Below are 103,530 nucleotides of genomic sequence, written 5' to 3' on the forward strand. Positions count from 1 at the left end.
ACCCTGGGACTGTCTTTGAAAAATTTGATATGCAAACACGCAAAAAAATCTTTCTCTTTCAGTTGGGAAGGTTTTTTTTTTTTTTTTTTTCAGCCGAAGGTATCATAACAGATACAGCATTATACACCTGGAGCTCCAAGTGGCCATCTCATTGCCACTGCAAACACCTACCTGAGAGAGAAGCCAATAGCCAGGCACGGTGGCTCACGCCTGTAATCCCAGCGCTTTGGGAGGCCAAGGCGGGCAGATCACAGGAGGTCAGGAGTTTGAGACCAGCCTGCCAACATGGTGAAACCCGTCTCTACTAAAAATACAAAAAATTAGCCAGGCGTGGTGGCAAGCGGCTGTAATCCCAGCTACTCAGGAGGCTGAGGCAGGAGAATTGCTTGAAACCGGGAGGTTGCAGTGAGCCGAGATCACACCACTGCACTCCAGCCTGGGCAACAAGAGCGAAACTCCATCCAAAAAAAAAAAAAAAAAAAGAGGAAAGCAGAAGTGAGAATCCCTTGAACAGCTGGATCTAACCATGCCTGAAGTCCCTCTGTGTTCATAGGCTTTCCATGGACAGAAGTCTTTCAATTCTGTTTATGGCTTTGGGTTGAATTTTGTGTTCTGTACTCACAATGATCCCGACTAACACCATTTTTATAAACTGAGGCTCAGAGAGATCATTAAGTTGCCCAGTCATTGAACGAAACACAAATTTGTCTGCTTGCAGAGCCAGCATATTCCAATCCAGTTTCCCAGTCTCAGAGAGGACAGGAGACCCAGGTGGAGTGAGACCCACGGAGTGTGTTTATTCTGGCGTTGATAGCAGCAGCGGTGGGGGGACCGGCGCGGGGTGTGGCGAACAGAAGGGGTGGACACAGGTGTGTGTGTGTCTGAAAGGACAGAGAGGATTGGCCCATTGACATTCACGGCAAGAACAAGGGTCGGGACACCGAGTCTTGGACAAACAGCAAAGAGACAGAGACAGACAGAGGGGTTTTGGGGGGCAGGGGTCCCCCAGACATGCATGGCCCCTCGCCTCGAGGGGGAGCCCCAGGGAAGAAAAGACAGACACAGTGGAGGCTGAATGCCCCCCACCCTGAAAGAAGGAGCTGGGCCGGCCTCCTCTCATCCTCTCGCTTCCAGGGGTAGGAAGCCTAGGGCCAGGGCTGCCCTGCACCAGCAGCTCGGACGTTATGGCTTCAAGGAGATGAATTCACGGTCCGGGCAGGAAAGGATAGGGTCCTGAGGGAGCCTGGTCCGATCCCGGGCCTAGGCCAGACCTGCACGATGGAGCAGGAAAGGAGGGGTCAGCAATGGCAGAGAACTGCATCACCACCTCCTGTAGCTCCACCACCACCCAGAGATCTAGGAGTCCCAGGCCCAGCCCCTCCTCCCTCAGACCCAGGAGTCCAGGCCCCAGGCTCTCCTCCCTCAGACCCAGGAGCCCAGGCCCTCAGCCCCTCTTCCCTGTGGCCAGGCTCCTCACCCCTCACTCAGAATTCTCTTTCTCTGATAGTCCTTTGCTGCCTTTTGTGAAGCTGGTCAAAGTCTTTTCCTAAAGGAGAAAGTCCAGAAGGTTCGGGAGTGAGGGATAGAGAGTTTAAACAGATGCTAATCATCAACAGGAGAAGACGTCAATCCTGTTTCATTATTTAGGACACGCTTTCTCACTTGGCCCTGAAGTGATGGACAGATGGTATTACAATTCCATTCTACAGATGGGGAAATTGAGGCACAAAAAAGAGTCTCTGCAAATGCGAGGAGAGATGAGGCTGTAGGGATGAGTGGGGCAGGTCCTGCATGGTATCAGAGGGGCTGAGACTCTGTCCTGGGGCCACTGGGGAGCCACGGGAGGGCTGTGAGCAAGGAAGGGGAGGGGAAGCTCTGGGTGTAGAAGGATCTTCTGGGGCCACAGGGAGCACAAGGGACTGAAATTCATGGGCAGTGTCAGGACTCGGCCTAGACTCTGTGCCACCAGCGTTGCCAAACATGGGCAGTGGCTCACCAGAAACTCCTGGGAAGGTTTGTGGGATGGATGAATGAGTGAATGACAGAAGGAGGGAGTAGCTTCCATCCTATCCACCTTAGTAGAGTCCCCGTCTTTTCCAATCTCAAATCTGAGTTGTGTGCCCAGGTGTTGGGTCCCTCATGATCACTGGAAAAAAGCCCACAGCAGGGCCAGACTAAATCTGGTGATGTGGTGAAAGTTTTACTCAGTACTAAATGTAAATGTGTGCCCCAAATGCAGCAATCAAGATAAAGAATATTTAATGCAATATTGGCCAGGCGCGGTGGTTCACGCCTGTAATCCCGGCACTTTGGGAGCCCAAGGTGGGTGGATCACTTGAGGTCGGAAGTTTGAGACCAGCCTGGCCAACATGGCAAAACCCTGTCTCTACAAAAATAAATAAATAAATAAATAAATAAATTAATTAATTAAAAAAAATTAGCAGGGTGAGGTGGCACACGCCTGTAGTCCCAGCTACTTGGGAGGCTGAAGGAGGAGAATCACTTGAACTCAGGGAGGGGGAGGTTGCAGTGAGCCAAGACTGCAACACTGCACTCCAGCCTGGGTGACAGAGTGAGACTCTGTCTCAATAATAACAATAATAATAATAATAATAATGCAATATTTAAAAAAAATCAAAATTAATGCAAAAAAATCAATGATGAACAAAATATCAAATTTTTTAAAAAGGCCAGTCTCATGCCACATCAGACTGCTATTTCAAAGGAAATGTATGTGTCCCCATATACTTGCTTTTTTTTTTTTTTTTAAGGAGAGGGGTTCTTGCTCCATTGCCCAGGCTGGAGTGTGGTGGTGAGATCATAGCTCACTGCAGTAACAAACTCCTGGGCTCAAGGGATCCTGCCTCAGCCTCCTGAGTAGCTGGGACTACAAGCACACACTACATGCCTAGCTAATTCCTAAATTATTTTTGTAGAGACAGGCTCTCCCCATGTTGCCCAGGCTAGTCTTAAAGTACCAGGCTCAAGTGATCCACCCACCTTGGCCTCCCAAGGCCTGTGCTGGGATTACAGGCATGAGCCACTGCACCCTGCCCAAGTTTTTATATATTTTTTCTAAATTTATTTTTCCCGGAATGCTAAACTAGTTGAAAAATACTGAAAAATGAAGTAAATGTGTTGAAATTCACAACATTATTTTATATTTAAATCTTTCATATATACCCTAGACAGAATTTGAATAATTTGACTTTCTTGGCTTTTAATGGAGGCAAATCTGTCAATAACACTTTATAAATCTACTTCTTTGCTCCTCTTGTTTTCTATTGAGAGAATGTCCATGTTTGATTATTTCTCCTGATGAAGTAAGATCTTAAATGACTTTTTTTTTTTTTTTTTGAGACTTGCTCTGTCGCCCAGGCTGGAGTGCAATGGTGCCATCTCGGCTCACCGCAACCTCTGCCTCCCAGGTTCAAGCGATTCTCCTGCCTCAGCCTCCCAAGTAGCTGGGATTACAGGCGTGCGCCACCACGCCCAGCTAATTTTGTATTTTTAGTAGAGACAGGGTTTCTCCATGTTGGTCAGGCTGGTCTCGAACTCCTGACCTCAGGTGATCCGCCTGCCTTGGCCTCCCAAAGTGCTGGGATTACAGGCGTGAGCCACCGCGCCCAGCCCCCTCTATTTTCAACTTAGCCTCATGGGTAACAACAGCAGCGACCACTTACAGAATGTTTAACTCAGCACATCTCACCTCTATCCTAACAGAAGATGCTATCAACAGTCCCATTTCCTAGTGGGTAAACTGAGGCACAGAGCGCTTGGGTAACTGGCTCTAAGCCGCACAGCTAAAGTTGGCACAGCAGGGATTGAAACCTAGGACGCCTGGCTCTGCGGCTCATAAGCATGCAGGGCGTTCGTTGCATGGATGAAGGGGCCGAGGGTGCACGGGTGCTTGTCAGCGGTCGGTGTGGGACCCCTACTCACCTCCACTAGCTGATGCCAGTGCTCCACGGGCTTGCGGGGGTTGGCCAGCATCTCTGCCCAGTGCTCGCGACCGTGCGGGTCGGCAGCGTCGGGGCCCACGCGGCACACGCCGATCACCTCGTTGTGCCCGATGCTGGGGGTGGGGGTCGGTGAGGACCGTGGAGGGCGGTGGGAGGGCCTGTCCCCACCCCAACCCTCCTGCCTGACCTCCGCCCGGGCCGCGCCCCTCACCAGTCGTAGTCCACCACGGCGATGCTGAGCCCCACGTTCTCCACGCTCTCGGGGGCCACGTCGAACACCAGCGCCTCATTATACGTGGGGTTCAGTGTGTTCTTCTTGATGGAGGTTTTCCGCTTCTTCAGACGCCGCCCCTCGCTGATCAGAGAGGCCTTCACGTAGGGGTCTGGGAACAGCAATGAAGTAAGGAACAGAGACTCCCTCCCTCAGACCTAGGGGTCCAGGACCCCAGGCCCCGAGCCCCTCCTCCCTCAGACCCAGAGGTCCGGGACCCCAGGCCCCCAGCCCCTCCTTCCTCAGACCCAAGAGTCCAGACCTCGGGTCCTCCTTTCTCAGAACCAGGAGTCCAGGCCCACGGCCCCTCCTCCCTAAGACCCAGGAATCCAGAACCCCGGCCCCTCCTCCCTCAGACCCAGGAGTCCAGGCCCCCGGCCCCTCCTCCTTCAGACCCAGGAGTCCAGATCCCCAGCTCCTCCTCCCTCAGACCCAGGAGTCCAGGCCCCCAGCCCCTCGTGCCTCAGACCCAGGACCCTCACCTGAGAAGCCAGTGAGGTCCATCGCTTTGAGGTTAGAGGCTTTGATGATGGTCACGGTGAGGCGCCCGGCCGTGGGGAGGTAGCAGAGTGAGAAGTTGAGCTCCCCAAGATCTGCCTTTTCCTGCAGTTGGGGAAGAGGTCAGTGATATCTTGCCTCAGCCCCTCTTCAACTCTCCCTGATTTTCTCTCCCATCGGAGCCTCCTGCTTTCCACCCTGACATCCAGGGCTCAGGCTTCCCATCCACTTAACAATCTGACTCTGGGCCAAGGCCCAGTAACTCCCTGGCCACAGCTACCCATGACCGTCGAAGCTTATTTGTTCTGCACGAAAGATTGGAAGACGCATGAGTGAGGGGGGAGAGAGAGGAGGGGAGAGACTGAGAAGGTGAGAGAGAGAGAAAACACAAAGAGAAATAGACTGAGACAGAAGCCAAAACACTGAGGGATGCAGCTGGAAAGACAGACCCACAGGCAAAGTTCTAAAGTCAGAGGGACAGAGGCCCAGAGACAGAGACAGAGACCCAGAGAGAGAGGAGGACAGAGGCCTAGAGAGAGAGGGGGACAGAGACCCAGAGAGAGAGGGACAGAGACCCAGAGAGAGAGGGGGACAGAGACCCAGAGAGAGAGGGACAGAGACCCAGAGAGAGAGGGACAGAGACCCAGAGAGAGAAAGGGGGACAGACACCCAGAGAGAGAGGGACAGAGACCCAGAGAGAGAGGGGGACAGAGACCCAGAGAGAGAGAGGGACAGAGACCCAGAGAGAGAGGGGGACAGAGACCCAGAGAGAGAGGGGGGGACAGAGACCCAGAGAGAGGGGGACAGAGACCCAGAGAGAGAGAGAGGGACAGAGGCCCAGAGAGAGAGGGGGACAGAGACCCAGAGAGAGAGGGACAGAGGCCCAGAGAGAGAGGGGGACAGAGACCCAGAGAGAGAGAGGGACAGAGGCCCAGAGAGAGAGGGACAGAGACCCAGAGAGAGAGAGGGACAGAGACCCAGAGAGAGAGAGACAGAGACCCAGAGAGAGAGGGACAGAGGCCCAGAGAGAGAGGGACAGAGGCCCAGAGAGAGAGGGACAGAGGCCCAGAGAGAGAGGGGGACAGAGACCCAGAGAGAGAAAGATATATATATATATATATATACAGAGAGAGAGACTCAGAGAGAGACAGAGGCCCAGAGAGAGAGGGGGACAGAGACAGTGGGTTGGGGGTGCATAAAGACCCAGAGAGAGTGATAGTTACCTAGAATTAGAGTGGAGGGGCAGAGACCAGAGAGCGAGAGAGAAACCTAGACTCAGACACCCTACTCCCTGCACTGAGAGAGAGAGAGAGGCTGACTCAGACAGAGTGGGACAAAGACCAAGCAGACACACACACACAAACCAGCCTGAGAGAGGGCAGCAGATTCATCAACCTCCACCGAAGTTTCCAGGACCGCCCCCAACCCTGACACACAGGCTGGAGCCACGCTGGAGCTAGTTGGGAGCTTTGACCAACCTGGCCTAGCCCTGCAGCCTCCCAGTTGTGCCCACCCAGGGCCCTGGACTCCCTACTCGCTCCCCTCAGGGCATCTGCCCAGGCTGCCCCTCTGCCAGAACACTCTTCCCTCTATCTCCTCCCTGGCCTTTGAGCCTCCCCTCGTTCCACAAGCTCCCAGATCCCCCACAGCCCTGCAGAGGCTCCTCCTGTGCCTCCCCATAACCCTGGCCCCTGAGGCCTGACCACCTAGACCTGGAGCTGCCGAGGGCTCCCCGGGGTCCCCAGGCCCTGCTCCTGAAAAAACAGTGGTTGAAGAAATGAATGAAGGCTGGGTGCAGTGGCTGATGCCTGTAATCCCAGCAGTTTGGGAGGCTGAGGTGGGCGGATAACCTGAGCTCAGGAGTTCGAGACCAGCCTGGCCAACATGGCGAAACCTTGTCTCTACTAAAAATACAAAAATTAGCCGGGCGTGGTGCCGGGAGCCTGTAATCCCAGCTACTTGGGTGACTGAAGCATGAGAATCACAATCACTTGAACCCGGGAGGTGGAGGTTGCAGTGAGCTGAGATTGCGCCGCTGTACTCCAGCCTGGGTGACAGAGAGAGACTCTGTCTCAAAAAACAAAACAAAACAGAGAGAGAGAGAATGTATGAATCAGTGGAATGAGTGAGGAAAACCTCAAGTGATGATGATGGCGAGAGAAAATGAGAAGGGTGAGCACAAGAATGAGGCCAGCATGGATACAGAGAGAAGGCCCTGGCATGGGGCTGCCACGGGTGATAACTGAGAGTAGGAGCTGGTGGAACACACAGGGGCTCTGGGACCTTGGAATGGGGCACTTCAATCTCAAAGGCTGGGCTTGGGGGCCAAGCAGGCAGGCTGGGGAGAGCCCCATGAAGAAGCCTACAGGAAGAGCTATAGGCACCCAGCTCAACTGGACATCTGTCATTGAACAGATGGGGAAACTGAGGCTCAGAGAAGGAAAGGACCTTGAGGAGGTCTAGTCCTCTCCTGATATTAAGGCTGCCCTCCCCACAACACACACACAGCTACCCCAGATTGGCAGAGAACTGGAATGTTGGATGATCCACAGATTAGGTTGGAGCGGGGGTGCTGTAGAGTTGAGGATCTGAGATTTGATGGGGCAGAAGGGCTCAGGACACACACAACAAGTACCTAAGAATGGGGCTGGGGAGGGATTGGAGGTACAGGGAGAATGAGATACTGGAGGGCAGGGGTCGCAAGGAATAAGGAAGAAGCCATTGGGCCCTATAATCTGCATGCTGGGAGAATTGAGGAGTGTCGGCATATTGGGGATCCCAGGATGGCTGAGGCCTGGGGGATCAGGCTATCAGCGTTCGGGCAGGGACCGTGAAAAAACAGAGGGTCAGAATATGAAAGAGTTCCAACGTCTGGGGTTGGGAAAATTCAGAAGTTCAGAGATTAGAGAGGGATTGGGGCTTCCAGAAGTCCAGACACTGGAAAGTCAGGAAGTTGGAAGGTAAGAAGTCTGGGGTGAGAGAGAAGTCGTGGGGTTGAGGCAGGAAGGCATCTGATGATAAAGTGGGTGAGAGGGTGGAAAATCGGATCCAGGCCTGATGCTAACATTTGGCGATGTTTAGGAGAGGAAAGGTGTCCATTGTACCATTATCTGTTCTTTTTTTTTTTTTTTTTTTTGAGATGGAGTTTCACTCTTGTTGCCTAGGCTGGAGAGCAATGTCATGACCTCGGCTCACCACAACCTCCACTTCCTGGTTCAAGTGATTCTCCTGCCTCAGCCTCCCGAGTAGCTGGGATTACAGGCACGTGCCACCACGCCCAGCTAATTTTTGTATTTTTAGTAGAGATGGGGTTTCTCCATGTTGGCCAGGCTGGTCTCGAACTCCCAACCTCAAGTGATCTGCCCACCTCGGCCTCCAAAAGTGCTGGGATTACAGGCGTGAGCCACGGCGCCAGGCCCATTCTCTATTCTTGCCTGTAAGTTTGCAGTCTTCCCCAGTGTGATACATTTTAACAGAAAAATGTGGGGACAAGAAGTGAGGAAGTTATGAACTCTGAGGGCAGGGCGCTTGCAACCCGGGGGGTCTCAGGGCCCTGGGAAGGGGAAGGTCAGGGGAGAGGGCCACTGACCGAGCCGCCCTCCACGATGTCTCTCCAGAGCGGGCGGTCAGGGGGCTGCTCGGCCAGCTCCAGGAGGTTGTCCAGCACCACCTGGCCGATGAGGTCGTGCCGCGAGAAGCGGTCAAAGTCATAGACGCTGAAGTGCAGTTTGCGTTGGGCCAGCTCAGCCAGGGGCACCGAGAATTGAAACGTCTCATTGAAGACGGGGTTCAGGGTCTTCCTGTGCACCTGGTGGTGGTGGGCAACAGGAGACAGACACCGTGCCCATGAGCCCCTCCTCCACGGGATCCAGGAGTCCAGGCCCCCAGCCCCTCCTCTCTCAGACCCCGGAGTCCAGGCCCAGCACCTCCTCCCTCAGACCTAGGAGTCCAGGCCCCCAGCCCCTCCTCCCTCAGACCCCGGAGTCCAGGCCCAGCACCTCCTCCCTCAGACCTAGGAGTCCAGGCCCCCAGCCCCTCCTCCCTCAGACCCAGGAGTCCAGGCCCCCAGCCCCTCCTCCCTCAGACCCCGGAGTCCAGGCCCAGCACCTCCTCCCTCAGACCCAGGAGTCCAGGCCCCCAGCCCCTCCTCCCTCAGACCCAGGAGTCCAGACCCCCAGCCCCTCCTCCCTCAGACCCAGAAGTCCAGACCCCTAGCCTCTGCTTCCTCAGACCCAGGAGTCCAGGCCCCCAGCCCCTCCTCCCTCAGACCCAGAAGTCCAGGACAAGCCCCTCCTCCCTCAGACCCAGGAGTCCAGACCCCCAGCCCCTCCTCCCTCAGACCCAGAAGTCCAGGCCCCCAGCCCCTCCTCCCTCAGACCCAGGAGTCCAGACCCCCAGCCGCTGCTTCCTCAGACCCAGGAGTCCAGACCCCCAGCCCCTCTTCCCTCAGACCCAGGAGTCCAGACCCCTAGCCTCTGCTTCCTCAGACCCAGGAGTCCAGGCCCCCAGCCCCTCCTCCCTCAGACCCAGAAGTCCAGGACAAGCCCCTCCTCCCTCAGACCCAGAAGTCCAGGACAAGCCCCTCCTCCCTCAGACCCAGAAGTCCAGGACAAGCCCCTCCTCCCTCAGACCCAGAAGTCCAGGACAAGCCCCTCCTCCCTCAGACCCAGGAGTCCAGACCCCCAGCCCCTCCTCCCTCAGACCCAGAAGTCCAGGCCCCCAGCCCCTCCTCCCTCAGACCCAGGAGTCCAGACCCCCAGCCGCTGCTTCCTCAGACCCAGGAGTCCAGACCCCCAGCCCCTCTTCCCTCAGACCCAGGAGTCCAGACCCCTAGCCTCTGCTTCCTCAGACCCAGGAGTCCAGGCCCCCAGCCCCTCCTCCCTCAGACCCAGAAGTCCAGGACAAGCCCCTCCTCCCTCAGACCCAGAAGTCCAGGACAAGCCCCTCCTCCCTCAGACCCAGAAGTCCAGGACAAGCCCCTCCTCCCTCAGACCCAGAAGTCCAGGACAAGCCCCTCCTCCCTCAGACCCAGGAGTCCAGACCCCCAGCCGCTGCTTCCTCAGACCCAGGAGTCCAGGCCCCCAGCCCCTCCTCCCTCAGACCCAGGAGTCCAGACCCTTAGCTCCCTCTCTGTGGGACCCCAGTGTCCAGCCCGCTGCTCCGGACCTTGGTCTGAAACTTTTTCTTGCGGTCAGGCAGCAGGTAGATCTTGACGTAGGGGTCTGAGAAGCCGTTGGAGTCCTTGGCGGGGAGGTCCAGGGCCTGCAGGATCCTCACCACCAGCTGGTCCGAGCCATAGAGGTACCGCAGGGCGAAGCTGATGCGGCCACAGGGTGCCCCTGTGCCTGCCTCTCCAGAGCCTGGGCCCCCACCGCTCCGCCGGCCACCAGGGCCAGTCCCCTGGTACAGCTCTGGCTTAATCTGCCCAATGAGTTTGGCTTTTTCCTCGCCGCCAGGCAGGGGCAAGGGCAGGGCAGGTGGCCGCTCCTCACTGCTGGGGTCCGGCTGGGAGGTCAGAGTCTGCTGGGTGAGGGGTCGGGGCAGGGCTGGGTACCTGTAGGGGTAGGGGAAGACCAAGGTGAGGTCGGTGGCTCTGATCTTTGACTGCATGCAGAGACCTGGGAGACTCCTCCCTGCCTTTCCCTCCATCCCCCAGCCAGGTGGCCACAAGTCCCCTCCTTTGCTCACTGTGTGAGCTTGAGGAAGCCACTGTGCTCTCTGAGCCTCAGTTTCCCCATTGGTATCTGGGGGCATTCCTTCCCTCCCTCCCTCCCTTCTTTCCTTCCTTCCTTCCTTCCTTCTTTTTTGAGATGGATTTTTGCTCTTGTCGCCCAGGCTGGAGTGCAAAGGCGCGATCTCGGCCCACTGCAACCTCTGCCTCCCAGGTTCAAGTGATTATCCTGCCTCAGCCTCCCGAGTAACTGGGATTACAGGCGCCCACTACCATACCCGGCTAATTTTTATATTTTTAGCAGAGATGGGGTTTCACCATGTTGGTCAGGCTGGTCTTAAACTCCTGACCTCAGATGATCTGCCCGCCTCGGCCTCCCAAAGTGCTGGGATTACAGGCATGAGCCACCACACCCAGCCTGATTCTTCCCATTTCAAAGCTAGCTCCAGCCCAGACCTGTGCATGCACCAGCTTCCAGTAACCTCCTTTGGACCTCAAGCTGGTGACCCAGGATGCTTCTCCATGGACCCCTGGCGCCCCACATAACACAGACCTTCTTTGAACCCTCTTCTGCCCTTAATCTCCGTGGCCGTCTCTCCTCTCTATCCCCACTGTCCTGGTCACAGCTCAGGCCTTGTCCTCTCCTGGACTCTCAGCCTCCAGTGTCTCCCTCCAGCCCACTCCCATATGGCCCCAGAGGGTTCCTTCTACACCCAGAGCTGAGCCTACCCCTCCCCTGCTCACAGCCCTCCCATGGCTCCTCAGTGCCCTCAGGACAAAGTCTCAGACCCTCAGGCGGGCACTGAAAGCCCCATGTGGTCTGGTGTCTGTAGCCACATCTCTGAAGTTTTCTTTTTTCTTTCTTTCTTTTTTTTTTTTTTGAGATGGAGTCTCGCTTTGCTGCCCAGGCTGGAGTACAGTGGTGCAATCTTGGCTCCCGGGTTCAAGAGATTCTCCTGTCTCAGCCTCCTGAGTAGCTGGGATTACAGACACACACCAACATGCTCAGCTATTTTTTTTTTTTTTTTGTATTTTTAGTAGAGATGGGGTTTCACCATATTGGCTAGGCTGGTCTCGAACTCCTGACCTCAAGTGATCTGCCCACCTCGGCCTCCCAAAGTGCTGGGATTACAGGCATGAGCCACTGCGCCCAGCCTGAAGTTTTCTTTTTTTCAAACTTATTCTCATGCCTTGGTGACTAAGGCTTGGTGCCCTGGCTGTCCCCTTGGTGTGGGCTGTCCTCACAATGCACTAGGATCTTGTTCTTCTCTTGTCTTTGCCTGGGCCGCTCCTTTCACCTGGAATCCCCAGGTCACAGCCCTGCCTCTTTGCCTTCCTAACTCTCCCTCAGCCTGCGGGTCTCAGCTGAGACATCTCCACCTCCAGGAAGCTCCCAGCCTTCTCCCAGCTGCGGTTCCCTGAGCTGCTTTCCTGTCTCACCAACCTGGCTACACCAGGACAGCCAGTCTGGGGGCCGCCTCCCCTGCGCTGTGAGTGACAGGAGGGCAGAGTCTGGTGTTTTCCTAACACCCCTCTCAGGCCTAGTTTATATTAGTGCTCAATATACATTTACATGTATATTGAGGAATAATGAATGAAGGAACTCCAGGTCCCACTACCAATCCTGGCTTAGGGTGAAAGGGGGTGAACTGCCTTGTGCCACAGGGGACTTGGGGATCCAACCTCATTCTCCTCTACTTTCCTGTCCTAAGTCCTGCCCCCAGTCTCCTCCCTCTGGACCCAGGAATTCAGGCCCCCAGTCCCCTACTCCTTCTGGTCCAAGGGGTCTAGACCCCACAGCCCCAACCTCCCTCAGATCCAGGAGTCTAGGGCCCCAGCCTCCTCTTTCCCTAAGATCCAGAAGTCAATACCCCGATTCCCCTCCAAATCCCAAACTCATAAGAGCCATAGATAGGAAAGAGACACAGAGGAGGAGCAGAAGTTCAGAGTGGACCCCCAACCCAGTATCCTCTCTCACCTGGTGGTGGGTGCCAGGCTTGTGACCTGCTGATGTGACTGGGCACTGGGCAAGCCCCCACCACTGGGGGGCAGCAGGAGCAACCCAGAGCCTGCTCCCCCCTCAGAGGGCAGCTCAGGGGATGTTTGGCTCGGTTTGACCCCAGCGGCCACTGCTGCTGCTGCAGCCTCTGGATACGAGTCCATGTCCAAGTAGGAGGGCTCAGGGGTGTCAGAACCCCCCAGGCTGCCTGGCTCCAGCAGCTCAGCAAAGGGTGGATGGTGGGTGGCATGGGCATGGTGGTGTGGGCCGCCCAGCAGAGGATGGCCACCCAGGCCAGCCCCCAGGTGGTGCCCGCCGCCGCCTACCAGGCCTGCCAGCCCGACACCAGGGCCTAGGTCTTTGCGCAGGGGGCCACCGCCCACTGCCGAGCCTCCCTTGTCCCGCCAGGGCACCCAGCACAACTTCCAGGACACGAAGAGAGAGACACCCAGAAGCACAATGCCACAGAATGTCACGATGACCGACAGCAGGCTCACGGAGATGTCTGGAGAGAACGAGGACAGAAGTAGGGGTCAGGATGGGGTCACAGTACATCCTCCTTCTGCTGTCCCCAAAGAGTTAACCCTTCATATTTGCCATGCAATTGTCCATGCAATTGCAAGTGCCAGGCACTTTACATGTATTACTTAATTTATGTTCTACAACTCTACAAGGTTAAGTATTGTATTTTTTAAAGAGATGGAATCTCTGTTACTCAGGCTGGAGTGCAGTGGCATAATCACAGCTCACTGTACCCTCGAACTCCTGGGCTCAAGCAATCCTCTTACCTCAGCCTCCCAAGAAGCTGGAACTACAGGTATGTGCTATCACACTTGGCTAACTTTTTAATTTTTTTGTAGAGATGAGGTCTTGCTATGTTGCCCAGGCTGGTCTCGAACTCCTGGCCTCAAGCAATCTTCCCACCTTGGCCTCCCAAAGTGCTGTGATTACAGATGTGGCCACTTTGCCCAGCCCAGTAGTTCTATATAACCATTTTAAAGATGAGGCAACTGAGACACAGATTCAGTGATTTGTTTAAGGTTTTACAAGTAATAAATGACAGTTCTAAGATTTGAATCCAACAGTCTCTCTCCAGATTTTATTCTCTTAATCACTAGACTTTGCTGCCTCTCTATAATAGAACACAACATGTGAGGTAGCACCAAGGTCCTCCAAAATGCTCAGAGACGGTCAAGGAAGCATGGATCCTGCATGACACAGTTAGGCAGGGCAGGGTTTAAATCACGCTTGCTGTGTGGCCTTGGGAACATATCTTAACCACTCTGAACCTTACATTTTCCATTTTCCAAGTAGGAAAAATCAGTTCTTCCCTCTTATAGTAGTTTGAAGGAATGCAGAAGGTAAATCACATGTGGAAGATAATAACAAATATATCTTGAGGGGTGATTACATACCAGATAGCTCAGTACTTTATAGAGATCAGGTTATTTAAGCCTGCCAGGCACTACACGAGGTTGGCAACATATTTATCCCTGTTTTCCACAAAAGAAAACTGAGGTTTGTATACCTGTAGTCACCTGCTCAAAGTCCATAGCTGGTAGGTGGTAGAGTCAGGATTTAAGTCTGGGAAGCCTGGCTTCAGAGCCCATGGTCTTTATCATGATGCTATCACACCTCAATGCTTCCCAATAAATGGTAGTTCAAACGTGAATTTTTATTAGAATAATAAATCCTATTGCTGCCACTATGTACGTCCAACACCATCAACACCATAGCTAACACATTCCGAATGCCACATATGTGCTGATATGCCTTGCAGAGAAACCCAAGTACAGAATTGTTCTTACAATCAAAGGTTTTAGGCTTCTTCAGTAATTGGTACCAGGAGTGGGGTTTTTCAGAAATGACCTTCAAGGAATGGGAATTTGTTTTGAAATGGACTTCTGGGTGTTGACAAAGTGAAAGACAGGGAAAATCCCGACTCCTAACAGACAGTAGGTTATGGTGGGGAAGCAGGTAGCTAGGCCATTGCCGGCAAGGACAGCTGAGTGAAACGGCTGTGTCCAGTTACATTAGGGGACACACAGCAGGAAGGGGTTGCCTTCTGGTCCTGGATTGATTAGTGAAGCTATAGTGGTGTGTGACATTAATCCTTATGACATTATATAACTTTGGAATGACTTATCCCATTTTACAGATGAGAAAACAGGCTCTGAGAGAGAGGAAGTGGCCCTGCAGGGACATATAACAGGCACTGGCAGAAGAACTCTGGGTTTCCTTCCCCCCTCCCTCTTGGGGTGCTTTTTTTGGGGGGGCAGAGTCTTGCTCTGTCATCCAGGCTGGAGTGCAGTGGCATGATCTCGGTTCACTGCAGCCTCCACCTCCCAGGTTCAAGCACTTCCTGTGCCTCAGCCTCCTGAGTAGCTGGGACAACAGGTGGGCACCACCACACCTGGCTAATTTTTGTATTTTTGGAATAGATGGGGTTTTGTTATGTTGGCCAGGCTGCTCTTGAACTCCTGGCCTCAGATCCATCCACCTCAGCTTCCCAAAGTACTGGGATTACAGGCATGCACCACCATGCCTGGCCAGAGTGCTCCTTTTTTTTTTTTTTTTTTTGAGACGGAGTCTCGCTGTGTCACCCAGGCTGGAGTGCAGTGATGCGATCTCTGCGGAGTGCAGTGGTGTGATCTCGGCTCACTGCAAGCTCCGCCTCCCGGGTTCATGCTGTTCTCCTGCCTCAGCCTCCCAAGTAGCTGGGACTACAGGCACCTGCCACCATGCCCAGCTAATTTTTTGTTTTTGTATTTTTAGTAGAGATAGGGTTTTTACCATGGATGGTCTCGATCTCCTGACCTTGTGATTTGTCCACCTCAGCCTCCCAAAGTGCTGGGATTACAGGTGTGAGCCACCACACCTGGCCCAGAGTGCTCCTTTTTAAGTGACCAACACTCACTGAGCATTCTGAGTGGCCTGTTAGAAACCAGAGGCAAGGACTTTACGAGCCTCCTGAACACAGGGTGAGTTGAGAAAACAGGGTCATTGTGGAGAAAAATTAAACAGATGCTTTCCCCTACTGCTAGCCTGATTCAGACCCTGTCCAACTCAAAACATGAATCCCACAAACCCTGACAGATTCCCCATTCCTGTCTGCACAGACTGGGGAGCTATTTGGGCGTGGAGAGGTGGTGTAGTTGCGCAGTAGAAGATTCACCTTGCCCAGAGAAAGGTTTGGCCCTTGATCAGCTCCCTGGAACTTCTAAGCCCATGGAATGTCCTGCCTGATTAGAGTGTCTTTGTTTACCTGGGGCCTTGGATCATGTGGCATAGTGTATGCTAACACTGTGGTGTATGCTGGAGGCCTCCAGCTCAACCTCTGGAGGAGCTGGAGACTAAAGTCAGCCACACCAGCAATCAGCCACGTATATGGGACTGACCCCCAATAAAAACCCTGCACACCAAAGCTTAGGTGAGCTTCCCTGGTTCGTAATAGACTGTGCATGCTGTCACACGTCATTGCTGGGGAAATTAAGCACTGTCCATGTGACTCCACTGGGAGAGGATGACTGGAAGCTCACACCTGGTCTGTCCCGGACTCTGCCCTGGGTGCCTTTTCCCTTTGCTGACTTCAGTCTGTATCCTTTTACTGTCATAAACCATAACCATGAGTGTAACAGTTTCCAGCCAGGCGTGGTGGCTCATGCCTGTAATCCCAGCACTTTGGGAGGCTGGGGCGGGTGGATCACTTGAGGTCAGGAGGTCTTGACCAGCCTGGTGAACATGATGAAACCCTGTCTCTACTGAAAATACAAAACATTAACTGGGCGTGGTGGCAGGCGCCTGTAATCCCAGCTACTAGGGAGGCTGAGGCAGGAGAATCACTTGAACCTGGGAGGTGGAGGATGCAGAGAGCCGAGATCCCACCATTAATTACACTCCAGCCTGGGCAATAAGAGTGAAACTCCATCTCAAAAACAAACAAACAGACAAACAAAAACAGTTTCCTGAGTTCTGTGAGTCAATGATTCTAGCAAATCATTGAACCTGAGGGTGGTCGTGGGCACCCCCAGACTACAGTGCTATACTAGACTATGCAGGATTCAATTCTGCCTCTGCCAGCATTGAGCCTCTGGGCAAGTGACTGGTGCTCTCTCGGCCTTATACCTCATGACTGTCACCTGGACATCCTGCACATGAGGTGCCAGGCCCTGCCCTGGTGCTCAGCAAGTGTGATTGTGGTTGTAATCACTCAGCACATGCTTCCACTGGTCACCGTTTCCTCCTCCGGACAATGGCACTCATAATGTTTCCTCATTCCCAGAACCCTGCTGCTTTCTGGCTGTGTGACCTTGGACAGGTCACTTCACCCTTCTCAGCCTCAGTTTCCTCTGTTGAAAATGGGGATTATATGTTCCACAGAGGGTCACTGTGAGTAATCATTGAGATGTACAAAGGACCTTGCATGCTGCCTGGACCACAGCTGGTGCTCAGTAAGTGAATCCCAGCATTGAATGAATGACCACTATGTGCCAGCATTGTTCTAAGTGCTTCCTAGGTGTTACATCATTTAAGTCTTTCATCTGCTCTATGAAGCATCCCTTTTATTATCCCCATTTTCCAGATGAGGATACTGAGTCCCAGAAGAAGAGTCACTTACCTACAGCCATGCAGTTATTAATAAAGTGAGGGAGATGGGATTTGAACCAAACAAGTCAGTCTGACTCAAGAGCCTGAGATTTACACAAGATGCACAGAGATATCTGAAGGGGGCATTTGGTGGTGGTAGTCGGAGGGAGGCCCACAGGGCAAAACTCAAAAAGCGGACCACACAGCTCCCTCTCCTTGGATCAGAGATTTGGGAGAGGGGCAGCAGCAGGCAGGATGGGGGCAAGACTCTACGAGGGACTGACCCCACAAGCAATGGAAAGCTGAGCAGTTCTGCTCTGAGTCTCCTGGCCATAGTGCAGGCAGGGGGCTGGCCAAGACAGGCAGGGGTGCTGACCTGCATCTGGACCCCGGGGATAGCCTCGGATTCGGTCATTGAACTCCTGGCACCTGTCGTTGGTGTCAGCATCTCGGACCCGCGCACAGAGGTCCGAGACCAGGATGAGTGCCCGCCGGCAGAGGTCATCCTCGTAGTCTCCTGACATGGTGGCCGTCTGGTCCTGTGCGTGGGAGGGATGGGGCAAGGGTGCAGATGGGAAACAGAATGGGAGGGCAGGGTGGCCAGGTGTGGAGATAAGGGTGGAAGGAGACACCGAGCAAAGGAAGGATGGGCAAAGGGGACAGAGATTAGGGGCAGATGGATTAGGGATGGAGATTCGAGGAAGAAGGACAGGGTGACAGGTATTAGAGAGGGATGGACAGGGAAAAGGAATTAGGAGTGGACAGACAAGAGGGCAGAAATTAGGGATGGAGATAGTAGCAGGGACTGGGTAAGTCAAGGAGACAGAGATGGGCATGAGTGGAGTAGAGGACAGAGAACAGGGACAAATGAACGAGGAGGAAGAGACAGAGAAGGCCAGTGAAGGGGCTAAGAATGAGGATGCACAAATAAAGGGATGGACAGATGAGGAAACAAAGATTAGGGCTGCACAGATGAAAGAACAGGAGTTAGGGATGAGCAGACAAGGTGCCAGCCATTCATCATTCATTCATGCAACAAACATCCATCCAGCACCAACTACACCCTACATGCTGTGCTGGTTGCTGCGAATCCAGCAGAGAACAAGGTCCTGGAGTTCCCTGACCTGGTGTCACAATCCAACGAGAGGAGACATAGAGTAAACAAGCAAACAAACACACATAGACAAACCGGTCACTCTCAGACTGTCTGTGAGAAGCGCTCCACAGGACGCAGCTGGAGGATGTGTCACAAAGGAACTCAGAGGGGGGCGGTCAGGGAGGGCTCTCCCAAACCTGAAGGATGACATGGAGCCAGCCACAGGCGGGGGGCAGTGGTGCCAGGGTGGGAAAAGCATTTTAAAGAAAAGCATTTTAGACAGCAGGAGCAGGATGACAGGGGCTTAGGGTAGGAAAGCAGTTGGAAGGTCCAGGGACCAAGGAGGCCAGACTGGGGTAGACGCGGGGAGGGCCAGAGAGAAGGATGGATGCAGGTAGAGAGATAGGAGGTGGATAGGTATGGTGGGAGCTGGGGGTGGAGAGGTGGAGATGCAGAGATGGGGACCGAGTTGAGGGAGGGAGAGATACAGGGAGGGGAGACAGAGATAATGTGAAGGGCAGACTGAGGCTTGGAAGAGATGGAGAGGTGAACAGGCAGGCAGAAGGAAAGTCAAGGATTGAGACTTAGGATGGACAGTGACAAGGAATGAACCGAGGTGTAATTAATTCACGGGGGCTTGAGAGACGAGAGGACGAGAGACGGTGAAGAGGGGCAGGCAGGAGTGTGGGCAGAAATATCTTTGAAAGAGAAACGGTCTAATGGGAGGATGGATGGGTGGGCAAGGACAAGTAGATGATGGCTAGAGATTGCAGATAGACAAAAGGAGAGAGGAGGGCTGGGCAGACAGACATGGGTTCATAAGGGAAGGTTCAGTGAGCACATAAATGAAAGGAGGCTAGGAAGGAGAGGTGGATGTGGGGAGAGCGGGAATTAGTGACACATGGCTCGGAGCCAGGCATCAAGATGGGTTGAAGGGGATGCAGGGGAATTAGGAACAGACAGACCAGGGCTCACAGATGGACAGGTGTCGTGGGGGTGCTGCAGAAGGCCAGGACTCCAAGACAGGCATGGTCACACTCACCTGCGCTTATCTCTGCCGTGTCCTGGGTGGCAGCCGAGACGGCGGCGGGCGGCAGCCCATGGGGGTTCTAGGGCGGACAAGGGGCTGTGGACCCGTTCCCACGCGCTGGGTAATGAGAGGGGATGTCTGATCTAGGGGCTGAGGCCGGGAGAAAAAGCTCAGCTTAAGAGTCACATCTTGCCCGACTCGAGCCAGCTGCCCGACCCGAGGCGACCCACTGGGAGCCCGGCCACCCCCTCCCACCTCCGGGCCCCCAGCTCCCGTTAAGGGCTTAGAGACTACAATTCCCGGCAGGTCTCGCGCTCGCGCTGCTGCGGCTTCATAGACCCGGCGCTGCAGGGTCTGCTGGGAGTTGAAGTCCTCAATGCCTCTCCGGGCTGCAGAGAGGATGGGATTTTTTTTTTTTTTTTTTTTTTTTTTTTAAGGTTTTGGGGGGTTAAGATGCTGGGGTCCCAAGACGCTGCAGGGGAGGGGAACGATGTCCGCGACTTCGAAAAGCCACGGAGCCCTAAGTCCGTAGGGGCCACGTAATGGGGAAACGATCCCCCCGCGCTGGGGATCAGTGGGCGAGGGGTGGGGTACACCCAGGTGTTTCGGGACCCCCTTCCAGGGCCACGTGCCCCTCCCCCGGGGTGGCCAGAGAGCGCTGCAGCGCTCCCACTCCCCGGCCCAAGATCCACGCGCCTCTGCATCTACCCCGCCCCCATGCGCCGGGGCCGACCCCCGGGATTTGGCTGGGGCTGGGGCTGTGGCAGGAGGAGGGGGAGGAGCGGACTCACCCGGAGCCGCCGCTGCCGCCGCCGCCGCCGCAGCCCCGCGCGCCCGCCGCGGTGCCGGCTCGGCTCCTCCCCTCGCCACTGTCGCAGGTCCGCGGCTCCTCCCCCTGCACCCCCTCCTTCCCCCACTCCGAACCCGCGGCAAGAAAGCCGAAATCACTTGGCCTCAGCAAGGAAGCAGGGAGATTGCCCGGGACCAAGGCAGCAGAGACCCAGTGGGTTTCCACACTGGGGACCCAGAGATCTAGGATCGTGACGTGCTGCTTCTCCAGGATCCGGGGGCCCAGTTCTCCGCCCCGCTATCCCACAGAGGTAGAAGTCCGGGGACCCCAGGCCCCTCTTCCCAGGAACCCAGGACTTCGGGCCCTTCAACCTGAGCCGCTCTGAAGGCCGGTGGTAGGAGCGGAAGCTGAGACTCAAAGGTACAGTGCCACAGCCAGGATAGAGGTACTAGAAGGGACCTGGGTTTGAATCCCACCTGGGCCAACTCCTGCCTGTGTGCGCCTCTTGCTCTGAGGCCCCGTTTCCTCATCAGCAAAATACACACCGTAAACTTATTTCCTAAGGGATCCACAGTTTGAAAAACCAGTCAGTGTAAACAAAACATTGGTACCAACTGGGTACTTAATGAATATTTCTCAAAAGCAGTGAGTAACAGTTTCTGGTATATTAATAGCAGTTAATGGCAATTGTCACTTCCTGTAAGTGGTGAAGTGCTAAGTGCTTTGAAAGCGTTTCCTCATTTAATTTTGGGTGCAATTATGACATTCCCATTTCACAGAGGAGACAACTGAGGCCCATGGAGGTTAAATCCCTTGGGTAAGGTCTAGGTCAGGGGTGTCCAATCTTTTGGCTTCCCTGGGCTGCATTGTTGTCTTGGGCTACACATAAAATACACTAACAGTAACAATAGCTGATGAGAAAAAAAAAATCACAAACGAAATCTCATAATGTTTTAAGAAAGTTTACAAATTTGTGTTGTGCCGCATTCAAAGCTGTCCGATGCTGCATGCGGGCCTCAGGCCGTGGGTTGTACAAGCTTGATCTAGATCTACATAGCCTGGAGAGGTGGCTCGGAGGCCCCCTCACTGCTCTCAATCAGTGACATCCAAATAAATACAACCTCTAAGTAAAAATCAAAGGCTGGGCACCTGTAATCCCAACACTTTGGGAGGCCGAAGTGGGAGGACCGCTTGAAGCCAGGAGTTTGAGACTATCCTGGACAACATAGTGAGACTCCATCTCTACAAAACAAAAAAAAGAAAAAACCAAAACAAAACCAAACTAGTGGGTGCGGTGGCGTGCGCTTGTAGTCCCACCTACACAGGAGGCTGAGGTGGGAGGATTGTTGGAGCCCAGGATTTTTTTTTTTTTTTTTTTTGAGACGGAGTCTTGCTCTGTCGCCCAGGCTGGAGTGCAGTGGCGCGATCTCGGCTCACTGAAAGCTCCGCCTCCCGGGTTCACTCCATTCTCCTGCCTCAGCCTCCTGAGTAGCTGGGACTACAGGCGCCCGCCACCACGCCCGGCTAATTTTTTTTGTATTTTTAGTAGAGACTGGGTTTCACCGTGGTCTCTATCTCCTGACCTTGTGATCCACCCGCCTCGGCTTCCCAAAGTGCTGGGATTACAGACATGAGCCACCGCGCCCGGCCTAGCCCAGGATTTTGAGGCTGCAGTGAGCTATGATTGCACCACTGCACTCCACCAAGCCTGGGCAACAAAGCAAGACCCCATCTCAAGAATAAATAGCCAGGTGTGGTGGCTTATGCCTGTAATCCTAGCACTTTGGGAGGCCAAGTGGGCGGATCACTTGAGCTCAGGAGTTCAAGACCAGCCTGGGCAACATGGCAAAACCCTGTCTCTACAAAAAATACAAAAATTAGCTGGGTGTGGTGATGCATGCCTGCAGTCCTAGCTACTTGGGGGGCTGAGGCAGGAGGATCACTTGAACCCGGAAGGTGGAGGTTGCAGTCAGTGAGCCAAGATTGTGCCACTGGGCTCCAGCCTGGGTGACAGAGTGAGACCCTGTCTCAAAAATAAACATAAATATGAATAAATAAATAAATATTTAGAGCAAGAAATAAAAATGTCAAAATAAATAAGTAAATAAAATAAAAATTGCTTGCTGCTTCTGCAAATACAACCTTAAGCAAGCATCCTGGGCCCTCCCTCTAATTAGATTACACCCTACCCCTATTGCTGCCTATGTGTACATTTTGCAGCCATTATCCTACCAAGGAACCCCCAGAAATGCCTCCCAGGTTTGCCCAGAGTCTCTTCCTTGTGGCTTCTTGCATCCCCCCAAATGGATGTACGTTTACACCCAGGGAAGCATGTGCAGGTGTAAACCTACAGACCACGAGTGCAGGTCCTGATGCCAACTCTCACAGCCCGACCCTTGAACCCTGCTGAGTCTGCCCAGGGTCCACAGGTAGCCCTGTTTCACAGGGAGAGACACGCAGAGATGCACACACTCAGAGATGGGCACACAGATGGGATTGCCAGGCTGCCATGACACGTTTCCAAAGAGACGCTCAGATTCCGAGGCTGCCCAGGCATTGAGAGGCAGCCGTAGTGCACTGGTTTTCTGTGTGACTTGGGGGCAGAGCACTGGGATTCAAATCCCAGCTCTGCTCCCCTCTCTGTGCAACCTTGGAGGGGTTACTTATATTCTCCATGCCTCAGTTTCCCTCTCTGTAAGTGCAGATAATAATACTTTAAAAAATCATACTCTGGCTGGGTGCGGTGGCGCATGACTGTAATCCCAGCACTTTGGGAGGCCGAGGCTGGCAGATCACCTGAGGTTGGGAGTTTGAGACCATCCTGACCAACATGGAGAAACCCCGTCTCTACTAAAACTACAAAAATCAGCTGGGCGTGGTGGCACACATGCCTGTAATCTCAGCTACTTGGGAGGCTGAAGCAGGAGAATCACTTGAACCCAGGAGGCAGAGGTCGCAGTGAGCCAAGATCATGCCATTGCACTCCAGCCTGGGCAACAAGAGTGAAACTCTGTCCCAAAAAAAAAAAAAAAAAAAAAAAGAAAGAAAAAAACATATCCTGTCTCATCGGATTGTTTTGAGGGTTAAATTAAATTCATGGAAGGTGCTTAGGAAAAATGGCTAGTGTTTAGTGTTGTCATAAATAAAAATTAAATGCATTTGCTCATTTAAACTTTAGCTGGACTTGACAAGTGAGGAAATTGAGGCTCAGCAAGGGAAGTGCTCTGCCCAAGATCACACATCTGGAAAGTGTGAGTGGAGATTAAAAACTGTATGGGTCTGGACCAGGTGCAGTGGCTCACACCTGTAATCCCAGCACTTTGGGAGGCCGAAGGCGAGAGGATCCTTTGAGCTCAGGAGTCGAGACTTGCCTGGACAACATAGTGAGACCTCATCTCTACAAAAAATACAAAATTTAGTCGGGCATGGTGGCACACACCTGTAGTCCCACCTGCTTGGGGGGAGGCTGAGGTGGGAGGATTGCTTGGGCCCCAGAAGTCGAGGCTGTGGGGAAATGGAGGCTGCCCAGAGTCCCATCCTTGTGCCTTCTTGCATCCCCCCAGATGGATGTGCGTTTACATCCAGGCTGGAGTGCAGTGAGCCATGATTGTGCCCCTGCACTCCAGCCTGGATGTCAGAGTGAGACCTTGTCTCAAAAAACAAAAAGAAAAAACAAAAAACGGAGTTGATCTGAATCCAGAGCCCTTGCCTTTAGCCACCATGCTGTTTGCATCTAGGACCCATTTGAGGACTTGCATGCTACTGCTGCTAGGAGTACAGAACAATATAAAGAGCACCAGACAGGGGGCCAGGAGACAGAGGTAGAACCTTCCATATTCATTCAACTCGATTCATGCAGTCATTTGAGAAATACTTTCTGAGCACCTAATGTGTGCCAGGCATTTTTTTTTTTTAGGCAGCAGGGACTCATCTGGGAACAAAATAGACTAAAATTCCAGGGTTGGAAGAGCTCATGGTCTAGTGGAAGAGACAGAAAATAATCAAATAACTACACATACTAGGATCCTTATAGGATCAATGCTAGGAAGGAACATCCATTGTGCTGTGTGTTTGAGAGAGGTCAAGGAAGTTCCTGAGCAAGTGACTTTTCAGCTGAGCTCAGAAGGATGAGTAGGCATAAGCCAGGTGGTGAAGATGAGGGAGGGGAGGGGAAATGCTCCAGGGAGAAGGAAGAGCTCATGTAAGACCTGGGGGCAGGAGGGAGTTTGGCACCTTGAGGACTGTCAAGCACACAAGCTCCGTAGGAGTAGCACTTTGTTTTGTTCATAGCTGTGTCCCAGCTGCCTGGCACAGTACCTGGCACATGGTAGGCACTCAATACTTATTGGCTGGTTGAATGAATGAACATGTGAATGGATAAGTGGAGGAATGTATGAATCTATGATGTATTGATGGATGGGTGCATGACTGGATAGATGCTGGAAGGATAGATGAAGGGATGGATGGATAGGTGGATGAGTGAATGGCTGGATGGATAAGATGGATGTTGGAGGAATAGATGAAGGAATGGATAGATGAAAGAGTGGATGATTGGGTGCATACATGGATGATTGGATGGATAGATGAAGAGTTAGAGTGGGGATGGATAGATGGATATTGCAGAAATAGATGAAGGGATGGATGAGTGAATGGCTGGATGGATACAGGATAGATAGACTGGTGGATAGATGGATGGATGTTGGAGGAATAGATGAAGGGATGGATGAATGGATGAGTGGATAGTTGGATGGGATGGATGGAAGCTGCAGAAATAGATGAAGGGATGAATGAGTAAGTGGTTGAATGGATAGAAGATGGATGGATTGGTGGATGGAAGGATGGACGGATGTTGGAGAAATAGATGAAGGAATGGATGGATGAGTGGATGATAGGATGGATGGATGGATGGATGGATGGATGCTGCAGAAATAAAGGGATGGATGAGTGGAGGGTTGGGTGGATGGACGGATGATCGGATGGGTAGATGTAGATAGAGAATTAGATAAAGGATGGATGGATTTTGGAGAAACATGAAGGGAGGGATGAGTGGATGGCTAGGTGGAGGGATGGATGATTGAATGGATGATTGGATAGATAGATGAAGAGTTAGAGGATGGATGGGAGGATGTTGGAGAAATAGATGAAGGGATGGATGGATGGATGACTGATTGAATGAGTTTTCACAAATACCTACAGATTCACACACAAATGTGCCTGGAGGTAGATGCAGATACACTCAGAGGCATGTACACATGTGTGTAAACACAGACTCACTTGTTCTCCTGGTGCTCCCCCTGGGAAGAGCAAACACTGAGAATGGGGAGGTAGGGAGACACACCCTTTGGCCAGGGCTATGGCCATCCCTGCCACCACTGCGGCGCTGACAGTATTTCTGGAATTGGAGGAAAACGCTGATTCAGGGATGTGTGTTTTAGACTGGGCACCAGGCCAGGAAGTGGGACAGGGATGGCCCAGAGAGATGGATTGAGTGGCAGAGGGAAGTCGGTCGGAGTAAGGCAGAGAGACAGGCAAGGCGATAGAGAGGTGGAGACAGAGAAGCGGAGAGATGGGGAAATAGGCAAAGTCATGGAGGCAGAGACAGAGACATAGAGAGAAAGGGAAGGAAAGAGAGATGGAGACACAGAAACAGAGATGGGGAAATAGAGTGATGGAGACAGAGACAGATGTACAGAGAGAAAGACAGGGAGAGAAAGATGGAGATACAGAGACATACAGAAATCTATAGAGATGCAGACAGTGAGAGACAGAGATATAGGAATACAGAAACATGTGATATAGGAATTCAAATTCAGACACACACTGTAGTCCCAGCACTTCGGGAGGCCGAGGTGGGCAGATAGCTTGAGCTCAAGAGTTCAAGACCAACCTGGACAACATGGTGAAATTTCAGCTTTACCAAAAAAATACAAAAATTAGCCGGGCGTGGTGTGTGCACCTGTAGTTCCACCTACTTGGAAGGCTGAGGCGGGAAGATCGCTTGAGCCTAGAAGGTTGACGCTGCAGTGAGCTATGATTGTACCACTGCATTCCAGCCTGGGCCCTTGTCTCAAAAAAAAAAAACCCCCACAAATCCCAAACCCCCACAAAAATCAAATGCAGACACACAGAGAGATGAGGTAGGGTTCCAGAGACAGGTAGAGAGAAGGGAAGAAACATAAAGACACAGAGAGCAATGGAGGCACAGACAGATGGAGACATAGAGTCCCAAATCCCAGAGGGAAAAAGAGAGACACAGAGGAGCAGAGAGAGATGCAGAGGAGCAGAGACAATGACATCCAGCCAAAGCTAGATGCAGAGTCAGAGGACTGGAAAGGAAATTACCTCCTTTTGGGTGCCTCCTTGGTGCATGGCTCTGATTTGGGGGTGCTGCTGTACCTTGCTTCATTTAAGCACCAACAGCCCTTGAAGGTAGCATTGAGGAAGGCAAGAGATAAGGAAGACGAGGCTCAGAGAGGGGAAGACATTTGCCTGACATTGCACAGCCTGGGAGCAGCATTTGATGCTGGTCTGTTTGATGCCAGAGCCCACGTTCTCTTCTTCCACTTATGTTGGCTCGTGAAGACCAGGAGGGACAGGGCAGATGGGGTTGGGGGCCACTGAGTGTGGGTCACAGAAATAGAGAGAAATAATCATGTATTCCTTCAACTCACGTGTCCTGAACTTCCCAGAAGCCTGGCCCTTGAGGGGTGATGCCGGAGAGCCAGAGATGAGTCAGGAAACAAATTTCTGAGCAAGATAGATGGGGCGGGGGACAGTGTTCAGAGGTCTGGAGAAGGAGCAGATAAAAAAAACAGGCGGGAGGAGGAGATAGAAAACACAACTGGTAGGAGGATGAGTCAGAGAAGGCTTCCTGGAGGAGAGGGCACTTGAGCTTCTTATTAAAAGATGAGGGCATTTGGGGACATGGGGAAAGGTTGGAAGAGCATTCCAGGCAGAAGACACAGCGTATGGAAAGAGTGGAGACAGAAGTAAGGTGGGATGTGTGGGAGGGATTATTTATTTATTTATTTTTTTTTTATTTTGTTTGAGACAGAGTCTTGCTCTGTCGCCCAGGCTGGAGTGCAGTGGCGCGATCTCGGCTCACTGCTAGCTCCGCCTCCCGGGTTCACGCCATTCTCCTGCCTCAGCCTCCCAAGTAGCTGGGAGTACAGGCGCCTGCCAACACGCCTGGCTAATTTTTTGTATTTTCAGTAGAGACGGGGTTTCACTGTGTTAGCCAGGATGGTCTCGATCTCCTGACCTCGTGATCCACCCGTCTCGGCCTCCCAAAGTGCTGGGATTACAGGCGTGAGCTACCACGCCTGGCTGTGGGAGGGATTATTTATATAAAATAATTAATAAAGGGTAGCTGGAGAATGTTTGGAGGGGTGAGGTTGGGAGAGGGAGGTGAGGCTAGATCATGCAGCTCTTTCAGCCCAGGTGAGGAGCTGAAAGTTTGTCCAAGGCACTGGGGAGCCCTGGGAGGGCCGTGAGCAGGGCAGGGGCAGGTCAGTTCCGGGCACAGAAAGACCCCTCTGGAGCCTCACTTGTGGGGAGAGGAATGAGGGTAAGAGAATGGAGGATGGGGCAGCCAGGAGGCTGGGCCAGGCGTGGTGGCTCACACCTGTAATCCCAGCACTTTGGGAGGCTGAGGTGGGAGGATTGCTTGAGCCCCAGAGTTTGAGACCAGCTTGGGCAACACGGTGAGGCTCCATCTTAAAAAAAAAAATAGCTGGGCGTAGTGGTGTGGGCCTGTGGTCCCCATTACTCGGGAGACTGAGGTGGGAGGATTGCTTAAGCCTGGGAGGTCAAGGCTGTTATCATACCACTGCACTCCAGCCTGGGGGACACAATGAGACCCTGTCTCAAAAACAAACAAACAAAAAAGGAGGCTGGGGCAAGGGTCCCAGCAGGAAAGGATGAAGTCTGAGTGGCTGCTAGAGCTATGGGAGCAGAGAGGAGAGGAAGGAGCAGAGAGAGGTGAGAGGCAAAAGCAATAGAACTTGGAGACAGATAGGCTGTGAGGGTCAGGTGTGCCTGTGGTCGAGGCAATCAAAAATGTCCTCCATCCTGCTGAGATAAAATTGCCAGCTGGAAATGGAAGACAGCTTGATGGGAGAGAAACAGATGTGAAGATGCCAGGAGGGGGTCAGGGCCCTCAGAACTGAGTAAGACTATTTCAGTCTGGACTGTTTTAATTGCTAATAATGGAAATGCAAATCAAATTGACCTAAGCATAAAAGGAACTTTATTGGGTGGATGAGGGCTTCAGGCATTACTGGATCCAGGTGTTCCAATCATCTCCAGGAATCCAACTGTCTGTATCTTTGGGCTATGCTTCCCTCGTGTTGTCTTTGCTCTCAGGCAAGTTATCTCCCTGCATGGTGATGTGGTTGCCCCGGGAGCTCCAACCCTGGCTCTGACCAGTCCCAAAACCACAGGGGAAAAAGCCTGTTTTCTAACAGGTCCAGCAAAAGTCCAAAGGTTGACTTTGTAGCCTAGATTGATTCTTAAGCTCGCCACTGAACAAATCACTGAGGAAATCAAGGTGCCACTACCTAGAACGAATACTTAGTAAGCAGGAACAACAGACAGTCCAGAGACCATCTGGATGTGGAGAGAGAGGAAGAGAAAGAGATACAAAGACTGCAAGGACAGACAAAATAAATAAGCGAAGGTCCAGCTTCCTCTCCCATAATTCCTGCTGAGAGCTCTGCAGACCCAGAGAAAGGGATGCTGAACAGGCACCTACATGGCTAGACCTCTTCTCTCTAGCATGAGAGGCCCCAGGAGACCCCAGACCCAGAAGTCCAGGCCCCCATCCTCTCCTCCCTCAGACCCAGGAGTCCAGACCCCAGGCCCTCCTCCATCAGACCCAGGAGTCCAGGCCCCCAGCCCCTCCTCCCTCAGACCCAGGAGTTCAGACCCGAGGCCCTCCTCCATCAGACCCAGGAGTCCAGGCCCCCAGCCCCCTCCTCCCTCAGACCCAGGAGTCCAGAACTCCAGTCCCTCCTCCCTCAGACACAGGAGTCCAGGTCCCCAGTCCCCTCCTCCTTCAGCCCCAGGTGTCCAGGCCCCAGGCCCTCCACCCTCAGACCCAGGTGTCCAGCCCCCAGGCCTTCTTCCCTCAGACTCAGGAGTCCAGGCCCCAGATCCTCCTCCCTCAGACTCAGATGTCCAGGCCCCAGGCCCTCCACCCTCAGACCCAGGAGTCCAGGCCCCAGATCCTCCTCCCTCAGACCCAGGTGTCCAGGCCCCAGGCCCTCCACCCTCAGACCCAGGAGTCCAGGCCCCAGGCCCTCCTCCCTCAGACCCAGGTGTCCAGGCCCCAGGCCCTCCTCCCTCAGACCCAGGAGTCCAGGCCCCAGGCCCTCCTCCCTCAGACCCAGGATTCCAGGCCCCAGGCCCTCCTCCCTCAGACCCAGGAGTCCAGGCCCCTGCCCCTCCCCCTCCCTCTGGAGGCACCATGGCAACCAGGCCCCCTGCCCACCATCCCCTCCCCCCTAGAGAACCCAGTTCCGTTGGAATCTCTCCTGTTTCTAACCAGTTCCTGGCTGGGGCAGGGATGAGCAGAGGGCAAGTGGGAACAGAAAGGGGATGATGGAGGGGAGGGGGGCTCAAGGGGGCAGTGGAGGCAGCTAGGAGAGGATAGAGATGGGGCAAGGAGACTGGTGAAAGGTGGGAAGACAGAGAGAGGGTGACGGGGTTAGGGAGAGGCAGAAAACAATGAAGACAAGGAGGGACGGGGGCCTGGGGAGATGCTGGGGAAACTGATGGAGACTGAAGAGATGGAGCCCAGGAGAGAAGGAGGGAGGAGCAGGGCAGAGAAATCAAGCAAAAGAGTGGTGGAGACGTGGGGACAGAGAGGAGGAGGCAGGGGGGCAGAGAGATGGGGACAGAATGAGGAAGGGAGGTGGAGAGAGAGGGGCGGGGAAAGAGACTCTAGGAGACAGAGAGAGATAGGAGGGAAAACAGGGAAATGGGAAAGAAGGGATTGGGGCACACAGGGAGTCCCTGAGGTCAGGGGAACCCAGATCTCCGCATGGTCTCAGCCTTCCAGTTCCTCTGTAATTCTACCCCGGGGCTTCAAAGAGGAGGTAGAGGAGGCAGTGGCGGGGAGAAGGAGCTGGGGCAGGTGGCCCAGTCAGAGCCTCTCTCGCCACCTTCCTAAGACATCCTTCACCCACCTTCCCAGGATGCAGCCAGAGGTGGAGCCCGTGTGCTCCCCTGCCATGGGCAGCTCCACCATGCACAGGAAGGCAGGTACTGAGCTGTGTCTTTGGGGAAGGGGTGGACTTCCTCCATCCAGGTAGTGCGTAGTAGCCCTGGCTCACAGTGTGGCCTTAAGCGAGTCACTGGCACTCCAAAGTGAAAGCCATCCCTAACATTCCTGGATTCACCAGATTCCTGGAGAGCGGCCCCCTTGGACCTCAAACTACATTTCCCACGAGCCTCTGCAGTTCCTTGGCCAATGCCCTGGACTCAGAACTACATTTCCCATGAGCCTCTGGGGCCTAAGCAACACCTCTGAGGCCATTCTTCTCCTAGGTAACCTCACTGTCTTGTCTCCCACCCTGAGCTCAGCATCTTCCCCCAAAGCTGCTCTCCTTCCTGGTTTCCATTTTCAAATGGCCCCACCGCCAACCCAGTCACTGGTGCCATCCTTCCACCTCCCACAATTCCCTCCCACAGCCCATCAGGACCCATCTTCCTGCCCTCTGACTCTCCCTTCCCCATTCCTTCCTCTCTGTCCCCGCAGCCCTGTCCCAGGTCTCATCCTCTTCCATGTGGACCCTCTCCTCACCTCCTCCCTGGTCCCCAGTTTCTCTCCTCCTGCCTATCCCTCCATGGCTCCAGAGAGGTCTCTCTGACTTCCAGCAGTGACCCTGGCTGTCCCTTGCTCATAACACTTCCTAGCTTCCCGTCACCTCTAGGACAGAGTCCCAAAGCTCCAGCCTGGCTTTTGAGGCCCTGTGTGGTCTGACCCCTGCTGACAACTTCAAGCTCCTAGCCAAGCACTTCCTGCTAGCACTCTGTGCTGTAGCACAGCTCATGCAGTCACACTCATTCAACATTTATGGAATAGTATCTCAGTGAGGAAGCATGTAACTGCAGGTAATAGAAAACCAAACTCAGGACTGGGTGTGGTGGCTCACGCCTATAATCCCAACACTTTGGAGGCCAAGGTGAGCGGATCACCTGAGGTCAGGAGTTCGAAGCCAGCCTGGCCAACATGGTGAAACCCCATCTCTAAAAATACAAAAATTAGCCAGGTGTGGTGCCAGGTGCCTGTAATCCCAGCTACTAGGGAGGCTGAAGCAGGAGAATCGCTTGAACCCAGGAGGCAGAGGCTGCAGCGAGCCAAGATTGTGCCACTGCACTCCAGCCTGGGTGATGGAAGGAGACTGTCTCAAAAAAACAAAACAAACAAAAACACCCAAAAACAAAACTCACTGCAGCCTTGAGCTCCTGGCTCAAGTGATCCTCCCACCTCAGCCTTCGAGGCAGAACAAATGCCCTGATGGCAAAACAGACGTTGTTTGTCTGCCTTTAGGTCTCTTTTAGTGCTTTTGAAGGCATCTTTCTTTTGGAGACCCCACGATGCACCATCTCTAGCCTAGACTGAGGCACCCACGTGACGTGTAATTTATATGTAGCTCCAGAAAAGTCAAGTGGAGTTGAGTCGACCAATTGGCTAGTTTTGTTGATCAACGTTTGTTCATTTCGATTTTGCTGTTTTCTTTGCAGCGTTGTGGAACCAATAACATTTTTTAGTTGATCAGGTTGCAAACTTCAGCACAGGCCATTAGAAAGCCCCTGGGCCCCAAGCATTTTGCCTGTAGTGCCTAATGGATGAAACGGCCTGGGTTGTTCTCTTGCTGGGAGAAGAGACGTGAAACACGCCATCTCACAGATCATTCATAGCCTCCAATGGCAATAAGCGCTCTTTAGTCTTGGGGCTCAAGGGAATTCTGGGAAGTTCTTGCAGGTGACTCTCTTCTCTTTTGCTCAAAAAGCTTGGCCCATGCTAGGCCCTTCATGTGAAACATCCTTCTCTCTGCCACCTTTTTATTTGGTAAATACCTTCTTATTCTTTAGGTCTCACTGTGGACAACACCTCCTCTAGGGAGCCTTCCCTGATTGCCCCTAGACTGGGAGACTGGGCTTTCCCTCCACCTTGTAACACTTTCATTGAAACACACATTGCGCTTTATCTGAGAGTTCTGAAACGGCAGAGGTGTGTTTCATTCATCTCTTGGTCCCCAGCATCCTCCAAGGCACACAGGGGCCCTCTGAGATGTCTGTTAAAAAAATTTAACCAGCTACTTGGGAGGCTGAGACAGGAAGATCCCTTAAGCCCAGGAGTTCCTGGCTGCAGTGAGCTATGATTGCACCATGGCCCTCCAGCCTGGGCAACAGAGCGAGACTCTGTTGAAATAGTTCTTATTTCTAATGTCATATTTCATGAGAAACTATTGTATTCACCTTTTTTCACATGCATCTTTGATGCTGCTAGAGTTACTTTTTGATTCATTTAACACTTTTACAAGGCTATTTTTTTAAAATTAATTTACTGTTTTGAGACGGGGACTCACTTTGCAACCTAGGCTGGCGTGAATTGACACCATCATAGCTCACTGCTATGACGCGAAATCCTGGGCTCAAGCGATCCTCCTGCCTCAGCCTCCCAAAGTGCCGGGATTATAGGTGTGAACCACCATGCCCAGCCTATAATTATTTTTGAATATCATCTCATACCTAGTACATATTTAAATTTCCCTAATTATCTCAAAATTGTATTTTTTATAGCTGGCTTGTTTAAATTAGGGCCCAAACAAAGTGCACACATTTCAGGCTTTTTTCAATAAATACTAAGGACAACGATAAGCCTGGCACTTTGCTAGATGCTGGGGACAAAAAGACAAGTCCCTGCCCTTACGTTGCTCAGAAGATGTAGGGAAGACAGAGTATAATTAGGGAATCATAGAAATAAAGGTAAAATTGCAATACTATGAGTACAAACATACTGTGCTATGAGGAATGGCATCAGTGGACCCTCAGGGAGACTTGATTAGTCAAATGAGGGGGAAGAGAGATCCACGCAGAGTTACAGCATTAGCCAAGATCCTGCAGCAGGAAGGGTCAGAGAGAGTCCAAGTCACAGAAAAACAGCGTTTCTGGACTGCAGCAGATGAAAAGGACGATTGTGCTTGATCAGGTTTAAGACATTAGCAGGGTCTGATCATGTGTGGTCTCATGGTCACTGGAAGGACTTTGGACTTTATTCATCCCAAAGACAATGAAAAGTCCTGGGAGGGTTTTGAGGAAGGGGGCCATAGGGTCGGATCTACATTTCAAAATTCTACCTTGCTGGGGTAACTGGAGAGGGAGAGGAGTTAGGAGACTAGATGAGAGTGAGGTGAGAGGAAGCCACCTGGGGAGATTGAGAACACGCACACTGGATCCAGATGCTTACATTTTTATCCTTATTCTATCATTTTGTGCTGTGTGACTTTGGGCAAGTCACTTAACCTCTCTGTGCTTCTGTTTCGTCATGTGTTAAACAACACTACCTCAGAAGGTTGTTGTGAGGATGCAAAGGAAAGTATTTTATTCTATTCTATTTTATTTTATTTTGGCACTAGAGTCTTGCTTTGTCGCCCAGGATGCAGTGCAGTGGCATGATCCCGGCTCACTGCAATCTCTGCCTCCTGGGTTCAAGCAATTCTCCTGCCTCAGCCTCCAGAGTAGCTGAGACTATAGGTTGGCGCTACCATGCCCGCCTAATTTTTTGTATTTTTAGTAGAGACGGGATCTCACCATGTTGGCCAGGCTGATCTCGAACTCCTGAGCTCAGTCAATCTGCCCACTTTGGCCACCCAAAGTGCTGGGATTACAGGCGTGAGCTACCATGCCCGGCCACAATGGAAAGTATTTTTAAAAGTGTTTGGCATGTAAAAGGGACAGTAAGCACACAGTTATATTATTAAGTGGACAGACTTGAGGAGGGGATGGCTGTGTTTGAGGGATGGAGAGAGGCCGGTATGGCTGGAAGAAAATAATGAGGGTAGGTATTTCTGGAAGGGGATCCTATGAAAATGTAGATTTGAATCCAGTAGGTCTGGGGGTGGGTCCTGAAGTAAGTGTCTACCGCACGTATGTGTGTGAGAGTGTGCAAGAGAGCCCGTTGTGAAACATATACCAGCACACCACTGACTATAGTTAAACCAAGTTGAATGTGTTGACTTATTGTAATGAGAGAGACAGCACACACACACACACACACACACACACACACACGTTGTCTCAGTAGAAGGGTGTTAGCAAGGACTTATTGTAAGAGCCGGGCTGTGTCAGGTGACTTTGGGGAGGGTTCACGGGGGTGGGGCTTTGCTCTGGATGGGAGAGACTGATGGAAAGCACAGGCAAGCCGGTGACTGGGAATCTTCATCTTATCGGGAACCAGGAGGGGTAGACGGACCTAATGCAGGGTTAATGAAAAAGCAGCCATCAGCTCTGAGCTGGGAGTGGGGGATTTTGGTCATTTTTGAGGTTTGGACAATGTTCATGTTTGTTGTGTTGAGACGTGATTCAGGAGTGGTCTTGTTTTTGTCTCAGTCCATCATAGTCACAGAGCAGCCTTGCTTGGTGTTGGTGTTATGGGAAATGTTTTATGTTCGGCAGGAGAGAGCAGGGCCTGGCTGTCAGGGTCTGCTTTCCTCTCTTTCAGCAGCTATAACAAAGACACCCCAAAACACAACACCATAAGACAGAAGTGTATTTCTTTTCTTTTCTCCCTTGCTCCTTTCCTCTCTTTCTCCTTCTTCCCTCCCTCCGTCTCTCTCTTTTCTTTCTCTCTCTCTTTTTGTTTTTGAGATGGAGTCTCACTCTGTCGCCCAGGCTGGAGTGCAGTGGCGCAATCTCGGCTCACTGCAACCTCTGCCTCCTGGGTTCAAGTGATTCTTCTGCCTCAGCCTCCCCAGTAGCTGGGACTACAGGCACACACCAACACACCCGGCTTCTTTGTATTTTTAGTGGAGATGGGGTTTCACCATATTGACCAGGTTGGTCTCGAACTCCTGACCTCGTGATCTGCCCGCTTCAGCCTCCCAAAGTGCTGGTATTACAGGAGTGAGCCACCGCACCCAGCTCCCTCCCTCCCTCCTTCCCTCCCTCCCTCCTTTCTTTCCTTCCTTCCTTCCTTCCTTCCTTCCTTCCTTCCTTCCTTCCTTCCTTTCTTCCTTCCTTTTCTTCTCTCTTTCTGTCTCTCTTTCTCTCTTTCTCTGTCACCCAGGCTGAAGTGCATTGGTACAATCATGGCTCACTGCAACCTCTAACTCCTGGCCTCAAGCAATCCTCCCACCCTAGCCTCCTCAGTAGCTGGGACTACAGGCACACAACATCATGCCCAGATAATTAAAAAAATTTTTTTTTGTAGAGATAGGGTGTTGCTATGTTACCTGCCTCAGCTGGTCAAGAATCAGAAGTGTATTTCTCTCTTGTGTAATGAAAGGCAGTGTTGGTGGGACATCTTGGCTTGGTGAGAAGATTTAAAGATAAGAGTTCCTCCCATATTGTTGCTTGCCATATCTGAACATGGTGGAAGCTGGGTTATTGCTAATCCACATTCCAGTCCAAGAGAAAGGGCAGAGTCCAAGAAAAGCAGTAATCTTTTAAGCAAATGACTCCAAAGTTACACCTCTCACTCCAGCTAACACTTCATTGGTGAGAGCATGGTCACATGGCCACACTTAGCTGCAAGGGAGTCTGGGAACTGTTGTCTCCAGCTGGGAAGCCATGTGCTGGGTAAAACTCTAGGATTGTAGGGGAAGGGGAAAATGGAGTGCATGGAACAAATAGCACTTGGCCATAAGAGAGAGACCAGTTAGCTGATGGTGATGTGGTCAAAAAGGGTCCATATTTGAGAACTATTATCTGTCAAGTTCCAATCAGGAGACTGATTCTGAGAGTGTTGGAAAAACTGAAAACTGGGCTGGGCACGGTGGCTCGTGCCTGTAATCCCAGCATTTTGGGAGGACAAGGTGGGAGGATCACAAGGTCAGGAGATTGAGATCATCCTGGCTAACACAGTGAAACCCCATCTCTACTAAAAATACAAAAATTAGCTGGGCGTGGTGGCGGGTGCCTGTAGTCCCAGCTACTCGGGAGGCAGAGGCAGGAGAATGGCGTGAACCCAGGAGGCGGAGCTTGCAGTGAGCCAAGATCGCGCCACTGTACTCCAACTTGGGTGACAGAACGAGACTCCGTCTCCAAAAAAAAAAAAACAAAAAACTGAAAACTGGATTCAAGTGTTGTTACTGAAGTGATGCTGCCACAGTGAAGAAGTAAGGCTGGGGTGACTAGAAGAGAAAGCAAAAAGGAGCAAGTTCCTCCTGCTTCCTCCTGCCTTGCGGGTTCCCACTGGCACCCCTGTTAGGCAGAGACTAATAGGAACCCAGCTGTTGAAGGAGAAATGTGGTTAGTAGAGTCTCAACCCAGGCATCACAGAGCCAGTGTCGTGGGGTGGAGTTTGGAGCTAAGAGACAGTAACTCAATATCTGGCATACAAGCTATTCTGGGTGTGGCATGGGCAAGCAATTGGTGATGGCCATTTAAGCAGAATCATGGCTGAGGAGGGCTCAGGGCAGCTGACACTGGGTTCTCTGTCCTCAGGAACCCTCCTTATGGACCTGGAGACCCCAGAGGAGATGCAGGCTCGGAGCCTGGGCAGGCCCATCAAATCCTCGTGAGTTGTCCCTGGCCCCCATGACCTCTATCCTCTGCTTCCCCAAATGTGACGGCAGCGAACCCTGACCTCAGAGGTCCCTGCCTGTTCGCTCTCTCCCTAGAAAGCAGTACCTGCGGCAGGTCATTGCAGAGTACGAGGCACTGGACCGAGAACTCCCGTGCATCCGGAAGTTCCCCACACCACCAGCTGCCCAGCCCCTCTGCCTCTGTATGGAGACCTTGGTGAGTGGACCTGGGCCCTTATTTTCTGCACAGTTTTGGTGGGGTGGTGGGAAGGGCACAGGCTGAGAAGCAGTGTGGCCAGAGTTTAAATTCAGGCTCTTGGCTTATAAACTGTGGGCTTGGCACCAGGACAGTTTGCTGAAAACTGATTGTGAATTTGTCAAAGGGTCAGTCATGAAATCTACTGCTCATGTCAGAGGGGAGACCATCAGGCAAAGAAAGGGGAGGCTGAGGGGGGCAGGGAGGGAGGACAAAAGGAGTCCTACTAATCCACTTCGGTGAAGTTTACAAATATAACAAAAACTCAAGAAAAAGCCCATGTGTGTCGGGTGCAGTGGCTCAGGCCTGTAATCCCAGCACGTTGGGAGGCCGAGGTGGGTGGATCCCCTGAGGTCAGGAGTTTGAGACTAGCCTGGCTAAGATGGTGAAACCCCACCTCTATTAAAAATACAAACATTAGGCAAGTGTGGTGGCAGGTGGCTGGAATCCCAGCTACTGGGGAGGCTGAGGCAGGAAAATCGCTTGAACCTGGGAGGTGGAGGTTGCAGTGAGCCGAGATCGTGCCACTGCACTCCAGCCTGGGTGACAGAGTGAGACTCTGTCAAAAAAAGAAAAAAGGAAGGAAGAAAGAAAGAAAGAAGGAAGGAAGGAAGGGAAAGTAAAGGAAAGGAAGGAAGGAAGGAAAGGAAGGAAGGGAGGGAAAGAAAGAGGTCATGTTTTTGACAGATTCAGCAAACTGGTCATCCCTGCCTTCAATCAGAAGAGGTATATATTAGGGTCCCAGGCACTCAATAATTGACTGAGAAGAGCTGATGTCAATGAGTGCTTACTGTGTGCCAGGCACAGGCCTCCAAGGTACCCTCTCAGCTAATCCGTGTAACTCTCCACCCTGCATACAGGGATTGCTGTCCTTGTTTTAGGGATCAGTCTCCACCCCATCACTCCACTTCTTTGTGGCTTTGAGCAAAGGACTCTCCAGCCTCCCCTCTCACCCCACTCAAGGAATGACTTTCTGGAAGTGACATCATTTTTCAGTGAAATAGTGAAAATTTTCATTTCATTGTAGTTCCTCAGCAATTTTATGTGCTATGACAACTGTTATCACCCTTGACATGCTAATCACGTGATGCAAATGTCTTTAGTGATCAGTACATGTTTCTGAATGTTAGATTGACAAGACATCAAAACCCCTATGACCCTTATGTTTTGACTACTGAACATTCTTAAAATGCTAATACGAATATAAAAGGAAAGGTGTGTAACTTAAATCCTGGCAGAAATTTTCAAGAGCTTTTAGTCGCATCCATTGCAAATTGCTGGGAAAGTTTTTGGTAGATTCGTAAAGTTGGCTAAGTTGGTGAATCATTCAACCAACTGTTCATTGACTTTGGGGCAAATTGGTTTGGTGAGAATTGATTATTTTGGAGAATGACCTAGAGTGACAGTAGATGCTTTCCCATCTGAGAGATAATCTGTCGTCTCCTTTGACAATAGAGACAGTACCCTGGGATTAAGAGCGATCCTTGCCCCTCAAATGCCACCTGGAACTCTGTGGCAGGTTCTGCAGGTGGGGTCTAGGGTGGTGACTTCTGAACCCAAAATGAACCAGGAGGTCACGGGCTGAGGTTCTCTCTCCGACACCCGCAGCCCGAGGAGGATTTTACCCACCTGGAGGTGCTACAAGCCCTGGAGGCCCAGTTACCGGGGGCCATGGAGGGCGGGCGCGTGAGCAGCATCCGCTTTGAGAACATGAACGTCATCTGTGGGACCGCTGGCCGCCGGAACCGGTGAGTTAGCGGCGGGGGCGGGGCCTGGAGCGAGCGGGAGGGGCGGGGCCCGGGGCGACCGGGTAAGAGCGTGGTTGGTTTTAGAGAGCTGAGGGACGTGGCCAAGAGTGAAAGCATGAAGGGGCGGGGCCCGGAGCGACTAGATAAGAGCGTGGTTGGTGTAAGGGTGCTGAGGGGCGGGCCCCGGAGCCACTAGATAAGAGCGTGGTTGGTGTAAGGGCGTTGTGAGGCGGGGCGACAGTGGAGTGACAGCGTGGGGGGCGGGGCCAGGAGGGACTAGATAAGAGCCAGATTGGTGCAGAGCCACTGAGGGGCGGGGCCAAGAGCGAGCTCGGTTGGAGGTAGGGTCCGGTGAGATCAGAGAGAAGGAAGGATCTCGAGTGAGTAGGGGCCCGAGTTTGAGTGACCCAGTAGTGACCGGGATAGGGGTCGGAGCCTGGAAAGGCAGCTGTGAGGGGGTGGAACAGACTGAGCACATAGTAGGTGTGGGGCCAGGGGTGATACGGTGGGGACAGGCCTGGAGTGCCTAGGGTAGAGCGGAGCCTGCAGTCGCCAGTGGAGGGTCGGGCCTTGGAGCGGTTTGAGATGGAGCCTCAACAAACAGTGATTAGGACGCAGAACCAGGCTAAGAGAGCTTAAGGAGCCTAGAGCGACCCAGGCGAGAGGGCAGGGCTAGAGGGGAGTTTAGGGACGGAGCGACGGTCCCCTGGACCAGGGCCTGTAAACGACTCCAGGGACCAGGCAGGGACTCTTCGACGATCAAAGCCAGGGCTGAAACGACCTGCGAATTCCTTTTCCGTCCCCACCCCCCTTACAGGTGGCTCATCACGGTCACGGACTTCCAGACGCGCTCGCGCTTGCTGCGCTCCGGGCTCAGTCCCCGCGGGCTTGCGCACCAGATCGTGCGCCACGACGACCTCCTGCTGGGCGACTACCGCCTGCACCTGCGCCGCTCCCTGGTCCGGCGGCGCATGCTCGAGGCCCTGGGGGCGGAGCCGAACGAAGAGGCCTGACGCCCGGGCCGGCCCCGGCAGCGCTTGCGCACCGCCCCGCGGGCTGGGGCAACCCACCCGGAGCCCCGGAGGATAGGGGGCGTTGCCTTCCCAGGAAGGAGGCGGGTCCGGCTCGAGGGGGTGGATACTGTGAGTTTAATTATAAAGAATGACCTGGTACAAAAGCCATTTCTCTCTGCAAAATCTTGGTGGGGAGTCAGGGGAAGGGAGGTGATGGGGGGTAGGAATGAACCCCCATGTTATAATCCCGCCTCCCTAATCTTCCTCCAGTCCCTGTACGTGGACGCCTGGGTCCCAATCCCTTGAGGGATGAACTGAGGCCCGCGAAAGGGAAGACCTGGGCACCGGGGCTTTCAACGCGTGCCGAGCTCTGTCTCAGCGAGAATCAGACGTCCTCATCCGCCCCCCTCCTCTTCCCCTCCCACCCCCCTTGGAAGACAATTCTCGGGCTTTTATTTCAGGTTTTTTTCTGGATTTTTTTGTGTGTTCTAGGGTTGTTTTTTTTTTTTTTTCTGTTTTTTATATTTTCTTCTTTTGTTATTGTTCCTCTTTTTGCTTTTTCTCTCCTCTCCACCCCGCGCTGTCCCCGCATTCGGTCCCTCCCCACTCCCCACCCCGACCTCTCCTCCCCCCCACCCCCTACACCCTCCCCAACCCCGCGGCACCCATCCAGAATGAACAAGCCCTTGATAGACGGGCGCCGCGCAGGCCCCCTGCGGACTGGGGGCATCCGACAAGGGGGAGGGGGCGGGTAGGGTCCAGCGCGGCCTCTGCCCTTCTCTTCACCACCCCTCCCCCCTCCCACGACCCTCCCACGAGGTTCCCCGCAGATCCCTGACATGGTGAGGGGAGGGGGCAAGCCCCCTCCCCTCATGGACGGAGCGCACCCCCCTCTCGGGGGTAGGGGGCAGCAGAGGGGGAATGGGCTTGGGGAAGGAGGGGGAGCTCCCTTCTTTGGCAGCTGAACATGGGGGGGGGACCTGAGGGCAATGCCCTCCCCCCTTTACCCACAGCAGGGGAGGGGGCTTTTCAGGGGTAGGGGTGGCTTGACATTCCCAAGCCCCGGGAATAAGCGGAGAGAGGAAGCGTGCGGGAAGGAACAGCCATGCTGGAGGGAGAGGGAGCTTCTTGGAGTGGACAGGTTAGGAGAGGGGAATCTTCGTGCAAAAGGGATGGACAGATGGCCCAGGAAAGACAGAAGAGGGAGGATGTGAGGAAGGGTGAGGGCTGGAGGCAGGGAGAGGCTCAAGTGTGGAAGCATGGTGAGCAGGAAGCCAGTGTGCATAGGGTCTTCTCTGACCAGGAAGAGAAAGAGCTTAAGGAGGTAAGAGAATCCGAATGAGAATGGCTGCAAGAGCTGCTTGTCAACAGGAATAAAAAATAAGCGTGTCAGGAAAAGAAATGACAGTTACAGCCCAAGAGTGCATGGAATGAGATGAGTGTGCAAAAGGAAAGAAGTGGTAGAGCTCTCATCCAGGTAGAAAAGACAAGATGCAGTGTGCAGCCACGTCCTGGTGTGCAAGAACATTATTAAAGGGGAGAAACAAGGCTTCCAGAGAGCATTGAAAATGCTGGGGGGGGGGGCGCGTGTGCAAAAGCAAGTGTGCAAGAGGGTTCACAAAAGAATAAAAAATGCAGAAGGGCAAAGATTCCAAACAGAAAGGGGCAAAGGAGTGGGAGCCTGGCAAAGAAGAAGAGAATGAGCATTTGTGAGAGAAACACAGTTTCTGGGAGGCAAGTGTGCAAAAGGTGTGACCAAAAGTGACGGTGCAAAAGGGGCAAGAGGGAAGGCGGGGGGTGGGGGGCTAGGAATGTCGCGGTGAGAGGGGAGAAGTGGGGAGTGGAAGAATCTGGGATTTTTAAGAATAAGAAGGGAAAGTGCTTCAACATAAGAAAATGGAGGTAAGAGTGTGTCAGGAGGGGTGCATAAGATAGCAAGTGTGCAAGGGCTGAGCAAAGAGCAGGGCACTCCAGAGAATGAATGATGTGCATGGAGTCTGTGAGGGGGAGGGAAAATGTGTCCCAAGTGTGTCTGCAACAAGGGTCCAGAGCGAGCGGGGAGGAGGAGATGTGAAATGGAGTGTGTAAAGGAGGGCCCTGGTAGGGGAAAAGTGTGTAAGCAGCGAGAATCAGAGAAGGAGGCATGGAGCGTGAGAAAGGAAATGCAGCGTGTGCGAGGAGAGCAGAGTGTATTTGAGCGGGCCTCGCCAGCCAGAAGCAAAGGCAGAATGTGCAAGACAGCGAGAGGGCAAATTTGTGCAAAATTGCAGCCCAGGGAGGGGAGGGGAGAGAGGTGAGCAGGCGTGCTACGGAGCGTGCAAGAGGCTGAGGGGGGCAGCTGTGTGTGCTGGGGAGAGGGGAAGGGGGAAGAGCTGAGGGGCCTGGAGAGAGTGGGAAGGGTTGTTAGAGGGGCGGCAGGTGGTGGAATCCGAGGGCACCCCCTTCCCCTGCGGCCTGGGGGACGGTCCCCATCCAATCGGGCTCAGGGCTGACCCTCTATGGCTCTGTCCATCCCCTCCCCCCAGAATAGGCCCTTCCCTCCTTCTCAATTCCCCTCTGTCATTTCTCCTATCCCACCTCCGCTCCCCGCTTCACACACACACACTCTTGTGTCAGCTGCCCCCCTTCAGTGAGGTGCAAATGTCCGGCCTGGATTGGGCCACCTGGTGACCTCTGGCCTTGGGAGACGAGGGCAGGGCGCAGTTTGAACAGAGTCCCTGGCCCGGGGAGAGAATGACAGTCAGGGGTCAGAGGTCAAGAGGCCAGCAGGCTCTACAGTTCTGTGGACGGGGCTGGTCCGTCCAGGCCAGCCATCACCTCTCCAGGAAGAATTTGAGAGCCCGGTCGATGTTCATGCGGTGGCCCACCCTGGTCACACCTAGATCGACGTAGTCCTCCTTCGTCAAGGCGGGCAGGTGGGAGCCGTCAATCTCGTGGTCCAGGAACTGGGCTCGGTGCTCCGCCAAACCCAGCCACTCCAGCCAATCAGCCACGTCGAACTTGGTCCAGAACCCCAGAGGTTTAGCGCCAAACGGCTTGTCCGGGGGCAGCGAGAGCAGGCGGGTTGGTGAGAGGGAGCGCGAGGCCCCTGACAAGGCTCCCCCGAGCCCCCCGGATATCCCCGGGTGTGGCGGCACAAAGACTGGGGCGAAGGGGTCAGCCGAGCCTCCTGCCCCTCCAGTTGGGGAGCCACGGATGTCAAAGAGGCCTGGGTAGAGGGGTCCGGAAGGCAGGATGGGCAGGGATGAGGGCCTGGGCGCAGGGCTGACCTTGTGCTCCGAGGCGGGCAGCAGCGAGGGGCTGGGGGCCCGGCGGAGCAGAGGGGGCCGCATCTCGAACTCCACGCCCTGGAGGTGGCGGGTGGACGTGGAGGAGGAGGAGGCTGAGGGTGAGGTGGCCCCTGGGGCCGCAGCGGCTGTAGGGGAGACCCCTGTTCCGGTGGGGAGTGGCGGCAGAGGTGGTTTGGGCCAGTTCTGAAACAGGCTGCTGACAGGCTTGGAGAGGAGTGAGGACTGGGAATCGTCGGAGAGTCTGGAATGTGACAAGGGGGCAGTGGGGGAGGACAGGGATTTAGGGGGCAAGGGCAGGGGTGAGAAAGAGGCAGAGGTCAAGATATAGGGAGAGAGGAGGAGAGACATAAGGGTAGGGGGAGAGATGGAGGAGAGAGGCGGGAAGAAATGGAGGGAGCAAAGGGTAAGACGGCCGTCGAGGAAACAAATGAAGGGAAAGAAAGATGAGAGGACAGGGAGAGGGCGACAGTTAAGAGAGATGAAAGAAAAAGAGACATTAAGTGATAATAATAATAATCGTCACCGCTTACTGATGCTCATGTGTGCCAGGCATTGTTCTAAGTGCTTTACATGATTGCATCTCAGTTTAATCCCCACGACAGCCCTGATGCAGGTTACTATTATTATCAGCACAGAGAGGTTAAATAACTTGCCTAAGGACACACAGGAAGTGGCAGAGCCCGGTTATATGGCACCAAAGTCTGAGCTCTTCACCACTATTCTATACTGCCTTTCAGGTTATGGCCAGTCATAGCAGAGTGAAAGATGGGGAGACAGTGAGAGAGAGACAAAAAAAGGGTGAGCATCCAGGGGAGAGAGATGGAAGGGACAGGGGACACAGAGAGAGAGAGATGAAGAGAGGGAGATGAAAGAGAGAAGAAACAAGGGGAGAAAAAGGTTCCCCTCATCCCTTTCGTTCCCTCCCCTCCAGCACTGTCCCACCTCAGGGCCTTTGAACTGGCCGCTCCCCCTGCCTGGCTCACTCTTGCCCTGGGCAGCTGCTCCCTCTCCACTTTCATTACTCTGCCCATCTTGCCTGTTAAGTGAGAGACCTTCTCCACCCATCCCATTGTGGTAGCTTTTTTTGTAGGATGGTTGCAATTATTTTGTTTACTGCCCCACCCCCACTCCTATGTCCCTAGACTATGAGCCCTATGGAGTTGCACAGTCTTTGCCTGTCCTGTCCAGCAGGGGATCCCATCACCCAGAAGGGCACTCTGCACACATAGGTCATGAATCAATAATTAATGCAATTATTGACTGAATTAAGCATCGTTCCTATTGCTGCTACAAGCAGTGGAAAAAAAAAAAAAGAAAAGAAAAAAAATCCTCTCCTCTAACCAGAATACTTAAGAATAGTCAAGGAATTGCATTCAGTTCTTACAGGCCTAATAAACCCATATTTGTTTGTTTGTTTATTTTTACAGCCTGGGAGCATTGATTCAAGTTGCTCTGATAATATACACTTCCTTTTTCTTTTCTTTCTCTCTCCTTTTTTTTTTTTTTTTTTTTTTGAGACAGGGTCTCACTTTGTTCCCCAGGCTGCAGTGCCTTGGTGTGATATCAGCTCACTGCAGCCTCAACCTTCCAGGCTCAAGTGATCCACCCACCTCAGCCTCCTGAGTAGCTGGGACTACAGCTGCACGCCACTGTGCCCAGCCTCCTTTTTCTTTTCTTTCTTTCTTTCTTTTTTTTTTTTTCAACCTGGGAGCATAGATTTAAGTTGCCCCAAATATACACTCCCTGAACCCACATCTGAAGGTCAGACACATTTGGATAGCAGACCTTCAAACAGAATTCAAGTGAACTCTGTAGATGGACAAGGATATTTAAAAACTGCTTCCAACCCTCTGTGTATCTGAACCAGAAATGTAACTCTACTTTCTCTAGGACTAGAAGGTCTTGAATGGGCTCGAGTTCTGTGGTGATGCAGCTACCTGACTGCTCTGGGAAGCATCTGCATCATCCCGTATTTCCGCATGTAGAAGTTGCTGGGCTCTTGTTTGAGGCCCCCTCTTCCCCCATCCCATGTTACAACAATGGCACACATTAAATCCTCTCAAAAACTCTTTGGGCTGGCACTAGGCCATTCCCCTTCTACAGAGAGGTGGATTCATTTGCCTAAGATCACCCAGGTAGAAAGTGCAGGGCTGGGACTGGAAGCCGAGAAGGTGGGCTCTAGAACCACACCTATAACTGCATCCTGTCTTGAACCACACTGGCTTCAAGGGACTCACAGATTTCAGGGACTGTCAGAAAGAAGTGGCAGCTCACCAAGGAAAAGACATAAGCAGGTCTCGCTCCAGTCTCCTTTGTTAATAACTTTTTTTTTTTTTTTTTTTTGAGATGGAGTCTCACTCTGTCACCCAGGCTGGAACACAGTGGTGCAATCTTGGCTCACTGCAACCTCCGCCTCCCGGGTTCAAGTTATTTTCCTGCCTCAGCCTACTGAGGAGCTAGGACTACAGGTGCCCACCATCACGCCCAGCTAATTTTTTGTATTTTTTTTAGTAGAGATGGGGTTTCCCCGTGTTAGCCAGGATGGTCTCGATCTTCTGACCTCATGATCCACTCGCCTCAGCCTCCCAAAGTGCTGGGATTACAGGCATAAACCACCATGCCCAGCCTGTTAATAACTTTTTGTTCATCATGGGGTGTAGGTTGTGATGGTGATGGGCAGAGACAACAGAAGCTACTGAAATAAATGGAAATTTAAAGGCTGGACTCAGTGGCTTACACCTGTAATCACACTTTGGGAGGTCAAGGCAGGAGGATCACTTGAGCCCGGGAGTTTGAAACTAGCCTGGGCAACATAGCTTGTCTCTACAAAAAGTTAAAGAAAAACTGGCCAGGGCCAGGCATGCTGGCTCATGCGTGTAATCTCAGCACTTTGGGAGACGGAGGTGGGATGAATCACCTTAGGTCAGGAGTTCAAGACCAGCCTGGCCAACATGGCAAAACCCCTCATCTCTACTAAAAATTCAAAAATTTGCCGGGCATGGTGGCGGGCACCTGTAATCCCAGCTACTCAGGAGGCTGAGGCTGGAGAATCGTTTGAACCTGGGAGGCGGAAGTTGCAGTGAGCTGAGATTGCACCACTGCACTCCAGCCTGGGCAACAGAGTGAGACTCTGTCTCAAAAAAAAAAAAAAAGAAGAAAAGAAAAATTGGCCAGGCATAGTGGCATGCACCTGTAGTCCCAGAGGATTGCTTGAGCCCAGGAGTTTGAGGCCGCAAGTGAGCTATGATTACACCACTGCACTCCAGCCGGGTGACAAGAGTGAGACCCTGTTTCTAAAAAAAAAAAAAAAAAAAAAAGCCAGGCATGTTGGCTCATGCCTGTAATCCCAGCACTTTGGGAGGCCGAGGCGGATGGATCACCTGAGGTTGGGAGTTCAGACCAGCCTGACCAACATGGAGAAACCCCGTCTCTACTAAAAATACAAAATTAGCTGGGGGTGGTGGCATGGGAGGCTGAGGCAGGAGAATTGCTTGAACCGGGGAGGCAGAGGTTGTGGTGAGCTGAGATCACGCCATTGCACTCCAGCCTGGGCAACAAGAGTGAAACTCTGTCTCAAAAAAAGAAAAAAGAAAAAGAAAAAGAAAAAGAAAGTATCTGTGAAAGCGTGCTTCTGTGAGAGCAAACTCCTGCCAACCTGGTTTCTGTTTCCTTTCTGCCACCCTGAGACCCTAAAGGGAAACAGCCATGCCATCAACACCTCTGGCCTCCCTTGTTGGCCACCAGCCCCCGCTTACCTCTGCCGCTGCAGGGAGGAGGTCCTCTCGGGGACATAGCTGGCTCCCCCGTGGTGGCTGTCTCCACTTCCCCCACTGCCTCCTCGGGCCCAGGGCAGAGCGCCGCCCGCTGCCGAGGAGCCCCCAAACTGCTGAAGCTTGGAGCTGAGTTCACTGATGATGCTGGCTTTTACTGAGGCCAAGGCTGAGGCCTGAGGCTGGGCCAGGGGTCCGGGCAGAGGTGGTGGCGGTGGGCCCGGGCCCTCCTCCCAGGGCAGCAGCTTCCGAGGCAGAGAGGAGGCCGTCGGCAAGGGCACCTGTGGGACTTCTGGCTCTACAGCCACCGGACCCCCAGCCACGCCTGCCGTGGGGGGTCCTGAACAAGCACGCAGGGCCAGCAGCCCATCGGTTCCAGCCCCTGTCACCGAGACGGTGGGGCTGGTGGGGGTGACAGGGTCTCGGAGTCCCCCGCTGGGGCCAGGTCGCAGGCCTCCGCTGGCTCCTAGCGCCCGGCCCCGGAGCTTAGAGGGAGTCAAGAGCTGAGGAGGGTATGGCGGGCCGGGAGTACCGCTGCCCCCAAAGGCCTGGCCGTCCAGGTAGGCCACATAGGTGTCCAGAAGCTCCGGCCCACTGGCCACACCGGCCCCAGCCCCGCCCCCACCCCCTGCGCTGCCACCACCTTCGGCAGATAGGCTGCTCAGCGTGGAGGCGCTGCTAATGGTCTCCAGTGGGTGGTCACTGCTGCTCCGACTGTCCACCTCCTCGATGCCAGAATCCGTGCCAGGCGGAGGGTCCGGGCCAGGCTGTGGGGCAGCGGGAGCCGGTGCTGCTGGGGCAGGCGGGCCTGGTGGAGGGGGGTCCCCAGGAGCGGCGGAGGCCCCCTGGGTCAGGGTGGCCACCTCGCTGTCATAGGATGTCAGGCTGGATGCGGTGGAGTCCAGGGTGGGAGGGGCTGCGGCCACAGCCGGGGGTGGCACAGGGGGTAACGGGGTGACCGGGGCAGGTGTGTCGGGCAGCGGGTGGGGAGGCCCAGGCGTGAGGGGCGACTCCGGCTTTTCGAAGCTGTTGGAGAATTCCAGAGGCGGAGGCAGCGGTTCCACGAAAAGGAATTCGCCATCTTCCACATCCACCGAGGGGGCGGGAGGCGGCAGGACCAGCAGGGGCAGCCCGTTCTCTTCGCTGGCCCTCGGGGAGGTCGGGGAGGGGGGCACGGACCGGCGTGGGCTGGGCGGCGGGACCCCCGGCCCGTCCTCGGAGGGGGGCCCCCTTCCGCTCGTCGCAGGGGCCCGGGGCTGGCAGTTTTCAAGGAACCGCACGTGCAGCGGCAGCCGCTCGGGTTCTTCGGGGGCTGCGGACCTCCAGGGCTTGCTCACTCCGGGGTGCGGGGCCGGGGGCTCCGTCCCCAGCTGCAGCAGGAGGGGCCCCACCCCGGGAGCGGTGGGCGGCAGGCGGTGTAGCAGGGAACGCCGGGCGGCGGGCGGGCTGGCGGGAAGGGACTTCTCCTGGCTGCCCAGCCCGGCCCTGTACCCCAGCTCCCGGCGCGCAGGGTCCGGCGGGGAGGCCCCCCAGAGACGCAGCACTGGCTCGTGGTGGGCGTGGGGCGAGTGGTGGTGCGGGGTGGGCGGCGGGGCCTCGTAGCGGGGCGATGGGGGCCTGGGAGGGGGCTGGGGGGCCCCGCCGCCCTCCGAGGACTCCTTCAGCGCTCGCTCGCGGGCGGCCAGGGCCAGCCCCAGCGGGGAGGCGGGATCCAGGGCCTTGCCGGTCAGCGGGTGCACCAGGGGTCGCGGGGGCAGGAAGCTGGTGAAGGCGCTGCTGCCCCCGCCACCCCCGTAGGCTCGGCTACCGGCCCCGTAGCCGCCGTAGCCCGCGCCGCTGCCCGCAGACTCCAGTCGGAGGTAGGGCTCGGCGGAGAACATGCCCTCGTCGATGGATTTGGAGTGGCGCAGCCGCGGGCCCGGGGCCGCCCCTGTGCCCAGCCCGCCGTCCCCGCCGTCCTCGTCCCCCGCGTCGGTGGAGAGGAACAGCGTGGAGCGCCGGCGCGCCTCATTCTGCCAGCCCCCCTCCCTCCGGGCCGCCCCCACCAGGGCGGCCCCGAACTGGCTCGTGAAGTCCAGCGTGGCCGGACCGCTGGGCGAGGCGGGGGTGGGCACGGGCGAGGGGGACGGGGGCACGGGTGACATGGCCGGGGCAGGGCTGGGCGAGGAGCCGCCGCCGCCGCCGCCTCCCGCGGGCTCGGGCTGGGTGGGGGGCTCCGCCTCGGTGCTGCTGCCCTGGCTGCTGCGGCCGCTGCTACTGGTGGACGGGGCCTTGATGATGATGGTGGGGATGGGGATGGAGTTCTTCTCCGAGGGCGCGGCCACGGCGGGCGGCGGCTGCGGGGAGGCCGGGGACGTGGGCGACGGCGCGGGCGGGAGGCCGCCGCCCTTCTGGGGCTCGCCTTCCACCTTGGTCTGCTTGACCAGCGGGCCCTTGCGGCCGCGGCCCGAGCGGGCGGGCACGTACATGGCTGCGCTGGCCGCCCGCGGGGGCAGCTGGAAATAGCGCAGAGCCGGGCCCTGGGAGGAGCCGCCGCCCCCGCCCGCGCTGCCGTGGTGCGATGGGGACGGGGCCCCCGGGGTCGGGCTGGGACCGCCGCCCCTCCAGCCTCGCAGGCTGGGCTGGGGCCCCAGAGCCAGGCGGGGTGGAGGGTCGTCGGGAGAGCCGCCTGTCTCCATCTCGGGAGGATGAGGGGGGTGGGCGTGGTGGTGGTGGGGCTGAGGGGGCGGGGCGTGGTGGTGGTGGTGGTGGGGCGGGTGGTGGTGGGCAGGGGGCAGGGGCCCACTGTGGTACAGGCTCTTCTCGCGGCTCCCCACGCGAGTGTCGGGAGGGGAGGGCCCGTCAAAGGACGCAGGGGAGGAGGCGGGGAGGGGGCCACCAGAGCCGGGGTTGAAGGGCCCTCCCCGAGGGGAGGGGGTGAGGCGCCCTGAGGAGGAGGGGACTGGAGGTGTGCTGTAGGGAGGCTCCGGTGGGGACGTGGTGGGTGGCGGTGGAATGTCCTCCGAACCAGGCACAGACAGGCTGCGGCTGAATTTCATGGCTGGGGGTGCTAGGTAAGGTCTGTCATCTTCTGCTGCACCTGGGGAGATACAGAGGATCAAGGAGGGGGACCCTGGTGGGGAGGGTCTCCCTGCTCCACTATCCCATAGAACCGCAACAATACTAATAACAAGAATGGCACCCCATATATGCCAGGAACTTCACGTGGACTCGCCCAGCTCTTCCCTATTTGGGGTAAACCCAAATCTGCTTCATACAGAGGTGCAGGTTGTGCAAGGTGAGGAAACTGAAATTCAGCGGAACTTCCTCCCCACGCCAGGAGGGGGCGCCATTTTCTAATTCCGTTCAAAGGCTCAGTGAACGGTTTGGGGCCAGCAAACGTGGCTGGAGCTGGGAAAGGATAGTCCCTCGTGTTTATGCATAGATGCGTGTTTCTTTTCACGTATATGCAGGAAAGAAATGCAACCAGCACATCAAAGCTGTGATTCTACAGAGAGAACCACTTATGATGAGGCTAAAGTTTAAAAGGGATTGGATCTATAGAAAAAAAAAATCAGGTAAACGATGAGAGCCAGGTGGACCCCACACTCAGTGGGAGTGTAAGACTCACACTGGTGGACTTTGAACACCAGGAGTTGGGGAAAGCTGAATACAATCAGGGAAAAACAACTCCAGGAGGCGTGCAGGAGTTAAGTCTTTGCTTACTTCACTGCCAAGGCTTGGTTTTTGACCCTCTTCTCACCTCTGACTACTCCCTCTCAACCAGTGACCAGCTTCATTCACTGCCTTTCTGCTGTCGACGCCCACGTTTATGCCTAGGGTCCCATCCTCCGCCCTGAGGTCTGGGCTCCTATATTCAAATACCCACACCCAGCTGGCTGTCTCACGGGCATCTCAGACTCCAAACGCTCCAACCCAAGCTCCTGATCTCCTTACCAACAGACTCCTCCCAGCCCACGGTCCCTCCCCACCACCGCAGCAAACAGCAGCTCTGTCCTTTCAGGTGCTAAGACTGAAAACCTTGCAGCCACCCTTAGTAGCTTTCTTCCTCACGTCACCCATATCCAATCCACCAGCAAATCCTGTTGTTTCAAAACATATCCGGAATTCAATCCCTTCTCACCCCTCCAGAGTCACCACCCTAGGCCAGCCACTATCATTTCCTATCTGGATAGCAATAGCTGTCACCTCCTCTTTGGTCCCCCAGCTTCCCAGCTCATCCGCTTCAATCTAGTCCCTTCACAGCAGCCAGAGGGTTTCTGTTAAAACTGAAGTCAGCTCATGTCCTTCCTCTGCTCAGAGCCCTGCCATGCACTCACCTCACTCAGGGCAAAGGTTCAAGTCCTCACCATGACTCCCCAGACCCTGCAGGATCGGGACCTTGTCCCCCCACTGCCCTCATGTCCAGTGCTCACTTGGCCCCTGCTACACGGGCCTCCTCCCTGTTGTATAAATGCACCAGACTCAGCCCGACCTCAAGACCTTTGCAGAGGTAGTTCGCTCTGCCTGGAATGCCTTAACTCCAGAGAGCCTCACGATTCCCCACTTCATCTCTAGGTGTTTTTTTTTTTTTTTTTTTGAGACAGAGTCTCGCTCTGTCGCCCAGGCTGGAGTGCAATGGTGCGATCTTTGCTCACTGCAACCTCTGCTTCTCGGGTTCAAGCTATTCTCCTGCCTCAGCCTCCTGAGTAGCTGGGATTACAGGCACGTGCCACCACGCTTGGCTAATTTTTGTATTTTTAGTAGAAATGGGGTTTCATCATGTTGGTCAGGCTGGTCTTGAACTCCTGACCTTGTGATCTGCCTGCCTCGGCCTCCCAAAGTGCTGGGATTACACGTGTGAGCCACTGTGCCTGGCCCATCTCTAGGTTTTAGCTCAAACCTGCGCCCCGCCCCCCACTCAGCACTCCCTGTCTCTCTTACCTTACTCTACTATTTTTTTCACTCTTTTTTTTTTTTTTTTTTTTTGAGACGGAGTCTTGCTCTGTTGCCCAGGCTGGAGTGCAGTGGCACGTTCTTGGCTCACTGCAAGTTCCGCCTCCCAGGTTCACGCCATTCTCCTGCCTCAGCCTCCCGAGTAGCTGGGACTACAGGTGCCCGCCACCACACCCGGCTAATTTTTTGTATTTTTAGTAGAGATGGGATTTCACCATGTTAACCAGGATGGTCTCGATCTCCTGACCTCGTGATCTGCCTGCCTCGGCCTCCCAAAGTGCTGGGATTACAGGCGTGAGCCACTGCGCCCGGCCCACTCTTTTTTTTTTGTTTTCCATAGCATGTACAACTGCTAACATACTAGATAATTTTCTTGCTTATCATCCTTATAATCCATTATCTGTCTTCCCCTGCTATAAAGCAAGCCCCATGAGGGCAGGAACGTTTAGTCTGTTTTATTCGCTGACATATCCCCATTCTAGAACAATTCCTGGCATGTGGGGAACGCTTGGTAAACACTTGTAAAATGAATGAATGGATGGAATCGGGTATAAGAGAAAGAACCAGAAAGCTGTAGCAGGGGCTTTAGCTCACTGCATCCCCATTCTCTAGATGTAGAGCCAGAGGCCCAGAGAAGTCAAGCCACCTGCCCCAGTTCACACAGCTGGGAAGGAGGGGAGCCAGGATTCATGGCCAAGTTCACCCATCTCCAAAGCCTGAACTCTTAACCCAATTTGATGAAACTATGGTCTCTCTGGAAGCAGAGAACATTTCCAAGTCCGCTTGCTTTTCCTAAACTGTCACGTTTCTGGCCTCCCCCAGCCCCCACATCTCTTCTTCTGGGTGGCATACCGATAGATTTTTGCCGGAGCATCAACCCAGGTCCTGGAGGCAGGAAAGAAGGACGCTCGTAACTTGGCTGGGCACGGTGGTGGGGATCGAAGCTCGACTTTGGAGCGGCAGTCAGGGGGGAGAGAGAGAAAAGAGAGATCAGTCAGCGCAGAAAGGCTTGTGGCTTCACCATACGGCTGCCCCCTATTCCTTCCTTAAGCCCCTGCAGTAAGGGAAAGCAGTGTGAAGACAGTGGAAGGAGGCCGGGCGATGTGGCTCACGCCTGTAATCCCAGCACTTTGGGAGGCTGAGGCAGGAGGATCATCTGAGGTCAGGAGTTCAAGACCAGCCTGGCCAACATGGCAAAACCTCGTCTCTACTAAAACTACAAAAATTAGCCAGGCATGGTGGCGGGTGCCTGTAATCCTAGCTACTCGGGAGGCTGAGGCTTGAGAATCGCTTGAACCCGTGAGGTGGAGGCTGCAGTGAGCCAAGATCACACCACTGCACTCCAGCCTGGGCAACAGAGTGAGACTCTATCTCAAAAAAAAAAAAAAAAAAAAAAAAAAAGAAGAAGAAGGCAAACGGGAATTCTGGGGGAATGAAAAGCCTTGAGTCTGGGCAGGAGCGAGAAAGAAAGGAGAAGAAAGCAGATTTTCCGACTCTTGCTCTGCTTCCTTCCTCCAGCCACTGCCCACGTCCAGGTCCCCACCAGTGTTCTCCGGGATGGAGCAGCCTCTTCCCTCATCTCCCTGCTGCCATCCTTGATCCCCCACCCTGTTCCAGTCTGTTTTCCACACAAGAGTCAGAGGCATCTTTCAAAAAGCATGCTATTGCCCCTGCTTGAAATCCCATGTCAGTTAGGAGATCAGAGGCGACCGAACTCCCAACTCTGGTCTACAAGACCCTCTATGGCAGGCACTGCTGGTGCACCTGCAGCTGCCCTCCCCCTGGATGCAGCATCCCATCCCTCACCCACTGCTGGGAGTGTCACCTGCCTGCGGCCCTTAAGAATCACCCTCCTTCAGAGTCCTGGACTCGCCCAGTCCATTATGTGTCCCTGCTTCCCGGAGCAGCCCACAGCCCACGATGGACTGATACGGAGTTCCGAGGCAGCACTAAAGCCGGGGTGCCCAGCCTGACCCCACGGGTTCCCACTCCAGTGAGAACCGCATCTGCTTGACCTCCTTCCACAGCCCCAGCCAGTCTCCCTGAAGGTTCCCCCTCAGCAAACCCTTGGTACAGGAATCCTCACCTCCGGCTCCCGTTCTAGGGAAGCCCACACGAAGACACCCTGCAGGACCCAGCCCCTGCCCCCATTTTGCACCTGCTCCCTTGGTCCACCTTCACCCCCACCTCTTCCTTCTCCTCTGTCATCCCCAGGTCTACCCTCATTTGAGAACACCCGCAAGCCCTGGTTCTCTCGGCAACAGCTTTCCCTCTTATTGTCACAGTTCCTTTTCAGCGCTAAGTTCTCCTCCGTGAGACCTTCCCCGACCCCCTGCCCGGACGGCACTTCCCTCTGTCCCATTTTCTTCACAGCATCTCTCTTCCCCAGAAACCATCTTGTTTACTTGCTGTTTCCTCCACTAGCCTAGAAACTCCCTGAAGGCAGGGCCTACGTATCCCAGGCATCGCACCAACAGTGTCTAGGGCCCATGATGCTTTTAGGGGAAGTGTTTTAATTTCTTTTCAAAGTAGAAGTGAAAGAAAAAAAGAAAAGAGAAAATTGTACCCTGGATAATATTGGTCTTTGCAGCAACATAAAATTTAAACTTTTTTTTTTAGACAGGGCTGGAGTGCAGTGGCGTTAACACGGCTCACTGCAGCCTTGGCCTCCCAGGCCTAAGCGATCCCAACCTCAACCTTCTGAGTAGCTGGGACTATAGGCAGGCACCATCACATCTAGTTAATTTTTAAATTTTTTTGCAGAGGCGAGGTCTTGCCGTGTTGCCCAGGCTCATCTCAAATTCCCGGGTTCAAGCGATCCTCCCACTTTGGCCTCCCCAAAAGTTCTCAGATTACAGGCATAAGCCACCGTGCTGGCCTTTTTTTTTTTTTTTTTTAAATACAGAAGGACAGAAATGCCTAAGGTTCATGGAAGTCATTATGAAACCTGCCTGAGGGTAGGGTAGTGACTTTATCAGTCTCATTTCCTACTGAGGCCCCAGTCCCTACATAGGGCCTGCTGTTCTATAAGCAAGTGTTAGATGAGTAACAGGGAGAATCAGCCAAGGTCAGGCACTTCGGGGCCCTGACTCCCCAGCTTCTGCTAGGTCACCCCATGTGTCTCCCTTCTCCATCTTTGAGACCAGAAGTGCGGAGAAAGGGAACCCTCTCGGAATGAAGTTCCCACCTTTGGGATGAACCCTTACTTCCTGCACTGCCCACCATACCCCCTCCTGCCTCTTTCCTCCAGCCATTCACAACCATTCCCAGTTCCCTCAATTCTCACCTCCGACACTCTGCATGGAGCATCCTTTCCCTGGGCTCTGTGCTCTGCTTGGGAAAGCTCTGCTAACTTAGCCCTCCACCCTGGCCCAGCTACCCACTTCCTTTAGGCCTGCAGTGCCTCCTTAGAGTAGCCACTAGCCATTCAACTGTACATTTCAGGCTAAAATGGTGGCTCATGCCTGAAATCTCAACATTAGGGAGGATCGCTTGACTCCAGGAATTTGAGACTAGCCTGGGCAGCATAGGGAGACTCTGTCTCTACAAAAATAAAAATTACAAAAATTGCTGGGCACGGTGGCTCACGCCTGTAATCCCAGCACTTTGGGTGGGCAGATCACCTGAGGTCAGGAGTTCAAGACCAGCCTGGCCAACATGGTGAAATTCCATCTCTATGAAAAATACAAAAATTAGCTGGGAGTGGCGGCGTGTACCTGTAATCCCAGCTATACAGGAGGCTGAGGCAGGAGAATCACTTGAACCTGGGAGGCGGAGGTTGCAGTGAGCCGAGATTGTGCCACTGCACTCCAGCCTGGGTGATAGAGCAATGCTCAGTCTCAAAAAAAAAAAAAAAAAATTAGCCAGGCGTAGTAGCACATGCCTGTCATCTTAGTTACTTGGGAGGCTGAGGTGGGAGTTTCACCTGAGTGCAAGAGTTCAAGGCTTCATTGAGCTATGAGTGTGCCACTGCACTCCAGCCTGGATGATAGAGTGCGACTGTGTCTCTAAAGAAACAGACCAACTAAAAAGACAAGTGTAAATTTCAATTAATTAAAATTAATTTGTAAAATTCAATTTCTCTGTTGCACTGGCCACATTTGAAGTATTCAATAGTTACCTGTGGCTGGTGGCTACCAAATTGGACAGTATAGATATGGAACATTTCATCATCACAGAGAGTTCTATTGGTTCTAGTCCAGACTTTCCTGGGGTCTGTATTACATGCCTCTCACTACACTTCCCTCCCTGAATTGGGACTGTCTGTTTCTATGTTTGTCTCATTAATTCATTCATTCCAGAAATATTTATTGAGGACTTCCTTTATGCCAGGGACTGTGGCAAATACTGCAGATACAACAAATTAGACAAATGTCCCAGCCCACAGGAAGGGCAAGCAGGCCATAAACAACATAAATTCGTAAAATATAACACTGGTCAGATGGAGGTAAGGGGGAGGAGAGAGGGAGAATGTAATTTAAAATACGGGCTGATGGCGGGCGCGGTGGCTCACGCCTTTAATCCCAACACTTTGGGAGTTCAAGGTGGGTGGATCATTTGAGGTCAGGAGTTTGAGAACAGCCTGACCAACATGGTGAAACCCCATCTCTACTAAAAATACAAAAAAATTAGCTAGGCTTGGTGGCACATGCCTATAGTTCCAGGGAGGCTGAGGCAGGAGAATCACTTGAACCTGAAGGCAGAGGTTGCAGTTAGTCAAGATCGTGCCACTGCACTCCAGCCTGGGTGACACAGCAAGACTTCGTCTAAAATAAAATAGAATAAAATAAGGGCTGGCCAGGCAAGTGGCTCCTGTCTGTAATCTCAGCACTCTGGGAGGCGGGAAGATTGCTTGATGCCAGGAGTTCGAGACTAGCCTGGGCAACATAGCAAGACCCTGTCTCCACCCCCAATTTTTTTTTTTAAATTAGTGGTGCATGGTGGCATGTGCCTGTTATCCCAGCCACTTGGGAGGCTGAGGTGGGAGGATCCCTTGAGCCCATGAGTTTGAGGCTGCAGTGAGCTATGATCGTGCCACTGCACTCCTGCCTGGGTAACAGAACAAGACCTTGTCTCAAAATAAATAAAATAAGGTGGTCAAGGAAGGCCTCACTGAGAAGGTATTATTTGAGCAAACTCCTGGAGGAGGTGAAGGAGGGGGCATAATGATGTGTAGAGGAAGAGTGTTCCAGGCAGGTGGAACAGCAGGTGCAAAGGCCCTGAGGTGAGGGTGAGCCAGGCAGGCTCAGGAGGAATAGGAAGGAGGCCAGGAGCTGAAGGGTGGGAGTTGAGGTTAGACAGGTGATAGAAGGGTGGGAGTGGGTAGGACCTGCAAGTTTCAGGTTTCTTTCAGATTTCGGCTCCAAGGTCTCCTCTCTGGAGAGGCTTCCTCCTGTTACTCTGTGTCATAACTCCCTTAACTTATGCCAGTTTGGAGTTATCATCATTACTTGCTTGCTTGTTTACTGTCTGTCTCCCTGGGCATGCAGCCCACCCCAATACTCCTTCTACTCTATTTCCTTGGTAAGAAAATGCCAATCTTATTTGGCACCTTTTGAGAGACTACACTTCCCAGCCTCCTTTGCAGCTAGGTGTGGCCATATGACTAAGGAAGGCCAACAGGGATGCACAAGTGGGAGTGTTGTGTGTTACATCTGGGATGTCTTGGAGGTAACTCAAGAGGCCTTTCGCCCTTCCTTGTTCCTGCTACCTGGAATGCTGGTGCAATAGCTAGAGCTCCAGCAGCAATTCTGGACTATGAGGCCAGTCTGCAGTTGGAAACATGGCTAAGATGGCAGAGCAGAAATTGAGAAGGATTCTGGGTGTTTAAGACCATGGAGGCTGCTAATCTGCCAGAGACTTCCTATTCCATACCTTTTTTTTTTTTTTTTTTTTTTTTTTTTTTTTTAGATGGGAGTCTCACTCTGTCACCCAGGCTGAAGTGCAATGGCACTATCTTGGCTCACTGCAACCTCCACCTCCTGGGTTCAAGCGATTCTCTTGCCTCAGCCTCCTGAGTAGCTGAGACTATAGGTGCCCACCACCACACCCAGCTAATTTTTGTATTTTTAGTAGAGACAGGGGTTCACCATGTTGCCCAGGCTGGTCTTGAACTCCTGACTTCAGGTGATCCACCCACCTTGGCCTCCCAAAGTGCTGGGATTACAGGTGTGAGCCACCATGCCTGGCCCCCATACTTCTTTAACAAGAGAGAGATAAAAGCATTTTTCTTGGTCAAGCCACCATTATTTGCTTTTTCCCCCTCAGGTACAGCAGAACCCAATTCTGCTAGTCTCCTCTTTCAAATGTAAATTCTCTAAAGGAAGTTACTTTGTTTGACTGATTCACTCTTATACCTTGAGAGCCCAGCAGCAGGTCCAGGATATAGTAGGTGCTCAATAAATATTTGTAGAAGGAAGAACTCATTGGAAGCAATACAAGACACCCTGACAAGATGTGGCGAGCAACTCCAGGGCAAAACCCCAGCCTGTTCCTCTGAACATCCCCATCAAACAGCACAGGGCCAGCTCCAAGCAGGCGTCAGGAGATGTCGCCTGAAGGCATCCCTGTTTTGAGGGATTTCCTGCCATGTTGCTCTTCTCTAAGCGCTTCTCAGCCTGTTCAATCCTTCTCCACTTTGCTGAATGTTTTTCTGACCCCCTCCCCCATCTCCTTCAGCCACAGCCCAATACTGTGCTTGGCTTTCTGTCCTGTCCTGCAGCTGTGTGGTATCAGAGAGCAGAACCTTGCAAAAGATAAAGGCAGTAGAGAAGTGGCAAGCGGAAGGAGACACTCTTGTGTGAGCCATTTTGCCTGCTGTTTTTCCTGTGTGTCCTCACTAGATCATCACGCCTGTGAGTTAGGGTGGATTATACCCATTTGGATGATAATGAAAGAGGCCATGGATCAGAGAGAAAAGGGCCTTATCCTAGACCAGCCAGCAAGTAAGGAGAAGACTAAAGATGCATCGGAGAAAAGAGATCAGAGTGGCTCAAAAACCCTAAGATAAAATGGGAGGGGTACGAAGAGCCAGGATTGGGGGATGTGACCAGTCAGGAAGCACAGAGGGACTGCTGAGGGGCAGAGCTGGAGAGGACAGCAAGAACAGAGTCCAGGCAGGAGAGGACAGCTGGGAGGAGGGGAAGAAGGCAAGGGAAACACCTGCACGGGGTATGGGGGCGGGTGGTGGGGGCCAGAGGGAGAGGCGAGGGTCAGGTGACAGGTGAGGGTGAAGGTGATGAGGCAGGGATCAGAGTGACAGTGGAGGGGTTGATGTGACAGTGGAAGGGTCAGAGTGACAGGGAAGGGACCAGGGTGATGGGGGAGAGGTCAGGATGACAGGGAAGGGTCAGGAGGACAGTGGAGAGGTCAATGTGACAGAGAAGGGGTCAGGTGACAGAGGAAGAGTCAGAGTGATGGGGAAGGGTGAGGGTGACAGGGTAGGGGTCAGGGTGAGAGAAGAGGTAAAAGAGAGACAGTGGAGGAGTCAAAGGGACAACGGAGGGGCCAGGGTGATGGGGAGGGGCCAGGGTGATGGGGAGGAGCCAGGGTGATGGGGAGGAGTTAGGGTGATGGGGAGGGGCCAGGGTGATGGGGAGGAGCCAGGGTGATGGGGAGGGGCCAGGGTGATGGGGAGGGGTCAGGGTGATGGGGAGGGGTCAAAGGGACAATGGAGGGGTCAGGGTGATGGGGAGGGGCCAGGGTGATGGGGAGGGGCCAGGGTGATGGGGAGGGGTCAGGGTGATGGGGAGGGGCCAGAGTGATGGGGAGGGGCCAGGGTGATGGGGAGGAGCCAGGGTGATGGGGAGGGGCCAGGGTGATGGGGAGGGGTCAAAGGGACAACGGAGGGGTCAGGGTGATGGGGAGGGGCCAGGGTGATGGGGAGGGGCCAGGGTGATGGGGAGGGGTCAGGGTGATGGGGAGGGGCCAGGATGATGGGGAGGGGCCAGGATGATGGGGAGGGGCCAGGGTGATGGGGAAGGGTCAGGGTGATGGGGAGGGGTCAGGGTGATGGGGAGGGGTCAGGGTGATGGGGAGGGGCCAGGGTGATGGGGAGGGGTCAGGGTGATGGGGAGGGGTCAGGGTGATGGGGAGGGGTCAGGGTGATGGGGAGGGGTCAGGGTGATGGGGAAGGGTCAGGGTGATGGGGAGGGGTCAGGGTGACGGGAGAGGGCTTAGAGTGGCAGGGAACTGGTTATAGTGCGTGGGGAGGGGTGTCCCCGACAGAGGAGGGTGCAGAGTGACAGACGCCTCGTCAGATTTGCAAGCTGACAAAAGACACGCCATGTGGAAGAAGAAGGGACAAAAATGGGTTAGCTTGACATAAGAAGGGTCAGGGTGACAGGAGAGATGTCAGACTGACGGAGGAACCATAACAATCTGATGGGGCATCGCACTGACTCCTGAGGGAGCACCTGAACTCCACCAACCAACGGAAGCATTCGCTCCCGCGCAGAAGGGGCAGCCAATCAGAGTGCGCAGCCTTGCATGACATCACCGGCTGCCGGGCAGACTCCCCTTCAGTCAGTCGCCCAAAGGCCCAGTTCTCCCTCACCTTGTGGCCTCGTGCCTCAATGGCAGCGCATGTCCTGCAGCTGACCAGTGGCTGGGGAACTCCTGCTAAGGAGGCAGCCCTGAGAGGGGATAGGGGAGAGAATGGACAGGGAGACAACTGAAGAGACAGAGATGGGGGGACAGAGATAGACAGAGACAGAGAGAGGGAGACAAGGAGACACAGAGACAGAGGTAGAGAGACAGAAAAAGAGAGACAGAGATAGAGAGACAGAGACAGAGAGACAAAGGCAAAGATGGGGAGAGAGAGACAGAGATGGAGAGACAGAGATAGAGAGACAGAGACAGAGAGACAAAGGCAAAGATGGGGAGAGAGAGACAGAGATGGAGAGACAGAGACAGAGACAAAGGCAGAGATAGGGAGACAGAGATAGACAAAGGCAGAGATGGGGAGACAGAGATGGAGAGACAGAGAGACAATGGCAGAGATGAGGAGACAGAGACAGAGAAACAGAGAGACAATGGCAGAGATGAGGAGACAGAGATAGAGAGACAGAGAGAGAGCCAGGGAGACAAGGAGACACAGAGACAGAGATGGAGAGACAGAGACAAAGAGACAAAGACAGATGGGGGAGAGAGGGAGGCAGGGAAACAGGGAGGGATGGGAAGAGAAAGATGGGGAGAGTGAGAGAGGGGAAGAGGGACAGACAGAGATGTGGCCTAGAAGGGGGAGAGACAAGGACTGAGAGATGAGAGGGGAAATGAGAGGACGACGGGAAGCAGGAAGAGCCCAGAGAGGCAGGAGGGAGGGCAGCTCTGACTCAGAGAGGGCCTGCGCAGCCCCAGGAGGGAACACCAGAAGTGGGGAGTGCAACTGAGAGGGAGCGATGATGTCTCAGACTGAGAGATGAGGGGCCACGAGGGATCCCTTGGGCATCAGTGGCGGGTGACAAAGACAGTAGCAGAGAAAGCCAAAGCTATACCGAGGGGCGGATGGACAGCAGAGCCCTGGGAGGAGACAGCCCAAGGGTTGCCCTGACCTAGGGTGGATCTGCTGGGCTCTGCGCCCCCAACTGTCCCTGCCTCCTCTAGGTTGTATGCAAAAGTGCATCTTTGGAGAGGGTTGAAATCTCCCAGTTTCCAAGTCCTTAGATAGTGGCATCTTTTTTTTTTTTTTTTTTTTTTTTGAGACAGAATCTCACCCTGTCACCCAGGCTGGAGTGTAGTGGCGCAATCTTGGCTCACTGCAACCTCTGCCTCCCAGGTTCAAGCGATTCTCCTTTCTCATCCTCCCGAGTAGCTGGAATAACAGGCGTGCGCCACCACACCCAGCAAATTTTTGTAGTTTTAGTAGCGGCGGGGTTTCACCTTGTTGGCCAGGCTGGTCTCAAACTCCTGACCTCAGGTGATCCACCTGCCTTGGCCTCCCAAAGTGCTGGGATTACAGGCGTGAGCCATCATGCCTGGCTGATAGTGGCATCTTATACAATGCTTTGCTCTTGTTCACTTTTGTGCAGACCTGACCCAAGAAGCCTCGGGGGGTACTGCACCCCCCATCCCACTGCATCTAGACCAGAGGGAAGATGCAGAGTGAAGAGGGGAGAGGAACCGAAATGAATGGGAAATCAAGACACCGAGAAGAAGACTAGATGTCAAAAGAGGCCACCAAGATGCAGAAACCTCATGAAGGGGCATCTGCATTGACTCAGAGAGCGGGAAAGATAAAAATGGCAGGTGGGAAGGAGCAGAGAAGGCGGCAGAGAGAGCCTCCAACATGAGAGGGGGGCCTGAGGAAGGCCCGGGGACAGATCCAAGAGGTGAGAGAAGAAAAAAAAAAGGCGAGGGGGATGTACAGGGCAAATGACTATGGGTCCTCTGGACACAGAGGGAAAGGAGGTCTCACAGAACTCAGGTGAGTGCTTGTGAGTTTCATTTCTAGGAGGCGGGGGCAGGTGGGCAGCTGGTTTTATTACTGGCTGGTGTCTGGGCTCCTCTGGGGGTGGGTGTCTTCGGAGCTCAGAAAGTGAGTTCCCTGAGGGTTAGGCTCTTGCCTGTCCTGTAACTGGGTTCATGTAGGGCAGACCTAGCACTGTGGCTGCCTGGCACTTCACAGGAGCTCTGTGCATTTGTTGAATTAATGAAAACAGGCCTTGCTCTAATTAGTTTATCAGAGATTTACACTCAGTCTGATATGCTATTGTGGGGTCTCTGGTGTTGGGGGTCTCTGGAGGCATACACAGAGATCACTGGTGAGTCATGGTGGACTTTCTAGTTTATTTTATTTCAATTAATTAATTTATGTATTTACTGAGACAGGGTCTCAGTCTGTTGCCCAGGCTGGAGCGCAGTGGCGCAAGCATGGCTCACTGCAGCTTTGACCTCCCTTGCTCAAGTGATCCTCCCACCTCAGCACACACCATGACTGGCTAATTTTTAAATATTTTGTAGAGACAGGGTCTCACTATGTTGCCCAGGCTGGTCTCGAACTCCTGGCCTCAAGTGATCCTCCTGCCTTGGCCTCCCAAAGTGTTGGGATTACAGGTGTGAACCGCTGTACCTGGCCTATTTTCTTTTCCTTTTTTCTATTTTTTTTTTTTTAGATGGAGTCTCACTCTATTGCCAGGCTGGAATGCAGTGGCATGATCTCGGCTCACTGTAACCTCCATCTCCTGGGTTCAAGTGATTCTCCTGCCTCAGCCTCCCAAGTAGCTGGGACCACAGGTGCACACCACCACGCCCAGCTAATTTTTGTATTTTTAGTAGAGACGGGGTTTCACCATGTTTGCCAGGATGGTCTTGATCTCTTGACCTTGTGATCTGCCTGCCTTGGCCTCCCAAAGTGCTGGGATTATAGGTGTGAGCCACCGCGCCCAGCCCAGCCTGGCCTGTTTTCTATCCTGAGGGGTTTACCTTGTGTTGGGAGTTTGCTGTGTTACAGTTAACCTCATGGAATCCTCATAAGAACTGGGCAAGGTTGGCTTTAGCCCCATTTTAAAGAACAGAAAACTGAGATGCAGAGAAATTAAGTAACATGGTCCAAGGTGGCAAATTAAGTTAGAGGAAGTCAGGATTTGAATCCCCATTTGTCTGTTAATATAGAGTTTCTGGGGGATCAGGAACAAACAGAAACACCTGGGGTATGGTTAGAGACCCAGAGAGGGAAATTCAGAGGGAGGAGAGTGTAAAATACAGAGCAGGGGGAGGCATGAAGAAATGGGATTAGTGGGAGTACATCCCAGACTTCCAATAAATACTGAATAATTTAATGAGTGAATATGGATGGTAGCATCCTGAATCTAAGTCCACTTAGGATACTCCTGGGGCTGAAAATCTTTTTAATCTTTTTTGTTTGTTTGTTTTTTAGAGACAGGGTGGTATCTCTCTGTCGCCCAGGCTGGAGTGCAGTGGCACAATCATGGCTTACTGCAGCCTCAACCTCAGAGGCTCAGGTGACCCTCCCTCTTCAGCTCCTGGAGTAGCTAGGACTACAGGTACGTGCAACTAATTTTTGTATTTTTAGTAGAGATTGGTTTTTTGCCATGTTGCCCAAGCTGGTCTCGAACTACTGAGCTCCAGGGATCAGCCAGCCTTGGCCTTCCAAAGTGCTGGGATTATAGGTGTGAGCCGCTGTGCCTGGCCCTGAAAATCTTTTAACCTTAGAATGATATAGGGCAGTGGTTCTCAATTAGAGGTGGTTTTGCCCCCCCAGAGGACATTGGGCAGTATTTGCTGTTGGCATCCAGACGGTAGAGGCCAGGGGTGCTGCTAAAATCCTACAATGCCCAGGACAGGCTTCCACAACAAAGAATTACGCAGCTCCAAATACAGGCAATTGTGGCTATATGCGGTAGTTGTGTTATATGGGGTTGCCACACATTTCCCTCAACCAATCAATACATAACCTTGTTTTATGCATGTTTCTGTTGAAGGATGCCTTATTTAATATACATTGTTGATTCATTCACATCCAACTCCTGGCCACCAGCGCTCTAACTCATGCCTGAATGAAGCTTCTCTAACATACATATTTTCTCCATAAGGCACATCACAGCCTTCTCGCACTTAGGAACACTAGACAGCTCTTCAGCACCATGCTTGGGGGACCTTTTAAACGCTGATATCACCACTAAAAGGCCCAAAGATGCAAAGCACGTGACATTAAATAGACCGAGAAAAGACACTCGTTCACAGTATAAGAGCTGAAATGAGAAGGCACCCTCGTTCAGCCTCGTCTGGGAACCTACACATAGGGCTACTCAAGATTTTCTCTTCTTTGTGCCTGTCCAAGAATAACCACAAAAACCCTTCGCGTATTGATTCTGGGGTTCTAATAAATTTCAGCGAGTAGGCAAATTCGCAAACACAGAATCTGGGAATCATGAGGGCCAACTGTGTCAACAGTGCAGATGTTAGAAACCATGATGGACAGGAAGAGGTCTTGGACTTTGGTTCTGTCTTGATTAGAGACACACTTGATGAAAGGTCTCAGGCAAGTGAATGCAAATCTCTAAGACTGTTTCATCTTCTGTAAAATGGGAATGTGCATGCTCTCTCTTTCTTTCTGTTTCTGTACCGCCCTTTCCTTCTTAAAGCTGGTTGTGAAGAAGTTTGTTGAGGAATTATGAGAAGTTTGCTGCAGGGCAAGTGAAGATAGAAGAAGACCACAGGAGGAGGAAACAGTGTCAAAAAAGGTAAGAGCCCAGGGGAAGTAGATTTGGACTCCATATAAGGAAGAAGTTTTTTTTTTTTGAGACAGAGTTTCGCTTTTGTCACCCAGGCTGGAGTGCAATGGCGCGATCTCGGCTTACTGCAACCTCCGCCTCGTGGGTTCAAGCGATTCTCTCGCCTCAGCCTCCTGAGTAGCTGGGATTACAGGCACATGCCACCACATCCGGCTAATTTTTGTATTTTTAGTAGAGATGGGTTTTCTCCATGTTGGTCAGGCTGGTCTCGATCTCCTGACCTCAGGTGATCAGCCCACTTCAGCCTCCCGAAGTGCTAGGATTACAGGCGTGAGCCACCGCACCCAGCCTCCTACTCTTGATTTTTATAAAAGTACAAGCCCCTCCAGAGCACGAGGGATTGTGGATAGACTTCAGGGGCCTGTGCACTTGTACAGGAAAAAAAATCCTATGTCTTCATTTTCATCATCCTCCAGCAAAAACTCAACCTTTCCTCAACTAAATATGTAAGCAGCAAACCATGCTAGTTTCAGCAAGACCCATGCCTGTATCCCCAGTAGGAATCACAGATATTTCCATATCCCATCACAGTGGTGCAGATTTCCCAAAATAGTGTTTATGCTCCTCGTGATTTTGAAATTAGAGTTGTTAAAATCCACCGCCAATGTCTAACATGTTGACAAAAAAAGATGATATTATGATATCACAAATTTTGCTTTTGAAAAATATTTTGAGAACTACATTTTAGTGTAACTGGCCTCTTTTGTTATTTTATGCTATGCATTTATAAGCATTATTCTGGGAAGGACTATGGCAGCCTGCCAAAGAGATTCATGACCCCCTAAAAGCCAAAGGACCCAGTTTTAGAGTAAATGGACCCCTGACCACTACGTGGTGGATGTGGCCAGAGGATGGGGACTGGGCAGAGAAGAAGGAAGCGGGAAGGGAGGATTAAGGCAGAGCGTGGCCTCTGGAGGAGACAGTTGGAGGGTAAGGGGTGGCACTGGCAGGCCTAGTGGAGGATGTGTTGGAGGGAAGGCACACAGCCCAGTGGAGTAGGGGCAACATCCAGGAAGGGACCAGCAGGACCCTACTAGGATAGCCAGGGCTGTGGCAGGACCATGGGTTCGGAGGGCTGCCTGCCTGGGTTAAAATCCCTCCTCCTTCCTTGAGTCTCAGTTTACCCCTCTGTAAATGGGCTAACAACCTCGTGTACCTCCCAGGATGAATCTAAGGAATGAATGAGATAATCCATATAAAATTTGGTGTCTGGCTGGTGGCGCACACCTGTAATCCCAGCACTTTGGAGGGCTGAGGCAGGCAGATCACTTGAGGCCAGGAGTTCGAGACCATCCTGGCCATGATGGCAAAACCCTGTCTCTATTAAAAATACAAAAATTAGCCAGGCATGGTGGCACACACCTGTAATCCCAGCTACTCAGGAGGCTGAGGCAGGAGAATTGCTTGAACCCGGGGGGCAGAGGTTGCAGTGAGCCAAGCTTGCCCCACTGCACTCCAGCCTGGGCGACAGAGTGAGACTCAGTCTCAAAATAAATAAATAAATAAAAATTAAAAAATAAAATAAAATGCAGTGTCCCCCAAATTATCAACACCCCCTACAGGGTGGCCTCTGGTTGTGGGGAGAGGCAGACAGAGTGGCGACAGACATGACCATTCATATTTTAATAAGTACTACATGTTGGGTATCTATTATTATGCTGGGGAATCTCCATCCATGACATCATTTTGCCTTCCCTGAGACCCTTAAGATGGGACACAGAGGGACAGAAAGAGGTGGGGCAAGAGCGCAAGTATAATAGCAGGGGTGGGAAGTGGAGAGAGAAAAGGACAGAGATGGGATTTGAGGGAAAGGGACAAGGAGGAAAGGAGGTCCCCAAAGTTGGGAGAAAGGAGGAAACCCTAGGATGCGTGTCGCCCCTCCAGGACCAGCCTAAAGCACAGGGGCGTCAGGAGGGTTTTGGAAAGAGAAAGGCTCCAGGTTGGTGTGTGAACCGCCTCCCCCCTGGCAGTTCCTCCCCACACCAGGCCGCCTACCTCAGTGGCAAAGAAACCTTTGGGTCGGTGTTTGCCCAGGGACGCGAGGCCACCGGGCCCAGGGCTCTCGCTTGCACTGATGGTCTGTTGAGCTGCGGCCAGGATTTCGTCCAGTTTGTCTAGGGGGAGATGAACAGAGGTGGGAAGACAATGAAATGAAGTTTGCCTTGACCCGGGCAGCAAAGGCCAGAGCTGCCGCCCGCAGTTCATCCAGCACCTGGATCAACCAGGAAAGGGCAGCCCTGTCTGGGTCCAGGTGGACGGGCAGTCCCGCTTGGAGACACAATCTCCCAGCCCGGTGGGCAGCACCCAGGGTGGGAAGGGGTGCGGGCAGGGAACGGGGCAGCCGTCAGGAGAAGGCGGGCGGAGGGAGGGGAGGTGGGATCAAGGCCTCTCTGGGGCAGGAAGGTGAGGGGCGCCGTGGGGTTCATGGTGGGACAGGGATGCAGCGGATGCCGGGGCTGGGGCCCGGCAGTCCGAGGAGCAGGGCTGGGCCGTCTTACTGAGAGCCATCTGATACACGGTCCGCTTTTTCTCCATGCTAGGAACCGGCGCCGGCTGCTGCTCGTACTCTGTGGGCAAGGAACACGGATGAAGCCCAGGGAGCCCCTGGGGGCGGGGCGGAGCGGGCTCGGCCTGTGGGCGTGGCCAGCAGGTGCGGGCCAGTGGGCGTGGCCAGCGGGCGCGCGCATGCGCGAGAGGGGCAGTGAGGGGCCGGGGTCAGGGAGGGGCGAGTCCGCCGGCGGGGTCGGGAGACGGGGGCCCTCCCGCCAGTCCTGTGCCCACTCACCACTCTTCTTCTTCCAGGGGGAGACTAGCCCAGGGGAGAGGCAGTAGAGGAGCCAAGAGTTAGGACGTCAGGGGAAGGCGAGGGGCCCCCTCTCTGGAAGCCCACCTCCCTCGGGGCCCCGGGGTGGGGGCGGTCAGCTGTCCGACCAGCCTCCTGTCAGGGGAAATGGGACCCCCAGGTCCACTCGGCCTCGTCTGGAGGGAGGGGCTCGCTTTCCTCTGTTATTGGGGGTTGGGGGGAGCTGGTGGAGGGAGAGATGTTGAATGGGGCTTGGGGGTGAGGTGGGACAGAAGGAAGGAGACAGAGACCCGCAGAGAGGGTACATACAGACCCTGAGAGAGACCCCAACAGAGAAACAGATACAAGAGCACAGAGGAAAGTCGTCTCTCAGACACCCCTTCCCAGAGACACACACACACAGGCCAGAGTCCGACCCATGGACTGGGGACAGGATGAGGACAAGGACCCCCGGTCACTAACAACACTAACGAACTCAAGGGATGGTCCAGCCCTCCTTCCCCTCTCCCCCCCGGCCCCCTGGCCTCAGCAGCCCCGCAGGCTCACCCATCTCCTCCAGCTCTGAGGTCATAGATTTGGAACGCAGGGAGATGGTTGGGGGCGGCAGCCGCTTGGCCTGCTGGGGTGCTGAAAAGGTGATGAGGGGAGGCATCAGTATCATGGGGGAGACGCCCCCACCACCCTCTACCACCACAGGGCTCCCAGGGCTCAGAGAATAGCCGATGCCAGCGTGCTGAGCCCTCCCTGCCTCAGTTTCTCCCCACAAGGGTCATGGAGAAGCAGTGCTAGGGAAGGGAAGGCCTTGGGCAGCAGCACCCGGCCCTGGGGCTCCCGCAGGGCTGAGCCTGATGGCAGTGGGGTGGCTGCGAGAGTGGCCACAGGAGCACCTTTCTTGTGCACTGCCTCATCCATGTCCGGGTGCCTGGTGACCATCACCACCTTCACCATCAGCGTGTTGCCCCCTTGGCGGATCATGTTCACCACCTGTCGGTGGCCGACCTTCACCACATTCTGCCCATTCACCTGTAGCACAGACACCCCCAGATCACACAGAGTGGACGAGGGGAGGGGTGCTTGCAGCTTCAGAGACCCCAAGGAGGATGCCTCCTGCGCTGCCCTGTCCATGGCCCTCGGGCTACGTTCCCCTCCCTCCGACCCTTCATACCACCGCCTCCCTGGGCAAGCCCCCTTTCCCACCCTCCCTGGCCCCAGGGTTGGGGAAGAGGCTCAGCCTACCCTATTCACTTCCCCCTCCCTCCTTGTCCCCAGTATTTATTTATTTATTTATTTACTTTTATTTTTAAAAGGCAGGGTCTCTGTCTGTCACCCAGGTTGGGGTACGGTGGCACAATCATGGCTCACTGAACCCTCGACTTCCTGGGCTCAAGCAATTCTCCCACCTCAGCCTCCTGAGTAGCTGGGACCTCACGCACACAGCACCGGCTAATTTTTTTTTTAAGAGACAGGGTCTTGCTATGTTGCCCAGGCTGGTCTCAAACTCTTGAGTTCAAGCAATCCACCTGCTTCAGCCTCCCAAAGCACTGGGATCACAGGCATGAGCCGCTGTGCCTGGCCATCCCCCGGTATTGTGTATGTGTTGGGGACAGCTCTGTGTCACTCTTTTGAGATGCCTCAGAGGCCTTTAGATGGAATCGCTGGGGAAAGCAGAGGCTGGCTGGGGGGTGGGCAGGGGGCTGGGAATCCTGGTGCCAAAGGAGAATAAAACTGGGCAGCCAGATCCTGGTGTGAATCATAAGGGGGTCTGGGAACTTGTCACAGGGTCCCAGGGAAGAGAGGGGGCCTGGACTCACCTCGATGAGGAAGTCTCCCATTCGCAGTCCAGCTCGCCATGCCACGCCACCCTCGTCCACTGACTCCAGGTACTGCAGCGCCGGGAAGGCCGGGGTGGGGGTGAACTCCTCGATGGGGGTCTGCGCTGCAGACAGGGAGGAGCCGGCGGGGTCGGAGGGGAGGGGGTGGAGAGGCCGAGCAGGGGATGGGGCTCAGACCCAAGTCACGGAGGCCTCACCGCAGCTGAGGGACCAGCACCCCGGGGTGGGGTGGTGGGTGGGCTGGGGTCCCTTCCCCTTTCCAGCCCCCCTTTCCAGCCCTGCTTCTGGGGTCACAGAGCCCTTCTCCCATCCCCTCCCCGGCTGGCACTCACCCTTGGCCCCCCGGAGCACGAACCCAAACCCCTCACTGTCCTTCTTCTGCAGCAAGACTGTCTTCTCCTTAATGATGTAATCGCTGGCAGGGAGGCAGGAGAAATGGGGGGGTGGTGGGGGGAGTGGAGAAGACATCATGAGACACAGAGCCTGTCCCCCACCCGGCAACCCAGAGACCCAAACCTCTGCTCCAGGGCCGTTAATTGCATCTCCTAGGATCTCTGTCACCCACTCTGTGTGTGTATGCTAGCAGCAGCCCCGATGGGCTTCCCCCTCAGAGCCGGCATGCTCTCTCTCTCACTCCCTCTCTCCTCATTCATCCATCCATGCATCCATCCACCCATCCATTCAGCACCAGGCACAGTGGGGAGGATGGGGAGAAGAGCTTCCAGATTACCAGACAGCCAGGCTTGGGTCCCTGCTAGTCACTTCCTGCCTATGACCTTGAGCCCACAACTTTAACCTTTTGTGCCTCAGTTCCCTCATCTATAATGAGGGGCTATCACAGATCCTACCTGATGGGGTTGCGGTCGGAATCCAGTGGGGGTAATACACATTTAGTATTTCGCACAGTGCCTGGCACATAGTAGGTGCTCAATACGATCTGCTCGATGTCCTTAGGTCAGAGTGTTAAGTCAAGAGGACTCATGTACTTTGATGATACCCCTCAAAATTCCTTTATATATATGTCACCTCCCAAGGACCCCACGCAGGGTAAAGTTGTTAATTCTGCACTGCCCAATATAGTGGCCAGTAGGTGCCTGTGGCTGTTTTTATGAAAGCTAATCAAAATCAAATGGAAAAATTCAATTCCTCAGTCACAGTGGCCATATTTCCAAGTGTGCAGAAGCTGCACGTGGCTGGCGGCCACCACATTGGACAGTACAGATATAGAACATTTCCATTGCTGTAAAGCTCCCCGTGGACAGCACTGTCTTCTGTATTCCCTGGTGCATCTCAAATGGAGCTACTGCATGCAGTCAGCATATTCTATTATAGTAAAATGCAAAGCACCAATGAATATGGGTGGTACTTTCCAGTAAAGCCATCAAATGCCACCAGCACATTTGGATAAGGCTCACGTACCCAGGAAATGTCAATGAAACTCAGATACAGTTCATGGATCTCAATGCTCAGTCAAACAGCCCCAAACTCCTGACATGACCACTGTACACCTCAGGAATACACATCCATTCCATTCCCAGAGGATCCGACACCCCAGTCTACAGCAGGAATACTCAGACACCCTGGCTGCAGCCCCACTGCCTTCAGAATACCCAAGAACACTCAGGAGTCACTGGAACACGTGCTCTGCTGTGCCCAGCTTCCTTCAGCACTGTCTAAAGCCCGTCCCAGGGCACACTTGTAGCACCTCCCACCCTCACAATCCCAGTGTGTTCCAATAATACCCAGATCCCAGTAACATCCATGTGGCCCTAATATACTCCAATCATAGCCAAGCATGCTCCCCAATTACCTGCCCCCACGAATTCAGCAAAGCAGCCCTCCTCGAATACTCCAGCATGTTTCGGCAACCCCCACACATCCCAGTATGTTCCAATAATAACTCCCCCTCACTCGGATCTCAGTGTATTCCCATAACACGCCCTCTGAACACATACATCCCAGGAAACGCCAATAATACTTACTGTGCTCCACTGTATTTAGGTACCACCCCCACAAGCACCCCTGTATGCTCCCAGGACCCCCATGGCTCCCCTTGTAAAAATCCATACATTTGCACCGCGGCGACAGGGTTTTGGATGTGCACGTGTCCTCCCTTCCTGCCACCACACTCCTTGTGGCGCCTCAGTGCACCTAACACCACGCATGTTCACATGTACATACTCCAGCAACAGTCCTCGCTCAAAGTTCATCACAGTCCAGTAAAGTCATCCACACCATACCCGCCATGTCTTCCTCTCCTGGATAGAGAGGTGTTGGCAGAGAAGGAGGGAAGGGGCTGAAAGGGGTGAATGAGGGTAGGAAAAGGGAGAGGGGAAGGGAGGAAAGGGGCCAAGAAGGCTGGAACAGCGAGTGGATGGGGAAACTGGACACAGAAATTGACTCAGAGGTCAGAGCTGCCTGTTTCTAACCATGCATTCTGTAATGTCCCCATTCTCACCTTCTTAATCCTCCTCCTGTATCTCTTCCAGGTCTTCAAGGCCCCCCCAGCAGCCAGCAGCACCCTTCCTCACTGGAGGCAACCTCACTTTCTTTCACTCATGCCACAAACCCCTCCCTTCCTCCATCTTTCTCCCTCCCCTCTGGAATCTCTCTCTTGCCCCCTTATCAGCCTCATACCCCATACATAAGCCTTCCCCAAATGTCAGCCAATATAGTCAATAAAACTCCCATGTCAATATGCCAAGAAGGAGCACTTGCCTTTGGCTGGGCAGTATCTGAAGCCCTTCACAGATAGATCATTAAATTGTCTTCTCATAACCAGCCTCTGGGGCAGGGACAAGTACCAATTCCACTTTATCTATGTATTTATTCATATTTTTTGAGACAGAATCTCACTCTCTTGCCCAGGCTGGAGTGCAGTGGCACAATTACAGCTCACTGCAGCCTCAAACTCCTGAGCTCAAAGGATCTTTCAACTTCAGCCTCCCAAGTACCTAGGACTACAAGTGCTTGCCACCACGGCCAGCTAATTAAAAAAAATTTTTTTGGTAGAGATGGGGTCTCACTATCTTTCCCACGCTGGTCTCGAACTCCTAGACTTAAGCAGTCCTCCCACCTCAGCCTCCCAAAGTGTTGGGATTACAGGCAGGAGTTGCCACACCCAGCCCTAGTTTCACTTTATAGGTGAGGAAACAGAGGCACAGAAAAGTTAAGTAACTTGTCCAATGTCACACAGTGAGTATCACTCTTCAACAATACCCAAGAGAATACTCGGGTAACTGCAGTGGTAATACCCTCCACTCCACAGCACCGAAATACCTTGAGCACGTATGTCCGTCTGCTCGGAATCCACCCTGAGCTCGGCCCTGCAGCACCTGGAGTTTATCCCAGGGTGTGGCAGTAACACCGTGACAATGAGGAACACTTATCGAATTATTACTGAATGCCACCCATGATTCCAAGCACTTTGCATTTATGTATTTCCATTTATGTATTCAGTTAGTCCTCACAACAACCCAGGGAAGGGTTGACTGTTATTCTTCCCATTTTATAAGTGGGGAAACTGAGGCACAGAGAAATAACTTGCTCAAGATGACACCAGCTAGAAAAATCTCAAAGCCAAGATTTGAATTCACCAGAGGTAACCTATATATATATATATATACCAGTGGTGATCTGAGGCGAGGAGGGGAGTCCAACCACATCCAGACCCACCCTGTTCCTGCTTCTCAACCACCCCCTATCCTACACATGCTCCATTCCCCTCTCTGCTCCATGACTCCCTCACCCAATCCCCAGCTAGGACATACGTGGTGTTGCCCTCATCCCACCACAGTCTCCTTGGACTTCCCAACTGCTCTCTTGCTCCCACAGCTCCATGTACCTCTAAACTCCCTCTCTCCAACTCCTGTGTACCCCTCCTCTCTGCACCTCACTCCCTACTCCTCCATGCCATGTTGAGGTTCCACATCGCCCTAACCCACCCCCCTCATCCCTGACTCCCACAAGCCCTCCTCACACCCCATGGAGCCATCCCCCCATTTCCCATGTCCCCTGACACACCCTACCCCCCTTTCCCCCAAAACATCCTCCTCAGACCTCTGTGACCTCCTCACCCTTGTCCTGCGACCTCTCCCTCATCCTTTGGCCTCACCCTTCCCACACCCTCTTGCATCTCCGTAAGTAATCTCCCTGGCTCCCCTAAAGCACCTCTGGTCCCTTTCATACTTCCCAGGTACCCGCTTTTGCATCCATGGAAACCTCTACCTATTTCTGCCCCCTCGACTCACTTCACCACATGCCCTCCCGCCTGCGTTTACTGGCAGCTGCGTTTCATTTACATTCCCTGCGTCCTCTTGGTATTCTCCCCCTACTGCTCAAATCCCCACCCCCAAATCTCCCCCACTTTCCCTGAATTCCCTCCCCGCCCCATTTCTCTGCTCCGAACCCTCGGTGCTCCAGCCTCCACCCCTCCCCCACTTCAGTATCCCCACTCTTCCCTGTTCCATTCTCAACCCTGCACCTCCTACCCAGACCCCTCTAGTCCCTCCCCCTTGCCCCCCATCTTGGCTGCCCCTGCAGCACCCCATTCAGGCTCCCTCTGGCTGACTACCTGCCCTGCAGGAGCTCACACAATGCTTTTCCCCAGGCCATCCCTCAGCGACCCTGAGCGGCCTCAGGAGCTCAGCAGCCAGCTCTTGTTCACTGGATCCCACACACAGGGGCACTGCGGCGGCCTCCCCTCCCCTCCCCACCCCAACGTCCCTCTCACACACCAAGGGTCCGCCAGCCCAGAGCCTGCTGCTGTGCACGGCGCACCCCCAACCCCGCACTCAGCCCCTTCCCATGTACCCGTGTCCACCGCCTGCCCAGAGGCCCCCACACAGGGACGCCAGCCCCCCTCCCCATGCTGAGAAGTGGCACACGCAAGCGGATGCGGCTCCTCATGCAGCTCAGCCGGGGCTCAGCACACGTGCCCCACATGGGCAGAGGGCACAGCCAGTGACTCAAGTGCCCCTGACATGCACAGACCCCCGGGGGCAAGGGGGCAGGGGGGAGGAGCACATGGGGACAGAGACACAGGATGGACCCTTGAAGTAGGGACCTGTGGGGGAGGGGCGGGCCAGGCCCAGGAGGGTGGGTGTTGGGAAGCACAGCCGCAGTCCCTGGGACAGACCCACTCCAGCACACACCACACACACACACACACACAGAGTCCCAGACAGCCTCGCTGTCGCTCCAAGTCATACAGAGACAGACGCTGTCACACAGGGACACACAGATGGACACAGTTGGGGGGTGGGCTGGGAGCCCACCATCTCTCCATTTCTCTCTCTCACTCACACACACACGCACACACCCGCACGCGGCTGCAGGCAGTCACACACACGCACATCGACACAGCCACACTGACACACGCACCGTCGCACAGTGACACGCAGCGGAAAAAGAGGAGGGGAGGGGAAGCCGGGGGCGCGGGATGCGTGTGTGATGGAGGGGGGATGACTGTGAATGGGAGAGAGGGGTATGAATGGGGGGACTTGCCAACACCGTGAAGAGGTGTGGGGATGTGGGGATCAGAGGGACAGGGGCCTGGGATGTAGGCGGATGCGGGTAAGCCACGGTGGCTCCCCACAGGGAGGGCTCCGGGGAATGGGGGCGCTAAGGGCGGCAGAAAGGCGAGTGGGCTCCAAATCCTGGAGGGGGGTCGGTTTAGGGGGCCTGCTGGGAGGAAGGTCTTGGGGGAAGAGCAGAGGGGGGCCTGGAAGGGCCTGTGAGGGGGTGGAGGAAAAGATTCCCAGGGCTGACGAGTGCGTATTAGGGGGGAGGGTCGGGGAGTGGGTTCCAGGGAGGAAGATGGAGAGGAGAAGGGTTGAGACCAGGGGCCTGAAAGGGATTTCGGGCTGAGAGAAGGTTAGAGAAGAGGAGCGGAGGGGAAGGGGCGGGTTGGGGGAAGGGGAAAGGCCCTGGGGCTGGGGATTAGCGGCGGGGGAGGGTCGCCACCGCGGGCCGGGGCCTGCCGGCCGGCCCGCAAAGCAGGGGGCGGCGCGCTCCGTTACCTGTAGATGTACCAGACGCTGCGCCGCCGGGGCCCCAGGGCTGGCCAGCTGGAGGACAGCGCGGGGGGCGGCTTCGGCAGGGAGCTCCCACCGGGGCCGCCCCCGAGACCCCCGCCGCCGACCGCAGACAAAGCCATCGCCGCCGCGGCCCCAGCCCCGGCCCGGGTCCCGGTGCCGGCCGCCCCCGCCGCCGCCGCCGCCGCCGCGTCCCCGTACCCGCTCGGCCGAACCCCCGTGTCCGGGCCCCCAGGCCCCGCCTCATGCTGACCCGCGCCGGGAGGGGGGAGGGGGAGGGGGCGCGCACCCCCCCCCGCGGGAGGGAGGGCAGGGCCGGGGGCTCACATGCCGGGGGGCGCGGGGGCGCGGGCCGCGGGGGCGCGGGGCGCGGGGTCGGGCCGCGGCGGTAGCGCGAGGACCGCGGACGGCGCCGGCTTCAGCACCGCGGACAGCTCCGGAGGCGGGCGGCGGGCGCGAGGCTTAACCCCTTGGCGTCCTGCGCCGGGCGGCGGAGGGGGCCGGGCAGGGGGGAGGGGGCCGGGAGGGGAACGCGGGGGCCCCCTTGGCGGGAGAAGGGGGAGGGGCGAGGCTTGGAGGGGGGAGGAGAAGGGGAGGCACTTCCGGTCTGAGCCCCCCCCTTAATCTCCCTCCCCCCTCCAGAGCCCTCCCGCGCAGGTGCAGAGCGAGAGAGCGCGGGGAGAGGGAGGCACAACATCACACAAGATGCCTCGCAGCCGCGTGCGCGGACGCGCGGACGGAGCCCTGCTTCCGCGGCAGGGACACCGCGGGTGAGAGAGGCCCCAGGCGGGGACACGCAGCCCACCACCACAGACCAACACGCAACGCACCTCGACACGGTCGGCAAGAAAGGCCAGGACATTCAGACTGGGCCCCAAGGCCATGAGCAACACCCCTCCCCCACCAGAGAAGCCCAGGCGGAGGGGCGAACACACCACCACAGCTGCCCGAGAGAGCGTGGACCCCGAGCCAGCGCGAGGAGGGGGCGGCACACGCCAGGAGGGGAGACACACGGAGGAACCGCCCAGCTCCGGCAGGGAGGCTGGGGTTGGGCCCTGGCTGCAGGGCGCACCGCACGGCACAGGCCAGGCCAGCGCAGACAGGGTCCGGGAACAGCGGGGAGGCAGGAGGAGGGGAAGCTCAGACGCACCACACACAGAGCAGCACGTGGGAGCCAGCGAGAGGCACGGAGGAGTAGGGGAGGAAGCCCATTGACGAGACAGAGTAGAAGGAGGAAGCTGAGGGTGACGGGGACCACCTGCATTCAGCTAGTAGGGCAAGTGACCCCCACAGACGGAGGCCAAGGAGAGACCCAGAGAGACACTAGTAGACAAGAAGCAGAGGCTGACATAGAAGCTCGGGGTGTGGGGGGTGTACCCCAATACTCACCCGGTGCCCAGAGCCGGAGACGTGCCAGGCAAACACGCACAACGGTCAAGCGCCTCAGACACTCGGGGCGCAGGGTGGCACCCCAGCCCCACCCTCTCTCCCCATGTTGCCATTTCTCTGTCCCCCCCATCCCCGACCCATCCCCACTGGCCAGAACACAGACACATAGGTTTGGACACATTTAATGGAAGGATGCTACGCACAAGGGGACCCTTCCCTGGATTGGGGGGAGCAGTGGAGGAGAGTGTCATATTTTAGACACCAAATTATGACCCTCCCTCCCCCACAGCCCTGTCCTTCTGGAGGCCCAAGCCCTGGAATCCTCCCCTCCTCTGCCCTTCCCTCCCCCAACATCCCAGGTCCTGAATCTCAGATCAATCAGACAGACGCACATGCATGCACACACGTTAATGTGCGAGCACACACGCACAGTGACATGCACGAGAGGGACGGATGTGTGCAGAGACCCACCTGTCCATGTGTGTGAGCAGACTCACTGACATGCCCTGCAGTGCTTGCCCACAGATTCAGAGAAGCACAGATGTGCAGAGCCAGCCCCACAGTAATCATAGCCACAAAGGCACCAGTATATACAGAGCAGGGCGGACCCTCCAGCCCCGGGCATAGGTACAGGTACATCCAGGCCACACATGCACACAGATGCTTGTCATGCACACCTACAGAGACACACGTTCACACACCGAGAAACCTCAGCTCTGGTCGTGCACACACACGTTCACACGCCCCCCAGGCACCCCGTCCTTCCCCTTCTGACCCCATCCCCTCCCTGCCCCTCGCCTCTCACCTCCCTGGGCCAATCCCATCCATTAAGCTTCCGAAGCAAGTCAGCCAGCAGCCAGGGAGGGGAAAGGTGTCAGTGCACCCCTCTCCTCACCCCAATCCCACCCAGCCCTGACTGCACCCTCCCCACACCGGTGCATGGGACACACACATTCCCACTGCACATGACTGCACAGAGATGGGGCACATAAAGGAGACAAGGGCCTCCAGCCAGCCAGACATAAGAGCGCCCCAGCCCCCCCCGGCATCCCCACCCTGCCCTGACCACCCTGTTGTCTCTGGCTACCCCAGAGCTGGGCAGTCTTAGTGGCTGCCGAAGATGGTTTGGGGTTGGGCTGTGCTGTCTGAAGCTAATTCTGGCTTATCCCACCCCTGGATAAAACTTTAGAAGGAACAGATTAGAAAGGGGGCTTAGAGGTGATGGAAATATTTATAGGCATACATTGTGAAGGGAACTTGGGGTGAGGGGGGTTGCCCGAGGGTGTAAGGACATTTACCTTGGGGCATCAAAGCTGTCATAGGAGCCCACGGTATAATGCCGGAAGAGTCTCTTTGCCTTGTCACTGCGGCTTTCTGCAGGGGGACAACAGACAACCTTGGACTCTTGTTTTGGAAACCGCAAGCCCAGCCCTAGAGCTCCTGGCCCAAGTCTTCCCATCTACCTCCCAGTACCCCACCCCCATTAGGAAAGGAAAGGAGTGGACATGGGAATCCTAGGGTCCATTGAACACTGCTGGGGGTTCCGCATTACCTTGCTTGCTCTCCTGAGAGCGATTTGCCACTTCTTCCAGGCAGTCAGAGGGGAACCAGCCAACACGACCTTTGACCTGGCCTTCCCAGAAGCCTCCTTCCCCGATGCTAAGTACTGGATGGGGAATGGGGACATAGAGACATTTCTGTGTTTCTGTGCTGCCCCTCAACTGCCAACACACTCAACTTACAGCATTCCCACAGTTACCAGCTCCTGGCCCAAGGGCATCCTTAATAAACGTCTGAGGAAGGGGTGAGGAGCTTGGGGGAGACCCAAATCATATCACTCTTGCATTCTAGTTTCTGGATCCAATGAAGACGACAGGCATTGGGGAAGACGACTGTGTTCCATAACATGATCTTCCTAGGTTAGGGGCAGGTCCACAATTGGTCCTTGTCTCCCCTGGTAACTGATGACAGCTCAGTTGTGTAATTCCCCTTCACCCTCCTAGGCTCTGTGGACTTAGATCACGGATGGGGGGACAAGCTCTACCTCACCCTCCCATCACTGTCCCTGCCACCTCCCAAAGTCTCCTTGCCACTTAATCTTCAGTCCTTTGTCCCCAGACCCCTCTCTCTGTCTCTCTTTGCCTCTCCTGGCTCTAGAAGGGAGAAGAGATTAGAATCACCTCTTTCCTTCTCTCCCTCTCCCCTAATGGAAGCTGCTTCCCCCTGCCCACCCTCCCAGGCCCCACCGCTTCCCCATTTAGCAAACATCGCAGACTCTGTTACATGCCTGCTGCTGAAAAACAGAGATGTATGACAAGAACAGCTAATGTTTATCCAACTCGCACCTGGGCCAGAACCCTAAGAGGGGCCACTTTCATTATCCCCCTTTTACTGATAGGAACACTGAGGCTTGGAGAGCCAAGATCATTTGCTGAAGGTTACAAGGCTAGTAACTGACAGATCTGGATTTGAACACAGCTCAGTCTGCTTCCAGAGGGCATACTTTCAGTCACTCATGTGCTGCTACCTCTCCATGCAAGGGCTTCAGTGCATGACAAGGGCACCAGTGGCAAACACATGGTCTTCCATTTCTCTGGCATTTTTCATGACTCTGCCCCCATTCAGCCCTTCACATAGTTTCCTTCCTCGTTCAACCCTTATGCCTACCCAGGTAGGTAACAACTGTTTTTCCATTTTATAGACAAAGAAGCTGAAGCGAATGTGGAGAATACCCTTGTCAGGAGATGGCTCCAGCTATGCTAGGGGTTGAGTTGGGGCCATCAGATGTATTCCCCTCCATAAACTGCCTCCCTTGAGAGCATCTGGGGAGACCAAATGAGGGGAAGCTGAAAGTCGTGGAAGAGAGCAGGAGATGGGTTGTCAAGAGGACTGGGTTCTTAGCTGGTACTGCCATGCCTGGCTTGGTGGTCTTGTAATCAATCATTTGTTCACTGTAAAAATAGTTAGTGCCAGTCATGAGTCAGGTACCAGGGTAGACACTGTTGAATATAATCAATGTTGTTCCTTCCTTTGAGGAGCTTCCAGAGCAGTGGCCAATAGAGGCATAACTATACAAGTGACTGTATGATTGGAAGTTGGGGTCAGAGCTCAAGGGAAAATAAGAGGGTGTTTGGAGAGAAGCCAGATGGGAGTATATAACTTATAGATAGCAAAGGGGTCCAGGGAGGTGTCCCTGAGGTGTGACATATAGGCTGAGACCTGAAGGATCCTAGGAGCTGGGGAGGCAAATAGAGCATGGAAGAGTTCCAGGCAGAAGGACCAGCATGTTTGAAGAGTTTGGTGTACAAGAAAGCTTGGGACATTGGAGGAATGGAGGGGTTGGTATATCGGAGGATTGGAGGATTGGAGGGCTCAGGGCATTGGGGGATTGGAAGGCTTGGGGCATTGGAGGAATGGAGGGGTTGGGGCACTGGGGAATTGGAAGGCTCGGGCACTGGAGGATTGGATGGCTTGGGCCATTGGGGGAATGGAGGGCTTGGGGCTTTGGGAGATTGGAGGGATTGGGGCATTAGAGGATTAGAGGGTTTGGGGCATTGGAGGATTGGAGGGCTCGGGGCATTGGGGGATTGGAGGGCTTGGGGCATTGGAGGGTTGGAGGACTTGGGCACTGGAAGACTGGAGGACTCAGGGCATTGGAGGATTGGAGGGCTCGGGGCATTGGAGAATTGGAGGGCTTGGGGCATTGGAGGATTAGAGGGTTTGGGGCATTGGGAGATTGGAGGACTCGGGGCACTGGAGGATTGGAGGACTCGGGGCATTGGAGGATTGGAGGGCTCGGGGCATTGGGAGATTGGAGGACTCGGGACATTGGAGGATTGGAGGGCTCGGGGCATTGGGAGATTGGAGGACTCGGGGCATTGGAGGATTGGAGGGCTCGGGGCATTGGGAGATTGGAGGACTTGGGGCATTGGGAGATTGGAGGACTCGGGACATTGGAGGATTGGAGGGCTCGGGGCATTGGGAGATTGGAGAACTCGGGGCATTGGGAGATTGGAGGACTCGGGGCATTGGAGGATTGGAGGGCTCGGGGCATTGGGAGATTGGAGGACTCGGGACATTGGAGGATTGGAGGGCTCGGGGCATTGGGAGATTGGAGGACTCGGGGCATTGGAGGATTGGAGGGCTCGGGGCATTGGGAGATTGGAGGACTCGGGGCATTGGAGGATTGGAGGGCTCGGGGCATTGGGAGATTGGAGGACTCGGGGCATTGGGAGATTGGAGGACTCGGGGCATTGGAGGATTGGAGGGCTCGGGGCATTGGGAGATTGGAGGACTCGGGGCATTGGGAGATTGGAGGACTCGGGACATTGGAGGATTGGAGGGCTTGGGGCATTGGAGGACTGGAGAGAAGGATGAGGTCCCTGGAACCTTGTGGGTGAAAGGAAGAGTCGCACGAGATGAGGTTGACAAGGTGGGCAGAGAGGCAGCTTGGAGGCCAGGTTAAGACTCTGGGCTTTGATTCTGAGAGTAGCAGGAGTCGGCTACCTCATCGGGTTGTGTGAAGCTCAGTGACATTGTGGATGTGGGCGTGCTTTGAGGCAATTAAGTCCCTCTAAACGGAAGATGAGGATATAAAAACAGAAGGCAGTGTGTTCTCTCCCTGCATAGAAGCATTGAGCTTGTAGCTCAGCAAGATACTGCCTATGGTCCTCTGCCTGCCCGGAAGGTCCTTTACCTCTGGCCTCAGCTCACCTTTCTTTTCTCCCATCTCCCCCAACCCCACATGCCTACGTCCCAGGCAGCTGGCCCTGAAGGAGCTGCACCTGGCCCCCACAGTAGCTCCTGAATTTGATCATTCATTCACTCATTCATTCACCCAACATATGTGCATTAAAGCCTCCTGTGTGCTGGGTCATTAAACTGAACCCTAGAGACCCAGAAACCAATGACTTATGACCTCACCTACAGGAACTCAGGCTATGGGAAGAGAGACTACGAAACACATGCTGTTACACAGCCCACCTGACGTTCTGACCCCCGAATACCCTTCAAGGCCTCACTCAAGTTGACCTATGGTAGGATCCTCCCTGCTTACTCAGGGGCCCAGGTCTCTCTCCCCTAAGTGCCTGAAGTAGGGGCCGCTTAGGAAAATGATGGCTTTTTTTTTTTTTTTTTTTTGAGATGGAGTTTCACTCGTGTCAGCCAGGTATGATCTTGGCTCACTGCAACCTCCGCCTCCTGGGTTCAAGCAATTCTCCTGCCTCGGCCTCCCAAGTAGCTGGGATTGCAAGTGCGTGCCACCACACCTGGCTAATTTTTTTTTTTTGGTATTTTTAGTAGAGATGGGGATTCATCATGTTGGCCAGGCTGGTCTTGAACTCCTGATCTTAGGTGATCCACCCGCCTCGGCCTCTGAAAGTGCTGGGATTACAGGTGTGAGCCACCTTGCCCGGCCAAATGATGGCTCTTATATGGCACTTGTTATGTAGGAAACATTGGTCTAAGTGCTTTACATGATCTGACTCCTCTAATCCTCATGAAAGTCCCATTTTACAGATGAAGAAACTGAGGCCCAGAGAAGTCACTTGGCTGAGGCCCAGAGAAGTGGGGTCTGGATTTGAACCCAGGCCGCCAGGCTCTCAACCTCTATACCGCTCAGCTCCTGGGCAGCCTAGAGTCTGGCAAAGAATTGTTCCAATGCCTCGTATTAACGGCCACACCTGCGGCACATGGTAGTCTCTAAAGCATCCTTCTATCCAAGAACACGTCAGCAGCCCTGCAAAGCCTACAAGCAAGGGAGACTGGCTCCACTTTCCAGATGAAGGCGGAAAAACCAAAGGGAGGTAAACCCTGATAACAGCAACCACCGTTTTGGGAGGCCTTGCCACGGCCAAGCATCTTACATCTGCCAGCTCACCGGGGCCCTAGAAGTAGGTCCCTGCCCATCTCTCAGTTGAGGACCCCTGGCCAGATGCAGGAGGCAAAGTTAAGGCTGCTCAGCCTCACGCTTTGCACCAGGTGGCAGGAAGGACTGTGGGCTTGGACTGAGGACCTTGGGCAAGTGGCTTCACCTGTGTGAGGCTCTGTTCCTTCAACCATGCAATGGGGCCCATGACCTCCCTCCTCAGAAAGGGCCATCAGGAGTCTAATGAGACGATTTGGTGAGACGTTCCAGCCATGCCCTGCACAGAGCATCAGTGTCCCACAGTGGGACATGGCTGACTTCACTGCCTCCTGACAGGGTCATCTCAGCTACACTCCATGGTCCTCCAGGCCTCAAGGGGTGTCCTGGGGCTCTCTGAGGTCTCCAGAGTGCATGAGATACTCCAGGAGCCCGAGAATGGTCTGCTCTCTGCTCCACATTTTCCCTGATCGCCCCCACAGCCCAGCCCAGGCCCTGCTTCCACCTTGGGTACCTTTGATCTTCTCGCCCTTGCTCAGGGAGATCTCCCCCTCGGCTTGGGCCTGGTAGGACTTCACAGCCATGAAGGAGCGTCCGGGTACCGCTGAGTAGAGCTTCCTCCGCCTCCCGCGGCTGCCCAGGGAGCCCCCGGGGCCCCCTGAGCCCCCCGTGCCCCCGGCTGGCCCTTCCCGGGGTGTCCCGCTGGAGCTGCGTACACAGAGGGCATGAGAGGCAGGGGAGGGTGGAGGGAGGAGACACCTCTGGGAGGACAGGGGTCCTTGGGTGGGGGAAGAGGACGGCGCATCAGGGTGGAGGAGGGAGGGTTTTGCCAGCACTGGCATCCTCCAGGGAAGAGGGCATTTGGGGGCTCCCTCTGCCTGCCCACAGCTGCCCCAACCAGCCCCCTCTCCTGCCTCCTGGCTTCCGGCTCTGCCCCCTCCCACGGTCCTGTGCGCACCGCCTGATTCAGCTTCCTGAGGCTGAGCTGGGACTGTGTCATCCCTCCGCTCACGAGCCTTCCGCGACTCCCAGCTTCCTCCTGGGTCAGGTCCAACTCCTCTGCCCGCCGTTGCCAGCCTCTCCCCCACTTCCTCGGGACACGCCTGGCTGGCCTTCGCCTCCTTCTCACCCTCCTCTAGCCAGGTGGGCTCCCTGACCCCGGAATGTCCCTCGCCCCCTCCTCATCCTCCCTCCAGAGTGACCTCTCTGTCTCCCCCAAGTCCCTGCCACCCCCCCATCCTCTTCCTGTTCAGCTTCCCTCCACCTCACCCTATCATTCTGTCTGTCCCCAGGGGCTGGGGCCCATGTTTCTTTGGGGTACCCTCTGCCTGGGGCCCCTGTCCTGGAGCAGACGTCCAGCTAACATGTGGTGCACTGGGGATGGAGTCAGGACAGTAGCTCCCAAGGCCTTACTTTACCCCAAGGTGACACTAGGGACTTGGATGGATGAGGGCCTACAGAGGAAGGCAGCTGGGCTGGCCTCGGGGGAAGCCGCCCATCTGGAGAGGGGATTTGATGGGGCTGGGGACTGTGGAGCCAGGGCTGCCTCCCCTACCTGGGCCGGCCTCGGGGCTGCCTCTTGGCGTCCTCAGGGTGCCTCCCTCGGGATGGAGAGCGGGCCCTGGCACCCCGGGGGCTGCTGGCACTTCGGAGGGTCCCGCTGCTGAGCTTGGTGGTGGGGGCCGAGGGCTGCGACTGGCCCTGGGACCCTGAGGTAGGGCCAGGGGCCCCAGAGGACGCGGCCCCCGGGGCGGAGAACACCATCCAGTCGGGCAGCGCCATGCTGGTGTCACTGTTGGCCCGCAGCAGCGCCGGGGGCACCGTCAGCCCTGTGCCTGGGGGCCCCCGTCGCCGGGCCGCGTACTTGGGGGACTCCTGGAAGGGCACTGAGAGGGCACAGTGGCGGCGGGGGGCAGATGTTAGGGGAGAAAAGGCAAGCAGGGGGCCATGCGGGGGCAAGAGATGGTGGGAGAGAGGCATGAGGGAGAAAGACAGAGATGAGAAAGGGCGGGGGGCCTGGAATTGCTCCCCCACCACCATCCAGACATTTTTGGTCCTCTAGGGTTTTCTCCATCCTATCCTGGCTCCCAAGTCAGGTCCCCCAACTTCCCCATCCGACCATGAAACCCCAACGGCCCCAGGTTCTCTGTGCAGCCCCAGCTCCCTGTCACTCACCCACATCCTGTTCTCGGTGGTTTCGGATCAGCTCCCCCAGCTCAAAATTCCCAGCAATCACTGCCACCTGGAGGGAGGGGGTAGAGGCAGGTCGGCGGAGGGTCCAGGCAGCAGACAGACGGCAGGAAACATGGCGAGGTCCCTGGCCCGACCTAAACCTTCCACTCCGACAATGCCACCCTCCATCTTCTTCCAGCTTCCCCTCCACGGCCTGTCTCCTTGCTTTCCTCATTGTCCCCTTCCTTATCCACTGGGTGTCACTGTCACCCTTTCCTTAGCCCTGGAAACTTCAGCACATCCCCTGCAGCCCCAGACCTGGAAGGGGGTCTGTCCGTTGTTATTCTTCACATCCTTGTCGGCACCTCGATACAGGAGGATCCTGGCACAGGTCTCCTGAGGGTAATGGCCAGTGGCACAGGACAAAGAGAGAGAAAAAAAATTAAGATCACCGTGAGTAGATACAGGTACTGTGCTAAGAGCCTCAGGAATAAATACTCCACCCTAAACCCGCACCACTCAGGACAGCAGCCACCTGCCAGGTACAGACCAGGAGCACTTTAGTTTAAACGTGGCCGGCCCAAATGGAGATGCACCATGCATGTGAAATACACACTGGATTTCAAGGATATGCCATATGAAAACAAGAAAGAATTTAAATGTCTATAGCCAGGCGTGGTGGCTCAAGCCTGTAATCCTAAGACTTTGGGAGGCCAAGGCAGAAGTTCCAGACCAGCCTGGGTGACATAGTGAGACGCCCCCCATCTCTACAAAAAAATAAACAGAAATTAGCCAGGCATGGTGGTGGGTGCCTGGAGTCCCAAATACTTGGGAGGCTGAGGTGGGAGGATCGCTTGAGCTCTGGAGTTCGAGGCTGCAGTGAGCTGAGATCAAGCCTGAGTGACAGAGCAGGGACTTATCTCCCCCCCAGAAAAAAAAAAAATGTCAGGTGTGGTGATACACACCTGTAATCCCAGCACTTTGGAAGGCTGAGGTGAGCGGATCACTTGAGGCCAGGTATTTGAGCCCAGCCTGGCCAACATGGTGAAACCCCGTCTCTATCAGAAAATACAAAAATTAGCCAGGCGTGGTGGCGGGCGCCTGTAATCCCAGCTACTCAGGAGGCTGAGGTGGGAGAATCACTTGAACCCAGGAGGTGGAGGTTGCAGTGAGCTGAGATCCCGCCACTGCACTCCAGCCTGGGTGACAGAGTGAGACTCTGTCTCAAAAAAAAAGTAATAATTTCTGTATGGATTCTACATTGAAATGATAATGTTTTAGATACACTGTTATAAGTAAAATATGTTGTTAAAATAAATGTCACCTAATTATTTTCCCCTTCTCTTTAACATGGCCACTAGGATATTTGAGGGCATTTAGGGTATGTGCTCATGCTATGTTCCACTGGATGTTAGGGCCGGATAATCCTTTGGTGATTCATTGGTTTGTGGAGGGTGTTCTGAGCCCTGTGGGATGTTGAGTAGCATCCCTGGTCTCTACCACTAGATGCCAGTAGCACTCCCCTCCCCAGTCATGACAACCAAAAATGTCTCTAGACATTGCCAAGTGTCCCCTGGGAGACAGAAGCTCCCCGGTTGAGAACCACAGGTCTAGACCTTACGGAGGCTTACCGTATTACGTGCCAGGTGCTTGGCACTTTAGAGGCAGAAGCTCATTGAATTGCCCAACAATTCCAGGACATGGAAATTGTCTCTATTTTACAGAAGAGGAAACTAAGGCTTTCAAAAGAGCCCAAGGTGGGCCAGGGGTGGTGGCTCACTCCTGTAATCCCAGCACTTTGGGAAGCCGAGGCGGGAGGATCGCTTGAGCCCAGGAGTTTGAGACCAGCCTGGGCAACACGGTGAAACCCCGTCTCTACAAAAAATTTAAAAAAATTAGCCTGGCGTGGTGGCACACGCCTGTAGTCCCAACTACTTGTGGGGCTGAGGTGAGAGGATCACTTGAGCCCAAGAGGTCGAGGCTGCAAAGATCCTTGTTCATGCCACTGCACTCCAGTCTGGGTGACAAAGTGAGACCCTGTCTCAAAAAAAAAGGGGGGGGGGTGGGGAGGCTCAAAGTCACACAGCTGGTGATTATCAGCCTTGGATTCGAACCCAGATCTCTCTGACTCCAAAGCCTTCTATCTTAATCACACTTTCTGCCAGGCCCAGAAGGAAGGGGACACACATTGTGGAGGAAAGGGTGGGGGCAGGACTGGGCCAGTGGGGACAGGGATGCCTTCTACATTCAGATCAATTTCTCACCAATGTCAATCACATGGCACCCATCATCACTCTTTGGGCTAAGCACAAAGTCCATGCCATGGCCTAGGAAGGTTAGGGTTAGCTGAGCTAACCTGAGCTGCCTGCCCTGCCACTCCCCACCCTGACCCTCACCAACTTCATCTTCTACCACCTGCCCTTGCTCCCAGGCTCCAGCCATACTGGCCACCTCCTTCCTCTGACAGCACACTCGTGCCGCAGGACCTTTGCACGGCTGCTCCCTCTGCTTGGAATCCTTTCCCGCTAGATCTCAGCATAGCTTGCTTCCTCACTTCGTTCAGGCTTTTGCACAAATGCCACCTCTTCAGAGAGGTCTTCTCTGGCCATCCTGTCTAAAAAAAAACCCTTGTCCTCTTCCTTGCTTAATAAATAAATTTTTATTTATTGATTTATTTATTTTTTAAATTTTTTTGAGATGGAGTTTCGCTCTTGTCACCCAGGCTGGAGTGCAGTGACACAATCTCGGCTCACTGCAACCTCTGCCTCCCAGGTTCAAGAGATTCTCCTGCCTCAGCCTCCCGAGTAGCTGAGATTACAGGCACCCACCACCACATCTGGCTAATTTTTGTATTTTTAGTACAGACAGGATTTCCCCATGTTGGCCAGGCTGGTCTTGAACTCCCAACCTCAGGTGATCCGCCTGTCTTGGCTTCCCAAAGTGCTGGGATAACAGGCATGAGCCACCGTGCCCAACCCTTTGCTTAAGTTTTTAGTACCACACTGATGTATGTGCCAGGCACTCTAAGCCAATGTTAACTCATTTTCTTTGTAACCCCGTCTCCCTGAAATTCCATTGTCTCAGTAGTGTCTCTTCTCCTCTACATCATAAGCTGTACAGGGGCATGATTTTGCCTGTGGCACCCACCACCTGGATTAATGCTGGACCCACAGGAACTGTTCGGTAGGAGGAGTGTCCTCTCCCTTTTATCTTGGCCTGGCCAAAGCCAACTTGGCCTCCAGCTCAACTCTACCTCAGTGCCCTCTGATGCTAATTTAACCACCATTTCCCAAGCACCTCCTTGATCTTACCCTTCCACATGACAAATCCACCAAGGGGTTTGTATGGGCCCATGTTACAGGACAGGTTCAGAGAGGGCAGATGCTATGCCCAAGACCACACAGCCAGTTAGTGAAGCAGTTAGGATTCCAACCTGGCCTTCTTCTTTTTTTTTTGAGACAGAGTCTTGCTCTGTTGCCAGGCTGGAGTGCAGTGGAGTGATCTCGGCTCACTGCAGCCTCCACCTTCTGGAGCGCAGTGGCACGATCTCGGCTCACTGCAGCCTCCACCTCTTGGGCTCAAGCAATCCTCCTGTGCATCTGGCCTTCTGATCCTATGGTTCACCTGTCTCATATGAATGGACGATTCTGACTGCCAAAGTCACACATCAGGCAGCAGAGTTAGCCCAGTGTGTGTTCTGGGTGTGTTTGTGAGTGTGTGTGTGCATGTGAGTCTGTGTATGCCCGTGTTGCTGGCCAACTAGACTGTTAACTCCTGCCATGTGTACTTTTGCGTGTTTTTCTTTTCTTTTTTTCTTTCTTTTCTTTTTTTTTTTTTTTTTTTTGAGATGGAGCCTCGCTCTGTTACCCAGGCTGGAGTGCAATGGCACGATCTCAGCTCACTACAACCTCCACTTCCTGAGTTCAAGCAATTCTCTGCCTCAGCCTCCCAAGTAGCTGGGATTACAGGCGCCTGCCACCACGCCCAGCTAATTTTTGTCTTTTTAGTAGAGACAGGGTTTCACCATCTTGGCCAGGCTTGTCTTGAACTCCTGACCTCGTGATCCACCAGCTCAGCCTCCCAAAGTGCTGGGATTACAGGTGTGAGGCACCGCGCCTGGCTTTTTGCATGTTTTCACACCCCCAACCCCCACACTGGGGGCACAGGGCCAGAGCACAGCCCCTAAGCTCACCTGCTCATCATCTTACTCTTACAAAGCTGAGAAGGTGTGCAAGTCAGAGTTGATGGCTCCCTCCCCTAGGCACCAAGAGAAACTCGCATTTAACGGCATCCTAGCACTTATCTCATGCCGTAGCCATGATTTGCTTACACGTCTGCCTCCTCACCAGACTGTGAACTCCCACCCCCCCCAACCCCGCCCTCGCCCTCCCCAGGCCAGATGCTGCGTCTGATTCATCTCACATCCCCAAGGCCTGGTGCTGTGTACATAGTAGGTGCTCAAGGAATGTGCATGGAAAGGATGAGGATGGAGGATGTGGGGTTGAGTCAGTCAAAATTCATTTGTTCGAGTCATTCATTCATTCGTTGAGTCATTCAGTCTGTTGAAACAAGCAAACACCTGTTGAATGCTCTGAGCCAGGCACTGTGCACAGTCTTGGTGGAAATCCAAGAGGGCTGACCCATCATTCATTCACTCATTTTCATTCATTCATTCACTCACTCAACAAAGATGCAGCTAGGCCTGCTGTTTGCTGGGGTCCTGGAACAGAGCAAGTAATCCCACTCAACCCCGACCCTTGAGGTGCTCACAGCCTAGACACGGATCTGACCTTCACCACCAAATGCTAGACGGGCATATCAGGAGGCCAAGGTGGCAGAGACTGAGGAAAAACTGTCAGACTCAGCCCTGGCTCTTGGAAAGCTTAAAGCCTGGGAGGAAGACAAGGGGGGAAATGGAGGAATCAAGTTCGTACGTGTTATGCATCGATTTGTTAAGCCCATGGCAAAGGCAAGAAAACCTACTAACCCACTTGATCCTTCTGCATGGTGGATATTTATTTATTTATTTTTTTGAGACAGAGTCTCGCTCTATCGCCCAGGCTGCAGTGCAGTGGCATGATCTTGGCTCACTGCAAACTCCGCCTCCCGGGTTCATGCCATTCTCCTGCCTCAGCCTCCTGAGTAGCTGGGACTACAGGCGCCAGCCACCACGCCCGGCTAACTTTTTTCGTATTTTTAGTAGAGGCAGGATTTCACCGTGTTAGCCAGGATGGTCTCAATCTCCTGACCTCGTGATCCGCCCGCCTCAGCCTCCCAAAGTGCTGGGATCACAGGCGTGAGCCACTGCGCCCGGCCTGCATGGTGGATATTAATTATTGACCCATTTCATAGCTGAGAAAGGAGATCAAGGAGGGGAAAATGACTTGTTCATCTGTCCCACTAAGAAAACTCTGCCTGCTGTCTAATTCTAATTGTTTTTTTTTTAAGGCAGGGTCTCACTCTGTCACCCAGGCTGGAGTGCAGTGGCATGATCATAGCTCACTGCAGCCTCCACCTCCCAGGCTCAAGCGATTCTTCTGTCTCAGCCGCCCGAGCAGCTGGGACTTCAGGTGCACGCCACTGTGCCCAGCTAATTTTTGTATTTTTTCATAGAGAGTGGATTTTCCCATGTTGCCCAGGCTGGTCTCCAACTCCTGGGCTCAAGCCATCCTCCCGCCTTGGCCTCCCAAAGTGTTGGGGTTACAGGCATGAGCCACCGTGCCTGGTCTAATTCTCTATACTAAAATTTCTCTGTTTATCTGAACGGTACAGTTTCTGTCTCTCGACTGGACCCTGACTGACACTGGTGATGGTAACAATGACAATTATTATTCTGATGGCTGCCTTCCAGGGATGAGCACTTAGTATACACGATGGCTCATCCTCTTCAATAAAAGCTGGCGTTATTCCCATTTCAGGAAGGAGGATGGAGCCTCAGAGTGGGAGGGACTTGTTTGCTCCCCACCCCCATCTGCCTGTGGGGCCGGGGCTTCTTCCCCCTCAGCAGCTCGAGGGCCTGGGAGTCAGAGGATTGGTTGTGAGGTCTGTGTCGCAGAGCAGAAGACAGAAGCACGCAGGGAGAGAAGTGCCGGCACCATGTTGGTTCGGTTTGACAAACACTGAGTCTTCCCTGGGCTCCAGGCATACTGCTGGCTGCCACGAGGCGGCACGTGGCCACCCGCCAAATCCCCAGCACTGCAAGTTCTGCCGAGGCAGAGGGGGCTGAGGGCTGTTTTGGAAGACTTCCTGGAGGAAGGGGGCTGACAGACCAGCTCTGTCATGCTAGTGCCTGTCTCTCTAAGTACCCCCACCAGCTGCCCTTCAAGGGCAGGAAGCATCAAGAAACAGGTGGGGAGATTGAGGCTTTCCATGGGGCTGACCTGCCCAGGATCATCTGCAGCTCAGGTGGCTAAAGTACCAGAGGTCATGACATTGAAAGACCCGGCTCTTGCCAACCAGCTGCCACGAGCCCCCCTGCCTGCTCCGTACCTCTCCTCTCCTAGGAACTCCAGAAGTGGGGGTGTTCTTCCCGTCTCCCTTCAGCACTCCCTTCCTGCTCAGGGACCCAGGTTGTCAGGACCCCCAAGGTCCTGAATTGCTGAAACTCCCACCCCACTGTCATTCCCTTCAGGGGCCACAGGGGCTTCACATTGGCCTTTCTCCCATGCCCTGCCGTGCTGCCACGTGGCACCTGCACACACCACTGGCTGAATGGAGACACAGGGGAACTGAGGACCCACAGCCCCCTTTCCTCTGGTTTTCTGCACAGGCTGTGCCCCCACCCTGGAGCACCCCTTTCTCCTCTTTTCTACTCCTGCTCATCTTAACACTGGGGGCACCTCCTCCAGGAAGCCACCTCCATCCCCAGCCACTCCATCCCAAGCCCAGTCCCAGATGTGGTCTCCCGCAGGGATCTGGATTCCCTGTGACTTTGCTCTGAGCACTCTGGATCGTAGCAACAAACTATATTGTCTGCCCTCTGCTAGGCCATGAGCTCAACACTTTGTCCCCAGCACCCAGCTCCAGGCCTGATACAGAGAAGGAGCTCAGTAAATATCTGTTGGATGGATGGATGGATGGGTGGATGGGTGGATGGATGGATGGAGGAATGAATGGATGACTGGATGAAAGGGTGGAAATAGTGAAGAAGTGAAGGGTGCAGAGATGCAGTCAAGAGGAGTGTCTGAGCTTGGTCCTGGGGGAGGCAGCTATAGGGGATGTGAGGGGCCTGGGGTGGCCGCTGCTAGGCAGACCTTGTTGTAGAGGGCGCAGATGTGCAGAGCCGTGTTCCCCGAGGCGTTCTGGGCTCCAGGCTCAGCCCCGTAGAAGAGCAGATGCTCCAGGTGCTGAGAGTGACCCCGCTGGCAGGCCTGGGCAAGACAGGGAGCGAGGGGCATGGATCAGACCCAGGCTGTTCTCCCTCTGGGCCAAGAGTCTGTCTATGACCTGTGCACTGGCCTTCTCATCCTGTTGTTCACTGCATCCACCTCCCCATCACCTTTTAGCCCTCTTCCTGCTCTGGGACCCAGGCTATCAGCCTCAAAAATCCAAATGTTCAGTCATTCCAAGGCCCAGGCATCTGGTCTGCCTCCTTAAGAGGGTCAAGAGGCCAGCTCATCCCTCTCAGAGATCAAGGCATCAGGTTCCCCAGCCTATGCCCCCTTAGGGTCTTCCTGTCTTCACCCCCACCATTTCCTCTTTGGGGACCATGTTATTCTCACCCCCATGCTCTGTGAGGACCCTGGCATCTGGTTCCCAGCACCAGCCCCTCGGATGCCTCAGGGACTGGGTCCCCCACCCCAGCCCTTCATGGCCTGAATCAGGAGCACCTGGTGGATTTCCTGCCAGCCGTTCTCATCAGCTATGCCCAGCTGGGCCCTGTTGAACAGGAGCAGCTCACAGCATCGGGGGTCACCACCCACCATAGCTGTGTGGAACAGAGGGGTCAGCCCCCGACGGTCCTTGTAGTTGGGGGAACCCCCAAGGTCCAGGAGCGCCTAGGAACGGAGAGAGAACCCAGTAGAAAAACACAGATAACAGTCACACATTAACCAGCTCATTCTGAAGGGCCAGGGGGACTGGACCGTCCTGGGTGACCTACAGTGGCCAATGACAGTCTCAATTCTGCCAGGATGCCCTTGTGCGACCTTGAGCCTGGCCCTTTCCCTCCCTGGGCCACTCTGATTCCCTGTGAACAATGTGGGACTTGGGTAGGTGCCTCCAGAGGACCCTTGCACTCTGACATCCCACCCAGCCTTTCCCCTGGGGGGTGATCTTGGATAAACCATTGAAAGACATGACGGGCCACAGTACCCACCCATTCCACTTCCTACAGGTGGGTTGTTGGGGACAAATGAGAGGACAGAGTCTGGATGCTGGAGGGTCTCTGGCCAAGTGGGAGGTGTTATTAGGTCCAGGATCTCAGAGAAAGGGCACGGCAGGAAGCCAGGGGACAGGTAAGCTTGGATAAGGGCAAGGATCAGGCCGGTCTCATTGGGGCTGGAGGCCACTTCCTGCCCCCACTTGAAGGACAGCTCTGGGTGTGGAAGGCTAGCAATAATGAACATTAATAGGAGAAAGTGTTGGCAGCAACCTTGTGTGAGGACAGCCTGTAGCAGTGCCATCCAACAGAATGTTTCCCCCATCGTGGGGATGGTCTGCAACTGCACCACCCTATATGGCAGGCACGTGTGGGCCCCTGAGCACTTGAACGTGGCTACTGAGCCTGAGGAACTGAAATTTTAATTTTACTTCATTCTAATTAATTTAAATTTAAACAGCCCCAGGTGGCCAGTGGCTACTGGCTCGGATAGCGCAGGTCTGGAGGCTGGGAGGGGTGTGTGTGAGCAGGATGTGGGTTTGGGGGTGAGTGTGCACGGGAGATACATGAAGAGGGTCTGTTAACTCCAGGGGTATACTGCAGATCTTTGTGGCTGGCGTCTGACTGCATTAAGGGCTCTTCAGGAAAGAATCTGAGGGAGAGAAGGGAGGGACCATTTAGCTGAAGCATCTGTGCGTTGGGGTGCTTCTCAATGGCTGTCTTTGGGGACAGCCCATCCTGACCCTCGTATGAAGAGGAATCAAGTGTCCTGGCGGGGGCAGGGGGAGAAGAGTATTTTAAAATTAGACGGTGCAGCTGCCGCTGTGTATGTATTTTGTGGGTGTATGGGTTTGTCTATTTGGGAAAGTGCATTTGAGGCTGTGTACGTGGGGAAGGGGCTGTATTTGCATGTGAGAGAGGAGGGAGTGGAGCTGGTGCAGTGCTGGGTTTGGAAGGGTAGCTGGGGGGCTGTTTTCAGGGTGTGTGTGGAGGGGCTCTATCTGGGGGCATAGCAGGGAGCTCACTTTGTATTTTAAGGAATGAGAGGGTTTACACCTTGGGGAGACAGAGGCAGATTTGGTATTCAGCTGGGTCACAGGGGATGGAGACGTTCTGGGTGTTTAGGGGAGGAGGCTGTGCCCGGGTCTGTGTGATGTCAGCTGTAACCCAGGTGGGTGCACCTGGGGGGCCTGACAAGGGTGACAATAGGGGCTGTGTGTCAGTCTATGGAAAGGGGCTTTGAACTGGGGACATGAGAGGGCCTATTTTTAACAGAAACCAAAGAACTGAGGTTTGAGAAAGAACAAAGGGAAAAGGAGAGAGGGCCCCATGGCGGGGATGGGGGGTCCCCACAGCCTCACCGTGAGCGCCAGGCAGTGTCGGGCGCATGCGGCCTTATGCAGTGCGGTCATGCCATCCCGGGCCCGGAAGTCGATGTGGGCCCCGCCCAGGCACAGGGTTCGAATCACCTCTACAGAGCCTTCGGTCTGGGCCGCCAGTGTCAAGGGGGTCTCTGAAGGGCAGGAAAAGCTGGTCACATGAAGCCCCTTCTCCTCTCCTCCATCCCTTCCCATTTTCCAGGCTGTATAGCTCTCCACCCCACAGCCTCTGGCCCTGTGGCCTCCCGCTTGGACAGCGATGTGTTTGGGAGATCCAGTCAGGAATGGATCTGAATGCAGATGGCACCCCTGCTCCCCAACCCTGTCCTGGCCCTGAGGTCCTCCTGATGCGCACCCCTCCCTACCTCCCGAATCCGAGTCATGGTAATTGGGGTCCAGCCCCTTGTCCAGCAGCCGCGCCACCTTGTCAGATGTCCCGAGCTGCACATACTCCAGGAACTTCTTCAACCCCGTCTGAGCCACGGGCAAAAAGAGAGAAGACAGGACAGTCAGGAGCAAGGCAGAGAAGCAGGGTCCTCAAGCAGCGCCGTCCAGTGAAAATATACGTGGAGTCACATACGCCATTGAAAAGCTTCTAGCAGCCTCCTTTACAGAGAAAGTACCCAGCCCTTTGGGAGGCCGAGGCGGGAGGATCACTTGGGCCCAGGGGTTCGAGACCAGCCTGAGCAACAAAGTGAGACCCTTATCTCTATGAAAAATGCAAAAAACTAGCCAGGTATGGTGGCACACGCCTGTAGTCCCAGCTACTCGGGAGGCTGAGCTGGAAGGATCCTTTGAACCCTGAAAGGTCGAGGCTGCAGTGAGCCATGATTGCACCACTGCAGCCCGGGTGACAGAGCAAGACCCTGTCTCAAAAAAAAAAAAAAAAAAAAAAAAGCAGGGTAGCAGGGGGTGAAGTGTTAATTGTGTTGAAATTCATGTTAATGATACATGTTCTTTAACTGATATAGCCACAATGTTACTGTTTCAACAGGTAATTGAGATGAAAATTATGAATGAGGTTATTTAACTTTTTTTTGGTACTAAGTCTTTGAATCTTTGAAACCCAGTGTGTATTTCACACTCACAGCAAGTCTTAGTTGGGACCAAACACACTGCAAGCACTCAGGAGCCACACTTGGCCAGTGGTTCCCAAAGTGGACCGTGAAAGTCTGGACGGATGGAACATTTAAGGGAGGAAAGAGTTCAACACATGCTGTGGTCAGGAGAGGGTAGACAAGGAGGGATTGGGAGTTTTTCCTTCTCAAGGATCAGGAGTCCTTCATTTCTGACCAAAGCAGTTCCCGATTTCCTCCCAGCTCTCACCATCGAGACACAGGAGAGACAGGGGCTGAGGATTGGCGGGCAAGGTACCAGGAGGACAGATATGGCTGGAAAGGGAGGTGCAATGGTTGGATTTTGCAGAGATTCAGGCTATGAGGTTGGGAGAAATGCAGCCTGTCTTTGAAATAGACTCTAGGCAGAAGGACCTTCAATGTCAGGGTCCTAGGCCAAGGTGAGGAAGTAAGGAGGCCTTGGATGGATATGGGGGAGGCAGGGGAAGAGAAGGGAGACTCAAAGCAGTCCAGGTGGGAATGATGTGGGTCCAGGCAGAGGGAAGAAGGGTAAAAGAGGAAAGTAAGAAGGAGTTGTGATGGGGATAATGGGGGGTATTTGTGGCTGTCTCAAATGTGGTACAGCATCCCAAGTTAAGCGGGGGGAGTGGCCAGAGGGATCGCTGGCTTGGGGAATGTGGAGGTCTGTTGGGAAGAGGTGGGGAGAGAAAGTGGTTGGGCAGGGGGTCCGGTGGTAGGGGGCTATAGGGGATAGATGCCAGCAGGGTTTTCTCACCTTCGTGTGCAACTTGGCCAGCTGCTTCTCATCCAGGTTGGTCTGTTTGTAAACTCGGGTCTTGTATCGGAACTGAGGTCGGGGTAGGGTAGTGAGAGAGACACAGAGACTTGGAATCAGGGGCCTGGGGAGAAGGCTTGGGGTAGGGGGAAGGTCTGATCCCCTTCTAATTCCCCAGGATAGCTCAGGGTAGGAGTGGAAACAGCCCTGGAACCTTGGTCTAGGCGGTAGATGAGTGGCAGTGGCTTTTCCGAGAGTGCTGGGTATTATGATATATGTGCACTGCAACCCCTGCCTTGAAGGAGGAGGAGTCTGGACCCTACAGGGAATGTTCTAGAGTGCCTACTGTAATTGGGAATCCTCCCCCAATTTGATGGGCGAGGAGAAGCTTGGGGCAGGAAAGTGACTTGGCCAAGGCCACTTAGCTGGTTAGAAGCAGAACAGACGGTAATTTGCACTCAGGACTCTCTGACTTCTCTGTGATGCTTAGAGATCTGGACTAGCACACTGGGTGCCCCCTCGTTAAGGTTTCGAGTGTGTTAAAAAGTGGGTGGGGGGCAGATGTGTTTCAGGGCATGCCTTCTCTTATCAGTGAAGGAGTTGGGGAAGCTTCACCTCCAGGTAGGGGACCCCCTTCTCAAAGGACTGGGGGTACTCCCGCAGCAGCCTCTCCTCCTCCAGGAAGTTGGCGTCGCGGCCTGAGGTGGCCGGTTGGAACAGGCCATAGTTGAGCACATCCTGCAGGCTCTCGCTCAGGGCACAGAGCACCTGCTGCTTGGCCGTCCAGATGGTGGCATCGGGGTTGAAGCGCAGGCATTTCTGGTTGGGGAAGAGATAGGGGCTAGGGTGGGCCAGGGGCCAGAGAAGAACCTGAGGTGGGTTGGGAAGTGAGCCAGGAGCTGGGTGTGGGGGTGACTCCTGGGAGGATACCCAGCACCAGTGGACTCCCCATGTCGGTTGGGGCCCTGTCCCTCTCCTGCCACCGGCCAGTGGGCAGGTACTCACTGTCTGGTGCAGGTCCGGGATGCCAATCCTGAAGACCATCATGCTGAAGTGGGCGTCGTCTGGGACGGACATTGAGCGGCCCTGGAGGCCTCTAACAGAGGCCAGGCTACCAGGTGCCCCACTGCCCTGGCCCCGGCTCCCCCGGGGGCCTCGACCCGGCCCGTCTGGGGAGCTGTCGGACTCTGAGCCCCCCTCGGGACACTCGCTGGCACTGTGGCGTTCCTCGTCCTCGCTTGTCGCGGGGCTGTGGGTCATCGTGGGGCCACGGGGCGACGGGGGACGGCAGCATCACAGGCGGCTGCAGGGGCCAAGGGCAGCCATCAGACTAGGAGCCCGGGACCCCTCAGAGGCCACAGGCGCTACTCGGTGGTCAAGCGGTCAAGGGCAGCCTACCCCCACTGCCCAAGATAGGCAGGAAGGAGGCCGGGCACACGCTCGGCCTGCACGGCCTCCCCTGCCGCCTCCTCCTACGCTGGCAAGCACACACCCCTGTCCCTGACATGCTTCTGGCATGTGTCTCCTTCCCTGCCCTTGGCCCCGCTTGCAGCCCGCCCCCTGCGCCCCACTTTGCTGGTGACCCAGCGTGGCCGTGTCCCAGAAACCGCAGAATCACCGCGGGAGCTACTGGCCCACTTTGCCAGGCCACAGAAAATGCAGCTAAAATTAGCTAAGGACACACAGGTGGACAAACTGACAGGCATCCTGCCCTCCTGGCCCCAGCCTGGCCCCTCACCCCAGGGCCGGGGGGTGGGGTTGGGGAGAAGCTGAGGCTGACAATGAGATGTAGTAAGGGGGAGAGGGAGGTGTGGTGAGCCTGGAGCGGGTGGAGCCGGTGACTTCACTCAAGTGTGGCTGACAACGCGTGGCATGCCGAGTAGTGCTGGGGAAACTGCCGTCCCAGGGGAGCAAGGGGCACTGAGATGCGGGTGTCATGGGCAGAGCATTTGGCCTAGGGTGTCGCCAAGGGAACCACAAGAGGTGGCTTTTGGAGACTGGGGCATCTTGAGAGGGTGTGCGGGTGGGTGGGGAGGTTGGCCTGGGGAGTGCTGTCCAGGTGACAGTGGTGTGGTGGCCCGGGTAGATGTGGGTGACTGCAGATGACCTGTAGCTCTTTTCTAGGACTGCAGGGTGGGTGGGCTGGCTTGCTGGGTACTAGGGGCTCCACTCTGAGGACTGGGGGTGTTAGGAGGGAGGCTAAGAAGTGAGAGGAGCGTCTGGGGAACTGAGGTGGGGGATCATCTCTAGCTCCTTGCTGTTCTCCCTTGAGGTGGCCTTATGAGGGTGGAGCCCCTTCCAAATGGGGTCCGCCTCCCTTCTGTTCTCCCCCAACTCCCACCCCAGCACCGGAAACCAGAATGTCTGGTCTGGTCCCTCCCCCCGACACCAGGCCCGGTTCCTGCACCGTTGCCATGGAGATGGGAAGCAGTGGAGGGTACTGCTGACTTTGGGGGAGTGGGGATGGGCTGGGGGGTTGGGAAAGGGAAGACTAAATGTGTGTGGTGGGAGAAGAGTTCCAGGAGGTGTGGGCGAGCGAGCCTCTAACCCAGGGCCGGCGGACCCCTCCCCCACGCGCGGCTGCGCTGCGAAGCCCCCTCCCCCTCCAGGTACCCAGCCACGCCGCCCCACCTCGTCCCTGCGGAGACCCCAGCCGCCTCCTCCCCGCCCCGCCGCACAGCCCACCTCGCGACCTGGGGCCCGCAGACACTCCCCCTCGGCTGACCCTGGCTGACCCCCAGCCTCAACCCCGCTCGGAGGGGGTGGCCGGTGGGATGAAAGGAAAGCTGGCTAGGGCCCCCCGCGCGTACGGCTGCCCCAGCCCCCCGGGCCGGCTCCGGCCCCTCCCCCTCAGGGCTCGCGGGAGGGAGCGGGCACGCTCCGCCGGGGCGGCATGAATCAAACGCTCCGCGGCTAAGAATAGCTGGCACGCAGCTGGTACCGAGACGGGCTGAGGAATCGGCGAGGGGGGTGGTGGAGGACGCGAGAGAGGGGGTGCCCTGGGAGGCTGTGGGGGGACAGGGGGCGGCTGGCGTGGCCGAGAGCGGGGCCCGGGAGAATGAATGGAGGCGGAGGGAGGCGGGGAGGGGCGGGGAGAGAGAGCCCGGGCCGAGGCTGGGAAACTGGTGGGGGAGAACCCGGCCGGGGAGAGGGGCGGGGGGCACCGGGGAGCAGGAGTCGGGGGCGGGAGCCGAGGGGGCGCGCCGGCCGGCGGTGTAGGGACTGGAGACCTGGTGGGGACGCGGGGAGCTTGGGCAGGGGGTGGGAAGGGACTGGAGGAGCCTGGAAGGAGAAGCGGGAGCTGGAGGGGTCGAAGGGGGCGGAGGAGGCCCGGGCCTAGACCCTCGCTGGAGGGGAGTGGGGACCACGGTGACCTGGCGGAGGGGCCCAGGTACGCCAGGGTGGGCGAGGCGGGGGAGTGGCCGGGCTGGGCGGGGAGGCGGGTACCGGGACCGAGCCCTTGGCCCCGGAGAGCCGGGAGGCGGGTTCGGGATAGGGGCTCTGCGGGCGGGGGATGGGGGGCGCGCCCTCCCATCAAGGATGCGATCTGGGACGGGGCACCGGGGACCCGGGCGTAACCCAATTTGGTGTCGCCCAGGCCAACGCTCCTCACCTCACCCGCAGCCCCAGCCGCACACCCAGGCCAGGAGCCCGGCGCCGGGCCAAGGACATCCGGGGCGCCCTCGCCCCCTCCCGCGGCCCCGACCCCGCAGCTGCCCCAAACCCCTAGGTTCTCGACCCCCTTACCTGCCTGGCGGGGCTGCTGAGTCCCGGTCGGCGGCGCCCGCGGCCCCTCCCCCCTCCCCCCACCCCCCACCCCCCCGGAGACGGGGGACCCTCAGGCCATGCCCCACCGCCCCGGAGGGCGAGCGGGCCCGGGGAGGGGGCGGGCGGGGACCGGGGGGGAGGGCGGGAGGGCCGAGGACCTCACCCCCCCCGAGGGCCGGGCCTGGCCATCCGCAGAGCGCCCCCCCTTCCGCCGCGGCCGCCGCGCCCCTCCTCGCCCGCCCCCGGCTCGGTCCGGCCGGCTCCGGGCGCCGCGTCTCCGCCTGCTCTTCCTCCTCCTCTTCCTCGGGCCGCCGCCGCCGCCGCCCGCTCCGCACCTCCTCTGCCACCCTTCTCGCTCTCTCGCTCTCGCTGTCTCTCCCTCACCCTGTCTCTCTCCCTCCCTCTCTCCCTCCCTCCCCTCCCTCCGCCCTCTCCCCTCCCTCCGGGAGCCGGCGGAGGAGACATCGCCCCTCCCCGCGCCCCCAAACCTCGCCCATCCCCCACCACCGCCGGCTCCGCCCCCTACCCTTGCCCTCCCCCACCACTCCTCGCCACCTCCGAGTCCCCAATCCTGACTCCGCCCCTGCTTGCTTCCATACCCCGACGAAGGGGTCCTGCCCCCATAAAGGTGCCCCCCACACACACCTCAGGACCACTCCCTCCCAGAGAGCTCCCCGCCGCCCTACACACGGTGGGGCACGATAAATATTTGTTGCCAGACTCTACACCCCCAAATTTAAGTGTGAGGGCTATAGATTCCCACCCTGTCCCCCCAAACACACACACACCCTTTCCATTTAAGCACTGGGTCAGGGCACACGTGGACATACCTGAGCCAGGCCACATTTCCCCAAGGCACAGGTGCATAGTCACCAGCTGTAACGGCACCTGCAGAGTCCCCATATACACACACTCTCCAGCGCACACATGCCCAGGCACACTGCACCTGGGGTACACAGCTACAAACACATCCAGCTACAGGCAGTTGTCACACCCCTGTGCCCGGGCACACACGCAACACATGCACACATTTGCCCACCACACACGCACGTGCGCGCGCACACACGCACACAGGCGTTCACCCCGGTATGCATGCCCAGATCTCTCAACACCAAAACGGAGTTACAGCACTGTAGAGACGTGTGCACGCCTTCCCATCACACCCACCCACCGTGCTGTCCATTGCACTGGTTCGCACTCACCCGTTTACATGCCCAACACCGTGCCATCCTTCCCCTCCGGGATAGTTACTGCTGACATTCCTGGAGCACTTTCTGTGTGCCAGGCTCAGGGACTTTCGCCATCCCCATTTTCCAGAGGGGGAAACCAAGGCACAGAGAGGCTAAGTAACTTGCCCAAGGTCATCCAGCTATAAGGAGGTGGTAACAAGGATCAGGAACAGGTAGGCTGGCTCCAAAGTCCTCACTTGACCGCTATTGTGCACTACTGGGCATATCCCCTCATAGTTGCATATCCTTATTCATCACGCACAGACACACCCAACCATCTCCTCAGAGTTTGCACATGTCTGTGTAGGCACGCATATGCAGCCAGCTGCAGGCAGACAGCTCATTCATGCCTGGGACGCACCCACAGGGACAGAGCAGATCCCACAAGGCAGCAGTGAGTGATGAGTGTCCCCTTAGCCCAGGCTTCCTCGTTCTCCCAGCTCCAACAGCACCTCCAGGGCCTGCAGGGGGCAGTTCTAGGCAGCTTCTGGGTTCCCCTCCAGCTGCAGGCTCTCCGGGGTACCCGAGTATGAGCTGGAGGAGGTGCCTGCTCAGCCTGGGGAGGCCTCTATCTTGATGCACACCCACTAGCCCAGGTGGTGAGCAGCTGGGCCCGGGGAAAGCACAGCTGCCCATGTTGGCTCCAGCAGCCAGAGAGGCTGTGCACCCCTGCACAGTTTACAAGGCCTTTCCCCACATATGCATTATTTCTTGAGGTCTGTAGCTCCTGGCAAGGGGCCCCAGGTTCCCGATGGGCATCTGAGAGACCCAGGCTCTGAGGCAGGGAGCTGTCTGCCCAAGGTCACAGTGTCCTCGATGTACCAGGATTTCTTGGAAAACGGAAGGCTGGAGGCATTGATTTCCAAGGCCCCTCCTGGGGCTCCCGGCAGCCGAGGGCAGATGCCCTGCTCTTGGAGCCAGAAACCTTGGCTAGCTGCCGCCACACTGGTGACCTCCAGCAGGCCATGCTGTTTCAGAGTCTCGGTCTCCTCCTTTGAAGAGCAGGCCCAGTGATCCTTGGCTGGTGTGCCCCATGGTTGTTGGCACCACCAGCCAGGCCTGGTCTGGAAAAGCCCTGTGTGACTCATGGGCCTGACATAGAGGGGCATGGCATGGCATCGTGCTTCCTTGCCTCCAAGCCTCTCTCCCACTGCCCTCACCACCTCCACCCACCTTGCCACCACCACCCTGGGAACTTGGGTGCCAGCAAACCAAAAAGGTGAAGCCTCCAGGCCTTTGACCCCACCAGGAACGGCTACCCTCTCGCCCACTCAACAGGTTGATTGAGCACCTACTATGTGCTAGGTAGGCCTTGTGCTAGGAGATGCAGCAGTGCATAAAAATCCCTGTTTTCATTGGCAGGGAACAGACATAAACAAACAAACAAGATCGTGCCAGTCTTGATTATACCAAAAAGATGAAATGGGGCATTTTAATAAAGTAACATGTGGAATAGATAAAGTAGTTGGGGAAGGCCTCTTGGAGCTGAGACCTCGATGATGAGAAGGAGCTGGGGAAAGAACCTTCTAGAAGGAGGAAAGGGCTAGTGCAAATGCTCTGAGGTTGTAATCAGCTTAGTATTTGGGGATGAGCCAAGAGGCCAGGGAAGGTGGAGGCTGGGGGTGTGTAAGGGGAGTGGGGGTGATGAAGCTGCAGAGGTGCAAAGGTTCTTCCTTCCCAGCCCCCAGCATGGTAGGCTGTGCTGAGGACTGAGGCCCGGGCTTGGCTTCCCTCCTGCTTATGATGGGAAGGTGGGGGAGCAGGGGAGTGGGGAGCGATGTGATCTGATTTATGGTTTGGAAGGATTGCTTTGGCTGCGGCAAGCAGCCGGGATTGGAGGGGCTCAGGAGGAAGGAGGGGGAGGGCAGCGAGACTGCAGTGGTCCAGGCTGAAATGAGGTGGCTCGCTGAATGCTCAGAGCTCCTTGAGCACACAACCTAGCGTCTGTCGATTTCACCCCCTGGAG

The 103,530-nt window shown here is 54.9% G+C and overlaps 3 protein-coding genes and 1 long non-coding RNA gene across 10 annotated transcripts; 2 read left to right on the top strand and 2 right to left on the bottom strand.

Moving 5' to 3' along the window:
• Positions 1-690: 690 nt before the first annotated feature.
• Positions 691-19,985, bottom strand: SYT3 (synaptotagmin 3). 2 transcript variants are annotated; one of them, XM_054538947.2, is made up of 11 exons: positions 19,906-19,985; positions 19,127-19,264; positions 17,365-17,527; positions 12,381-12,906; positions 9,898-10,285; positions 8,321-8,539; positions 4,716-4,836; positions 4,174-4,345; positions 3,943-4,075; positions 1,478-1,546; positions 691-1,271 (listed from the first exon to the last, which is right to left on the bottom strand). In XM_054538947.2, exons 3-10 carry the CDS (start codon positions 17,510-17,512, stop codon positions 1,481-1,483), a joined length of 1,773 nt encoding a protein of 590 aa, XP_054394922.1. In that variant the 5' UTR covers positions 17,513-17,527; positions 19,127-19,264; positions 19,906-19,985; the 3' UTR covers positions 691-1,271; positions 1,478-1,480. The 2 variants fall into 2 exon arrangements, with proteins under 2 accessions (XP_054394922.1, XP_024093981.1); XM_024238213.3 differs by lacking the exon at positions 19,906-19,985 and having other exon boundaries at positions 19,127-19,816.
• Positions 19,986-20,024: 39 nt separating this feature from the next.
• On the top strand, positions 20,025-40,209 carry C20H19orf81 (chromosome 20 C19orf81 homolog). Of its 4 annotated transcripts, none has more exons than XM_054538951.2 (6): positions 29,406-29,480; positions 30,100-30,167; positions 36,579-36,651; positions 36,755-36,875; positions 38,523-38,662; positions 39,480-40,209. In XM_054538951.2, exons 1-6 carry the CDS (start codon positions 29,470-29,472, stop codon positions 39,673-39,675), a joined length of 609 nt encoding a protein of 202 aa, XP_054394926.1. In that variant the 5' UTR covers positions 29,406-29,469; the 3' UTR covers positions 39,676-40,209. The 4 variants fall into 4 exon arrangements, with proteins under 4 accessions (XP_024093984.1, XP_054394926.1, XP_024093983.2 ...); XM_054538952.2 differs by lacking the exon at positions 29,406-29,480 and adding an exon at positions 29,502-29,582; XM_024238216.3 differs by lacking the exons at positions 29,406-29,480; positions 30,100-30,167 and adding an exon at positions 20,025-20,324.
• A 42-nt stretch (positions 40,210-40,251) lies between these two features.
• Positions 40,252-100,453, bottom strand: SHANK1 (SH3 and multiple ankyrin repeat domains 1). Of its 3 annotated transcripts, none has more exons than XM_054538941.2 (24): positions 100,315-100,453; positions 97,573-97,870; positions 97,183-97,386; positions 96,568-96,639; positions 95,082-95,190; positions 94,699-94,850; positions 92,847-93,014; positions 92,271-92,387; positions 85,336-85,413; positions 85,021-85,087; positions 84,401-84,731; positions 83,360-83,553; positions 78,535-78,648; positions 78,281-78,356; positions 69,891-69,973; positions 69,538-69,662; positions 68,614-68,749; positions 68,273-68,353; positions 67,709-67,732; positions 67,422-67,490; positions 66,919-67,037; positions 52,523-52,619; positions 46,721-49,814; positions 40,252-43,206 (listed from the first exon to the last, which is right to left on the bottom strand). In XM_054538941.2, exons 2-24 carry the CDS (start codon positions 97,825-97,827, stop codon positions 42,489-42,491), a joined length of 6,483 nt encoding a protein of 2,160 aa, XP_054394916.1. In that variant the 5' UTR covers positions 97,828-97,870; positions 100,315-100,453; the 3' UTR covers positions 40,252-42,488. The 3 variants fall into 3 exon arrangements, with proteins under 3 accessions (XP_054394916.1, XP_054394918.1, XP_054394919.1); XM_054538944.2 differs by lacking the exon at positions 40,252-43,206 and adding an exon at positions 43,230-43,695 and having other exon boundaries at positions 100,315-100,451; XM_054538943.2 differs by lacking the exon at positions 67,709-67,732.
• On the top strand, positions 62,790-72,363 carry LOC129051782 (uncharacterized). Its single transcript, XR_010138653.1, has 5 exons — positions 62,790-63,672; positions 64,774-64,872; positions 67,464-67,573; positions 69,506-69,606; positions 72,048-72,363. It is a non-coding gene; the product is annotated as an uncharacterized LOC129051782 (long non-coding RNA).
• Positions 100,454-103,530: the final 3,077 nt, after the last annotated feature.

The sequence above is a fragment of the Pongo abelii genome, chromosome 20 (assembly GCF_028885655.2).
Source record: "Pongo abelii isolate AG06213 chromosome 20, NHGRI_mPonAbe1-v2.0_pri, whole genome shotgun sequence".
Lineage (NCBI taxonomy): Eukaryota > Metazoa > Chordata > Mammalia > Primates > Hominidae > Pongo > Pongo abelii.

What these genes read in the sequence shown, in the direction of transcription:
- SHANK1 (XM_054538941.2), bottom strand. Translation starts at nt 97,827, where the DNA reads ATGACCCACAGCCCCGCGACAAGCGAGGACGAGGAACGCCACAGTGCC. An exon ending in GACACTGCCTGGCGCTCACG is followed by an intron (nt 93,015 to 94,698) that starts GTGAGGCTGTGG and finishes CTCCGTTCCTAG; the next exon opens with GCGCTCCTGGACCTTGGGGG. An exon ending in TGGGAGACTTCCTCATCGAG is followed by an intron (nt 68,750 to 69,537) that starts GTGAGTCCAGGC and finishes TCTGTGCTACAG; the next exon opens with GTGAATGGGCAGAATGTGGT.
- C20H19orf81 (XM_024238215.3), top strand. Translation starts at nt 29,663, where the DNA reads ATGCTGGGGAAACTGATGGAGACTGAAGAGATGGAGCCCAGGAGAGAA. An exon ending in CACCATGCACAGGAAGGCAG is followed by an intron (nt 30,168 to 36,578) that starts GTACTGAGCTGT and finishes CTCTGTCCTCAG; the next exon opens with GAACCCTCCTTATGGACCTG. An exon ending in ACCGCTGGCCGCCGGAACCG is followed by an intron (nt 38,663 to 39,479) that starts GTGAGTTAGCGG and finishes CCCCCCTTACAG; the next exon opens with GTGGCTCATCACGGTCACGG.
- SYT3 (XM_054538947.2), bottom strand. Translation starts at nt 17,512, where the DNA reads ATGTCAGGAGACTACGAGGATGACCTCTGCCGGCGGGCACTCATCCTG. An exon ending in ACATCGTGGAGGGCGGCTCG is followed by an intron (nt 4,837 to 8,320) that starts GTCAGTGGCCCT and finishes CCCCAACTGCAG; the next exon opens with GAAAAGGCAGATCTTGGGGA. An exon ending in GCCGTGGTGGACTACGACTG is followed by an intron (nt 4,076 to 4,173) that starts GTGAGGGGCGCG and finishes CCCCACCCCCAG; the next exon opens with CATCGGGCACAACGAGGTGA.